Here is a 134,851-nt window from a genome sequence, read left to right as displayed (position 1 = left end):
AGAAGGAGGGTGACAGAGACAAAGAAAATATCATCATCTGTGGATCCCAACAACATTGCATTGATCCTCTCAGCTGGTCTTCTTGGTGGTGATGGTCTCCCCCTAAAGCACAGAATCCCATGGGTTAATATATGCTCAGGCCAGGTGGCAATGTCCAGGCATGTTCCCCTGCAGGAGGGGGCAGTCTCTTGCAGCAGACTGCTTGCATCACATGCAGTCCTGTGGTGCAAGGCCTAGCACTTTGAGAGGTCTTTGATGGATTGTGACTCCCCCTCAGCTGCCTCTCACGTGAAAGAACATGGATGTGGCCGGTGGCATCGGGGATTCCACAGCTGGGCCAGTTTGTGTAACGGAGGATGGGTGTTTATCGCCTCTGACCAGAGGTTACACCACACACCCCAAACCTTCCCCCACCCCTCAGCTGGGGAGGGAGTCTGTGTAAACCTGGCTTCTCTGAGCTGTGCTCTGCCCCCAGCCCTAACTCAACCAGGGATGATTCTCAGTGCAGCTAGTGGGTTTGGCCTTTATGGATACATTCCTTTCCCTCAGCCTGAGATGACTGAACAATAGGTTTCCCTTTATCTAATCTCAGCAGTTTGACTCTCAGTCCAAAGTCCCAGTCAGGTATCTTCAGGGAGGCTTTTTGATTGTAGCTTCTCTATACAGTTTTTGTTATAATGAGCAAAACTATATCAATGTTTGAGGCATGAACTATTTCAGTCTCTGACACCATGCTATGGCATTTCCAGGCAAACCCTGGTCTTACCTCAGCAGTGGAATTTGCAGGGAAAATGGTTTTTCTGAGGGATTACAATGTCAATAATTTCTTTGTAGGGATTTCACTGACAACTCTATTTCTACTTTTGGAAAGCAAACATGGAAGGAATACCAGTGGAACTGAGACCTATTGTGATAATGGCTGCAAGTTCCCCACACCCCTTTCTTAACGACTGTACTTGTCACCTATTGTCCTGCCTTCCCTACTCCACATAGTCCTAGCCACGCCCCCAGTTTTCCTTATTGGTTCCTGTACCCTAACCCCACGTGGCCCTGGCCACTCCCTCGGGTTTCCCCTATTGGTTCCTGTACTCCTAACTCCGCCCCTATACCTCCCCTGTACCCAGAGGTCACTGGGCCTGTGTGCTGTCCCTGCCCCTCTCTGTTTCCCTATAAAACCCCTTACCCTCCGCCATCTTGCTGTCTATGCTCCACGTGTGTTTCTGCTCCACATGTGGCTGTGCATGTGAGGCCTTCGCCCTCGAGGCATCTCTGCCTCGGGTAGGTCATTGGCCTCTGCTGCACCATGCGAATAAACATCTTCCATGGACACAACGCATAGACCCTCCTCGCCTCCTTTATCACCGCCGGTTGTGGAAGCAGACGAACCAGAGCTAGCCTTATGGCTCCCCGGCCGGTGAGAGTGCAGTGTCCAGCCCTGGGACAGAGGGTTTGGAGCACTGAGGCGCTGAACCAGGCTGGGTAGAGAAGCTCTAGGGTAAAGTCTGCTGTAACATCCTCTAAACCGCAACAGAGACCTTGTAAATGCCCTCCAGCATCTAAAATGTCAGGAATTCAGGTATTTCCCATCCTTTAGTCTGTTTTTTTTTAGCACCCATGCAACCCATTTACATGTGAATTCAAAGCTAGGCTGCTCAGCAAGGAGTCTGTGAATCCCCAGGTCTTCTTGGGGTGGCAAGAAAAGCTATGAGCTGAGTCATGTCCTAACCTACCGGATCTTCCTTTTGTCTGCTACCCCAGGGATCAGTTTAAGGTCAGCTGACCCGCAAGTGCAATCCACAAGAGCATCCACAGGTGTCTGCTCAAGCCATGAGTGGGGGCAATCTCTGCAGTGACCCAAGGAGATGTTCCAGTAAAGTTGCTGCAGTATATCCCATGAAAATTCCATTTCCTCCTGGCAAGCAGCTGGTGTAACTAAGTCTGTTTGTGTCATTCCAGAATCCTCAAGGACAATGACCTGCAGGCAGTGAAGTGCCATGCCCTGTAAGGGCTATTCCTGCTGAAGCATCTGTAAGCACAGTGGGCTGCTGCCTCCCCCTCCCTTTGGCCCCTGCTGCCCAGCCCACCCCCAGCCAAGTGGGCTTTATCCCTCCTGTGTTTCTGGATGCAGGCAGAGCAGAGCCAGGCTCTTGGTGTTGGACTAGTGCCTGGAGGAAGAATTCCTGTTTTTTCTGAGGACCAACATTTTGGGGGTGAGAACCACCTAGAGCAAGGCAAGATCCAGGCATACCTTAAAATAATTTGGTGGGATCAGAGATAGAAGAAAACCAGAATCCTTTCTGTTTACATCTCCAGAACAAAAATCCTGGAGATGAAAGCATCTGCTGGGCAGGATGGTCATCACAGGTTAAACACCACTGCAAGATCAGATCAGAGAGATATACTGCGTGAAATCAGAGCCAGCGAACACAGATGCTGTCAGTGTCAAAGCAAATGAAAGTAAATACAAAAGTCCAAATGGAATTAATGTTTGGTGTTCTAATTGGAACAGGGATTTATCGGGCAGTAAGATTAGGCTGATTGAGGAATGTACCTTTGAGCCACTGCCTTTTTTGCAACATCTATGAGTTATAAATGTTTCTAGTATATTTAGTGAAGTATTTTTGCATCTATAACCCTTCATGTCTAAAAATAACAGGAGCATTTTCCAGAACAGTGACTTTTTCCCTTGATAAAAGACAGCTGAGCTGAAGGGATCAATGCAGGTGGCTGGATGACCCATGCCAGGATGACAGATCCTAGAGAGATTGTCAATATTCAGCCATCACAGAAGACCTTTCTTGAAGGCTTTGCTGTATCCTGGAACAGAAACAGATGCAGCACCTGTGCCCTTCATTTCCTTCCCTGGACAGGTTAATTACATCACACAGGGAATCATATCACACAGATCCACAGCAGTCCTTTCCAGCCATGGCATGGAATGCAGTTTCTACAGGAGCTGCAAGTGTGACAGGGTCTAATGGCACATCAGAGCGAGACTCTGCAGGGACAGAGCAGGTTTGCTCTCTGTGGTGACTCTTACTGTGGATGTCATTCATTGCGCACCAGGAGTCTGCAGTCAGAAAGCCACTTTCTCCTGACCTGCTTCTCTTCTCCAGAGCCCCATTGAACCAGCATCAAGTTCCAACAGCAGCAGTAGAAGCCTGGGAGGAGAGATACGAAAGAAGGGAGAAGAGGCAAGGTGACAAGGGCTGTGGGATGTGACCAAGATTTATAGCCAGAAACTTCACTTTGCATTTAAAAATGAAAGGTTTCAAAAACATAGACAAAAAGGAAACTTGGTATCTGGAAAAAACCTGACATAATCCACAGAGGGTTTTATCAAGAAGCCCTTTATCTTGGCTTTCCATACTCATGGGTCGATGTACATGAGAGCACACATGGACAGGCCCTCCCCACATGCTGTTACTCACAAAGCTCATGTCTTTCCCATCACCCCCTCGGAGCAGTCTGTAGTTTTTTTCAGCATCCTAAGCCATAATGCCCTGTTATTGATGACACAGCATTCTTCAAGCTGTCTTCTGTCAACTATCTTGGACCAAACTGATATAGACCTTTGTCTCTCTCGAATGCCCTGTTCTCAGGAGAGCAGAAATCCAGGAACAAAGCTCACTGTTCTCCCTGCCTTATTTTGATGGAGGCACCAGCAGAGCAAGACACATGTGTCCCCAGCTGCAAAGCATACAAGGAGCTGGGATACAAGCTTTAAAAATCTAGAGGTTGAACAGGTCTGGAGCCTCCAAGTGGTGGGTGGGCTCTGGGAATGCCCCCACTCCTGCTTGAGCACTTTTGACAGCATTTTGGGGTTCTTGCCCACCATGCATCCCCACCCCACTGCCCAGACACTGCTCAGAGCTCTTGACGCTCTCTCTTGATCAGGATTCAGTGTCCTGTGAGCTCCTGCTCACATCTGTGTGACTCCTCAGGGAGGAAGAAGTCCTGTCTTTTTGCAGAGATCCTTCCTGCTCCCAGCTCTGCTATCTCACAGATACCCATTGTTTTCTGCTCAGCACTTTTCCTCGTTTCACTGCAATAAACTCTCAAGGTCATGCTGAATTTGTCCACGTGGGGGAGAAGCATCTCCCTTCGAGGACTGGGGCTGCTCTCAGGGGAGAGCAGGAGGAGGGGTTTGAGCTGGGGAATCCCTTCTGTTTATGTCTGACTCCCAATGAGATCTGAAGGATCCCTTCCTGATTCCATTGTTAAGAGACCCCATTGTTAAGAGCAGGTCAAAGAAGTGAGGTGGTTGGCTTTTGAATAATTTGTTTGGTTTGGAAGAAGTGTTCCCTCTGCCAACACGATCACCATCATCAGGGACCTGGGCTTGTTCTCAGAGTAGAGTTCTGGCAATGACAGCTGGGAATTTAATGGGGCCTTTCAAATCCTTGCAGGGATCTGAGTGCAATGCAAATGTGTCTCCACGGACACCCCACATGTTTCTCCAGACAACAATCTGCTTGGAAACACTGTGAGTCTGTGGGGCTGAGTCCAGCTGCCAGCAGACTGGGACAGGTGCTGGGACAAGGCATCTACTTGGGAAACAAATCAGTCTGCCACTAAGCCAGAACAATGCCAGAGATCTTAAGGGTTGCTATTTACCTTTGGGAACCTCACAGACTCACCAGCTTAAAGCAGAATGTCCCACTTTAGTGACATGCTTCAGGCTTTTCAAAATGGGAGTTTTAAATCAAGGTGGGACGCATTTCTCTGTCAATGTGTGTTTTGGGACCAATTCCATTTTCAAAGGTAAAATCACCATATAGCTGCCTGTCTTGGTTTGAAAGACAGATGCCTGCTAAGGAATGCATGAACCTCCCTTGGAATGGAAAATACGACCCCGTTCCCTCCAAATTATTATAATTTTGGAATAAAAGGGGCTTTCAGGCAAAGATATGGGAAAAGGAATAACAGTTCTTTACTAATATTTATAACAAGGCAAGCAAACAGACAATAACAATGGCAGCAACAACAAACAAAACCAGAAACCCTGTAACAGCCTTCTCTGACCGTTGAGCACTCCCCCCTGTGGTGCAGTTACGGTCACAGCCGGCAGGGGTGCTGTTGGCTCCCAGTCGGGCAAGGCAGGTGCGATGATTCCCCCGCGGCTGCAGGAGGCGCTGTGGCGCAAGTTCATTCTCCACGTGGATAGTGGCAGGCAGGCTGGAGAGCGAAATAGGCTGCAGCAGGAACCTCGGAGCGGTGGCTAGGATGGCAGGGGCTGGCTCACCCGCATATAGCAAGCAAGAGGCAGCAGAAAAACTCCGCAGCTGTAGCAGGAGCCGCGGGGCGTTCTGGCATTCACGGGATGTTGGGTTATTGCGCAGCGAACACCTGTAGCTGTGGCAGAAGAATGGCAGGGGCTGAGTGGGGAATCGCTCCCCTGGATAGCTCACGGCGATGGCTGGTCCCTGGGTCTGACTGTGCAGAGGTGGGGCGGCCTCCGGCAGGGGACAGGGTGCTTCCGGTCCCGGGTCCCGGCGCGGCATGAACTGACTCGGGGTCACAAACAGCGGAGAAGCAGAGAGACGAGCCAGTAAGCCCAGGCACAGTGGCAAAGGAAAAGAAACAAAAGGAAAAACCCACGAAGAAACAAAAGGTAAAACCCACAAAGCAACAGTGTCTGTGCCAGCGACCACGCTACGTAGCCAGCCAAATCGGCTGTCCGGAAGGAAAAGGCAGAGCTGCCTCTTTCCCACTCCCAACTCTGGCATGATATCTCAGGCTGGCTCTCACTCATTGTTGATACTCCCGTGTTGGAAAACGCAGTTTTCCAGCAAAACTTATGCTAACTGAATATACCTGAGCAGGGCCTCAGCATACTCAGGCCTCAGTAAAATCCTAACAAGCTACAGTGGCTTGTTTACCTGAGAATGTTCTGTGGGAAGAATGTCATGAGAAAGAATAGGGAGTCAGAAGTGTTATGAGAAAAGGATAAGGGAGTCAACAGGAGGATCCCTGAATGTGTGAGAACAGACTGCAGATACGTGTGTAACTATAATTAGTAACATCTGTAACAGTATATAAGTTTCTCGTTTGGTGAAATAAAATGGAGCTTACTCTATATCTCATATTGAGACTGCCGTGAGTTCCCTCTCGTCGTTATGTCAAATGGTGAGCCCGACGTGATACGGAGTTAGCAGGATTTAGAACTGACGACCACGGACACTGGCAGCAGGGTTTTACGACCCCGCCCAGAGAGCGACGAGACCGGAGAGGCCCCGGGGCAGCGCCGGGGGGCTATGAAAGCCTGGGCCGAAAAAGACCCGCTTCCGGATGGGCTAATAAACCTCGGAAAGGCTGCACTGACCGTCGCGACCGTGGAATAACCAGAGACGCCCAAACGGAGCGCTCGGACGGCGGCGACTGCGTAACTTTAAACCCAGCTGGTACGGAATGGAGACAGAGGTAGCCCAATTTTTATTGTTATGCTTTTTAGAAAAGCACGGACTCAGTAAAGGTGGCCTATCACACATAATGGGCCTGATAGTGGTAGGACAAGCTTATGGATTTTTTACAAATCCCATTACAGTATTCGATGTAGGACAATGGTTGAATTATGGAGCTACTTTACTTTTAGAGTGTGATAAGATTGCAAGAAAGCTTGGTAAACCATGGAGTACAGTCGTAGCCTGCTTACAGAAGCATTGCACGGAACAAAACCTTGCGTGGCTGACGGCGCAGGAGATGGCAGCCGCATGCAGCAGAGAGAAACCTGTGAGTTACTGTACTGCTTTTGATATGCGGGGAACTTCGGCGGCCGCGGCACAGCAGCCGGGGAAGCCCCCCCCGCCGGGGGGGAGGGGGAATCGTAGCCCTCTATCGCTCCCAGCACTAGCAAGGGGAGGGTGCAACTTTGCAACAAAAAACATCTTAGCTGCTTTGTTTGAGAGAGTCACTGTTGAACTTTTGCCAGAACAACTAAATACGATGTTAGAGAGAGCTCAAATACTGCGGGTAAAGCGCCAAAGTAGCCACAAATCATCCCGATGTTATCGATGTGGAAGTAAAAAACACATACGAAAGAACTGTAACAAAAAAGTTTGGTGTTCACACTGCAACAGAGATACTCACAGCACAGAAGCTTGTAAAAACAAAAAGAACAAACAGAAAGCGACCAGTGGCTGCACGGCAGCGGTGGCCCCTACCCTTCATCGCACGCCGCCTGAATGCCACCAAGAGAGACCTGTGGCGGAAGTTGTCCAGCCGTGGTTTCTGGTCAAATGACGGTGAGAGCAGAGGTCCCAGAGGGTGCCCCGGTGGGCGGAGCCGCGAGCCATCCACGCCTCCTTCACTGCCCCAACGGTGATGTCTATGATGAGACTCTAAACTCTATTCCTCCCCAAGGATGAGGAAATGATTGACAGCTTCAGCAGCGAACCAGAACTAACCAACAGCGTTGCCAGCAGAAACAGCAGTCTGATACAGAATGGAGTTGTTTCTTTTGTAGTCATGGAGAACTTTTAAGAGTTTCAAAGATGCGAATCTTCTTCAGTGCTCTGAACTGGAGATCCTTCATCTCCCGCTCGGGAATCACGTCCATGTCATTCCCCATGGTGGCAGCGGTCCCGCTGCGCTCTCCAGCTACAGATACAAATCTTTGAACACGTTCTCCAGCTATTCTCTCCAAAACCTCTAATTATTCGCTTTGCAGGGTGAAACACCCATTGCCACGTGTTGACCAGCAGCACAGCCTTGCTATGGCTGATTCGGTGGAGTTTCATGACTTTTCAGCTTTTCCAGAGTTTCAGGGAAATGTCTCTGAGCTTGGCTTTTTCTGTAAGCACTTGTCCTGGCAAGCCTTCACCACCTGCTGCAGCTTCAGCAACTGAAACTCCCTGAAAATGTCCAAGCAAATGGAGCAGATCGGCTCTTCCTTCAGCCTGGCTGCACTGACACCGAGACCAAAACCTATTTCCAGCGTTTTACTAATAAAGAAGCATTGTAACAAGATATCCTGATAAAAAATAACACCTTGAATACTAAAGCCTTGAACGAAAGTTGAATTTTGCTAAAGCATTACTTAAAATAGAGTTTGTGTGTATGTGTGAATATTGTAGGCCTACTGAGAGTGTGTTGAGTGCTTTAATGTGTAGATGAAGCCTGCGACTGATGAGAGTGTGATTTTGATTTCTTGAGAGTTTTAATGTGTGAATGAAAACCTGTGAGTGAAGTTATACTAAATAGTCTAAACTACCTGTTAAGTACTTTTGGTTAAACATAGATTCTGTTAAAGTTGAGTAATAGTGAATTTAAATTCTATTAAGTTGTAAATTCTGTTAAAAAAATTCTGTTAAGTAATATTAAGTGATGTTAATTTTAAATTCTGTTAAGTTTTAAATTTTGTTAGAGTTAAGTTGTTAAAGTGATATCAATTTTAAATTCCATTATAGTTAAGTCCTATTTGTTAGTTTAAAATCAGATTTATTAAGATCAAGTTTTATTCATTTTCAGTGATATTGATTTTAAGTTTTAAATTTGTTAGTTTATATTATTATTCACAAAAGGCCTTTGCAGTTTATATTCCTTAGTTAAAGTCAAATGATAATGTCCACTGTTTTCAAATATTTCATCTCACCTTATATAGCTATCTGCAAAAATAGTAACATGTTAAGACACTCTCCTTATTGATATTAATCAAAGCTTGTTTATAAGATGTTCTACGAAAACCCTTCCACTTAGCATCTAGGCCCTGGCCAGGCCTTGATCCTAACTGGCTGGGAAACATGCCATGAGTCCCAAAGTGTTTTGCATCAAAATGGGATCAAATAACTTTGACTTGCCAAATTGAGTTTATAAAAGTTAAACCTTCTTCCAAGTAAACTTGGAGTCCTTGTCCGGAAAGGGTTCTCCAAGCTTTACCTGTGAAGTGAATGTTTTCAGCAATGACAGTTCCTAGACCATGGCAACATATCTAAATAACTAGTGAAATTTCCTTAGGTAAACTTATAACAATTCTAATAATAAGAATTACTTATAGCAAAGCAAATTAATCTGATAACAGACAACGTCTGTTCTCACAAGCGAAACGGGGGAACTGTTGGAAAACGCAGTTTTCCAGCAAAACTTATGCTAACTGAATATACCTGAGCAGGGCCTCAGCATACTCAGGCCTCAGTAAAATCCTAACAAGCTACAGTGGCTTGTTTACCTGAGAATGTTCTGTGGGAAGAATGTCATGAGAAAGAATAGGGAGTCAGAAGTGTTATGAGAAAAGGATAAGGGAGTCAACAGGAGGATCCCTGAATGTGTGAGAACAGACTGCAGATACGTGTGTAACTATAATTAGTAACATCTGTAACAGTATATAAGTTTCTCGTTTGGTGAAATAAAATGGAGCTTACTCTATATCTCATATTGAGACTGCCGTGAGTTCCGTCTCGTCGTTATGTCACTCCCGGAGCTGGGGGGATGCGGGGGGAGCAGCGACCATCCCAGACACAAAACAAAAAGTCCCCAAGATGGTATGCGGTAAAAAACATCCTCAAGTCACTGGCAGTGGAGAAGCGAATAATCTAACTGAAAACCTCTCTGAAATTAGGAGAACACAATTTTCCACTAGAACTGGGGCTGAGGGAAGTTTTAAAGAGCTGTGGCAGACACCGAAGCACAAACAGGATGTGTTCTGTCTCTGTTTCCCAACTTGGACTGGGAGATGTGGATTGGGATGCTAGGTTTCTCTTTAATAACCTCTTGTCTTTAGCAAACTGCCCAATGATGTGTCGTGCTGTCTCTGCAATGAACATGGCACCACCAAGTCCCCTTTCAGGACCATCCAATTCCTCTGTGAGAACCTGTACAGCACCAGGACTGCCCAGTGCAGTAGGTGTCCTGATCATGGAGATGTGCACCTCAAATCTGCCCTGTTCCCTCCAGACTGAGGAGACATTGCAGCACAGCCCCCTTTTGTGGGGGTTCCCAGGCAGCCTTGGCCACCTTGACGGCATCAGTCCCAGCCTGGCAGCTGCTGGCCAGTCCCAGGGACATAAAACCTGGGCAGTCTCTCTAGAGGAACCACATCTATGTGAGGACTTTCAATCAGCCCGAAGGCCAGTGCAGGCAGCTCTGATGAGACCTGGGAGGCCTCAGACTGTGCTCCACCCTAAAGATGCTGCTAGGGATAAACCTCAGACCCTGTGTTTTGGCAGAAAGATTCTTGAGATGCTAAATCACTGATCTGCTCTCTTGGTGTTTTACAGCTTACACAGGTTCTTTGGCACAGACACAGGGAGAAATAGTGGAAGCAGTACAGAAATACTCAAAACCAGCACGGTGTTGAATGTCAAATCCAACCAGCCCTTTCTGGGAGACCATAACGTTTGCAGTTGCCCTGAAACAGAACAGCATCAACAGTGATCTCTGCAGCAAGAAAGATTCCAGAGCAGATTCATATCCCTCTGATGCCTTAAATTGCTAGAAAAATTTTTAGACGCAGACACGCAGTATGGGATAGGGGTTTTACCTTGGTTTAATAGGATCTCAGATGCGCACCGACGAACAAGCAAGCCCAAAGGCCAGCTCAAAAGCCCCAAAAGCCAAAAAGCCAAAAAGCCCCGACGATATTCCCCGTATACAATTTATGGACAGCCTAGATTAGAATACCTATCTAAAAGTCGCCAATAAGAAGTAACTGCCCCCTTATTAAAATTGCCCTCCCCCCCCCAAAAGATTGCTACTTAGTTTACAAAAAACATGTCTCAGTGATGGGGGCCCTGTTCAAGGTTGTGCGTCATGCTTTTGAGATTGAGGGTTTATTTCGTCTTCCCAAAGGATTCTGAGCAGGGCAAGGGGTACTAGGGTGATAGAATGTAGGGTTAAGATACAGGGAGTGAAAAGTACAGGAACGGGGAAGGGTAAAAGGTTATATATAAAGGATATATATAAAGAGAGTATAAAAGTAAAATAAAAAATACAAAAACCCATCAGGCATCACCTCTAAGCACTGCTCCAGACAGGAAAGCAAAACTGTCTACGATCTGCTGGTGATGCTGCACAGTGTTCAGAACATGGGCTGGAGAAGAGACATAGATTCGAGGAAACTATATTGCCTAGCAGAGCTGCTAGCAGTTGAGCTCAAGAATAAGCTGCGTGATGCTCAAAGCATTATGACTGTGAAAAGCATTGTCTCACAGCAACCACCGCCTGCCAGTCAGAGGGTGCTCAAGGACCCGGCACTGAAGGAAAACACAACCACAGGCGGACAGCAAAACCAGCATGACTCAGGTTTGAAGTGGCAAGTATTAAACCCCTCAGAAGTAGGTGGTCAGTTAAACCCCACTGGCAATGATGCTGCCTTCAGATATTGACATGCAAAAGAAGCCCCAGTCCACAGACGGAAGTATGTTCAGATTCACAAACTCAAGCAGATGGAAACGAGGGATCAGGTTGGACATAGCCTTTTTTTATATGAGGTGTTAGGCAATGTCAAAGCAGAGGAAGAGTCCACACCAAGAGAAACCAAAGCTGAGCATTGTCTAAACACAAACCTGAACTTTCTCTGACCTGTTGGTTAATAGCTGCACCACTGCAAGGAATGTGGGAGATGACACTGCTGAACAAAGCATTCCTGTCTGGATGTGTACTGGGAGCAACAAAAGGAAGAGTGCTGGCTTTCCAATAAAGCAGGTAGCTTTTACAGCCCAGACCACATGCCGGTTCCAGAAGAGATCATTGAAGCCATGGTTGGTCATGACTGACACTTGCTGGTGCCAGATGAAGTCCTTTGGATGTTCATCACCCACGTGGCAAGAGTCTTGATGAAGTACTGCAGCCTGCCTGTGCTCCACCTGGCCTGTGCAAAGGTGATCTCGAGGACCGGGCTGCTTGCAAAGCTGCTCAGCAAGAGACAAGAGAACCTGGGACCCTCTGCTCTCATGGACCAGTATTTTTAGCAAGGGAACATTTTCAATGGCATGGCCTGGGCAAAGAATCCACAGGAGAGGTAGGAGAGATTGGGCACTGCTGGATGTGTCCTTCTAGGCAATGTGCAGTGGAAGGAGGAAGCTTCTCTCCCCTCCTGATCTTCTTTCCTTCTCTCCTGGCAGAATCAAGCACAACGTCTCCATGTTGGTTGAAACAGTGGTTGTGGCAACACAGACTCTTTCCCATGGGAATTTTCTCTTCTTCTTCCTGTGTTTTTATAAAGTTTTAATGTTATTGAAACTGTCTCTGGAAAGATAGGTGGTTCAAGCCTGGCCAATCGGCCTAGGGGGAGGTTTTGAATTGGCCCAATCCAGATGACCTGTGAAAGTCTATATAAGTTCTAAAATTTAAATAATAAATTCAGAACTGTGCCAGCTTGAGATTCTGTCTGGTTTCTTCACTCGTTAGCAGTTCAACAGCGACAAGTTGTGTGTTTCGGTGGCCTGATTCTGATGTGTTTGTTATCCACGTAAGCCAATTACTCACTTGACAGTGGTCAGTCAGGCCTTGTAGCTGCTGTGCCCAGTTGATGAGCCCCTGAGTAGTGCTGTGGTGCCTGTGCACATGATGGGTAGCACAGGAGATGTTTTTCTAACCCTGGAGCTTGTGGCAACACCCACACCCCCTAGTTCAGCAGAGTTCAGCCTGCTTGGAAGGAGCTTGTCCTGGCATCTGACCTGACTGCGCAGCTCTGCTTTGCCCTGCTGCCTTCAGCCATGCAGCAATGATAACAGGAGGGCTCTGGGAATCCCAGCCATTCCAGAGGCAGGGAAAAGTGGGTAAATTGGGAAGGGAGAATGGGCTCTCTAAAAACAAGGCTGCTGGCATAGACTTGCTGTCTTGGTTTGAAAGACAGATGTCTGCCAAGGAAGATAGGAACATATTTCCATTCCTTGGAATGGAAATATACGAACCCCTTCCCTCCAAATTATTTTAGCTTTGAAATTATGGGGCTTTCAGGCAATGATATGGAAAAAGAAATAAAAGCTCTTTACTAATATATATGTACACAGCAAAACTGAAAACAACGACAGCAACAACAAACAAACAAAAAAGTCCCAATAACAGCCTTCTCTTGGCTGTTAAGCACTTTCCCCTTTGGTGTACTTATGGCCATAGCCGGCAGAGGCGCTGTTGGCTCCAGCCAGGCAGGGCAGGTGCAATGATCCCTCCGTGGCTGCAGGGGGTGCTGTGGTGTGAGCTCAGCCACCTCTCCACTGGTAATGGCGGCTTAGCCAGCAGAAGAGATAGAAAAGGGGCTTTACTCTGCAAACTCGTGGGAATCAGCTGATCCCAGTACCACTCAGGAAGCTGAACAGACTGTAGCAGGAACCTTAGAGAGCAGGGTGGAACAGCAGCGGTGAGCACATCCAGGGTGGCAAAATGTAGCAAAAACTCCAAAGCTGTGCCAGGATGTCAGAGACTGAAATAGTTCATGCCTCAAACATTGATATAAAGTTTTGCTCATTATAAAATAAAAGTGTATAAAGAAGCTGCAATCAAAGAAGCCTCCCTGAAGATACCTGACTGGGACTTTGGACTGAGAGTCAAACTGCTGAGATTAGATAAAAGGGAACCTATTGTTCAGTCATCTCAGGCTGAGGGAAAGGTATGCATCCATAAAGGCCAAACCCACCAGCTGCACAGAGAATCATCCCTGGTTGAGTTTGGGCTGGGGGGAGAGCACAGCTCAGAGAAGCCAGGTTTACAGAGACTTCCCCCCCAGCTGAGGGAGGGAGGAGGAGGTTTGGGGTGTGTGGTGTAACCTCTGGTCAGAGGCGATAAACACCCATCCTCTGTTACACATCTCTGGCCCAGCTGTGGAATCCCCAATGACGCAGTAGGTGGTGGGGGGTGGAACAGGCCTCTGTGTTTACCGAAAGGGTCTCTGAGGCTTTGGTGAGATCACTCCGGCCAGCACTGCTCTGGTGCTGTACAGAAAGACCCTTTTCACACCCGAGCTGGTGTAAGGCACAAATTCTCACTCACCCAGGGAGCTGGATAGCTCATGCGTTACCAGAGACAAAGAATCCAGAGCGCTCAATCAGCTGGATATTCCAGAGGTTTATTCTGAAGGAGTCCAGGGTGAAAGAGGAAGGGAGATCCCAGGGTCTCCCTAGAAATAGGGATTCTCGGAGGGCCAGGAGAGAAAAGGCGGGGGGAACACAACCAATGAGGAGAAGGGAGGGGTGGAGTCAGGGGTTAGGTTACAGCCAATCAACATAGGAGGATTTACATAGTCTAGGGAGGGACCATCTTATTTCCAAGGGGGTGTATTCAGACATCAGGATTTTCCCACCAGCGAATTCCAGCTGTTGTGGGACAGCTCGGTCCCTCAGTAGTTCCGGAGGTGGTCTCATCCACCACTACACCCCAACCCCACCGGCCACATCCACAGGGACTTTCACGTGAGAGGCAGCTGAGGGGGAGTCGTAATCCATCAAAGATTCCCCAAAGTGCTAGGCCTTGCACCACAGGACTGCAGGTGATGCAAGCAGAGTCTGCTGCTAGAGACTGCCCCCTCCCCTGAGGGGACATGCCTGGACATTGCCACCTGGCCTGAGTGTATATTAACCCATGGGATTCTGTGCTTTTCGGGGGGACCATCACTACCAAGAAGACCAGCAGGAGAGGTGGGATCCACAGATGGTGATATTTTCTTTCTCCCTCTTTCTGTGCCCCCCACCTCTTTTCCTACTTCTCCGTTTCTCTCTTTTTCTCTCTCTCATACTTGCTATCAAATAAAACCCATACTATTGACTGGTATATGGTCTCATTTGCACCTTAATTCGGGCAGAGTTATTTCCAAAGAACCTTAATAATTGGATCATAACAGAGGAGCAGCAGAGGTGAGCACATCCAGGGTGGCAAGTGTGGCAAAAACTCCAAAGCTGTGCCAGGAGCCGCAGGGGGGAAGTTGGGTGGACACCAGGAGTCGGGTCAAAAGCCTAAAGCAGCATCAGAAAAGAGTGGGGCTGGGCAGCCGCAAACAGCTGCTGCAAGGAGCTGGGAGGGAAGGGTGAGGGGTCCCCTTCCAGTGAGGTCAGGTGTTGAAAAGGTCCCAGTTCAACGGCCTCTCTTATGAGCAAAGGCTCACCCATGGTGAGGAGAAGCAGTGCAAGACAGAACTTTGCAGTAGCAGCAAACTCCTCCCACAGCAGCAGCCTGGAACCAAGTCCATGACCTTCTCGCCTCCAAACCTGCCCCCCCCCCCCCCCGCCCCCTGCCAAAATCTCGCAGTATATCTGCATTTCCCAACAGAAAGCCCCCCAGCTAAGAGACTGCAGCCAGCTGCACCCCTTCCCCCCATCTTGGCCACTCCTTTTGTCTCTCTTAAGTATCTGTCATTCCCATCTCTTAGGCAACAAATGGGAGAAAATTCTCTGAGAGAAAGAAAAGAAAAAAACCCCAGAAAAATCCTAACTTGCAACATGCATCTAGAACAGGGCGGGTTGGAAGAAGAACCTTTTGGTGTCCCTTGTTTTGCAGAATCTGACAAGAAAAGTTTGATGTCACACGTCTTTCTCCTTCCCCAGGTGTGCTATCCAGATGCTGCAGATATTTTCCTACCCTGAGAAAGTGGTAATCAATAGGTAACTCAAATTAACGATTGAGAGACAGAATACGTGAATTCTAAAACCTAGAAAACCAGGCCTCCCTTAATGTTATCAAGATAAGACGGACAAGAATCTGTTTGAAGCCAGCACAGAAACTGCTGAATCACCCCATGAAGGACTACACATGCTCCAGAGAGAAAGGTGAAAAGTGCATTGTGATGAAGACTTCTGGGACCTTCATCCTGGAGGTGGTCTTTGGGGGTCTCCAAAGACCACCGGGACATACAGAGCATGCATAGCGCTCATGTTAATGATATTAATGACTTCCGATAAATGGTTTGTATAACCACTCCTATCCTGGGGAACGTGATGAATATTTATGAATTTTACCCATAATATTGTGTTGTTGGAAGTGCCCTGTGTGTTTGGAGGAGGGAATCCCCCACACCTGGTGCACTGAATAAAGCAAATACCCACTTCTCTGACTTTGTCTCTGAAGTGTCTCTGGGCCCACTTGGGGCAAATCAGCCCCAAAGCACTGTGAAGTCATGCTGCTTTCCAAGGTTCTCACCCAAGACAGTGAAATTCAAATAATTTTCATTACTCAGGATAACAGTCAAGTGTCCAGGATGAATGATGGGAAGAGCCAGGGAGGAGATGTTTAAGAAGATGAAGAAGTAGAGGAGAAGTGTGATGGCAGCAATACCTGTGCTTGTTCTCCAGCTCTTGTTCTGATATAGAAACTGCTGAGGCTTTTCTTGGGTGCTCTTTTCTTGACTGTCATTTCCTTACTGTTACTTCACAGCAACTCAGGGAAGCAGGAACAGAGTGGGAATGTCACCACCCAAAGACAAGATGCCTCATCCTAGTCATTCCACTGCACCCCAAGGAGGATGCTGTGGACTGCCATGTGCTGGGGACACACCCTTAATTATTTCAGCCTTTTCATTTTTCTTTGGGTCAATGTATCCCCCTGCATGCAACTGTCCTGTTACAGTTTTCCTGTGAATCTTGTTGAGGACAGCCCCCATATCCCTCACAGTCCTCACAGTACCCATATATCCAGCATTTCTTTTCCTGGAGATTCCTCCTCGCTTTTGGAGGCTCTCACCCCAAACTGTTATTATGTTCTTTCATGATTAAATAATTTGAAGGATCCAGATGTCTGAGACTGTGCTGTGGGAAACCAGGGGTTGAGCCAGTAAGGAAACCAACTCTGATTGTGTGAGTGTGGAAGGTGGATCTGCCAAAGGGCCTTCGTCCGAGCTCAGGTGATGTGAGTGTGACTGCCAGAGTGGGTCCTGGATGGTTCGACAGAGAAGTTTCCTTAACAGTGCTGACTCAGACTGGGACCCTCGGCCACTACCTTTGGAGTCTCTTCTCCAAACACCTGACTCCCTGCACCAGCTGAATTCACCTTGGAACTTTGAAGCCAAATGATCCATCTCAAAATTCCTGAAGCAGATTCCATCTGAATAATAAGAGTCTGCTACTGAATTCCTCTAGTGATTTTGGTCTCTCTGTTGGTGCAGTGGGTGAAATCGCTGGAGTGGGCTGAGTATGAGTGCACAGCCTGGTCAGCATAAGGTGCACAGAAGGGGGAATCTGGGGTCCCTCCCAAGGCCTGCAATCCCCCATAAGGCAAGCAGGGCTTTGGGGTCTCTCATAAGGCATGCAGGAAGCACATGCACAGGAGGTCTGCAAGATGAACAGACTACGTCCTGCCATTGCTGTTGGGAGCATTGCAGGGTGATTTGAGGACTTAACTGAACTTGGGAGAGAGAGAAAAGATTGACAGGGGAGTTGTGTAAATATTTGAAAAGATGAAGTGGGAAACTTTAAAATCCTATGCTATGTTGTGCACAATAGATAGGGTTTTAATGTATGGTGATTAAAGAATAAGATCCTCAAAAGTGAGGCACTTCAGAGCTTCTTTTGCAACTATATATGCAATTGATGCGCAGGCTGGATGATGTCTCTGGAGAGCACAAACTTCCACTGAAGGAATTGTTTACTCTGGGTTGCTGCTAAGTACACTTGTTCATGTTTTTACTTTTAAAAATAATGTTATTTATATTAACTTTCATTTTCTTCCAGGAAATGAATGGGGATGAAGGCAAACTCTGCCAAAGAAATACTTAGTCACTCATTGTGGCTAGATGGTTTTACAATAAAGCCCCTGGAGGGACAGAGACAATAGCTAACCAAATTTAAAAATTATGGACAGCTCCAGGAATTTATGTTGCCACAAAAAGAATCACAAACTGCTTCCCAACCTGCCAGAAGTTCTCAAGTATCAGACTGATGTCAGAGTTAGGATGGCAATCATGGACCCAACTCCCTTTTCGGAGACTGCAAATGGACTCTGGGACATGCCACCTATGCTAGGTGCCGGCATTTACCAGTGACAGTAGATAGCTGTCAGGCTGGGCAGAAGGCTTTCCAGTAAGAAGGGCTGACATAGAAAAAATAGTAAAAGCCCTGCTAGAGGAAATTGCACCTAGATGTGGGGTTCCACAGTCTATTCAATCAGCCAGAGGTCTCATTTTATAGCAAATATAATTGATTAGCTGTGTAAGTCTTTGGGGATAGAGAGATTCTTTAGGAGGCACCCAGCTGTAACAGAAACTTTTATCTGAGCTGAAACCAGCCTGTTGGATGGAGATGAATGCAAGACCCAGTATTTTAACAAGTAGTAAATGATCAACCAGTTGATCAGTAACTGACTTTTGAGAATCCAGTGTGATTTTATGTTGATAATCCCACTCTTTTAAGTCAATCTTGTTAGCCTTAATTCTGTTATGTTTGGTACTTGAAATAAAGTTTATAGAAGGACAGTGGTTAAATATATTGAAACTTCTCTTTTACCCTTTCAGTGTATTAGTAGGAGTGGTCAATTAAAACAAAGTGAGGGCTCTTGAGGAATACATTCAGTGCAGGTAGCTCAGTGTGCAGCTGCAGGTTGAGCTCTGGGACAGGAGCCTGCGGCAACAAAGTGCACAGAGTACCCAGACACTCAGAGACACAGCAGGAGCCCATGACTCCAGACTTTCACACTTAGATGTGAATGTAAAAAAGCTCAGGGTTTCCTTTGTTCAGGCCGTTGTTCACAGTCACTCTCCAGCTCTTTTGATGCCCCTATATGGACTGGAAGAGGCTCTAAGATCTCCCTGGAGCGTTCTCTTCTCCAGGCTGAACACCCTCAGCTCTCTCAGTCTGACCATAGCAGAGGTGCTCCAGCCCTCAGAGCATGTCTGTGGCCTTCTCAAGCCTCACTCTTGCAGCACCACATCCTTCTGATGTTGGACCTGGGAGCTGTAGGCAGCACTGCAGGTGGGGTCTTGCCACAGAGGGGCAGATTCCCCCCTTCCCTGCTGCCCATGCTGTGGGATTAGCCCAGCACATGAGCAGTTACAGGGTGCCAGGGCACAGGGCCAGGGTTTGTCTGGTTTTTATACACTAGTATCCCCAGGTCCTTCTCTGTTCCCACTTTATTTTTTGCCTGCCTTCCCTCCTCTCTCTTTCTAATCCACACCTTTGTAGAAAAGAAATCTTTGCTACAAAATTGCCTTTCTCCATAAAGAAGAAGGACAAACACCCTCCAAGGAAACATTTCTTGTTATTTAGAGTATTGTAATAACCATGTCATATTTCCAAATGGATACATAATTTGTGGCATGAGTAGGCCATTACGTGTTTAAAATATTGCCTGAGGCAAAGGTTCATTTCCAAGTGCCCAGTTTACAGAGCTCCTTGAACAGACTGGGGATTGCACCAGCTGGTACCCCCTCATCCTGCGTTTGCTTGTCATGATTAAATGTGGCAGGATAATTTCTCCAAAGAAACCAGCCTGCATTGAGTCACCTGATGTTTCTGATGCACCCACATCCCCATGATGCCCAGATCCCCCTACTGAAAAAAGCTCAGAAGCAGATGAACTCTTCAAAATAGGAAGTTCCTTCTGCACAGATGTGCTCTTGGCTTGATTCACACCAACAGTAAATTGAAATCCAAAGCACATCTTACCAGATAATTGAAGAACTCAGAGTTAAGGACTGCAACTAATACATTTTTAAGCACATTAAAAACACAACATTCATCCTTCTGAATTCAAACAATCTGCCTTTTTTCCTCTCTGGCTTAGCAATAAACTGTTCAAGATGTGTTTCTTCTCTGCACAGAGGAACAACATAGATTAAGATGAACCAAGAGGGAAAATTCAGCCAAAGAAAATGTGGATGATATCCAGAAGTTTTTCAGCAAGAGGCAATGAGATTACAAGATACTTTGGTTTGTTGCATAGGGAGGGCTGCCCAAAATCAAAACTTTCTCTGTTTGCTATCCACAATTAGAAACACTAAAATGCAAGGGCAAAACGGAAATCCTGTATCTTCTATTATGCATAGTGGCAAAAGAGGAGAGAAAATGGAGGAGAGAAGCTGGATGCTGCAAAAAAAATACATGATGACTGGGGATAAGATAGCAAAGTGCTGCAACGGTAATGGAGGAATTCTAGGAATGGGTTGGAGCAGTCACTAAGAATTAATCAAACACTCAGAAAATCATGTTGGATGCTGTATTTCACCTGCATGACAATGAAAAGATATTTCTATGCCATCAGCATAAGGAATGTTGGTCAATGATACAAGAGACCAAAAGGATTACATCACCAGATACCAGCTGGGTAACTTGATATTTCAAATTGCTTGTGGAACTTTGGAGCAGAGATCCAGAGAGGCCGCTGCTAGGCTTGATGCTCTTCAACATTTTCCTCAGTGATCTGAAAATACATATAAAATTACTGCTGACAAAATGCACAGAGAACACAGAGACCACAAAAACTGTGGTGAGTCACACAGAGTGATCTGGATCATTTGGGGGCTGTACAGCCAAAACACATGATGATAAAGCCAAAAAGATATTGGAATCTGGGGAAAGGCAGAAGGCTGTGGCCTGAGATCTGCACATGATTTCTTGGGAAGAAAGGCTCTGAATAGGCTTTGAGGATCACCAACAGCAGGGAGTAAGTGTCATCTTCTGGGGAAAAGGGGCTAGTGAAATCCTTCAAAAGAGGAAATCATTGCCATTAAGAGAAGCCCCTAAAGATTCAGTGGGGCTGTTTATTATCAGACAAAATAAAGCAAAGCATTTTTAAATGTCAAGGAAGAAGAGCTTTGTGAGGTAAGGGATGACTTGCCCATCTCCTGGGATATTAGATCAAGGATGAGAAGGATTATCTCTGAGCTCTGTCCACAGCATAACTGGGAAGGTTGGAAAAGCCTTGGCTGCAGAGTCTGTTCAGAGAGAAATTATTTGACTACACATCGCCGTGAGGAGGGATTTGCAGGATCTTCCTATTTCTGCAAACCCACTGTGGCAGGACGTCCCCCCCCCTCGTCTTTCTCTGCTCGGTTGCAGAAGATGGATGGCTCCAGTTAGGTTGATAGCCTGGCCAGGGTTATCTGTTGGCGCCCGAAAGTCTAAAACCACTACCTGTAACTCATATTGTGGAATGAAGAGAGAATGTGGAAAATAAACAACAATAATTTTGGTGACCACACAAGCCACACTTTTGCACTATAAAACCTCACAGAAATATCCCAAAAGTAGAAGTCTTTTACACACGCTCTGAAGATGCTTGGAAGACTTGTCCCCAGAGTCTGGATGCAGCTCTGTGGCAACTTCTTGCAAGATTGAGAGCAGATTCTGATGTATCCCAGCACCAAAATTGGATTTTGGTAAGATCATTGTTTTCCTAAATTGTATTATTCTGGCTAGCAAATAATAATAAGAATAGGTATCTTTCTTAACTTGCATTTCAGCTATTTTTATAGTTTTTGCGAGCATTTACTCCATAATTGCATTTTAGCTATTATAGTTTTGCAATTATGCCTTTATTGTGTGTGTATGTATGTAAATCTGTTCTATGTTTGTTATTGTCTAATAAATGGTATTTTACATCATATTAGACTAATCGGCCAAATATCAAAGAACCTTGTGAATGAGACCAAGTCTTGGGGTGCTAGCTACCCTGATAGAAATTGCTGCCTGTTGCTAGAAGCCTGGCAAACTGCAGAAACTCATAAGGCTACTGTCTCCCATGCAAGACACCCACCAACCTATTTTTATTTCTGTATGACTGGAAAGCCAAACCACAAGCATGGTTGCACATAAATCACATTTCCTCTTTATGCAACTATTCCAAAAACTAACACCTGTCACACAAACTAAAGACAGATAAACCTCATACTACATATTGAGAAGGATGGAGGGCTTTTGCTGCTACTAGACTAGAAAGGTGAGCAGAGGAATTAAGCTGACATTAATTCAGCTTTGATGGAGAAACCAAGACCTGGGTTTTTTCACTCTGTGCTTAATGTTTTTTCTGGGAGACCACTGTCATAGGCAGTCCCATCAGCTTGATGGTGATACCTGTTTGCATGGTATTATGGACCACAATGACCCCATTTGGGCATAAGACCTTGCAGAGTTGGGCTCTTCTGGATGACTGGATGTAAAAGAAATGCTCCATGACTATTTGGAGATGGAATTCCCTCTTGGGAGAAATTTCTTTTGCAATTGTGGCCATTACACTTGGGTGTAGGGGCTGTCACTGAGCAATGGAACATCATTGCCTCGAGATCCTATCAAGGACGATGGAAATCACTGAATCGCTGTACTGGATAAAACTGGTCACCTCTCCAGTGTCCTAGTGCTAATAAGGCCAGCTCTAGAGGGATCACAAAAGAAGCAGCCAAAACAATGAAAGAATAACAGTGTGTTCAAGGTTAGGAGGGGGTGGAATTTTCTCCATCCCTGTTACTAGGGAGCCAATGACCAGGTGCTCAGGGCAATTAACTCTTTTGTAAGAGACAAAGGCTGTGGCTTGGGTATGGTGAGGGGAGGAGGCACTTTGGCCGTGGCGGGGAGGAGCTCACTTGCTGGCTGGACACTGAAGGCGACAGAAGGAAGCTGCTGCTTCTTCTGGCTGTGACCGCCAGATGTCCAGCTGTGCACTGCCTTCTCCTCCTGGCTGGGCGAGCTCTTGCTTGGGAAAGAGCGTAGGATCCCAACCTTTTTTCCCTGCCAGGAGCACGTGCCTGCCCAGCTGTGTTTTTCGCAACAACTGTGAAGAAGTCCAGCTGTTGCTGCCCCTGCCCTGCTTGCCCAAACACACCGCGGCGTCTGCCATAACTGCAGAGTTTCTGCCACCTTGCTGGCTAGCCCGGGAGAGCCAGCCCCTACCACTCCAGCTTGCCACTCCAAGCTCTCTGCTGTGCACTGCCCCTGCCGCCCGGCCCACCCACCATTACCAGCCATGTGAGACCAACGTGACCTCGTGCCACAGCGCCACCTGCAGCTGCTCAGGAGTCATCGCACCTGCCCTGCCTGGCTGGGAGCTCAACAGCACCCCTGCTGGTTGTGACCGTGAATGCACCAAACGGGAAAGTGCTTGGCAGCCCAGGGACATCTGTCACTGGCTTTCTGGTTTTCGTTTGTTGTTGCAATTCTTGTTGTTATTTGTTTGCTCTGTTATAGATACTAGTAAAGAACTGTTATTACTTTTCCCATATCTTTGCCTGAAAGCCCTTGATTCCAAAGTTAAAATAATTTGGAGGGAAGTGGAATCACATTCTCTATTCTAAGGGAGGTTTCTACCTCTCTTAGCAGACACCTATCTTTCAAACTAAGACAGAGTGACAACATAGACTCATAGGAGATCTGAAGTTTACTTCACTCCATTGAATCCTTCCTCATTTTCTGTTCTCCTCAGATCAAACTCAGTCTGTTCTTAAGAAGGAATATATGTCCATTTTCCTACACTTCCAGTCAGGATGTCACACAGCAGAAATCTGTAGAGGGCACAATCTGTAGAAAGCCAGAACATTAGGGTTCAAATTCTGTAATGGAGACACCAGCTTAACTGTGGGCCAGGCCAATAACAAGCGTCCCCTTGCAGAAATGACAGAATCTACAAGGCTGGACATTGATTGACAGCGCAGTGGTGCTTGTAGGGATTTTGATTTTTCTCCAATTATTTTGCACACGTTGATGTACATCTGAAATAATCTCACTGCAGGAGAAAGCTGTTGAGACTCCTTCTGCCATGGATAACATGAAGTGACTTAAGCATCTAAAGCGTGCAAGTGGGACCTTCAAGCATAGAAAAGCTGAGCTCTGCTGAAATTCAGAGAAGTATGGACAAAGATCTTCACCCTTTTATTCCAAACTTCATCTACTTATGCAAAATATAAGGAAATTCATATATAAACAAGCAGCAGGTTGGTTCTTTTCCCCCACTGGAAAACTGGCCTCCAATTTTTCTTTTAAGGGCACAAGAGATTTCAGTTAGAAATCCAGCAGTGAAGAACCGGATCTCTTTTATGCTAAAGGTGAAAGTATTGCCTCTGCTGTGCATTGTATCTCCCTTAATGTTTGATGTGTGATATTACAGGGGAAAAACAGTCTAGAAAGAACATTGCAAGAATAGCTTCTCATGAGAAGAAATAACTATCTTAGTTGAAGCAAAATGACCTATTTGGAGCTCCATAAAGGTGTACACAGGAAGGACATTGACTTGTTGGAGCAAATCCAGAGGAGGCCACTAAGTTGATCAGTGAGATGGAGCACCTCTGCCATGAGGGAAGGCTGATAGAGCTGGGATTGTTCAGCCTGGAGAAGGCTTAGGGATGACCTAATTGTGGCCTTCCAGTACCTGAATGGAGCCCACTGGAAAGATGGAGAGAGACTGTTTACAAGGGCCTGGAGTGATAGGATGTCAGCGTTTGACCCTGGCTAAATGCCAGGCACCTCTGTTTTCTTCTTCCGCAGATGTGCAGGAGAGGGAAGGGAAAAAAACCTGTTAAACACACACTGGATTAATGAGTTGAGATATGACACTGGTGGGAAGATGCACAGGAAAAAGGCATACAGAAAACTTAAATTTGCAAAGTGATTTATTACTTAACAGAGTCGGAAGATAAATGAGAAGTAAAAATAAGCTCTTCAGACACCATTTTTTCACACAACTTCTCCTCTCTTAAGACACTATTTTTTTGCTTACTCCCCTCTTTCTAACTAATAGCGTGGGTAGGGGGCAGGGTATGGGGTTTTTTTTTAGTGTGTAAATTTATTCATCACTATAATTCTTCTACTACAAACATTGTTTTTCTGCTCACTCCTCTTTCTCTTAAGACACTGTTTCTCTGCTCACTCTCCTCCCTCTTTCTAACCAACAGTATGGGCATGAGGCAGGGTAAGGGGTTTTTTCTCTGGTCAGTCCATCAGGGAGAGGACTTAGCCATGGGTCCCTCCCACAAGAGACAGTCTGCTGCAAACTTCTTTGGTGTGGATCCAATCTCACGAGCAACATCCCGCCCGAATTCTGTTGCAATGTGGGGTTTTTTCCATAGGGTGCAGACTTCTGAGTCGAGGCCAGGCTGCTTCCATACTGGGCGCAAGGCCTTTTTCTCTCTTGCAAGGTCTTTGCAGCTTTAACTCTTTATATAGGACTCCCACTAGATTACAGCTTCTTCCAGGCATCCATGCTCTTCCATGCTCTTCTGGTGTGGGCACCTCTCCATGGGCTGTGGGTGGATCTCTGCACTCCTGTGGACTCCATGGGCTCCAGGGGGACCACCTACTCCCCCTATCGTCTTCACCACAGCTAGCAGAGGGCTTTCAGCTCTGGCGCCTGGAGCACCTCCTCCCCCACCTCCTCCATTGACCTTGGTGTCTCCATGTTGTTCTCCCTTCACATATTTTCACATCCTCCTCCTCTAGCTAAAAGGAAGTGCATGACTACTTTGTTTTGATTTCTTCTTAAATATGTTTTCACAGAGGCATAACATCTCTAATTGGCCCAGAGTTGGCCAGCAGCATGTCCATCACTTTCAGTGCCATCAGAGATTAGCTGTAATGAACTTGGTGAAAAACTTCTAGAACCATTACATAGGACACACCAGAGCTTTGTGCCTCTCCCCATCCCTCAGACACTTCTTCAGCCCTACCACAACAACTTTTGAAGGGTTTAAATTTCTCTTAGATGTTAAAGATACCTTGCTGATGTTCTGGGCTGAGCAAAACCACCACACAGGACAAGGGAGAATGGCTTCCCCCTGCGAGAGGACAGCGTTAGAAGGGATATTGGGAAGAAATCCTTGGCTGTGATGATGGTGAGGCCCTGGCACAGGTTGCCCAGAGAAGCTGTGGCTGTCCCATCCCTGGAAGTGTTCAAGGCCAGGTTGGATGAGGCTTGGAGCAACTTGGTCTAGTGGAAGGTGTCCCTGTCCATGGCAGGGGGTAGAATGAGATGATCCTTAAGGTCTCTTCCAACCCAGATAATTCTGTGATTCTGTGGTTTTGTGATTTGTGATGTTTTCTAAGGTTTCGACGCCAAAGTCTTTTTGGAAGAAGTGGTGGACATGGTGGATAGATAAGGAATATCAAGTTCTTCCCAAATGTCTTTGTAGCACAACTTTGGTTTAACCTTTTCCTTGCACTTTTTACTGGGAAATCAAGCATATCATGTACATTATGCCACACAAATTAAGACAAATGAAAATGTTGCTGTAGTAATTATGAATAATTTGTGTTTACATAGACACAAGCAGGAAATCCATTACTCACTCATTTCTAACATTGGAATGTGCCATAGTTACACTATACAAAAGTGTGAAAGTGATTAAATTCTTTATGATTTGGTTTTCTATTTGGAAACAAGCAAAAAAAAAGTATCTTGCTTTTCTACAGCACCAGAGCAAATGATCCCATATTGTGTTAACAGATACAGCCCTGGCATTGTTTGGTGTTGCTGTGTGTATATATTAAATTTAGGTGCAATGAATTCACATTTTGCTGTTGTAGCAAGGCTTTGTCCTCCAGTTTTTGTGCAATCCTTGATGCAATGCACACTTCATGTAAGATGTTTCCAGACTTTTGTGTATGCTCCTCTGGGCCACAGGATGCCAACACTAGGGAGTTGAATTCCCTGGACATCAGATCTCTAAATATAAATTTAAATATCTGAGATGAGCATCCCTGGCTCAGTTCTCTGGAACATGATTCATGCAATCTATTTTTACCATTTCCCTTTTGCTTTTGAAATAAGAGCAAAACAGGAGACCAGAAAAAAGAAAAGTAATATTTCCACATCAGACATTAATGCAATGAAGGGCAATAGAGGCAGGGGGCAAAGTTTTCTGTTCCTCCATCCAGGATCTGGGTAATAATACTGGTCCAGGGAGTACATATCCCTTAGAGAAGAAAAGAAGCAGTACTGAAATATGAAGGAGAAGAAAGTGCTTGGGAGAGTGTTTCAGACTGGATTTCACCCTTTGTAGGCTCCAAGCCTCACAGCTTTGAGGGCATTTGCTGATTTTTCAGGGAACAGCATTGCCCAGGCATGCGGAGATGTGTAAAGTTCACGCTGGAGATGCTTTGATCACCAGGAGCACTGGCAGCATGACCAGGGATTAATGCTGCAAAGCTTCTTATTTGTGGGCTATTTCATTTTAGTGAGGCAATCACTGAGGTTGTTCAGTGGCTCAGGAGAACTCCCAGACAGATCCAATAAAGACCAGGGCAGAACTGAGGGAGGATTCAATTAGGATTTGAGACAAACAGCATCTGTGGTAAGGTGGCCAAAACTCATGGAATTGATGAATCTGTCTTTCTGATTTATGGGTTATGTCCTTGTCGCATTCCATTTCTAAGGGAAACTGTGCGGAGTTCTTTTTAACAGACTCCATGGATGAAATCAAGCACCAGTGAAGCAAATATTACATCTGAAAACTGTTTGTTGATAAGGAAGAGTATGCATCGCAACCAGAGAGACATCAAAGGTTAAGCAGAGTGGGGAAAAGAAAGATGGAGAGAGAAACGAGGACAGGGACAGAACGTTACCACCAGGATCCTGGGATGCACCGGATCAGTGTCCGATCAGCAGGTGGCATGTGTGCACTCTCTGCCAGGGGGAGCTTGTCCAGCTCTCTCAAGAGCCGCAGCTCCAAAGGTCAGCAGAATGCCTGTCTCCTGCGGACGGCGGGATGCCTGGTTAGTCAGCACTCAGGCAGAGTGGATAGCTGGACAGGCTGTGGGATCACAGTGCAGGGCAGAGCCCTCAATAGCGTCGCGACAAGCCGTGGTGGAATCGCAGCAGCCATCAGAACCGCGAGTTGCGTCACAGTGGGATCACAGGCTGTTGCTGGCCACTGGTGGGAAAAATTGCGGTGGCAGCAGATTGGAGGTGCAGCAGGCTGTTGCCAGTGGCGGTGGATAGGCTCAAGGTGCAGCTACTGCCTCCAGCGGCATGCAGTCTGCTGCACGCAGCAGCAGGTGGTGGCACGCAGGCTGTTGCAGGGAAGCAGCAAAGCAAGGGTAGATGGAACAGGCACGGACAGGGGAGACAGGTGGGGAAGAAGCAGGATAGCAAGGAGAAGGCAAGCAGAGGCCGGATGAGCCAAACCTCCTCCCTAAGAAACCGAGACGGCAAAAAGGGTGTTAGCAGTGCAGCTAACAGCTTTTATGTGCTAAGCCTCCTCCCGTAGTCTGTTCCTTTGAGGATGACCATTGGCTAGTCAGGAAAACCTCTGTGGGAGAGCAGGGGTCTCCCTGCCTGCAGGGGGAGCCACTCGCAGCCCCGTGGTTGAAGTTTTCTCTGCCCTGATTGGCTGTCAGATGAAGTCCCACCAGAGACAGAGCTGTCCTCCATTTTCTAAAGGGGCAGCCTGCTTAAAGACTGTATGTCGTTGGTCTCTGCCCTCCTCACACGTTGCTAGCAACCCTTCTACATGTGCTATGTGTTAGGGCTCAGCCCATGTAGTAATTTTCCACCTGGTGTCAGAAAATGTGTTTATAACATAAAACCCAGACAATGTTGAGGCATAAATAAAAATTAAATTGGTTCCTCACAGGACTGACAAGGTGTAAATACCCGCAACTGGATTGACTCCTTGCCAGTTTACCTGAGCCAAGGTCTGTCCAAATGGTGATTCAAAAGAATTGACAGACAAACGAATTGTCTGCTAAAAGTGCTTTTATTTGAGCTGGCAGGAAAGCAGGGGTCTGCACCCCGCCAAAATGCTTCTCCACCACTGCCAAATTTCAGTGGCAAAATTTATAGCAATTTTATAAATTCCTTTACACTTTTACACTTCTAAGGTTAGTATTTGATAAGCAAGAGGTTAGAAATACATTGTGTCAGATTCATATACCTTAAGCAGTGGCCATGCACTGTCCATGCACACTCTATATGCCCTAAAGCAGCTAGTCTTCATTATTGCTTCCTTCACAGGGATGATTCCCTACCTGCCTTTAGCTATTCTGGTATACTAAGTCTAAAGCTTTCTGTCAAGTCACACTCATGTCAAGCTAGGCCTGACAGACTTTTTTATGCTAACTTGTGCTAAGCTCTTATGTGTACTGGCACTAAGTACTTGTTTACTTACGCTAACTGCTTGTGCTTGCTTATGTAAAACAAACTCCTTACACCAGTGGCACAGATTATCCAACAGCACTTTTTAATGCCGTGCATAGCATGTTTGGTTTGGTTGGTGTCACGTTCCACTGAGGGAAACTGTGAAGAGTACTTTTTAGAATGATCAGGAATGAAGTGAAGTCAAGCGAGACAGACTTGGTATCGGAGAGCCGTTCACTGACAATGAAAAACAAGAGAAGGAAGTAACAGCCCCACTAAAGAGGGCTGGAAAAGACAGAAAAGGAGAAAAAATGGAAAAGGAATAAGGGGTGAGAGAGAGAGGAGACGGGAAAAGCGGTCATTATCAACAGCAGAAACGGGGGTGCGGCAGAGGGTGTGGTATGCACGCTGCCTTTGTTGGGAGCCTGCACAGTGGCCGGAGAAGCGCGGCTCCACAAACGCAGCTCCCGCGGCGAGTGACACGGCCGAACACGCGGTTAGGGGTGAGCGGCAAGAAGTGCAGGACCCTGGACAGCCATCGTGGAGGGAAGCAGCGGCAGAGGCAGGTCGGAAGCAGGCAGGGTTGGATACAGGTGGACAGGGCAGGCAGCAGAGGCAGGGACAGGCAGCACACAGGTCAGGTCAGCCAGCATCCCGCCAAGTGCTCGGCGAGAGGGGCGGACACGAGGGCTAGCGAGGGCAAAGGCCAAGAGACAAGCTGGAGCCAGGGTACAAAGAAAAAACCCCAGAAACAGGCCAGGGCAAGTAAAAGACAATCCCTCCCCCAGCAAGACGGTAGGCAAGCCCAAGGCTCATGACGCAGTTTGTTTTTATACCGCCTGTCCTCTCCCTATGTTCGCCTGCTGACAGGAGGCCACTGGTCCAGTCCAGCCTTCTCTGTTGTTCCTTGGTGGAGACCTTAGCCCTCTGATTGCAGGAGTGTCTCTGGGGTGCACAGTGTCCTCTGTGAGGTGTTGCTAGGCAAAGTCCCCCCATAGACAAGGCTTCCCCCATCTCCTAGCTGCCTCCTTTCTGTGAGTGGCATGTGTGCACCCCTTCTCCCCACATGCCTCTGACAACCTGTATTGAGACAGAGCAAAACTTAAAATCGCTCCTCACAGTTGGTTCCCTCCCCTCCAGCAAGTGATTCCTAGATGACTTATGATTCGTTATTTTCTCAAGACTGTTATAAATCCTAACCTGAGTTATTTAACTCCCATTCTCTCCCCCTTCCCTCCACTAACTTTTCTCTTTTGTTTCCTTTACCTTGATGTGTTTATTTTCCACTCTGTGTTTCTACACACTTCATTTCTCCTTCTACCCTCATGCATCTTTCATAATTTACCCCACTTCGCTCTGGCAAGGGACAGGTTTTCTTCTTGGTGGCAGCCAGTTTTTGTGGCATATCTAGGTTAGTGTCAGGACTGCTTTCCTGTGTAAAATGTCTTTCATTTTGTATGAATCTACTTTAATAATTTATCCCCCATCAAAGATGTATAAGGAAACCACCATCCTGAAATGGCTTTTCTGTGTTGAGGTAATGGAACAGAGATGGGCTAGAAGATATTACCCTCAGATGGTATTTGGGTGCAAGATAAGCCACAAGACTCAGGGGAAGGAGAAAGCTGGAACAGCTGAGAAGATACTAATGTTTGGGGTCTGGATTAGAAGAGAAAGAAATGGACCCACCTTTATTTTGCCTTATAGTGGAGAACATCCAGAGCATAAGAAAAAAATTATCCCTATCCCAACCAAAACCAGGACAGACGTGAACCATAAGAATACTTTCACTGATGGCTTTTGTCTCAGAGCTAAGTAGCACAGAGATGAACCACTCAAAAGAGAAAGACCTAAAACATCTTTGCCATAAAATCTTATTCACACATCTCAGGATTCCAAAACCACTCCATTACTTACCATTCCTGAGCTGCATATTTCCTCATGCTGATCCAATATGGATCACAAAATGTAAATCAGGCTTATGACCCTCACAAATTCATAGTGGTGGGACATCTGCTGTAGTCCTGGTGATCTGGGGATACCTGTGAGGCAAGGTTGGTAGCTGTGTTATCTTTTATTGGAAGAGTGTATTTGGTCTGGCTGAAATGGACTTCATTTTCCCATAGCAGTCTTCACAGTGCTGTGTTTTGCATTGGTAGCTAGAAAGGTGTTGATAACACACTATTGTTTTGTCTATGGCTCAGCAGCACTTTCTCTCTAACATTCCCCTTGCCCATTAAGGGGCTGGGAGTGGGCAAGATCCTGGAAACAGACAGAATCAGGCCAGCTGGCCCAAATTAACCAAAGGGATATTCCACACTGTATAATGTCAGGTCAGATATAGAAGCTAATGGAGAGAGGAAGAACAGGGGGCATTCATTATTCTACTCTGTTTACCTTCTGGAGCAACTGCTATGGATGCTGAAGCCGTGCTTCCTGGCAAGTGGCTGAACCTTGGAAGTAGAGATTAAACTTTTTTGCCCTTTGCTTATGTGCACGCATACTTTCGCTTTTTTTTTGCTTTAGTAAACTGCCTTATCTCAACCTACTAGTTGTCTTCTACCTTATTTGCTCTCTCCTGTCCCTCTGGGAAGGGGAGTGATAAAGCAGCTTGGTGGCATTTGGCATCCAGCCAAAGTCAACCCACCACAAAGAGAAATAAGGGTTTGAGAGGACATTTTCTCCGGATCAGAACTGCTGCACCAAATAGAGTTGAGGATGCTGGTCCACACCCTTCTAGTGTTCCTGGAAGGGTTGATTAAGAAATCAAATGCACACATGCAGTATTGTAATAGGCACAACCAGTTATAAAGCATAAGCAAAATACTCTGAATTTTCAGGATAGCGAGGCCTTGGCCCAGGTTGCCCAGAGAAGCTGTGATTGCCCCATCCCTGGAAGATTTCAAAACCAGGTTGGATGGGGCTTGGAGCACCCTGGTCTAGTGGAAGGCATCCCTGCCCATGGCCAGGGTGGAACAGGATAATCTTTAAAGTCTCTGCCAATGCAAACCACTATGTTGTAGATTCTGTGGTTCTGCAGTTCTATGCACGAGTGAAGGCAATGAGGAGCTGAAAGTCTCCCAGCTCTTTTTTTGCTTGGGGGATTCCCTCCTCTCCCCCAGCCTAACACACTTACACTACTGCTGATACAAAGCACAGCCAGAGCTGGAAGGATGTGCCACGTACATCACAGACAAAAGCAGGTGTGCAAAATTCAGCAGCATCGAATTAAACTTGCTGGTGAGAGGTTAATTCCCATAATCACATCTGTTACAGTAATACCCTGGGATAAGATCAAGATGAGCAGGGCACAAAATTAGGGAAACTCCCAGCTACAGAGACTTTGCAATCTAAAAAGAAAAGCAAGGCAGAAAATAATCTATAACACATGGGATGGGCAGTGCAGTTAGTAACTCGATTATTTTTGAGGGTAAGAAGAACCTGAGAACATATATATTGAAAGAAAAGTTAATGGAACAAAAAGTGGAAGGAAGCAGATGTCTGAGGAGAGCAGCTGACAACAAGAGGAAGGGGAGAGAAATACGATGAATAGAGAACAGAATTCACCAAAATACAAAATTTATTATTTTTTCCTAATAAACTGTAAATATTCCAGCTTGTGGCAAAATGAAAATTTTAAGGTGAGAAGTTGGTGATGCTGGCCTGCATCCCACTGCGTGTGAGCAGCAAAGGAGGGGAAGACTCTGCCTTCTTCAAGAGCTGCCGTCCTGCAGTGCTACCTCCAGTGCTGGGGTCCAACATTAGAAGGATGTGGAGCTGCTGGAGCAAGTCCAGAGGAGGCCATGGAAATGCTCCAAGAAATGGAGAACCTTTGTTATGGAGATAGGGTGAGAGAACTGGGGATGTTCAGACTGGACAAGAGAAGACTCTGAGGAGACTTTAGAGCCCCTGCTAGTGCCCAAAGGGGCTCCAAGAGAGCTGGAGAGGGACTTTGGACAAGAGCCTGGAGGGACAGGACAAGGGAGAATGGGTTCCCACTGGCAGAGGGCAGCATCAGAAGGGATATTGGGAAGAAATTCTTGTCTTTGATGGCGGTGAGGCCCTGGCACAGGTTGCCCAGAGAAGCTGTGGCTGCCCCATCCCTGGAAGTGTTCAAGGCCAGCTGGGACAGGTCTTGGAACAACCTGGTATAGTGGAAGGTGTCCCTGTCCATGGCAGGGAGGTGGTCTTTAAGGTCCTTTCCAACCCAAACCATTCTATGATTCTATGACAAGTTAGAACACTGCAGTACTATATGAAAGGAAATTTGAATTTTAGTTTTTTTGGTTTGTCTGAAATATTGTACCCAATCTGGTGGAAAAGCCAGATGGGTTACACAAATGTTTTCTTATGTACCGATTTAGGTCAGCATTTAAATCAACTCTACGGCTTCAAAGCCTACCTCTAGGAAATTTCAGCTTCCTACATCAGACACATTTCCCTACATTTTCCACTGGTGAAATGAAAGCTGGTGGCCACTTGTTCCTGCTCTCACTTTCAGGGAACTGAAAAGGAAGACAAAATTGTAGCACTGGGGAACAAAGCATACGATCTCCTTTGGTGGTTTGAAGTAAATTTCTTTATTGCAAGAAACCAAGCCTCTGCCAAGGCACTGCCAATCACGTGCCTTCCCATCCAGTCACTTCCCAGATCATGCAGTGTCCATGCATCTTGCTAACCAATCACTGCCTCACACAGGAGGCATCCCCAAAACGCTTTTTAGTGAGAAAGAGAACAGAAGTGAACAGGATCCAACAGCAAGGCTTTTCTATATCTCCCACATAAAATATCTGTATTTTGGTGAATGTTTGGGTTGGATTTTCTGCCCCTCCCAGCCGGTCCTTGAAAATCAGTTACTGATGGAGGAACAAGCCTTTTTTTCTCAAGTTTTCCACCGTGGATGTCTTGGTTACTACAAATAATTGCGTATAGAGAAGATCCTTGGCTAACTGGACACCAACAGCTCCAGAGAACTGGACCAAAACTTCCTGCAGACAACGAACACCTGGCACTCGACCTTTGGACCAGTCTCCTCTTTAATAATTGTGCAGTCATGATAATTATATACAAGAAAAGTTAATTGCTTAATCATGTGTAACAAGGACCCTTGAGCTGCTGAGCAAGGCACACACTCTGCAATTATTCACAAGCATGTAATCTCCATCCCTTCGTAGTAAATATTTCATTAGTTACTATTAGTAACTCTTGGAAGAGGTGCTTTGTGATGGTTCAGTGATTACATTTACTCTAATTACTTTTTGGGCTGTAAAAATGCAATTGTGACAAATATTCTTCTGTATTTTATCCCTTTACAAGGAGGTTCTTTCCAACCTTCCTGTTACTAAAGAGAACTACATACAATGTGAACATGAGGAGGAGGAGGAGGAGGAGGAGGAGGAGGAGGAAGAGGAAGAGGAAGAGGAGGAGGAGGAAGAGAAGGAGGAGGAAGAAGAGAAGGAGGAGGAGAAGGTGTATCACGGACTTGCATTTTCACTTTGGAATACATGAAAGACTTTTCCAATCTCAAGGCAATTTTCTTATTAACTAGACCCAGCAAGACAGACCCTCTGGATTTGGAGGGTTTTGGAGCTGCCAGGGATGCTGCACCGTTCTCCACACCTCCAGTGAAGTAACTGCTTTGCATAATTTGTGAAGGAAGAGCAGCCTTTTGCCTAAAGTTACGACTTGATGAAAGTAAACTTAATCTCAACTCTAAGTGTTAGAACACTTCAGCCTAAAACTAGAAGCATTTATTGGAGTGTGCTGGGCCACTGCCTTGCTGGAATTGCAGTAGGGGGCCTCCATGCCATCTGTGCAGGACCAGCTGTAGGGCTGGACTGCATCTCCCATCATGGTGTTGCATGCATCCTATAGAATCAAAAAGGTTGGAAAAGACCTCCAATTTCATCAAATCCAATCTTATGAACATAGGGAACCTCACCCAGAAAATATAGACATACAGAACAACCATGAGTTGTCTATATTTTCCCTACATTTCCAATTGTGAACAACTTCACAATTCTTCAGTAAAACATTTTTTAGAAAAGAAGCTGAGAAGAAATACTGATTTGTCAGCACATTCTGGTGTCTTGTCCAGCATTTGGTAAGGAGTCTCAAGCACCTCCCCTAGGAAGACAGGCTGAGAAAGTTGGTGCTGTTCAGCCTCAAAAAAAGGTGGTTACCTGGATACCTCAGAATATCTTCCAGTATCTGAAGGGGCCTACAAAGAATGCAGAGAGGGACTCTGCATCAGTAAATGTAGTGACAGAACAAGGGTTCAAATTGAAAGGGGGTAAATTTAGGTTAGATATCACAAAAAAATTCCTCCTTGTGAGGGTGGTGAAGCCCTGGCACAGGCTGCTCAGAGAAGCTGTGGCTGCCCCATGCCTGGAAGTGTTCAAGGCCAGGTTGGATGGGACTTAGAGCAACCTGGTCTAGAGGAAGATGTTCCTGCCCATGGTAGGGGAGTGGAACTGGATGATCTAAAAGGTCCCTTCCAACCTAAATAATTCTATGATTTGACGTAAGTGGTACCTGACTTAGTGATCAGTTGAATATTAACAGCTTCAGAAGAAGGTCTGAAATGTTCTTGGCTGTAACACAGTGACAGGGGGATGGTTCCTGACAGTGCTTAAGAATTTACAGTGCATTAAACCTTCCAAGGATTTTTAAAGAGAATTGTTGATTGTATCAACTAGGATTCTGGCATAATTTCTGAAATCCAGTGTGATACTTCCACATGCTATAAATGTGAATCTGTCCCTCTGTTGCCCATGTAAAATAGAGACTATTAAAACCATTGCTGCTTCACAGCTATGAATGAAGGGAGAATTGGACCCATTCTTCTTTCTGTAACTTTACTGTACATGAATCAAGGCACAGACATGCTAACTGCACCACACAGTAACGTCAAAGTCCTTGAGAGACAACAGAAATTGTCGTTCAACTCTCATTATCAGCTTTATTTTATGCCAGCCAGATAATACACATTTCATGCGGACTATGTATTTGCTCCAGCTTCTGCTCAGATGAAAGGTCCCAACTTCATGTGAATTGGTCCTGTACTAAGGTACACAGTTCTTGGTCTGTAGCACCAGTGTTTTCTTCAAGAGTCCTGGAAACAGAAAAAGTGCATCATTGTAAGGCTGTCAGAGCAATCAGCTGGCACATGACAACAACATGCCACCCCTAAACTGGTCTTTGCCCCATGACCAGTGGCTCTGCAGAGTGCTCCCCAAGCAATCACACATTTTGTATGTCCTCAGGCTGGCTGGTGAGTGGTCCTGGTCCCTGCAAGGAACTGGTCCAAAACCCATGGATGTCCACAAAACCTGTGAGGGCTTGGGCTGGACTGTTAGACCAGCCCTTGCTTTAACTGTGACCAGGATCATGCCCATGGTCAGCTACAAAAAATGCTTGCCAATTGATTATGACCTGCATCGAACAAGCACCTCACTGTAAAATTGTCTCACAAAGAAGCAGCTTGTTTCCCTCAAGACGGGTGGTGAAAGCCCTATAACAGGGAAGCTGTGCCACTCTGGAAGCAGCTGGAACCTGTTAAAACAACCAGCAGGAGAGCAAGCCCAGCTAACATATGCTAACCCCAATTTGAGAGCACCCCTTCTCTTTGATACCCCCAGGAGAAAAGGTATTGGATGCCTGGGAAGGTCACCTCTGTACCTGGATAGTCTTGGATGGCAGCGTAAAAGAACAAAGGCACCCAGGAGTTAGGGTAGATGCTGCCAGTAGAAGCTCTGGACAGGTGTTGGAGGGAAGGCTGGGTCTTGAGGAAGTGCAGAGGGAGGGATGGGAAAGGAAAGACCTGTACAGAACAAGGGAATCAGTCTTCATTAGGAAAGAGGAGGAGGATCTCTAGGGATGAGGAGAGACATGGGTGGATGGGGACAGGTCTGTGATGGTGCAGAAAGGCAGAAAGCAGTTGGAGATGCACAAGAAACCTGCTTAACTTTAAAATGCTTTACATGGTGGTTTTCTCAAGTGACTGCGAAGATCCCCATTTGTTCCCCTGTCTGGTTTTATCTTCATGCAGGAAATGGATCCAGCTTAGAGGAAGGAAGCAGAGGCTGACACCATGGAGTAGCTGGTTACCATCTTCTTGGCCCATGGAATCAGCCCAACCCAGACATGAGACTAACCATCTCTGTGTGAGAGGCTTGTGGGGCATGACCATGCAAAAAGCCCTGGCAAGACAGCTCTCTCTCAATTACTCACCTTCACTCTGCCCCTTTTGCTTACCATGAAGAGACATTTGCTGCCAGAAGCTGTTAGCAGAGGTTGGTAGGAAATCTGCTGAGTTCTTTCAGCCCACCAGTTCCTATGGGAATGAGGTGAGCCCAGCAGGATAATTCAGAGGATTAGGGGAAATTGTAGAGCAGCTTCTCTTTGGAAAGTGGCTCCACTGTCAGGATAGACCAGGTTCATACTGGTGATGCACCAGCATCTGCTAGGACAGGACCCATTGCCTGGTCTCTGGAGAAGGCTGGAGATGCCTGCACATCCTTCCTAGTGGAAATGGTGCCATTTCCTCAGTGAGGAGCCTGGAAATTCCATCTAGGACAAGCAAGACTTGCAGCACACATTTCATCTCTTCTGCCTGCTCTTGTAGGCAGGGCAGAACAAAAGCAGGGACTGAAGGAAGCCCAGGGGACCAAGCACTGCTTGATCCCTCTCCCATCCACGTCCACCAACCTGCTTCAGTTTTCCCTCTAATTAGGTCCTCAAACCCAACTCCTGCAGACAGCCCATGAAACCAGATGGTGACTATGCTCTGAGTTCACTCAGCATGATCAGGATTTCTGGCAGGCTAGTGCCATACTACAGGCAGTGAGGGTCACTGTAAGGATAGAGGAACTAAGTGCTCCTGCAACTTTACATGTTTGTATGGAGCACCTGGGAAGAAACATCTTCTCCACGTGCACCAACAGCTCCAGCCAGCACAGACCAAACTAGCATTTTGAGGTAATAAATTAGGACAAAGAGGCAGCAAGGAGCCACCTGAGACTGAGTCACAACTGAGTCCTTGCTGTACTCACAGGGACCATGAGCAGGTATAGTCCTTACCTGGGTTGCAGGAAGCAGATGTCCAGGGCACCTTCTGAGCCACAAGAAGCCCTCTGGGCATTAATCTCTGAAACATGCTAAGCCAGTTTTGCTGCTTCCCCTGAGAGATACATGTGCTTGGATTTCCACTGACATACTTCTGCCCACTGCTTCTTGTTACAGGGGAATGTCGTTCCTTTATCATCAGCTGCTTCTGCTCTGGGCTACAAGATTTCTCCTTCATTCTCCTCAGCTGCTACATTTGTTGAGCCACCTGGCAGCACAGGACATCTCTGCAGGAAGCTAGACAAAGGTCAACTTCTTTATCAGATGCACCAGAGTGGCAAAGGACAGAAGGTCCTGCAGCTCTGAATGTGCCAGGCTCCTACACTGACAACAAAGCCTGTCCCTGTGGCTGTAAAAAAAAAAAGGTACCAGAGGACAATAGCATAAGCAGTGTCACCCCAAAAGACAGACAGAAGATTGCTTCAGATTGCTGTGGAAGCAAGACTGACTGTTTGACTGGTCATGAAGACAGACACACAGTGCACTTCCAGACACATCTAGGTAAGTTACACCAAGAAAGGAGGGAGAAAGAAGAGGCAGATGGTAGGTGAGGTATGATTTATTCCAAGTAGTGAGTGATATCACACAGTACAGGCAAAGAAAAAGTCTTACAGTCCAAGAGACAGGACATGAGGCAATAACTGGGGGAAGATGGGTAGGAGAAAGTGCTTGGTGGAGCTGGGTATTTACTGTGATGTGGAAGGGAAAGGTGCTGGATGGGGAGAGGTGGGAAAAAGCAAGGGATTGGAGAAGCATCTGTGGGACAAACACAGAAAAGCTGGCAGAGAGGATGGAGGGAAAATGATTTTGAAGACAAGAAGAAATGGTGGTGTGGTGGTCAAATGGGGTTAGGTGGGGAGGTGAGGGCATTGCAGGCTAAGAGGGGAGGAGCCAACAAGGACAGAGAACTCTGATCAGCAACAAACCTTGGGGAGAGGGGAGGGAGCAGGAGCAAGGGGGTCAAGGACATCCATTGTCCTGCAGCTCCAAAGCACTGTTTCATTAAATTCAAGGTACCTTGGGGGGCTATGTCCCTGCTGATAAATCACAAGATCACAGAATTATTTGGGTGGGAAGGATCTTGCTATGGACAGGGACACCTTCTACTAGACCAGGTTGCTCCAGCCCCAGTTCAACCTCACCTTGAACACTTCCAGGGATGGGGCAGCCACAGCTTCTTGGGGCAAATCTCTTGGGTCCAAACATGTCCATGCTGAACATGTCTTCAGTTGGGTACTAAATCATGAACCAGGCCAAGGAGCAGATCAGTCCAGTGGCCAGGGGCTACTCTTGGCATTTCCCTACCTTGACCATCTGGTACTGGAACCATCAAGTGCTCATGGGTGCTGTTTAACTGAGGGGAATAGACCCACCTGCCACTCATTATGTGGTGAGATCCCTTCCACCATGTGCCATGCAGGGTGCTCCTCACCCTTTGCTGCAACCCAGCTCTCCAGACCTCTCTCAGAGCTAGCCAGGACACACCAGTCTCTCCAAGAAGATATGCAAAGATCTAGCTCTTTGGGGGCTTGGGGTTGTGGCATTCCACAGGCTAGTTTGGGGTGCGTAGAGGACAACAAGGAGGGTTCAAAAATGCTTTCCCCTTCCCATCTCTCACACCACTGAACACATTGAGTGCACAGTTATTCCTCAGTGCTCTCATGTATCACTAAGATCTGCCACTACTCCCATCCATCGTTTTTTCTGGTGGCTGGTCCTTGCCATTGGCTTCCACTGAGTAAACTACCTGAAGGGAAAGTTGGCATTTTAGAAAGCTTAAAGATGCCTTCAATCCACTGGCTGGATTTTCTTTTATGCTTGCCTCACATGTCCTCCACACGACAGTCAGGATTAGGGAGTTGTTCCCAAGACACCCTGCAACAGAAATTAATAGTGTTTACAAGCAATTCGGAGTTCATGACAGACCACCAGTCCTGAAGTACTCAGAACCGTTTCCCCTCATCGCACACCCCTGAGCTTAGAAGTAGACCTAGTGGCATTAGTGGAATTGCTCCCAACCCAGAAAGTTCAGGTGAATAACAGCAAATGGAAGTGAGATGCCAATTCCCAAACTGGATCAAACTTACCATGACACTGCTGGAACAAGGCAGAGCTGAAGCCCATGTCTGAACATTGCAATATTTTCCAAATGTGGAAAAGATATTGTTCTTAGAGTTGAGCACATCCACATCATCATGTTTATATTAGGGAATTTCTTCTTCCTGTATGGCTCATCTTGCTCTGATGTCACTGTTGGGGATGGTTGTTATTCCTTGGATGTTGGGAAGTACAAGCTATGACAGAAGCATTTTCTTTAAAAGTCCCTTTCTCTCCTGCATTGGCACATCTCTAAATAAACCCTAAATCCAAAGAATATCATGACACGAGAGGCTGCATTTGTATAAGGGCTGACATGTCAGCTCATGAAACATCCTTTTACCAGTCAGGGATGTAATAATGGTAACTGAGGTTTTCAAAGTGATCTCAGAGATTTGGAAGTGTCAAAACTGATAAATCTCAGTTCTGTGCCCAAGCTGGAATGGAAGCATGGAGAGCATCAAGGAGGAACTTCTTCATCCACCCATGCACAAGGATCCCAGATGTGTGGACATAATTTATTTTAAAGCAATTAAAATTGGAAGCATGGAGGCAACTCCTCATGAGGCTGCTTGTGGCAGTCAGAGCGACATCTCCGCAAAGCTATTCTCGGATCACAGAATTATTTAGGTTGGAAAAGACCTCTAAGATGCTGTTATTAAGTATTTGAAAAGCAGACTCGACTCTAAAAATTCAGCTTATTGTCTCCCCTCCTAGTCCCTTCACGGAGACACCAACACTGACAATTAGACTATTTCACCTCCAGCCAGTGCCTCCACATCTCCACACTAAATGCTCTTGTAAGACGAAGCACTTAATTTTCAGTGAAGCCCTCCAGTACAGCCCTTGGAAAGAGGTGGGCAGTGTCAGTCAGTAATGACTTGGTGAAGATTAAGGAGTCAGTCAGCAGCAGTGGGCTCAGACAAAGATGGTTAAAGACCAGTGAGTCCAGGCGTTCCACAGTCCAGTACTGTCCTACCGTCCCCTTCAAATACATCCAACCCCTTTCTGCGTTTGGGCTTTGCAATGCTGAATGAGGTCAGAGAACAACAGGGCAGCAAAGGCATGCTTTAGGCAGCTTCACGGCAGCTGATACGTTACCTATCCAGACTGCAGCATGGAAAGGACTCCATACCCTTGTGTCATGGGAGAAGCACTTTGTTGCCCATCATGGATTGTCACAGATAAGCCCCAATAACAACCAATCTTTTAAAAATTAGCATTTTCTCCAATACCAGCTGTAGAAAGTGAAATGATAAATCCTGTGACGTATAGCCCAGCTGAAACACTCCAAAGACCATAGGCAGGTATGACTGATGAATGGATAAAGCTGATGGGGAAGGGAGAGGGAAGGCAGGGTCATACAATGGACGCCCGAAAGCAGCACTGTTATTAGCATGTGGTCACAGATGGAATAAATTCAGAAACTGATCTGTAAACCCAGCAGGGATGAGGAATAGCACCCTTAGCAACAGGAAGGCAGAAAAAGTTTGGTGGTCCATGGACATCAACAGAGTTATGGTAGAGGAGAGACTTCAAAATCATAGAATTATGGAATGACTTGGATTGGAAGGGACCTTAAAGACCATCTAGTTCCAAACCCCCTACCATGGGCAGAGACACCTTCCACTAGACCAGGTTGCTGAAAAATAAACTAATTTTCTTCAGGTTGGTAGGGATATCCATTAAAAGAGAAAACATGATTAAAAATTGGAATTGAAGGTTAATTAAAAGAAAAAACAGATTAAGCTAAGATTAGGGTTCACAATTTGAAATAAAATTGTGCCCTTAGTCCTGCTTTCTTCTCAAGCATCATTTACTCTAGATGGCCACTGCTTTCATTAATATAAAATCATTGCTTTACACTTCTACAGATTCTGCCAAGCACTTGTTCAAGTGGCTTGGCTTGCAGAACACTGAAAGTGCTCAAGCTGAGAACTTGCCACCTCCTTTCAAAGAGGATTCATAGCCCCTTGACTCCTCTCATTGGCCTTTCAAGTGTTTTTCACAGAATAATAGAAGGCTTGGGCTGGAAGGGACCTTAAAGCTCGATTAGTTCCAAACCCCTGCCATGGGCAGGGGCACCTTCCAGGAGACCAGGTTGTTCAGGTTTGGTTTAGGGAGAAAACAAAAGCTGTAGGCAGTTGAAAAATGTGTAATTAACGCTGGAAAATACTCATCACCTACCTCCAGCTCTCAATGGGGTTTGGTCTCTGCTCTCTGAGTGAGTACAAGGTGGACATGAGCAAGACACAGTAGGGCTCCCACTATATGGACCCTCTACTCAAAGATATTTTATATAGAAAATAAAAGCAAACTTGCTACATCCACGACTTCACTGTCCATCTTTGCATTTGCAAATGCTTAGTGCTCATGCCAGATTGGTTTGAGGTTAGCAGCTACCTAAAGAGAGCTAGACTGTGCCAACACAGCCAACTACAGCAGGCACGAAAGTGGCAACTCTAAGCAACACAAGCCTCATTTCGGTTGGATAGGCATTTCTTTCACTCAGCTGTGCTTCTGATTGAGAAAACAAGATCAAGGAGGTGGTATTCGTCTTTAGCATTTATTTACCATTGGAAAAAGAACCCTTTGAACAAGCAAAGATCACAAGCACGTCACAATCAATTGGCTATACATTAGTGTGTGTGTGTGTGTGTGTGTGACTTTCATCAGAATATCAACAATGAAAAAGCACCACAAGGAGGTGTGCTTAACATGTTTACAAGAGACAATTTGGATAATGCAACCAAACCCAGGCCACAAAATATTAATTAGACACTTCCTATCTGCTTTCAAGAGGAGAGAGTTTGTGGAATTCATGGGTGCCAGGTTTTGGCACCAGGTGCACCATGAATGAAGAAGCAGGTGATTGGTGTGCAAAGCAGTCAGTCAGAAAACAGAAGCTCAGTCAGCAATTAGCACCATTTTGCAGAAAGGAGTAACAGTACAATACAGTGAAAATGCAAAAGCAAGCAATAGACAGCACAGGAACTCTCACAGGGTGAGAAGCAAAACATTTTTTTTTCTTTCTAACAAGGAAAGCAAAACATATTACAAATCAGCAGTGGAACACAATCGGCATTGTGGTAGCTTGAAACACAGAACAGCAGAGCACTGTTTCCCAGTGGGATTGACAAGCTCAGAGCCCAAAGTGAACTTGAAACAGCAGAGATTTGGTCTCCTTTCTGATAAACCTGAGTGGGTTGGATGAGCATAGAATTTGTGGAAGGTAGAGCAATGCAGGATTTCACCCTGAGGCTTGCCTCTGCTGCAGTTCCCGGCATTCAGTACAGTGCCAGCCTGTGTGCTTGGATATATGGGGGTGCTTGGATTCATGCTGAGGATCTGGAGCACATGGAGCACAAGCCAGGACTTCTATCCCTATGTTGTTGCTGTCTGAGAGGGAGGTATCCAGGCCCTACCAGTCTCCCAGGCTCTTTCTGCAAAGAAAACTTTTCAAGGACCATTCATCCCACCCAAAGAGAAGAGTCAAAAATAGGCAGCTCAATGGCCCTTGCAAAGTTCTTTCACTAGAGTGGGAATTAAAAACACGGGCTAACCCTTCATACCTAACTTTGTAGTGAACTTATTCCACAAGAATGGCTTGAGTTGGAAGGGGCTTTAAAGATCTTCTAGTTCCAAGCCCCCTGCCACCAAAAAGTTTCATGTATTATGGAAACACAAGCCATATTCTGACCACTCACTGTGTATGTTTCAAACACTGTGATGGATGCTCTTCACTGAGAAGAAACCATCCCAAAGCTGTTAGATGATCAGCAGTTCATACAGAGCCATGGAGACGCTTGGATTAGGTGGTCTGAGCATCTTAGCGATGTTCCTAGAGCAAAATTTAGTTCACCTTGAAGTCAAGGGCTAAATTCCCATTGAATTCCACGTGAAACGGTGGCAAGTATGGTGTGCCCTTAAATGTGAAACTTAAGACTGAAAAATAATAGGGAGAATTGTGTTGCATGGTCTGTCCTTATGTAAGATTGGTGTGTTGAGCTTTCGAGTATTTGAACTGTCTAGTGCCTTCCTGATGTGTTCTGCCTGCTGTGACATATTAACTTCACAGCTCATGCACGAAGCATCTTAAAAGCCAAGGAATCACACCAAGTCTTGGGAGCTCATCTTCTCTGCATAGTTGTCCCTTATGACAGATAGGAAGAGCTGTGAGCAGCATGCCTCTCCGCCAGCTCAACACAGGCCTTGTGCCGAGCTGCTCTGGAGTTGAGCAGCTCTGCAGGGCCTTCTGAGCACTCAGAAAAGCAATGATCAATATGGACAGGTCAGCATCTCCATGAGACATGCACATTAAAAAAAAAAAAAAAAAAGCACTACATTCACAAATATTTCCACAGTTTTACTTCCTGGAGGATTTTCCGTGGTTTCCTCCTAAACAGCAGAGATTTAAATATATATATATATTTCTATATATGAATATATATTTTCCACATACACAACCTGACTAGCTCATAGCACACAGTTCTAGTACAGCTAAGCTTGGAATTACACCATTGAATTCAGAACACTACACTTACTGATACTCAAAGGTTTAGGCTGTTAGCGCAAGGCAAACAGGACACATCACATGATACACTGAACTTGGCATTTATTCATTACTAAGGCCAGCAAATATCACTATTTGTAAATCACAGAGCTTTCCTCCTCTTTGGAAACTTTCACTCAACCTTGTAGCCCACCGCTCATTTATGTTTCCAAAAGACCCAATTCTAATAGGATGAAACCCCAAAACCAGGCCTCCTTACCCTCCCAACACATCCATTTTTCTGCTAGATAGTTTCACATCTCTATAATACCCCTAGCAGTAACTTTCCTCATTCCACCACCTCTACAGCAACACACCATCTCCATACCCTACTTCCCATCTCTGTCTTTATGCTTCCCAACTGTCCTCTGGAAATTTTGAGTTGGACTTCACATTAGGAGAGGCGTTTTGGAGCTGCAAAAATAAGTAACAAGAACCCTGCATCTTGCAGCCACTCTGCTAAGGAAGCGTCTAACAACTCAGTTAGGTGGGATGAAGATTAATCCTTATGTATTGAGGACCCAATCCAGAAGTTAGGCACATTAATTTGGATTGGGACCACAACTCCCCCACTGATCCAATGACCCAGATTCTGTGGCATGCAATGCTAGCCTGTTGGGCCAGTTCATACTTGCTGACAAATGGTCCTGCTGTGTTTAGGGCTTCCAAACTGGTTGTGGGCATTTCCTAGAGTAAGAGCACAGTAAATAGGATTGATACCCTGAGATCTTGTCTGGAGTGATTCTAGGGATCCCAGCAACTTTTTTGTGGCCCTCTTGGGTTGCTCATGGGCCAACACAAATGTAAACAGCTGGAAGAATCAACACAATGGGGGCTGACAGCTCCAGCCAACCTTGGTGACACATTACTTTCTACCCCCTTGCAAGGTCATGCCTGCAAACTAAACCGCTTTCTGAAACCTAGCTCTGTCTATTGGCACTCCAGAAGTGAAGAAAGCAGATCAAGATTCAAAACAAAACAGGAATAATTAAAAAGATCCATAACCTAGGGGAAATAATAGGGAAGAACAACCTGCTGATAACCTAGTCTAACCTGCCATGTGTTTGGATAGTCTTCACTGTTCACTGCACCTTCCCTCATTAATTTTTTTTTTTTTAAATCAAGGACTTCAAGTGGTGTTGATGAGTGAAGTTGCCTTGATGCAGCTGGACCTACTCCCAGCTACCGTTGTGGAGGATTTGGCCCTTAATTTCCATGGGATCTCCTTTCCTGTTGCTTCTTGGAGCAGAATTTCCATCAGTGTCACCAGAGGAAATTGCTCTTGACCACACCACTGATGGTGGTGGATTTACAGGAGATCCACGGCACCATGAATGAACTTGATGCTCTCTGCCTTTAAAACCCTTTACCTGCTGACACCAGGGGGAGATGACACAACAATGGCCAACTCAAAAGGGCCTCATGGGATGAGAGCACAGCCCCTCCATGACTCAACTGGCACTTCCATGCTGTCAAAGCACTGAAGAACCAAGCCTGAGGAAAGGGACAAGCTGTTGGATGTAATCACTGTTGATTCATCACCGTCATGTCTTAGGCATGTCTTAGGCTTGCGCATTCCCACATCCCTCACTCTGTGCAGAGCTGTGTTGTACGGGCAAAGCAGAACACCCTGACCTCAGAAACAAGGATTTCCTAATCCTCCTTGGAAATAAAACAGAAAAGCTTCTAGTACAATCAGAACAAAAAGCAGATTAGAAGCTTCTAATTAATTTTGTGGCCTTTATTTAATCAAGGAGAAAAAAAAAGGAAGGAAGAAAGCAAGAAAAGAAAAAAAAGAAATTAAGGAAAATGCAGTGACATTTACTCTTTTGCCTCAGCCAGTTTATTGTTCATCTCTTTACTTTTCTCCTTATCCTCTGGCTTTGCAGTGTTGGAGGTCTCGGTGCTCTTTTTCTTGGCAGCCCGGCCAGATGCAATCTGCTTGTCTTTGGCCTTTTTCAGGGGTTTATGGCTTGCAGTGGTCTTTTTTGGTTTGGAAGGCCTTATGCTAGGCTTTTCCACCTGCATGGAGGGCGACAGGCAAAATGACAACACAGAGATGGAGAAAGAGAGAGAGAGAGAGAGAGAGAGAGAGAGAGAGAGAGAGAGAAAGAAGGAGAGACACAAGGACAGGTGGAAAACAGGATTTAGATCTGAAACAGCACAAATGTTACTTATCTGCTCAGCTCTGCCCTGTCACAAAGGCAGGGGAACAGCTGGCGTTATGCTGAGTTGCAAATGGCCAGCTCCTCTCAGGATGCCATAAAGCCACAGTGCACCTGGAGCTAGCAGAGCCCATTGTATCCACATCCGGATAGAGCAGGGTGAGTAGGAGAGATAATATTATCAGTAGTTTTATCAGTTTCTGCGTCTTTCTCTGACTTCAGGAGGGGTTTTGTAAACCCATAGAGCATTGTCTCTCTCTGGACTGGAATCAGAGAAATTATACTCAGGACAAAGAGGCTGCTGTAAGTCTCCATCTTTCTTGCAGGAGGGAGCTCCTCTGCATATTTGTCCTTAACAGATTCCCAAAATGGAGGAAAATTACTTTGGGATACCTGAGGTGCAGAACACTGATTGGCACATGAGAAAATTCCACAATAGTGTCTTGTTTCTATACCCCCAAAATAGGAAAGACAGCTATCAAAATTAAAGGGGAATAGAAGCCTTCAGCTCCTACCTTCTTGCCCTGCCATCCCTCTTAGACCTCACAGATCTAGGCACTCATCAACTCGGGGAATGACTTATGGTCCTGGGTTTAAAACTTCACAGACTGACTCCTTTTACATGCAGATCCTGTACTGCTCCTAGAAAACACGGCTGGAAGACATTTCAGCTCAGGCCCTTCTCAACACATGTTTGCGAACTGATCAAAGCCAGATATGCATACTGTTAAAACCTGTGGACTGCTCTGATTTAAAAGCAGATGAAGACCTGGCCCTTACCATGTTGCTTCTGGCATAAAATGTAGTGTGGGGCTCCTATAGTTTTAGAGGAAAAAAGATGCCTGGATAGTCACATAGGAAATGACAGCAGAAAAACCTGTTAATCTGGGCCCTACTCTCACTTCTTTACAATTTGACCTAGGGCACTATTGTCTCCAAAATGCCTCAAGCTGTCCTAGAGCCCACAAATAGAATATCTTGGGTTGGAAGAATAAAGGCCATCTCATTCCCATCCCCGGCCATGGGCATGGACACCTTCCACTAAGCCAGGTTGCTCCAAGCACCCTCAAACCTGGCCTTAGACACTTCCAGGCATGGGGCAGCCACAGCTTCTTTGGGCAACCTGTGCCAGGGCCTCACCATCATCACAGCCAAGAATTTCTTCCCAATATCCCTTCTAATGCTGCCCTCTGGCAGTGGAAGCCACTCTCCTTTGTCCTGTCCCTCCAGGCCCGTGACCAAAGTTCCTCTCCAGCTCTCCTGGAGCCCCTTTAGGCACTGACAAGGGCTCTAAGGTCTCGCTGGAACCTTCTCTTGTCCAGTCTGAACATCCCCAGCTCTCCCAGCCTGTCTCCATAACAGAAGTGCTCCATCTCCTGGAGCATCTCCATGGCCTTCTCTGTACTCTATCCAAGAGATCCATGTCCCTCCTGTGCTAAGGACCCCAGAGCTGGAGACAGCACTGCAGGTGCAGTCTCATGGAGCAGAGGAGCAGCAGAAAACAGATGGGCAGAATCCCCTCCCTGACCTCCCTGCCCATGCTGTGGGATCAACTCACTAACCCGCTGGCTTTCTGGGCTGGCAGTGCACATGGCCAGGACATGTTTAGTCTTTTATTCACCACTATCTCTGAGGTGGATCCTGAGATGCACCTATTGGTTGGAATAAGGATGCCACATAAGAGGAGTGACAGCAGGCAGTGTTCAGCCCAGACTTACTGTGTTGGACATGTCCCACCAGGCGCAGTGATGGCCCTGGGTCCCTTCTACCGTGTTTCTTACCTTTAGAGGTTCTTTGTAGGGTTCGCTGTAGAGAGTGCGTATCCTTCTGCGTTCCAGGTATTTGTTATCAGCTGGAGAAGGCTTACTGGTTTCCCCCTTGAACTGAGCACTGTAACTGGTTTCATGGGTCATTTTCTCCTCTGGGGGCTTGTACTGGGGCTTTGCTTTTATCGCTTTCACTGGCTTGACATCTATCCAGGGTCTGAACTCATTTCTGAATATCAAAAAGGAAAAGGGTTCAGGAATTAAACCAACAGCAGAACAATGATAACATGGGAATTGAATCCTGCATTGCTCAACAAAGTCTAGGTGGAAAAGATTTTGCCTTCATCCAGTCAGGTTTACATAGAAACTGGCTTGCAACAGCTCATTTTTTACCTCATCCAAAACATGCTGAAAAATAATGAGAAATTCAAATGAAATGTGGTCTATTAAAATCAGCCAGTCCTGGACATGCCTTAGCCATGCCTGTAAGTAGAGAATTGTATGATTCTATCTATATTGCACCAAATTAGGCAGAACAGTTTTGTTAATTCCATAATAACAGATAAATAATTAAGACTAACAGATAACTAATTAACATAAAACTGCTTTAGAAGTAAACTCAAGCCGAGCAGGAAATGCACACTTTATTAGGTATATCGTGAACTATGGCTTCCCTTTATTAACTGATGGAGGATTCCTTAATTACAGGGAAAAAATAACACCATCTTTAATTTCCTTTGGATAGAGGTGCAACTTTTGGAAGAAAAAACCCAAACACAGTTGAAGGTGTGGATCAGTGTCTGCTGCACACATTCTGGTTCCCATCCACAGCCTCCTTCTCTTGCTTTTTGTAGTTCTTCCCAATACAACACCAACAGCTTTCCAAGTTTGAAGCAAACCATTTAAATTTCTCTCTAAAAATCACCATTCACCTGAGAATGGGGAAGGAGAAACCCTAAATGCATTGCTACCTTATGGGGGTTGTGGTGAGACATAGACCAAGGCAATGTTTAGATCCTTAAAACTCCAATGCAAGCCAGGATCTATCCTAACAGTGCTGATACAAGCTCTCTGCAAAGGGGTGAATTTTCCTTGGAAATCACAGAATTGCAGAATGGTTTGAGTTGGCCAGGACCTTAAAGCTCATCTCGTTCCAACCCCTTTCCATGGGCAGAGACACCTTCCACTAGACCAGGTTGCTCCATGCTCTTGTTTAAATTTCAGAACTTCTGAGGCATTGGGACCTCTTAAGTTGCAGACCCTGCCCCTCCTGCTTGTTCCACTTAACCACTTTGGGTTGCAGTACTCATTTTCAGCCTGGATTACTACTAGGTGTTATGGTTTAAAAGACAGGTGTCTGCCAAGGAATGTGGAAAACTTCCTGGAATGGAAAAGATTACCCCTCTCCCTCCTTGCTATTATAACTGCAGGGGGCGCTGTTGGCTCAGGCGGCTTCAGAGGGCAACTGATGAAAGCTCTGAGCCTCCCTAGGAGGTTATAGCGGCCTCAGGGAGAGAAGGCAGAGGGTGGAGGTATTTTGGTTTTCCCCTCGCTCTCACGTGTGCTGAGGTTGTCCTGGCGATTGAGGCAGCAGCCGAGGCTCCAGTAAGCAGCCGGGAGGTGCTGCCTCCGGAGAGAGGGAGGAGGTGGGGGCACGTGTTTCCCCTTAGGCACCCATGCAGATGGTGAGGATCTCTCTCCCAGAAAGGGCCGGTGTCGAAAAGTCCCAGTCCAATGGTCGCTCCTGTGAGCAGTGGCGCACCAACGGCAAGGAGAAATGGCAAGGAAGACTCAGCAGTAGCAGGAAGTGCCCTGAGCTAGAGACCAGCACCAAAACCCACCACCGTCTGCCCTCCAAGCCGGGAAAAGATTGAATCACCCCCAGCTAAGACACTGCCGAACACCACACTGCTTCTCCCCCTCCCCCAGAACCATTCAAATGGTATGCCAAGGCCCTGACTTCATCTTTAGTCTTTCAAATCAACGTCCATTCACTATCTCTATGACAACAAACGGGAGGAAAATTCCCTAAAGAAAAAGAAAGAAAATCTAACCCCCAACACTAGGGAAATGAACTCTGCGTAAGAGCGTTGGCAGTCCATCCCTTCCCATAATACTTTTGAACATCTTAATCAGCTTCAGCCAAATTTGACAAATGAGAATGACGATATTCAGCTTTTACTGTTAGGAAGATAAGCAGCTGGACTGAGTCCAGAGGATCAGGAAAGCTTAAGTATGGACGTGTGCACATCATCCTAGGATGCTTAGGCAGGGATGCTAGGCTGCAAAAGGTCATGTGTTGTCCTGACTGAGGACAGATGAACATGAGTTGTCCCAGCCCAGCCACCTTGCCTTGCCAGCCCTGTTGTCTCTTGCTGCACGGAAGGCAAAGCCCTTCCACAAGTTCTACCCCCTTGATCCAGAGAATACCAGTTGGAGCTCTAGTTGTCAGGGAGACAGAGCTGGGGCATGGGGGGAAGACTGACACAATCTTTCCCTTTGTTATAAATATATCCTAATATAGTGTTGGCTTTTCGCAGATATCCATTGTGTGTATGGTTTTATTCTTTTTACAGAAGGAGTCTTGTCATAAAGATAGAGGTAATATAACCAATGTTTTAATTTCTGTTATGATTTCAATATTATAATGAAAACTAATAAAAGTAGTTTAAAGAACTTTTTTACTAACCACACCACCTGCTTGACTGGATAACACCAAAAAAGAAGACCTGCCACTGATACCTGATTATCAGCCTGTAACCAGATGCAAGAACTACTGAACCAAGCCCAAACTGGGAGGCGATAACCAAGACTGGAAGAAACCACAGATGAAAAAGCACATGCTCTAAAAAGGCGGAACCAAGGAGGAGCCATGTAAAATAGTTCTTGGAACATGCAAAGCAGTTTTGAGAAAAGTTTGAATATGCATAAGGCTGATGCAATACAAAGAGTATTTAAGACGACTCCCTCACTGGCAGGTGTGCTTCTTGGCTTGGAGCCAAGCGCCCAGCACTGTTTCTTTGCTTTATTGGTGTCCCCTATTGTCTTTTATTAAACCCTTTAAATTTCAACAGGAGAGTGAAGTGTGTTTTTCAGACCTTCATCCTTCAGACTGTGAAAAATGAGATTCACTCTCCATAAAAGACCATAGGGGTCAGAGATAAAGCTTAAGTACAGTGCTGGGTGCTTGGCATTCAGCCAAAAAGCACACCTAGTATTGACAGAGACACTCTTTACATACCCTTCACCCTAATGCATAATCATAAACAATTATGCATATTCAAACTTTTCCCCAAACTAGTTTGCATGTTCCAGGAACTGTTTAGCCTAGCTCCTCCTTGGATACGCCTCCTCAGAGCATGTGCCATCCTCTTGGTTGTGGTTTTAATTAGTCCTGTTATGACTCCCAGATTGTAGTTTCTGCAGACAACAGGTGCTGATAGTTGAAATGTCAGTGTTTGTTGGTTGTTACCTAGTCAAGCAGCCAGTTCAAGTATTCTAACATAACTATTTCAGATATTTCACTACTACGTCTAAGCTTAGCTACCAACAAAAAGAAGGACATTAGTCATCATTACACAACTATATTTTCACAGCAAGACTACCTTTGTAAAAATTAAAATTATATACATAGCATCCATTTTAATATTTGAAAACAGCCGGTATTATATTTATCCCAAGACCATACACTTGGCAGTGGAGCGCCATCTTGGCGTGTGTGTGTGTGTGTGTGTGTGTGTGTGAGAGTGTGAGTGTGTTTGTATGTGTCCCTGGCATTTTTGACTCTCTTTTTGTTCTTGGGGAGATCCTGAGATTTACCAATTTTGTATCTAGAAGTTATTTACTGTTATTTTCACCTGTTTCTGTTCTTCTTGTTAGTATATCGTTATTTTTTCAGTTATCTACTCACACATTACTTATTGGTGGCAAGGGATTGTTTGAACCTATAGAGGGAGACAACCTATTCCAGAGTGTTCTCCTTTAAATTGTCTCAAACCGTGACAGAATGACAAACTCAAAGTTCATCCTGAACTCCTCAGAAGATAAGAGATTTCTTCCTAGGACCCAATTTTGTTCCAAAGTAGACTACATATTTTCAATATATGGAAATAAATAAAATGGAGAACTAATTCTTTCTGCCCATATCTATCTGTCTATCAGATTTCTTTCCCAGCAACTTCAGAACCCATTAGGTATTTCCTATTTTATTTGTGGCAGAAGTAGAAATCTCAAAGGTGAAAATCACAGTACCTTTCCTCAAAATCAGTGAATGGGCACATAGGGAACATCCAAAGAGTGTTCTGCAGCTGAGGAAAAGAAGTAAAATTCGTACTTCTCACTCATTCTCAGGACAGCTGGAAAACCAGCCCCCACATATCACCAGGTCAACCAGCAAATCAAGCACAGGTTGCATCTACAGAACTAGAGACAAAGGATGGAGGCTGTTGCACTGTGGATTAGGGACTGGATTTTGAAGGTGGAACACAAAATGGAATTTATTCATTTTGCTGCTCATAAAATGCTAGTTTATATAGAAGTGAGCTCTGAAGCAGTGTCACTGTATTTGTTACCATAGTGCCAGGCAACCTCATTAGTAGCTGTATTATGCAAACATAAACATGAAGGAAGTGACAGGCTTTTCCCCCAAGCCCCCATGACATCTGCAGAAGAGGCACAGAAAAGCCTTCTACTGCCTGTGGGCTGTCAGGGAATGCATTTCTGCAACAGAGCTGGGCTATTAATGCAACAATTAGTCCAATCTGACTGAAAAATGAGACTGCTCATCTCCATCCTTGCTTTGCTGGTCTTAATGCAGATGTAACAATTCTGTGAGTACTCAGCTCTACTGTTCTTGGTGATCGGACTTGACCCTTGACTACTTTAGGTCTCCCAAGATAAGCTTTTGCAGGCAAAGGATAGACCAACAGCCATTCTTAGGTGGATGTGCACTGATGCATTGTGTCCACCAGCTCTAGAATAGCTCAGCCACAACCTCCGTAAATGGAGGATAGAAGGCTATTGATCTAGAAATATCATATGATACTGACAAAGAAATTCTAAATACCAGTATGTCACGTGGATTCAGTGCACATCTAGAAATAACAGGTTGCCCAGAGAAGCTGTGGCTGCCCCATGCCTGGAAGAATTCAAGACCAGGTTGAATGGTGCTTAAAGCAACCTGCTCTAGTGGAAGGTGTCCCTGCCCATGGCAGAGACATTGGAATAAAATGACCTTTAAAGGTCTTCTACAACCCCAACCATTCTGTGACTCTGTGGTTATACTCTAAATCCTTTTCAGGCAAATGTGCATGATTTGACATAAGCTATTACACTACAGTCACTTCAGAGAGAGCATGGCCCACGTTCATATGGAGCTCTACTTGCACTCAGGATAAACCAATTACTCCCCATTGTGACCATGTCCACAGAATCAGACTGGTTTGAGTTGAAAATGACCTTTAAAGGTCATCTTATTCCAACTGCCCTGCCATGGGCAGGGACACTTCCCACTAGACCACTGAAACACCCGGTGTGTCCAGCTCTCCACATCTGCCATCCAGAGCACTCAGAGACAGAAGAAGGAGAGAAGATCTCCGAACATTTACTAGAGCTGCAGCTGGTACAAGAGGCTGGCCTCAGAGCCTATTTATGATATTCAGGCAACACATAAACTTTAAATGTTACTAGACTAGGCACAGTCTATTATCTTCTGATTGCATCAGTGCCCAGAAACTCAACATGGTTAATTAGATCTAATTCCTAAGTCTCTCCATCTCCACTACAGATGAGTAAGGGAAAACAACCTGCTGGGAAGTGCCCTTGGAATATGCCAGCTCCTGAATCCAACCCAAAAACTGCTTAGAAAAGCGTTAGTTACAATGGGCCAAAATTGCAGCCAAGAGTGTGCTAGTGACTTTGCAACCTGCATCACCATGTTTGAGTGTCAGGCACAGGGAATTTCCTAATGCAAACTACGGATGAGGAGACAGGTGCCCTGCTTGAGGTCTGCATCTCAATTGGTTTTGGGGATGAAGGGGATCTCTCAGGAAGGTGACATAAATCCCCCTTCCAGGTCTGGTGACTCTCAATCAAATGTCTGTCTGATACTGTTTGATGTCACCACAACTTCATGTTGTCCAAACAGTGCATGGCACAGCTACACCTTCTTAAGGCAGTCACACTGTACTTCCTGTGCAATGTCCCATCCCTAGAAATGTCCAAGGCCAAGCTGGACAGGACTTGGAGCAACCTGGTCTAGTGGAAGGTATCCCTGCCCATGGCAGGAGGTTGGAACTGGATGGTCTTTAAAGTCCTTTCCAACCCAAACCATTCTGTGTTTCTATAATCTGGAGCTGGCCTGATTCTCCAGGATATGTCACTCAGAGATGTTGTGTTATATATTTAAATCCTTCTTATATGCAGCAAAGAAGTGAGAGAAAAATTAGCAGCTTTAAGAGGTGATGGGTTTTTTTGTTGTTTTTTATTCTAGTAATAGTAAAATTACCTGTACTCTAAGGTACCACATTGGTTGCTCCAGTAACACTGAAATTTATGCTGGTTTGGAGAAAGATCCTGTCATTCTGAGACTTTCCTCATTATTGTTTAACATTCCAAGGCCAATTTGTGGGGAAGGTGCCTAAAAATTACAAATTCCTTCTGCCATCTGAAACAAGCCCTGAAAATGTTATTTTCCCCCTATTTTCAGAACAACATGTCTGGACCTTCATAGAATTCTGCACACCAAATTAGCTCTCAAAATATTCAAGAAATGTGCTGGAACCTATCCTAAAAGAGGTCAGTCTCACAACTCACTTAAACCTTTGCTCAGGCAGCAAGGACGAGCCATGGACCAGCTCCCGTCTGGATATAAGCAACAGGCACAGCTTAGTTCAGCTCTGAAATTCTTTATCTAAGGCATTTTCATTGCCCTTAATTTTGCTGAGGAAGATTTTAAGAACTGCTTTCTTGGCATGAAATGGAGGGTTAATCTGAAAGAGCAGCAAATTACGTCTCCTAATTTTCTGCCTAGTTCTGGTCCCAGCATTACAAAGAATAATTAGAATCAACAGGCAACCCAGTGCTGACCTGAAATGGAACTCAAAATAAAACTCAGTGAAAATGATTATATGAAGCATCAGATGACCTTTGGCAAGTCAAGTTCAACAGGAAAAATTCCCAGTGAGGTTAAAGAGAGTTTGCCCATCTACAGACCTGATAAGAACATAAGGCTGAACAGAACAGGGCAGATGCCTTGTAAATGAATAGGCAGCAGATCTTATCAGATGACAGTAGCCTGGGGAGGTGGTGGCTTGATCTATAGCCATTAAAGCCAAGCCTGATCTCCGCATGTATCAGTGAACACCACACTGCTCTTGCATGAAGCTTCATCCACCCCAGTTATTTTAATTGCATTTTCCCCTTGACTGAGGGTTGCTGAAGGTGACCTGAACACACTCTTTCAGCCCAGCGAGGGTACACGGGGGTTGAAATGAGATCCAAGCTGTGGAGATGCATCTCCGGAGATGCCTGTCAAGCCTCACGTTGGCATGGATTGCCTTTATTTAATGACACCAGAGGAAAGCCAAGAGGGGGAAGGAAGGACAGGACAGGGCCAGATTTAACCACTTCAAGGCTTCCACCTACTTTGAAGGACTTTAAAGAGAGGCTACATTTGCTCAGCATCAGCACAGGGTGTTCAGTGTTTACTGCTAACAGCAACTCTGCTGGCACTAAGCCAGGCCAATTCCCTCTTCTTGATGTATATGTACAAAATAATGAATAATACAGAAAAAGGAGACAGGGCACTTCATGGTGGAGTCCTGCACAGGAGGGATATTTCTAGCTGAATTTGGAAAAGTACATCTTGATGAAAAAAGAAAAATATTCAGATTTTTCACTAAAAAAAAAGTATAAAATGTTAGGCCTGAAACATTTAATTGATTCTAAAATGAAAATTTAATTTTCCTTTTCAGTTTCTTTAATTCTTTCCCATCCTATTTTTTCCCCTTGATCTACTCAGGACAACTTCCTTTCATGAAGCAAAATATCAAAGTGCTTCACAAGGAGTATTTCAGAACACCAGATTTCTTTTTAATGTTTCTCTGAAAAAAACAGCAATGAAAAAAGATATACTTGAGCCAAACTAAGTAGAAAATATGTCTGGGATTTTCAAATTATTTTGCCTTTCTGGAATACAGTATCACTTGCTCTTAAATATTTTCCAGTTCTTGAAGCAGGAATAGAGATGTTTGGTGAAATGAAATAGTGGGAAACACAAAATCCATAATAATGGCTGGTTGAACTCAATGCTGAAGAAGGACACTGAATTTCAGTATATAATGAGATTTAATTAAGTCATGGCTGTTTAGATGAATATTGAGATTATACAGAGTTGTCTTCAGCTTTTAACTGCTCCCTAAAAACCATGGGCCAAAGCAGGAGTTATTCCATGACTTAGAAATCTCCATCTTCCCTCTGGTTGTCTGGTCTGGCTGTGACTGGCCAAAGATACTGGACTGCATGGATTTCAGGCAAATTCTGCTCAGAAAGGATTGCTCAGATGAGGAGAAGGCATGTGTTTTGATCCTAAAGCTGTTCTCTTTTTTAAAGTGAACCTAAAGAAATACATTTGGACTCAACGTAAACAGGTACATCCTCCTGCAAACATATCTGATATTAAAGACAAGCCTGATCAATGGTTGCTGCTCTGCATGAGCACAAACCTGCCTCCTAACCCATATCCAGCAGCAAAGGAATGCTGCTGAAGTCCCTCATGCAGTAGTAAACAGTGCAGTGTGTTCTTGCCTCCCAGAGAAATAAACCTAAAATTCTGGGCCAGAGTGATTCCTTGCTACTTCTGACAGCCTGACATTTTACTACAACACGTCCTCTGTACCCCAAGACACTGGAGCTGTTGGAATGAGTTTAGAGATGCTCCGAGGGCTGGAACCCCTCTGTTCTGGAGACAGGCTGGGAGAGCTGAGGGTTTTCACCTGGAGGAGGCTCCGGGGAGACCTTAGAGCCCCTGCCAGTGCCTAAAGCAGCTACAAGGGATCTGGAGAGGGACTTTGGAAAAGGGCCTGGAGTGACAGGACAGGGGAATGGCTTCCCACTGCCAGAAGACAGGGTTAGATGGGATATTGGGAAGGTATTCTTGGCTGTGAGGGTGGTGAGGCTCTGGCACAGGTTGTCCAGAGGGCAGTGGTGGCTGCCCCATTCCTGGAAGTGTTCAAGACCTGGTTGGATGGGGCTTGGAGCAACTTGGTCTAGTGGAAGGTGTCCCTGCCTATGGTAGGGAGGTGGATGATCTTTAAGGTCCCTTCCAATCCAAACCAGTCTGTAATTCTGTGATTCAGCCATTTAATCCCCTTTTCCACCCCAGATTCCTTTAGTTAAAACCAGCTCCTGTTTTCAGTGCTTTTTGTAACATACAAATTTGCTACTGCAATTGTAAGAACACTCCTGTCACTGCCTGCTGCATCCAGTGCCCCATCTCAACTCCTATTTGGATGCTTAATGACAGCTTTATCCTCTAATACCTGTGCTATTATCTTGTACACAACAATTTACTGAAAGGCTGCACTGAGACTATGAAAGAGGCTCCTGGTGCCCAAGATTATTTTTTCCCCAAAAATTAATAATCAACCTCTAAGACATGCACATATGCACATATATATATATATATATATATATATATACATATATATAAATCAACACATGTACACAGAGCAAGTCAATTTGGATGAGCCAATCGTGTACAAAGACTAAAACAATGTGAAAAATGTTAATCAATAAATTGGACACTTGGACAATGGAGTGAATGTGAGCAAGATAGGGAGGGACCAGTATCTCTCAACATCCCTGGTTAGGGTCCATCAAGCACAGCACTAGCACAAAGGAGGAGGAAAGTGATGAGTCTTCTGGAAGGTGACCTCAGCACTGGCTGAAGCAGGTTATGAGCAAGACAATCAATGTACTGAAAAGGATGAAATTAAGTCATTTGGCAGAGCAGAACTATGTTGTGATCCATTTATAAAAGCTGCTTGAGTCAGCGGCCCCCAAATCATGGATATTACATTGTGTGAGGATCATGGAACATGGGCATTCAAGGAGGAAGAATTGTGCAGGCTGTCATAACTAAAACGTCACAAAACCATGACTGAAAGTGACGGTGAACACTGTGGAGGGCCAAGGAGCTGAGCGAGATACATAGCTGTGGGTGAGTAATGTAAGAGTAACAGCCCAGACAGCGTGGAGATGTGCATGTATGATAGGAAAGGGTGAGATAAACCCCCATGCTCAGACTAAGTGGCACATCTTGGCAGCTTTGTCACACAAAGTCAACTTTGTGGACCTCAAGGTAAACACCAGCATCCCCAGGATTGTTTCCTTCTTTCCATTGCTGCCTTCACCTTAGATCTGCTCTCCAGCCTCCAGCCTGCACCCAGCTTCCTGTGCTCCCCAGCCACTGGAAGAGCATAGTCTGAGCCTGATAAAGGATATCCATCAGCATCCACAACAGCCCAGGAGCCCAAAGCCATCCCTACCTTCTGGCAGATAAACACCCACCAAAGGGAAGAACAGCAAGGACTCTGGGGAGCATAACACTGAGAGATCCACAGCAGAAATCCCAGAAACCAGGAAAAGGTGTATTTGGGGATCTGGAGAGAGGTTAAACCAAACAATACTGAGACCTCCTGGTGTAAATCACAACCCTGTGGAGATCTGCCAGTTTATATCACTCTGAATTTCCCTTTGCATCATAAGCTTATGGGTCCTGCTAAGAAAGGGACACATTGGCCATTCCATATAGAAGTTTTCATGCTGTCTCCATACAGGCTCAAGCCTGTACAGATAGTGAACTTGATGTTGGTGTCACCAAGGAAGACAGCCCATGCAGTCTGCCAGAAAAGCTCCCAGGGTGATCACAGCCTGAGTTTGCTTGCAGAAATAATCCATCTGTAAATGTCATGTTCACCCCTGGGAAATGGGTCAGGATCAGGTCAATGTTCTTCCAACATCCCATTTAAATAGCCTGTATGTCTGTCCTCCCATGGGTTGGTCTAGGAGCAGCATCTCCAGCCCCCTTGTCCTCCAAAAGGGCAGAACACTGTGAAATTTGCTACACGTTTGAACAAAGAAGTTCACAGCATGGATGTTTTGGCACAACAGCATCTTTATTGACTAAGTGCTGCAGGACTGGGAAAAGTGTTGCCACAGGCACATTCAGATGGGCTCAAGGAACCTGAACAGCATGAGGAGAGCCAAAGTGCTCTTTCGAGAGTTTGCTGGGCCAAACAGCATCACATATCTGACTCTCTTTGCAAGACAACACACAACTGCACAGAAATATGGACATGTGAATTAAGTAGGCTCATTCAATAGGGTCCCAAGGATAAAAACCCTTGAGAAGAAACCTTCACATTTGGAAAAGTGAAAGAAATTGCAAAGACAACAGCATTGGAAATTATTCTCTCAAGTGCAAAGATTTTTTTAGTGCAATTCATGGTGAATGCAATTAAGTAATCCAAACATCCAATGGGATGCAGAGAAACTGGCAGCTGCCTGCCTCTGCTCATCCCCATGCAAAAGGGCACCATGAATCGCTGAATCTTTTAGAATGGAAAAGCCCTGTAAGATCATTGAGTCCAACTATTCCCCCCGCACTGCCAAGCCCACCATTAACCCATGTCTCCAAGTGCCATATCCACATGTCTGTTAAACCCCTCCAGGGATGGGGACTCTACCACTGTCCTGGGCAGCCTGTGCCAAGACTGGACAACCATCATCTGATGGCCTCATGAGCCTTTGGCTCTAGTGGGATTCTGCTTGGCAGAGAGATGTTTTCAGCACCTCATTTAAAAGTGTCTGAAGACACAAATGGCAGATGAACTAAAAATGCATTATTTCAGTTCAGCAAAAAACTTCAGCACATGCATAGTGGCCCTTAGCTGCTTCGTAGATGTAAATATGGGCAATAAATGTCTTTCTGAATCAGAGCTTCATACTGCAAAAGCTACATATGAATTCATGATGTGACTTGTAAGAGGAGAATCTGGTGCAGCAAGATGTGCTAATGAACACTCGGGAACATGAAGCTTTTTAGGTCAAATGAAGCAATTGCATTTCACAAACTCATAGTGTGATCAGTCGTTGACAGAGATCCAGCAGAAGGATGGAGAGAGAAGCCAAAGACATCACCTTTCAGCAAAGACAGTAGAGATGGTTGATTAAAGAATTGAAGAGGTACTGCCCAAGAAGATGAAGGACACGTGCATCTCACTGACCAGCACTGCTGACAACCGCTCCGGTCTAAATTTGTAGAATACTAGAATGGTTGAAGGGACCTTAAAGCTCATGTCACTTCAATTGCCCTGCCATGGGCAAGGACCCCTTCCACTATACTAGGCTGCCCAAAGTCCCACTCAGCCTGGCCTTGAATAATTTCAGGGATGGGACAGCCACAGCTTCTCTGGGAAAATCTGTGCCAGTGTCTATCAACATTGCTGAGGGGGGAGTTCTATGAGTTACTCTCATAGTGCTGGGCAGGGACTGCTGGGGAAACCGTCTGGCCTAGACTTTCTGGGAGGCGCTGGTGTGAAGCTATTAGAGCTCATCGCCAGCTCCTGTTTCCTAAATCCTGGCTTTCTCCAAGACGTGATACTGCAGTCCACTGCACAGGAACTGCAAGGTTTGCCCTTGACACAAAAGATGGAGATGGGTGGTGCTGGGGATCACAAGTAACATTTTGTCTGAATTTCTTCAATTATCACCCAAATCATGGATACAGAAGCATGGGTCTCACTGGAGAAAGGTCAGGATGTCACTGGTTGACAAGAAAAAGCTCTTCTGTTGCAGCAATATAATTTGGCTTGCTGTATTTTGCTGCTCTGTGCAGGGAATCATTGCTTCCCTTCTTTCTTAGTATTGCTCTTTGATTTCATATCCAGTCTGCATGACAGTGTAATTGCTCACACTGGAGTAGAAACAGATTCAGCAGTAAAGTGGGTAAAGGAGGAAGATGGTGAAAACTAAATAGCAACTATATTGTTTTGCCACTCCATTGATGATTTGGGCAATATTATTTGCTCCTCACTGCAGTACCTACTATATGACTGTATCTCAATATCCTATTGAGATTGGGCAAGTGTCTTAAAGTTTAATTGTACACATGAAAAATGAAGAAATTAGTTAGTCACAGTCTGAGTTTCAGTTAATATATAAAAGGAATTCCAGTGTGGGCACTTTCATAGAAGAACTAGACACCTGATTTCAAAAGGTTTACATGTCCAAGGTGGCAACAAGGCAAATGCTAGGAAAAGGATGGTTTAGAGATAAGGATCCCCATGAACATTCATGGAGGAGACACTGAGGAACAAGGACCTTGACCACTAAGTAAAGAAGCAGTAAACCAAGTCCCAAGGCAAAGTTGGTACCCAGAATATAAGAGAATTTGGTTTGGTTTGGTTTGGAAGGGACATCAAAGATCATCTTGTTCCAACCCCTTGCCACGGGCAGGGATACCTTCCACTGGACCAGGTTGCTCCAAGCCCCATTCAACCTGGCCTTGAACATTTCCAGGCATGGGGTCAACTGAGGTTCTCCAAGCAACCTGTGCCAGGGCCTCACCACCCTCACAGGAAGGAATTTTTTTGTGATATCTAACCTAAATTTACTCCCTTTCACTTTGAACCCTTGTTCTGTCACTACATTTCCTGATGCAGAGTCTCTCTCTGCCTTCTTTGTAGGCCCCTTCAGATGTTGTGCCAGGGCCTTGCCACCCTCACAGCCAATAATTTTTTCCCAATATCCCACCCAACCATGCCTTCTGGCAGCGGGAAGTCATTCCACCTCATCCAATCAATCCTTGTCCAAAGTCCATCTCTGTCTTTCTTGGAGCCCCTTTAAGTACAAGAAGAGGATCTGTGGTCTCCCCAGGGCCTTGACTCTGTGATTATTAAGCTTTACCTTGCACTGGGCTGGAGCAGTGACATATTGCTGAAAGTCCAATGCAAAGAGAAGAATTTTGAATACCACCTATTTCTTGTGTCCATATGGCTCGTGGCAGGTAAATTTATCATCTAACTCTGCAGTCTCCTGGCATTATCCCTGCCTCCACCTTCAGTGATCCTGTAGAGCTGAGGGAGATACTGATGTGAGGTCACAGCTCTAATTGCTCTCACACCAATGGATGCCTACAGGATAGACAAGCCTGCAGCTCAGCTTACAGGCCAAGCAACCAGGATAACCTCTTGTTTTCTGTTAGATCACTGAACCCAGGGGTGTTGTACCTACTAGGTATCACCTAAGTGATCTTACATTTCAACAGTTCAGCACCTCCAAGCCAAAAGTATCTCCTGTGAAAGCAAAGCACACACACATGCTTAGGCTCCCAAGACACCCAATTTTATTCCATTTTAGTGTATAATGTAAAATACAGACACATAATCCAAACTTCTTGTATTTATATATTCTTTGGATGCATAATATCTTATTCTTGGAAATGGAAAGAGAATTCAAATCCATGATGCTTTATCCATCCTCAAGGCACATCTTCTAGTGGCATTCCCACTGTGCAGAGATTTAAAATCACAGAATCATGGAATAGTTTGGGTTGGAGGGGAAAGATCATCTAGTCCACCTTCCGTGAAATGAGAAGGGATCTTTTCAACTAGATCAGCTTGCTCAGATTGGGTCATGGTTTATGTGGATGAATACAAATAAAATAATTTTAAAATGCATAATACTAACAAAACACATAAATGTTTATATATACTATATAAAATATGTAATAATAAAAATATTGGTGCAGGTATTTTTTGCAAGAACTACTCTGGCAGAAAACCCTTGAATCCATCTGCTGGGGTGTGGCTAGCGCAGGTCTTTCTCATGAGAATTCTTTTTGTGTTTTATAAATAAAGATAAAGTTTGGATGTTATTAAAAACAGTGTCCCAAGATCTGGACGGTGCAGGCCTGGCCAATCAGGCTTAGGGGGAGGTTTCTGACTGACCAATCTGGGTGACTTTTGAAAACTCTATATATATGATGAAATCAAAACAATAAAGGTCTTTCCTTCTTGCCACTGAGAACTGAGTTCTTTACTCTGCTAGCTGCTCAACAGCGACACTGGGGTACCTGATCCAACATGAATATTCCACAGCAAACACTTCTGCAGCTTGATGAGCTTGCATTTCCACATTTCCATCCATGTCCCAAGTGTGTAAAACAAGTCAGGGACAGCAAGACATACTACATACAACATAGGCAGTGTGACAACAGCACAGCCTTGAATAATGCAATATAGATGTGGATGAATGCAGATTAAACTACATTTGGTCTGATTGCCCACCTCTGCCATGCCTATGTGTATGTGTATTTGAACTTGTCCTATTTCTTTAAAACATTTTATATATATATAATGAATCTAAAGTATTTTTTAGCATTCAAAAGCGACAAGCCAGTCACTAGCTTTCACGGTGAGAACTGAATTCTGCTTGTCAATTTATGCTTTCATGTGCAATGCCTCCATTCAGTGCTTCTGTAGGTGAAATTAAGAGGCTGTAAATCCTTTTAACTGGAAAAACAATAACAGATCTGGGTGTGAACTAAGTAGATGAAAAAAGAGAGCTGAGGCTTGAGCAAAGATTTTAAGATTAAGGATTACAGAGCAAGAGAAAAGCTGAATTGGATTTCCCCTCCCATCTTTACCCTTAAATACTGTGCTATTAAAAAGGCTGCAAAATCCAGTCATAAAATTGGTTTGTATACAATAAGGTGCAGAGTTTGCATAACATGCGTGGAATTACTTGAGATGAAATGTGGATTATTCCTTTGAAATTGCTCTGGTTGCTGTGAAGAAGGTTGTTCTAATAGCACCATGAATGTCTAGGACAAAGCAGAAGGGATTTAAACTGAAAGAAGGGTGATTTAGATTACATATTAAATATTAAATATTAAACATTAAATATTAAACATTAAACATTAAATACTAAATATTAAATATTAGGAAGAAATTCCTCACTTCCCAGGGTGGTGAGGCCCTGGCACATGTTGCCCAGGGAAGCTGTCACTGCCCCATCCCTGAAGTGTCCAAGGCCAAGTTGGATGGGGCTTGGAGCAACCTGGTCCAGTGGAAGGTGTCACTGTCCACGGCAGAAGGTGGAACTGAGTGGTCCTTTAAGGTCCCGTCCAACCCAAACCCTTCTGTGACTCTACAACTCAAGCTGGATGAGCAGACAGTTTCAGGGGACAGTGTGGGAGAACTGGGAGGTGAGAAAGCTTCTTTGGGAAGAGACAAAACTTTATGCATCTTTTTAGGAAACCATTAAACACAACAGCACAAGTCACTGGGACTGTGTGGTTGTAATGGGGAGCAGAATAAGAGCCACTGAAGTTTATCACTTTTAACAGTTTAATACTCAATTCATTCCACTTCCAGTTAACCCATCTTTCTTTAGGAGCTATCCCTGTCAGAGGGAGGCACAGAAGTTTGATGAATTGCAGAAAATGAGAAAATGCTCAGCATTTTTCCACCGCAGTCTTGGGATATCACCAGGATCACTTAAGCATCACTAATGTAATAGGGAGGACTCACTGACTCCAGCTCCTTAACAAGCGGATTAGCCCCATGGTAACAAATTGATAAATACTGGGACTATCAAAGGTGTCTCGGGGAAGTCTGGGGAAGAGACAGCAGAAGGCACTGGAGCAGATGGTTCTATTGTGAAATCTCCTCCTAATTAAAAACAAGGACTAATATGAGTGAATGAAGCAACTAGTGGTCTCTGCAGGTACCACGCCGTCCACACCAAAGCTGTCACAGTGAAATAAAAAAGGGCAAAGAGGATTGTAGGAAAGCTTTATATAGAAAATGGTGAGGAATTATGGAAGAAGTTGTGGAAGAATGTTTTATAATTAACTGGTTGTTTTCAAGGGCTCCTCCAGTGTTTGCAAGGAGTGGAAAGTCTGAAAGCAAAGCTCAGACCTAATCGATTGTGTCTTTATACCAAAGGTGCTCATATTCAGAGGGGCCTCAGTGTGTTCGTCAAAAGCATCATGCTGAGCACACAGCATCTATCAGGGAGACACACTGTTCACACACGCATGAGAAAGAAAATCCCAGGCTATGTGCACAGCAAAGGGGGTCTAACAATGCTGCGTGCAGCAAGCGAAGTCTGGAGACCTGCACAGGCCGGAACAAAACCCCAGAAACACTCAAGAGACTCAGAGACTATTCCCATTTCAGGGAGCATCTTCCACTGACATGGTTTAGGAAACTGAAGGGATGTTACCACCCATCACCCATCCAGGGATCTGATGTCCTGGAGTATTTTGGCACTTCCAGGCCCAGCCTGAAACATCTGGAGGAGGTTGCAAGTGGGCCATTTGCTTTGAGACAGTGCTGCATTGATGCTCATGTGGCCAGAGACACCTGGTCTAGAGGATGGTGCCATCGTCATGTGGCTGCAAATAGCCTTAAAAATATGTATGGATCATGGAAACCGACTTCTCAAGAAAGATATTATTAACATAGGACTAAATAAAAATATGCTCTCTGCAAGCATCACCCATCCCAGCTCTACCTGCCAAACCCAGCACACGAAAGTGTGCACAGCAATCCCTTTCCTAAAGTAAAAAAAACTCCCAGGCAGTAAGTTTAGGGACTAAAACTTAAAAGCACCACTTTTATAAGTCTTCTGCGAAGAACTAGGAGGATTTGTTGATACAATGCACAGCAAATATTTACAGCCTTGTAAAAATATTTAGAAGTATTTTGTGTGCACAGCAAATATTTACAGCCTTTCCAAGCCATTTGTATCTGCTGGGTAAATAATTTGTCTCATTTGAAAATGAGGTGATCTGCAAATACTTCTTCCTTTGGAGTTGTCCCAAGCTTAATTGAGCAATAAAATATGCTAGGGACAAATGTATTAAGCAGGCACTTAAATGAGAGAAGAGATGATGGAAAAAGGCAGAGATCTTGTCTCCCAGGCAGAGTGTGCAAGCTTTAAACACACTCTTAGATTGATATTTGTTGCAACTGACAGAGCAGAAAGGCTCAGAAAAAGCACTCCTTCCGCTCCCATAAATAATTCACCTCCCGCAGCAGTTCATAAAATGTTTATATTAAGTAATAATTCAATTTTGCATTGCAAAAAATCCCCGAAATAACAAGCTAGCCAAGAGAAAAATCAACTCAAAGGAGGGTGGGGGAAATGATTACTTGGAAGCAGTCACATTGGGTATCCTCGGCTAAAGCAGTTAAATGGGCCCTCTTGGCTGTACTCTACTCTGTTTGATCAAAACTTGATCCAGACCTGAATAACAGGGTGATTTCCATTGATCTCTGCAATAGTCACATGAAGCCTGCTTTTAATTCACAGAATCATTTATATTGGAAAAGACTGCTGTGATCATCAAGTCCAACCATTAACCCAGCACTGCCAAGCCCACCACTAAGCAATGACCCTAAGTGCCACATCCACACCACAAGGTGTTTGAACACCTCAAGGTGTTTTCCAGCCAGGCAGGGCAGGTTCAATGGTCTCACATTAAGCTCTGCTGTCAAGTAACCATGCTTTCGATTTCAAGTCACCATGAATGCGAGGAGGCTGTGAGCCCACTAAAAGGTTGTCTTGGGGTGATTTTATGATGATACTCCATTCCCTTATTGTCTGCTCTATGCCCAGGAATGGTTCCTGTAGCTTTAAGCTGGGTGCAGGGGAGGGGTGGTGTCAGAGACTGAAATAGTTCATGCCTCAAACATTGATATAAAGTTTTGCTCATTACAACAAAAACTGTATAAAGAAGCTACAATCAAAGAAGGCTCCCTGAAGATACCTGACTGGGACTTTGGACTGAGAGTCAAACTGCTGAGATCAGATAAAGGACAACCTATTGTTCAGTCATCTCAGGCTGAGGGAAAGGTATGCATCCATAAAGGCCAAACCCACCAGCTGCACTGAGAATCATCCCTGGCTGAGTTTGGGGTGGGGGCAGAGCACAGATCACAGAAGCCAGGTTTACAGAGACTTCCCCCCAGCTGAGGGAGGAAGGAGGAGGTTTGGGGTGTGTGGTGTAACCTCTGGTCAGAGGCAACAAACACCCATCCTCAGTTACACAAACTGGCCCAGCTGTGGAACCCCCAACGCCACCGGCCACATCCATGGGACTTTCACGTGAGATACAGCTGAGGGGGAGTCACAATCCATCAGATTCCCCAAAGTGCTAGGCCTTGCACCACAGGACTGCAGGTGATGCAAGCAGAGTCTGCTGCTAGAGACTGTGCCCTCCCCCAGGGGAACATGCCTGGACATTGCCACCTGGCCTGAGTGTATATTAACCCATGGGATTCTGTGCTTTTGGGGAGGACCATCACCACCAAGAAGACCAGCAGGAGAGGATCAATGAAACATCGTTGGGATCCATGGATGGTGATATTTTGTCTCTGTCACCCTCCTTATGTCCCCCCCACCTCTTTTCCACCTCTTTTTCTCTTCCTCTCTCTGTCTCTCTGTCTCTCTGTCTCATATTTACTATCAAATAAAACCCATACTATTGACTGGCATATGGTCTCATTTGCACCTTAATTCGGGCAGAGGTATTTCTAAAGAACCTTACTTATTGGATCATAAACAGGCGGTAGCCGGGGGTGCTCTGACGCAGGCTTTGTTCAAAGCCTCACCCTCTGGTGTGCTCAGCTGGCAGTATGGATGGGTCATGTTGTGACTTTTAGCTAGCTTGGTCTTTGTTAGCTTAGGCAAGAAGTTTTTCCCTGGACTGCAGAAGTCATCCTCCGGCAGCTTCTGTTGTTTCTCCTGGAACTATCCGGCTTGCTTTTTAGTCTGAAATCAGACCATCCCTCGGGAGATGGTTGGCAACCTGCAGGGAGCCACCAAAGCGACTCTGCCTGGCCCCTGACCTAGGGAGAAACTGAACCAACAAAAGAAAGGACTCTAAATCCATCAGCTTCATCTACAGCAACGAGGAAACCAACATCAGAAGTTCACCAGGCTCCCATCTGTTTTCTTTTCCTGAGCTGCTGTGGGGACTCTTCTTCCTTCCCTGAGCAAAAGCCATTTTGTTCTTTTGTGTCAGCAGGTTTTTTTCCCTTCCACTATGATGCCTATATAATTTAGGTCAGAGTTACAACATGCTTATATAGCTTGAGTTATACGATATCAGCATAACCTGAATCATAACTTTCTATACCCATGTAACCTGAATCATAACTTTCTATACCAATATAACCTGAATTATAACTTTCTGCACAATGTAATGGCTAGTATATGGTTAACTAGTTCCTTAATGCTGAATAGACAAAAAATAAAACTCACCAGGTGGGTAGCATCAAAGATGTACAAGTATAGTACTAATGAGAAATTGGCAAATGTAAAGCCAATTAGCCATGAAATAAAGAATTTAGACCTGTTAGAACCAGAGACAGGTTCTAACCTGTCTGACCAAGGAACATCATTACTGCACATGCTCTGAAGCTGAAGTTGTAAAGTTCAGATGCGAAGATCACAAGGAGACTCCTATAACCACCAAACTGGGGAGGCGCAAGTGCAGTGCAAAAGAACGATTTACAACCATGAGATCATGTTATGTAAATTAGTTCCAGCATGTATATGATGATAATGACATAGTAACATTAAGTGATATTTACTGTATAAATAAACCACAGCATTGGACAAAGGTGGGTGAGTTAAGTGGAGAAATCCCCCTCACCTCCAGCGCTGCAACGAACAAATACATGCTCAATAGACACTGATCTATGGGGTTTGATTTCCAGCCTATCTTTTTGGGCATCACCTGGCATTTTGGTTGGTTTTTTTCATTCTGCTTGTTTGTGTGGGGAGGGGGGAGGTAAAGTTCTGAAGGTTCACTATCTAACAGTTATTAATTTTTTTTTCATGTTGTGCAGGCAACTTCTTTGTCAAATAAGCAGTTGGGTTTTTTCTCACTTTCACTGACCAATATTCATTTCATATTGGCAGGAAGGGACTGCTGAAAACCTTTTCTTTAGAGGAAACGCTCATTCCAGAGCATTTTTCTCCTAAATTTGTCTCTAAACCAATAGAGACTAACCAAGACCAAAAATTATTTGGTCTTGGTTGCAAAGATACACATGGTCCAACAAGTAGTAATACTCCAACAGTCAGACCACAACTTAGGACAAAGGATCAAGAGTATGGCAGAGAAGAGAGAGAGGAGTGTTTGATGATCAGCAGAAGCCATCAAGATAATAGAAATCAAATGTCATCATACATACACCCAGGCAGCTTTTGTTAAAACTCTTTAATAGGTGTCAGGAGTTGAGTACATTAGAGTTTCTCCCCATTCCTGTTACTAAGCAACAAATAGTTGGGTGTTTTAGAACCATCAAGCCTTTTGTAAAAGACAAAAGCTGGGCTTGGGCAGGGCAGGTGAAGGGAAGAGCCGGGCCTTGGAACGGGTCTCTCCTGGTTCGGACGCTGAGGGGAGAGGCTGCTCTTTGCTCTTCGCCTGAGACCAGAGGATATCCAACTGTGCCCTGTTTTTCTCTTCTCCTGGCTGGGTGAGCTTTGATTCAACCTTTCTCCCCACGGGGAAGGGCACGTTTTCCCCCGGGCTGCGTTTCCTCGCGGCTGCTGCCGGGAGAGTCCCACGGCCTCTGCTGCCTGCCCCCGCCCTCTGCCGCACGAGACCGCGGCGTCTGCTGTGACTGCAGAAATCCTTGCTGCCTCACTGGCTGGCCGGAGAGAGAGAGAGCCAGCGCCCGACCCTGCTGCCCTGCTTTCTCGCTGCTCTGAGCTGCTTCGTTGCCCTGCATGCTTTGCAGCCTGCCCGCCATTGCAGCTCCCCGACGCTGACCTGACCCTGCGCCACAGCGCCATCTGCAGCCGCTCGGGAGTCATCGCACCTGCCCTGCCCGGCCGGGAGCTAAACAGCGCCCCTGCTGCTTGCAACCGTGATTACACCACACGGGAAAAGGCTCGGCAGATCACGTCATCTGCTATTGGTTTTCTGGTTCTAGTTGTGGTTGCTATTATTGTTATTGTTTGTTTATAGATACTAGTAAAGAACTGATACTCCTTTTTTCCCATACCTTTGCCTGAAAGCCCTTGATTTACAAAATTAAATAATTCGGAGAGAGGGAAAAAAATCACATTCTCTGTTCTAAGGGAGGGTTCAACCTCTCTTGGCAGACACCTGTCTTTCAAACCAAGACAACAGGTTAAAGCAACCTGTGCCCCGGGGAGCATAAAGAAAACTGAGCAGCACCGAGGTCACTGCAGACAAAAAATCAATGCAGAGAATGAGTGTTAATGACTTTTTTTCTCCTGGATTCACAGAGAGGACTGTGGAGATATCCTCCTGGCATCTCCAGAGATGGATAATATCCTTCCGACTTTCTCCAGCAAAGCACTTAATACATTTTTAACTTTTGACATCCAAGTTCTGCTCCTCTTGGCTGTGACAACAGCAGGTTTGAGCATCCTAAACCACTGTTACATTTCATAGATGCAAAGACAATAATCTATTTCTCTCTTCCAAAACCATTCCATACTTTCCAGCTTCCTGCAGGAACCACGTCTGCTGCACTCCTGGCCTCTCTAAGGGGTGCCCTCAGAACTTTCTCTGGTCCACAACTGCTGAAGTACAAAACCAAAACCTGAACAAAAAAAAATCTACCTGTGTCTTGATTAATGTGGAAAGATGTCACATCCTCTCCATATATCTCAGTACCTTACTTGCCTCAAAGTACTTATTTTTGGAGTGCTTTTGTTGTTAATTTATTGTGAGTTTTTTAAAATGTAACATTACTGACATGTGATTTGTGATTCCCTGCAGAATTGCTCCTGCACCAGCTGTTCTCATCTGCACCAGCACTGCTGCTGGTCCCTACCTCTTTGTCATTCCCTGCCCTCCTGTGGCAGTCTCCTAAACTGCCGCTTCTTTGTTTCAAGCTATTTCTCCAATATGTCAACATCTCTTTGAATTCTAATTCATGCGAAATGATTTAGCCAAACATAAGTGAAAGACTCAGTGTGAGATTACATGGATGAAATATGGCTCTTGACAGGCCCTCAGGTGGGAGGGTCCTAATGCCACATTCTGGCCTTAAAAATCTGAATATAAATCTGATACCTGTAATAAGGTATCAGTTAGAATTACAGGAGGAACATAGTGGCTGCAAATTTAAATTGCCTGTGGGATATTTAAGGCATCCTGTACCTAAAGAGGCTCTGAGATGGAGACAAGGACCAGACCTTTGGACAAGGGTCTGGAGGGACAGGACATGGGGGAATGGCTTCCCACTGCCAGAGGGCAGGGTTGCACGGGATATTGGGAAGAAATTCTTCCCTGTATGGCCCTGGCACAGGTTGCCCAGAGCAGCTGGGGCTGTCTCATCCCTAGAAGTGTTCAACATCAGAGTCCTATTGATGGTCTATCAAGGATGAATATGAGATAAATAAGCTCTAAGTGACATAAAAGACAGAGTTTGTAGTCATCAGCTGAGAAAAACCCAAGGAATGACATGAGAACTTGAGAGCTACTCTCCATCAGGCTGTTGACCAGTGATCCTTGTCAGATCATCTGAACATGGACATCTCTCTACCTGCAGGGGTGGGTGTAAATGAATGAAATCAAAGGAAAAAAGAGGAAAAATCTAGTTATTTATGTATTTTGTAAATAAATATCTTCTCCTTCCGCAAGATCTTACACTGAATATCATACAGTAATTTCCTGTAATATTTCACAAGTAGAATATCCTTGATCATTTGGATCAAATCCAGAATGGGGAACAGGTTAAATAAGAATTGTTTGCAAGCATTTTGAGACCTTAAAACAAAATACAGCCTCTATTTCAGTGCTTACAGCTTCCCTCATTAGAGCAACAAGGGTATGAAAGTGGACTACAGCAGCGCACCACCTTCAGACGTTTTCATCCTTCCCAGGCCATAATTACAAGACAAGCCTCTGTTTCCTCCTGTTTTTCAGCATGTCATAAGTCTGACATGAAAGCACCAATTTTACACCATTATCCAGTTTGACTTCCCACCCAACTTCCACATCAAACATCAGTGTGATGTAGTCCAAGGGCTGGTTACTAGATCCCAGCACTAACTCCTTGAAGCAGCCCTCCCTCGCAAGAGGGTGTGAAAAAGATGGTGATATGTATGTCACCACTGATGAACTACTAGACATCAAGACCCACTGGAGGACCAAAGACTGAGATAGGAAGGGCTGGACAGACACACCTGGCTGCAGCTCACAACCACGTAGTGTTGAGTGAGTTTAAAGAAACATCTTTTAGTTGTTCACTGCCAGCTTTGGACCGCACCATGCTGCAAGATCCTTATTCTAGAGGAAGCTGAGGGCTTCCTCAAACCACTTAACTCTAAGAACTGGGTTTTGCAAACACTTACCAAAAGTACTGCCAAGAATTCAGTAACTAGAGGTACCAGAAGAAACCCAACCAGAAGACCATCATCTAAAGCAACAGCTGTGCCTGTGTTTTCTGAGGGTTTCCAATTCACAGAGCAGCCACGGAGACAAATCGCAACTGGTCATAGAAGAGAAATCTCTCTTGGGAGAACGAAAATCCTCCATGTACAGGGAAGCCATGCTACTATGCCGTCCTAGAACACTCAAGAAGTGGAATCTTGGTAAATGGGGCTGGGGAGAATCTCAAGAACACATTCAGTTCAGCCCATACTCTACAGTCAGGATCAAGCAATGGACCTTTGTGTCTCCTCTGAAGGCTGGGTGGCTTTCTGGACATGTTACAGCCAGTCAATGGCTGAAACAACCTGTCCTGTGTCATCCCAGAGTTCACATCAGCCAAATGCTGCAGACCCTCTCAGCCTCATGGGTAACACAGAGTCATGGGAAAATTTCTATGAGACACCAGGAAATCACCTCTCCCCTTAAAGGAAGTTGTGGCTGCCCCATCCCTGGAAGTGTTCAAGGCCAGGCTGAACAGGGCTTGGAGCAACCTGGTCTAGTGGAAGTTGTCCCTGCCTGTGGCAAGGGATCGAACTGGATCAAACTTAAAGGCCCCTTTCCACCCAAACCATTCTGTGATTTCTGTGATTCAGCATGCTCCGAGCTTTGTTCCCGTGCTGCTATGCTGCCAGAAGCTTCTACCCACCATGGGAGTCTCAATCACTTCAACTTTCAACACCACCTTCCCTGCTCTCTGCATGATGATGCTGCCAAAGCCCATCCCAGTTCCCTAAAGGGAACACATGGTTTTCCTTGTGTCCTCCCTCCACTGGGCTGCTTGCCAACACATCCCTCTCTGGGAATCCTCTGTGTAAGTTGCCATAGCTACTGGCTGACACTGTGACAAGCTCTGCTGCTTGGCTGAGACCAGTACCTTCATCCCCTGGATGCACAGGATACCTGGCTGGGGGTTATCACCCAGCCACAGCAAACCCAACCCAGGGCTTGCATACCTTCATAGGATCTTGCATGGGCAACCTCCAATCCCACCTTTCTTCCCTCATCTCAGATCTTCTGCACATCCATTTATATCCAAATAACAGGAGCACAAAATGTGTTCAAAGTCCTGATCTGCAACTCAGCATGCTGATGTCCATAAATCCAGCACAGTGGAATAATCAGACCTTGTCAGCTAATTCCCTCCCTAGTTTTAGGGACTTCACTGATAGTCTCCTCTGCTGCACTGGTGAAAAAGTGTTGCTCGGGCTGCAAAAGAGTTTGCAAGATACCAAGGGTCCTTTCAACTTCTTGCTGAGGCTCAGGGTAATGGAGCTACACAGTCAAAATGGATGTGAGAAGGGAGAGGGACCACCTGTGCAGTGAAATGGCATCCTGAGAGCACCTGCAGATTTTTCTTTAAAGTCTTGTCCAAAATAAATCAACCAACAGCCCCCATGCTGCTTAAACCCAGGAATGGGACCAGTCAGGGTTCACATTCCTGCCTGTGTTTCCAGCCCATCAGTGTGTGATGCTGATTCCTTTCAGGCAGAGCTCTCTGCACCAGAGCAGATGCACAGCCTCCTTCAAGGTGAAAGGCAAAGTGAAATGTGGGAGGAAGCCTGAAGCTCAGCAGTCAGGTCTGAAGAATTTCCTTCTTCTGCATCTGAATAACCTCTCCTTTTTCCATGCATCCAGCACAAAGACACTATCAGCTCTCACAGGGTGTTTATCTCCCCAACCTTGCAGATGCTGTCTTGGAAAACAGGCAGAGATTTCTCACTGGAATAGGTTGCAAGGTTGCTGGTGCCTGACTAATGGTGCTTGTCTGCTGCCTTTATATTCTTGTGCTTTAAAGAAGTTAAAGATGTGTGAGGCTGTGCAGGTGCTTTGGTACTCAAACAAAGGGAAAACATAGAAGGTGGTGGTGTTAGAAGAACTAGTGGCCTTCTGCAGTGAAGCTATATATTAGTTAAATCAAATTAGTTAATCTCAGAATGTCTGGGAGTGGGAGGGACCTTAAAAATCATCTCATTCTGACCTCCTTCCACAGGCAGGGACACGGTCCACAAAACCAGGTTGGTCCAAGCCCTGTCAAACCTGGCCTTTAACACTGTGCCAAGGCCTCGCCACCCTCACAGCCAAGGATTTCTTCCCAATATCTTACCTAAATTTCCTCTACTTCAGTTTGAACTCATTCCACCTTGTTTTGTTACTACAGCTCCTGATGAATCGTGCCCCTCTGGCTTCTTTGCAGGCTCCTTCAGACACCGCAAGGTGCTGTGAGGCCTCCACACAAGTTTCTCTTTTCCACTCTGAACCACAGCTCCACCAAAAAAACAAAACAAAGAAAACAACCATACACACACACACACACACACACACACACACAAACCCCAACAAAAACCCTCAAACAGCTAAAAAATAGTTTAACAATAATTTTTAAAGTAAGTTAGATTTTAAAATTAATTCTTAAAAATGTAACATGATTTTTAAATTAACATTTTAAAAACATTTATAATTTTTTTTTAAGAAAAACAGCCTCCCCACCTTCTCAGCACCAAAACTTCCTATTTTGTAGAGTTAACAGCACAGCTTGCAGCCAAGTCACCAAAGCTACAGGAGTCTCTCCATATGCACACTGTGTGTGTGCAAAGTGCTGCAGAGTCCCCTCAGCTGGAGACACTTTTTGATAAAAAATATTATTAATTGAAAGAAAAGTTTGCCATATAATGAGCTATTAATAGAAATGAAGCAGTTATTAATAGAATGCAAAATGTGTTTGCTGTAGAACACTCACAATGCTGGATTTGGGGAGGAGAAATGAGTTGGAGGCTAAAGGAGTAGCTTGGTGAACAGCCCAGTTTGTGTGTATAGTGTTTTTATAATATATAAAAATATATATAAATAGATATAAATGTAATATATAAAATGCTAGTATAAAATATATTAATCTATAAAAATAAATAATACATAATTCAAAAATATATAAAGGACACTGGAAGAATATCCAGAATATTAAGTTACACATCAAAAGAAATAAAACTTCTGTCCTATAAAGCTTCCCTAAAATGGCCCTTTTTGCCTCCTGGCTGGTGTGGCCCATGGTAGCAGAAGAGCATCCATGTTCTTGCCTTGATGGGGCAAGGCTTAGCTAAAGACACCACATGAAAAGAAAAATAAGAACAGGGAGATTGATGCAAGATTGAGTGCAGAAGTACTTAGAAAGTGAAGGCTTGTTCAACTGGTAGGAGACAGGAAAAGCAAAGGTCATGCTCTAAACGTGACAGAAGACAATTTTACAACAGCTCTTTGTGATTTATTTGAAAAAGAAAGTATGGCTAATCTAAATTATCTGATCCCTCTCCTCTTTATTTACTCTTTGTGTTGCTGTGGTGGCTTGAAGCCATCAAGTAAAGGTGGGATCTGCCCTACAGCATCAACTCCTGCATCCCAAAGAAAATGGTGGTCTCACCAGACACGAGAGTGTGTGGAAGGGGAGGAGAAGATGTTTCACTTGTCTTTTGACATGACAACTGACTTAACAGACAAAAGAAATGTGAAAATCTATTGGGCTCCAGCAAAACATTTTATCCAGCGCCATGTGGGAAATTGTTAATTAAGTCAGTGAACATGAACATCAGCAGAACAGGAAACCAGCCAAGTGAGTGTTGGAAGGCTGAGCTGCAGCCTGGAAGGAGGTTAGCAGTGTTTAATATTTTTAAGGTTGACTTTGGGCCAAAAATGTAGGGCAACACTGGTGAGACCTCCTAATGACACAATGTAATAGGTAACACCAATGTGTAGGAGGATTGGGGAAATCACAGAGGAAGAAGGGATTAACCTTCACTGCCATGTTCAAAATGGAATGAAAATTAGTAGTTAATTCTAGGCTTGGTACTAATCACCGGGAATTTTTTGCTATGGGATGTGACTGCCTAAGAAGGAGAATAGCATGGACATCCTTGTTATCAAAGAGTAAATGATGGATTCTTAATGAATCCGTGATGCCAACAAACATGACTCGTGAGTCTCAGCAGAAATGGGGACCTCATCTCCAAAGAGTAACAGTCTGCATCTCTGTTTCAGAAACAGAGATTTCATCTGGGAAGGGCTGGAGAGAAAAGGTTGATACCAGGAAGTAAAAATTTTTACTTGCTAGCTACGATTTGGATACTGTACTTGGAGACACTGAGCAGTGACATTTGGACAGGAGAAAGTCCCTAAGTATCCCAGTAAAACAGCAATAAAATAAGAAAGAAATAAACTGAATAAAACAGCAAACTACAACCTATCCATTGACCCAGACTGGAAATTATTAGCAAATCATCAGAGACCAAGGTCTCGGCACAGCCTTCCTGCTGGCATCATATGGCTAAAAATTCTGCACTTCTGAGACAGAGCCTTGGATGTTACTCATAAAGACTAAATAACAAACCAGATAATTGGACTTCAAGGTTCAGAGGGTCCCATCCAGCCCTAAGTGTCTAAACGTCCCTCCGAGGTGACCCAGCTGAGCAGGAGCAGAGGAAAAATTGCTCAAGCAAAGGTGAATTGACTCCACCACCTGAATGCCACCTCCACCTCTTACTCCTGCTCCACCCCATCCTAAGGTGTGCACAGACCAGCTCCATCTTGCACACAGGCAAAGCAGCAAAATCCAGTCTTGCCTACACTGCTGAGCAACTCCCAGTTTGCTTTTGGGGCTGGATGTTGTCCACCTTAAACTGATTGCAGGGAATACAATGGCACAAACTCCAACTTGGAGATTCCTACCATGAAGTGTCCCCAGCTTGAAGACACTTCCAGCTTGGAATCACCACCAGTCTTTCTCACCTGATGAACTACATCCAGAGGAGATCAAGAGCGTGGCAGAATAGCTCTCTGCCAGCATCACCATCTCCATGCTCTTTCTGTCTTGGGAAACACCAGGGCCATTAGTCATTAGTTACTCATACATCTGGGCCCCGTGGTATCAGCAAACTTTGTGTCTCCTGCTGCTGCTAAAGGTATGTATCAAGTGACCCCTGAGACAGAGCTCAGCCTTAGCCAAAGCTGCCAAATATCTCTCTGAGCAGCCTTTTCTGGATGGAAGAAAACATTCTGCCCCTTCCTTTCCACCTGAGAAGAAAATTGGATCCATCTGCGTACACAGTTACTCCAATAAACACTCTCATAGCTGAAACAACACTGGGAAATGGTATCTGCCCAGAAATGTTCTCTGGCAGTGGAGTCTGGGACAGCCCTCACTCATGCTACTAAAACTCTTTAACCTCTAAAACCAAGGTGGTAGCATCCAAACTGCTTGTATGCATAACTTGGCTTGGGAGTGGGTACTACCAAACTCAGTCTGAGAAGAGGGCTACAGACAGTTCCAAGAACTGGAGTGTACATGATAATGTTTCCACACCCAGGAACATGTCCTGGGACTCTTTAATTTACTAGTTAAGACATAGCCTATGGATCTGATCAGAAATTTTAGAAGGCAAGGGAAAAGTTCCCATCTTACAGTATAAGCAGTGTTATTAGCATTCTCACCAAGACAGATGTCCTCCACTGAAGATTTTCAAGAATAGGTTAGATAAAATCACAGAAACACAAAATGGCTTCGGTTGGAAGGGACCTTAAAGCTCATCTTGTTCTACTCCCCTGCTGTTGGGCAGGGACACCTTCCACTAGACCAGAGTGCTCCAAGCCCTATACAATCTGGCCTTGAACACTTCCAGGAATGGAACAGCCAGTTTCTCTGGGCAACCTGTGCCAGGGTCTCACCACCCTCACAGCCAAGAATTTCTTCCCAATATCCCTTCTAATGTTGCCCTCTGGCAGTGGGAAGCCATTCCACCTTGGCCTATCCCTCCAGGCCCTTGTCCAAAGTTCCTGTCCAGCACTCTTAGAGCCCCTTTAGGCACTGGGAGGGGCTCTAAGGTCTCCCCAGAGCTGTCTCTTCTCTGGTCTGAACACCCCTAGCTCTCCCAGCCTGTCTCCAGAACAAAGGGGAGTATTAATTTCTTGCCCTTGTGTATCTTGGTCTTCCTGTGTGGCCATCCCTCCCTAAATTATCTCCTCTGTATGTCTGAAAACCACACAGCAAGTCTCCAGTGCTGACTCATTCATCTCTATAGCTACTACATATTCTCATTTGCTCCACATCTTTAGTACCTCCAGGGTTTGAGATGAATGACAGAACATCAGCAATAGGCAATTCATTAATACTAGAGGCAGTCCAAAATTTTCTGCAAGAAGCCTTTATTGTTTTGTTTCCTCTGGTAGGAAAGGAAGTTGGTGCGAGGGTAAAAATAATTGGTTTGTTAAAAAAGAAAAAAATCTGGTTTTGCAATATTACTTCTCAGGGGTAAATTCATTGCCTTGGTACTCATTTTGACACCTTACAAAGGCAGTGAAATGATTCCTTTCCTTTTTGTATCTTTTTTCTTCAGGGAATAAAGGTAATCAAAGAAGCAGAATGCAAGGTGAATACGAAAGAGACGAAGGAGACGAAGGAGATGATGAAGAAGAAGATGATGACGAAAAAGAAGAAGATGAAGACGACGAAGAAGAAGAAGATGACGATGAAGAAGATGAAGACGAAGAAGAAGATGACGATGAAGAAGAAGATGATGAAGATGAAGATGAAGAAGAAGACGAAGAAGAAGAAACACCCAAGAAAGACCTAATTGTGGCATTTTTCCATACTTTCCAAATAAAAATGGAAAGCATTCATTCATTCCTTCTTTCTTTTGCCAAATGTGCTTCTAACTGTTCCACACCCACCAGCAAATGCCACTGTCTGCACATTTTGTCACCTCTCTCTGGTCCCAAACCCCCAGGGTCAAGTCCAGCCCACTCTATCCTTTGGTGCAGCAGGGAGAAGTGCTCTGCCCATCCCTTCCAGAAGTTCAGGGAGAGAAATCCCCTCTCAAGCATTCCAGTACTGGAGTCACCTCTGTGCCAAATATAGATAAAGCCCTCAATGAGGCCACCACATCTTCCTATGGGACATCAGAGAGCTGAACAAGAAATAGCTCCATCCACCAGCAGCAGCTTTCCAAGGGGCTAGTCACTGACCTGACTGAAGAATTCCCTGGTCCTTAGCCCCTCAGGGTCCACAGGCATCTTGAGAAGCAGAATCACAGAGAAGGGGGGAGGGTAAAGGAAATGTAACCTGCCTTGGTTACCTGTAAACTTCGGCAGCACATGTGCTGGGGAGGCAAACTGAGGCAAGAAGCCCCTCATTGTTGGAACCTGTGTCACACCAAGGCATGCCCAGTGACAGCAGTGGGAGTAAGTACATAATCCCATTTGTAAGTGAATAGTTAATAAATTATCATTCAAAAATACACACATATAAAAATACAATGTCAATACTATGAATAGATAAAGAAATACTAAAAATATTGGAAATAAATCCTATTCATTCTGGGCACAGACAGTCTCTAGCAGACACCCACAGTCCTGCCACTCCACCCTTACCAAAGGCTTCTGGCTCAAATACTAATACAAACAAATCACTCATCCCTCTGGCTAGGAGGAGCCTCCATCTTCCATGGACATCACCACCAGGCACCACCTCTGCTCTATACCTCTGGGCAGACCTGGGAGGAGGTCACAGGCACATGGTCTCTGCAATATTCATCTGTCTTAGTATACAGAGGTTAGAAAAGGGAATTCTTCTCTTTGGGATGGACTTCCCCCATGACCTTGGGCTAGTTGTTTACTCTATCCCATGCTCTCAGATATTCATCACATGGAAGTCACACCCAGCTGGACAGAGCAAGCTTAAAAACTATTGTTGGTCTGCTCTTTGGTTTCACCAAGGAATTGTTTCCCAGCCATGGAGCATCATACTACACCGATTTGCAGCAGTGGCAGAGGACTGTAAGGAGATCTTCCCCCCACTCTCTGCTGCTGGGAAGCCTTCATCCATGCACAAGGAAGAAAAGCCCTGAGAAGCTTTTCTCTAGCTCCTCTCTAGCAAGAGGTCTTTGGGAGATAATTTTGGCTGCTGGGTGGCCCACAAGGTTGCCCCCAATAGGCTGTGGAGTCTCCATCCTTGGAGATGTTCAATACCCACCCAGTATGTCAGCAGCCAAGTTTTTGGCAGGAGTAAGGATTTGGAGAATTTGGTTTTTAAAAAGAATCCCAACAATAAACAACACTTAGAAGTTGCTTAATTTGAACAGAAAATGAGAACAATTAGTCAAAATATCACTTATTCATTAATGAAGAGATGCTTACGTTCTCGGGCTGAGCATCAGAGCAAACATTTCTGCAATATGTGACAAGGAAGAAAAACATGGAAGTGGAAGACCACTTTTCCAAGTAGAAAGAGAAACCCTAAGAGTATCGCGAAAGCCAACAAGCAACACAGGGCTGAATCCTTCTAGTTCTTCTTAGGTTTAACATACCAACTGATCCAACCCCTTTCCTTGGAGAGCAATCCCAGCCCAGTGCCTTAGGAATTTGCTGGAGCAGACTGGAGGGATAGGAAGGTGAGCAGTCTGCATTTAAGTTTGCAAATGTCTAATTAGCCTTTGTAGCAGTGAAAAAGAAGCAGCGCATCAGCTCTCCAGTTCCAGGAGAGCTTTCTGCTTTAGCCCTGCCATCCCCAGCACGAGCCCAGGCCTTGCAAGGTGAGCAGAAAAAAAAGCTGAGTCTCAGAACACAGCAGATATAAAGGCTGTGTCACTCCTGGAAACCCCTTTCCCCACACTCTCCACTCCTGCAAAACAGAGCCCCCAAAAATCCCTGACCATTTTCTTGTGTCTCAGCCAAGCACCACTGTCACACCTGGATGCACCTGAGCCTCCATCATCACCAAGTGAGAGCTAGAGCTGATGCCGAATGACAGGAAAAAACAAGATGTCACTGTTTGAACTGTTTCCCGCTCAGGGAGGAGGGAAAGGAGATGACTTTCAGCTTTGCTGTCCCTCACAGCTATGATATGGGATAGAAATGTCAAGTTCCAGTTTAATCTTAAATCTGCATGAATGTACTACCTTTTTGATGGCCAGATGTGACCTCTAAATCTCCCCAAAGAGGAAAACAAATCATTCAAAGGCATAAAGACCTCAGCATTCACAAAGCTATAGGGAAAAGCAAAAAACTGCAATCACACTTTTGTCACAAACCCCAGCTTTGCTCTCTGCCACCTCCACCCTGATCTCAGCAGCGGTGGGCTCTGCCAAAGAAAGCACTAGAAAATACAACTGCAGCAAACTCTCCCTGCAAACGTACATGCTGGGCAACCACCCCATCACTTTTGTTTAGCATTCCCAACACATCCAACGCCTTCACCTGGAGAGAAATAACAACAGTACCTCGCTGCAAGGAGTTTTATGCTCCAAATCCCAAACAAGGTCTTTTGCTGAGGTGAAATAAGGGCATCCTTTTCTAGTTGGTTGGGAGGCGGTGGGGGGAAACAGAAGGATGTGTCATCCCCTGCTGTGCTGCGTTAAAACATGGCAGCATCTGAAGCCTGCCCCACCCAAGCGGCCTAGGATGCGTTTCCCTCGTCCTCGTGCATCCCTGCGATGCTTTGTCTTGGGGGTGGTCAGCCTGGGATACTTCCTGGGACGCTGCTGTGTGTGGGGCACCCCACTCATGCATGGGCCCCCTGGGATTCAGTCAGGATGCTGGTCCTTTGGCTTGGCTGCAGCATGACAGCCAGGGATGTGCTTGGAAAGGACCAGAAGCGACTTGCACATCCCACGGAGGTGACCCCAAACATTACCCCTCTGGAAATCCAAGGGGGTGAGTGTCTCTGAGATGCGGTGGAGGGGGGCGAACACAAAGACACTCAAACCTGCTGCCAACCCACCCGACAAAAAGTGCCCATGTATTCACTACCTGCACAATAGGTACTGCCCCATCATTAATCCCCAGAGAGACGGGGAATTTTAAGGACAACCCCCCGGGCAGGAAATCTGCAAGGCCCCCTGGAATGTTTCACAGCCTCACTCCCAGGGTGGGATGCTCCTCCGGGGACTGGGGAAGGGCTGGCGAGGGAGGGGGGCCAGCTAGTCTAGATGGAGGCCAGCTAGTCTTGGGAGTCTAGATGGAGGCGGAGGGGGGAGGGGGGGGATGGCTCACCTGTAGGACGAGCTGACCCCCGCCGCAACCTCCTCCTTGATCTGCTTGTTGAGAGCATCGGCGGCTGCCCGGCCCCTGCTCGGCTCCGCCGGCTGCCCGCCCGCCTCCTCCGCCTTCTTACGACCCTTCTGTCTCCCATCCCCGGCCCGCGCTGTTTTGGGATGATCATCCTCCATCTCGGGGTCTTCCTCCTTTTTCTCGGCAGCGAGGTGTACCTTCCGCCTCTTCTCCTGAGCCGGTTTCTCTGGGGAAGCGCGGTCCAGGGCCAGGACGGGGGAAGGTCCCGGTTTGGGGATCCAGGGGTGGTCGCCCCGCTTGGGGATGGGCCAGGCACGGAAATCCTTCTGGTACTGCGTCTCCTTCTCGAAGGGAGCGTCCGAGGGCTGGTACTCGCTCTTGGGCTTGCAGCTCGGCTCCGGCCGCTGCACCTTCCAGGGCTTGTAGTCGTGCCGCATGACCGAGTCGGCCGGGGGAGAAGCGTGCGGGGCCGGGCCGGGCCGGGCAGGACCGGGAGCCGGTTCACCCCCGCCGCCGCCCGCCGCCGCCTCGCCGCCGGGTTGGGTCTCGATGGGGACCGCAGGGCGCGGTTGGGGCGCGGGGGCGGCAGGATTCTCGGTAGCCTCGGAGTATTTGGTGAAAACGAGGGGGACGGCGATGTCCGCCTTGTCCAGCTGGTTCCAGAAGCGGGCGATGCAGCAGGCGCGGGTGATGCAGGGCCACGCCATGGCGGCCCCGCGCCGGGAGCGACCGCTCCGAGCCCGACCGCTCCGAGCCCCGAGCCCTGCACCACGCTCGGCACCGAGCTCCGCGCTCCGCCCCGCAGCGGGTGGAAGGGGCGGGGCTTGCACACGCGCAGGGGCAAGGCACGCACACGCGCAGGGGCAAGGCACGCACACGCGTGTGACACAGCTGCACATCCAGCTACCTGCACGCGCGTGGGATATATGGCTATGTGTGTGCCCACACCTGCACAGCCACACACATCTGCAAACACGTATGAAACATACCCATACATGTGTGCGCACACATACTCGGTCACAGACCTGCACACACATGTACAAGGCGCCTATGTGTGCATTCCCTTGCATGCGGGGTCACAGACACCTGCACAATACACATATAAGACCTGCTCATGTGTGTATGCACACACCTCCACTGCCACAGAACTGCACAGCTGCACACACACGTGGAGATACACCCATATGGCCCATGTGTGCACAGACCTTCATAGTTGGTACACACCTGGATGCACACACCTGCACAATCACACACCTGCGCACACACATGCCAGACATGCAAACCCAACACATTCCTGTGTGTGTACACACACATGCATGATCACACACATGGGCAAGTACATATATTCATGTGTAGACATACCTGCATTCTTGGTCACACAGCTGCACACCTATGTGCAAGGCGCCCATGTGTGCATACACATGCATGCGTCGTCACAAACCCCTTCATGCATACATGAGAGAACCACACATTTGTGTGCACACATACATCTGCATTGTCACACACACTTGCATACATATGTGAAGACATGCCCATGTATGTATGCACATATCTGCATGGCCACACACCAGAACACAAACATGCAAGGAATGCCCATGCATGTGCACACACACAAATACTTGGTCACATACCTGCACACGTATGTGCAAGGGGTCCATGTGTTCATGCACATGTATGCATGGCCACACTCACCTGCACACACATGCAAGACATGCGCATGTGTATGCACACACATGATTTAAGAAAGAGACAAAACTTCACAACCTATATAATTTTAAGTTGTAAAGCCAGTATGTTTATTGCAGCGCCGGGCACGTGGGAGGTACCCCTCCAAAGACATGCGCACTGTCTGTCCTGTATAGCTCAGTATATATGTGGTTGCATGTTACTCATTCATAGAGTTTCCCAATACGCTTATACATATGCATAACTTATCTCTGCTTTGTATTATAATGAGTTCAAAAGTAATTTTTAAATCCTTGCGCCTGTGTAGTTCTGTTTGGTGGGGGGCTCCGGGGTCTTTGCAGAAGGTCTTTTTCACTGGCCTTCTCTCCATCCAAAGGCCAGAACAACAAATTTGGGTTTTTTGCCAGCATGGAAGTTCTAGAGTATCACAGTCCTTGTTTGGCAAACACAGTGAATGTTAAGTCAGTAGATATATTATGTGGTGAGCAGTTTCTGACAAGTTATCTCTTAACTTCTGATTCTCTTGTATCACACAGGCTCAGCCACACATGTGCAACACACGCCCATGCACACACATATCCATTCCTGTGTTCAGGCACATGCAAAGACATGTGAACAGACACACTTGCACACATGTGCACAAGCACATTCACACACAAGGGTGCATACTCACACCTGCACACATGCATGCACAGGAATGCAAACACACATGCAAGACACACCTGTGTGCACACACCTGCATGGGCATGTGTGCCCATGCACACACATGTGAACTCACACACATTTGCACACAGACACATGGACATGCACAAACACACAAATCACATTCACACACACAGGTTCTCCTGTAAGTGTACATGCAGTGCACACTGACATTTGTACACACAGATGTGCACACATGTGTGTACACATACATGACTGCACACACATGGATGTTCACTCAAACCTGTACATGTACACTCACCCCTGTACACACATGCACAAATGTGCACATGGACGACTCTGCAAATGCACCCCTGTGCTCATGGATGCACAACAGTATGCACACCTGCATTCACATGTGCAAGCACATGCCTCCACACAGACATGAATATGAACATGCACACACATATGAACACACACACAACTAGACGTGTCTGTCCACACACACGTGTATGTGCTGCATATGCACATTTGTACGCATAAGCAGATGCCTATATGCACATGCATGCACACGTGCACACACACAACCAATCTCATAAATGTGCACATGCTGCACACATGCATGTGAACGCATGAACAGATGCACCCATGCACACATATACATATACTTGCTCACATGTGTATACATATGTGAGCTGCCCATCTGTGTGCGCATTCATGTGCAGCCACACCCACACACCCAGCCACACCCACACACGCCCCCCCCGTTTTATTCTTTCCTTTTGCTTCTTTTGCAGCTGCAAAGCAAAACCAAAGCACCCCCCAGCCATATCCTGCTGACAGCTTCCTCTAAAACCTGATGCCCAGGGTGGATTCACAGCCCCAAATCACACCCTCCTTTCTAGCCTTGCCTCCACCTTCACCCCATCGTGCCAGCCCTCCAACCCTTCCCCATCCCTTCCTACTTCCACCTCTGCATTCCTCCATTCTTCCATCCTACCATCAGTCCCTCTGTCCCTCCCTTTCTCCATTCCTCCATTTCTCCATCCCTTCATTACCCCATCACTCCATACTTCCATTTTCCATTCATCCCTCCATCCCTCTGTATCTCCATCCCTTCATCCCTCCATATCTCTATCCCTTCATCCCTCCATCACTCCCTCAATCCCTCCATTCTTCCCAGCATCTTTATTTCCCCATGCCAATAAAGTCAATTTGCACCCAAATCACATCCACACTTGAAGCCCTCCGGTCTTTGTCAGCCTTGCTGTACTTCCAGAATTTCCACTGGGAGCAGAACTCCAGTAAAACCAGTGAAATCCACACACCCAAACATTGAATTACAAAGAGAAAAAGCAATTCCTACTCATCAGTGACTGCAGCTGCTGGACTGCAGTAAAAGGCAGGATATCCCTGTGGGATAATCCTGTGGGGATTGTTTATCTACTACAATGCTTTGCATCCCCTTATTGATTATTAGGCCCTGAGGATTTGGGGCTTGGGTCTGCTTTTTTTCTTTGCTTGTCTTTGCCTGTAATGGCTTAATTTCATTCTTACCTGTAGGCAAATGGTAGAAACTCATTTTATGGATGGTATTGGAGCACTCACTGCTGGAGATGTATGGTTCAAGGAGCCACCTTTGGAAAGAAAATATGTCGCTGTTGAGCAGCTAGCAGAGTAATGAAGATACCAGTTCTCAGTGGCATGAAGGAATGACCTTTATTGTTTTGATTTCATCACATATATAGAGTTCCCAAAAGTCACCCAGACTGGTCAGTCAGAAGCCCTCCCCCAGGCCTGATTGGCCAGGCCTGCACTGTCCAAGCTCTGGGACACCACTCCAACAACATCCAAACTCTATCCCTATCTATAAAACACAAGAAAATTTCTCATGGGAAAAACCTGTGCTAGCCACAAAAATAAATAAATATCAACTAGAGGTGTCAATACACAGACATCGCTTTGTCTTCGAGATTTATATAATTCCTGCTATTACATCCATTGCAATTAAAAGTGAGGATTACAATTAAAGAATTAGGACACTCCTCAGTTTTTCCCAAGCCATAGTGTTCTGGAGCATCAAGGCACTGTGTATCACCTTTGTAAGTGTGTGGTGTGTTCCTGTGTGTCCACAATAGATGTGCTAATCTCTGCTTAGGCTGGGTTTTGAAATAAAATCACAGAATCACTGAGGTTGGAAAAGTCCCCTAAGATCACTGAGTCCAACCATTTTGCTAGCACTGCCAAGGCCACTGCTAAACATGTCCCAAATGCTACATCTACATGGCTTTTAAATCCCTCCAGGGATGGGGACTCCACCACTGCATTGTGCAGTCTGTGCCACGGTTTGACAACCCTGTCCATGAAGAACATCCAATCTAGACCTCCCCTGGCGAAACTTGATTCCATTTCCCCTTGTTCAGTCGCTTGTTACCAGGGAGCAGAGCCCATTTCCCACCCACCCAGCTTCAACCTCCTTCCAAGGAGTTCAAAAAAGTAAGAAGGTTCCCCCTGAGCCTCCTTTTCTCCAGGCTAAGTCCTCCCAGATCCCTCAGCCTCTCCTCATGTTCCAGAGCCTTCTCCAGCTCCATTCCTTTCTCTGGACGTGGTCCACCCCTCAATGTCCTTGTTGGAATGAGGGCCCCAGAACTGCCCCTGGGACTGGAGGTGCCTCAGTAGGGCCCAGCACAGGGGGATGGTCACTGCCCTCGTCCTCTTGGACACACCATTGCTGACATGGCGAAGTGTCCTTGGCTTCTTGCCCATCTGTGCACACCTGGGCTCATGTATAGCCACCCTTGACCAGCACCCTGTGGTCATTTTCAAGCAGCAAAGATGGGAGAGTCATTCCAAAACTGCTGTTGTGAGACTCCAGCTCCGTGTTTCCATGCACACTGCAGGTTAATGGCAAACAGCTTTTGTATTGAATGGACTATAGTATTACAAAAAAATTAATATATGCATGGGAACAAGAAAAAGGAAAATTAGGAAAGAATGATCTTATGGTGGTGACCCAAGGTCTGCAAGGAAGATGTACAGTCAAAAGATTGCAGTGGGATCAAGCTTGCTGGCTGATGAAGCCCAAGGCTGTGCTCCTTTTTAAATACTCTCAGTAATTTCATTTATCTCAAAGCTGCCATGGTTATTTTTTGAGAGCGTAAACCCCATCTTTTTTGGTTATTTTTGAGAGCGTAAACCCCATATTGATCGAAGATTTGCTGGTCACATGTTTGTGGACTTTCCTGCAGAAAACATTTCGAAGTCCATCTGTGTCAGTGTTTCAGGATTCATTGCACTGAGAGATATTGGTGAAATTAATTGTTCTTAATATAACAGGGAAGTTTTGTGGGAAGAAGGATGTGGACCTGTTGGAATTAATCCAGAGGGTCCCACTAAGATGATCACGTGGCTGAAGCCCCTCTGTTCTGGACACAGGCTGGGAGAGATAGGGGTGTTCAGACTGGAGAAGAGAAGGATTTGAGGAAACCTTAGAGCCCCTGCCAGTGCCTAAAGGAGCTCCAAGAGCACTGGAGAGGAACTTTGGACAAGGGCCTGGAGGGACAGGACAAGGCAGAATAGCTTCTCCCTGCCAGAGGGCAGCATTAGAAGGGATATTGGGAAGAAATTCTTGTCTGTGAGGGTGGTGAGGCCCTCGCATCGGTTGCCCAGAGAAATTGTGACTGTCCCATGCCTGGAAGTGTTTAAGGCCAGGTTGGATGGGGCTTGGAGCAACCTGATCTAGTGGAAGGTGTCCCTGCCCATGGCATGGGGGTGGAACTGGATGATCTAAAAGGTCCCTTCCAACCCAAGCCATTCTGTGTTTCTATGATTCTGTGATATTAGCATGTTCCTGGAGGGTGCAAGCCTGTACAAATCCATTGCAACAGCTCCCAGTCTGGAGCTAATACATGTTTTAGCTCTGTATTCAGCAGTGCCATCACATAGGCATTTGCACAGCACCTTGCACCCATTTGCCAACTGGGGATTGGCATGTCATAAAGGGCTTTTGAACCTTTTTTTGAGTATCCCTCATCTGCAACAGCCTTGGGCTCATGTCACATGGAAATTCTCAGTCATGCACTAATCTTTTATTTATTTGATGCCTGATGATTTTTTGTGTTTTCTTTTTATACCTTTTTAATACATTTTTATACCCTTTTCCTTTCACTGTACCCTTTACACACACTCCTTGTACCTTAGACACACATATTTATAATTCTTGTAGTCTGATATGTAGCTTAGTTTGGGGGTTTTGCAAAGTGGGAAGACCAAACATTCACAGTAGGAGGCCAAGAGCTCTATACTATCTCAGAACTAGAGGCTCCAACCTTGGATGGAGTCTCTCCCTCTGGAACGTATTTTGTAAACTAGGCTGTAGTCTCATGGGGGTGGGGGGGGGGGAGGGTGGTAATTAGAATAGGGGAACAATTACTTCACTTATTAAGTTTCTTATTGGGGGATTTTAGGTAGATATGCTAATTTGCAACGTCCATAAAATGGTATATGCATTGTACAGGGGGTGCTTCTCTGTGTGTTTTCACCTTTCACGAGTTGTGCACCTAGGATCCTATTAAAACCGAGGTAATACCCTGTCGGCGTTGTACTGGGGACTGAGCCGGGTTCATGCAAAGTTCCGTTTATTGAACAGAAACATCGCGGTTTTATACAGTTACAAAGTATAACTTTCGCCGTTACAAAAGCTTAGTCTTAATGGGTTACTAATCACCTTCATCATTCCCAATTACTGCTGTTAATCACCCATCACAAAGTAAACATAGTTTTGCCTCTGTATCCGTCTCTGCCCTTGCTAGGAGCGGTTCAGCTTAACTTCTCATTAACTGTCTCCCATTAACTAATATCTAAAGATCTCTGCAGCTGCTAGACCTCGCAGCCAACCCCCAAACTCTCACAATACTCTTTTTCCCTTTACTGCTATGTCTGCTTCTTATTTCTATTAGCCGAAAAAGCAACTATTTGTAACAAGAATTATGGGCAAAACTGCCTTGTGAGGTTTTGCAACTTCAGGAGACTTTGTTGCTCTGCAGATACCATGCAGACCTGGCTGGTGTTAGAAGCTGCAGAATTAAAAAAATTGCTTAGTGTCTCAGTGAAATATATGGTTATAAATATATATCTTGAAGCATGGCTGCTCATTCACTTTCAGGAATCAACTGTGAAAAAGCATCATGAAGCAAAATCCATTAGCTCTAATCAGCAGAATTGATCTGCTGGCTGCAAAGCTCTCTGAGAGAGGATGGGAGTAAAATCAATAAAAAATATTTCTGTTTTTAAATTACAGCCATCATGGCAGGAAGGAGGCATTTCTGCTCCAGCCTCCTCTGGGAAAAGGGCATGGCCAAGTGTGATACGCCATTGTGGCACACTGGGGATAGCCAAGGACATGACTCACAATCTGGGGCACAATCCTGCCAAAAGGTCTATTATTAGGAGGATACTCCTCCCTGTGAGGGTGGTGAGGCACTGGCACAGCTTGCCCAGAGAAGCTGTGCCTCATCTATCCCTGGAAGTGTTGGACAGGGCTTGGAGCAACCTGGTCTCATGGAAGGTGTCCCTGCCCATGGCAGGGGGTGGAACTGAATGAGCTTTAACGTTCATTTCCAACCCAAATGAGTCTGTGATTGCATGATGATGCTAAAGTCACCACAGTGTGGTATAAATCAGAGCAAGACTAATATCTCGCAGCACCCAAAATCGTCACTGACTTTGAGCAGAGCCCCACACAGTGGTTCCCTGTCCTATCCATGCTGGGATCCACTGGTGTGGAGGCAAGGAATAGCTCCAAGCATTCCTTGTGCAATTGATGATGGGGATGTTTTGGAAACTGATTGATAAGGTACCTGATGAACCTTCTTCCCCTGTCATCCTCACATGAAGCCTGGGCACCTTTGAGTCAAACTTAAGCTATTGGAGACCATCCAGGGACATTTGGGACAGTTTCTCCTGCATTTTGTGACGGCATGAAGAGCAAGATGATGGGCAATGACGATATGAGCAGATGCTGATACTGTAAGATCTTGCTGAGATGTTTTTGCTGTGGGATCTGATGACAAAGGTGGATTGGCTTCTTTTCTCAGACGACCAGCTGACATCTCATCACATGCTGTCTGTACACATATTCCCCCACACCCTGTACACACATATCCACCAATTCTTCTTGGAAATAATACCATGGCATTGTGAGAACAGTGTGGCAAAGCTCAGTGCAAGACCCTATAGAAATGGAAGGTGGGTTTATTTAGGGAAAAAACCCAGTACAGTGGTAGTAATCTCAAAGGTTGGCACCTAACTCCTTGCTAATAACTGACGAGAGGAAGATGATGGTAGATCATCACATTGCTCCCAGGAGATCACTAACAAAAGCTGGAATGAAGTCAAAATGAAGAAAAAAAGGCAGGTAGGAGCCCCACATCTCCTTAGGAGTCTTTCTCCTGCATTAGAGAGGAACCTGGGCATCTGCTTCATGAGCTAAATATAGGTAAGACTTCATCTCCAAAGCCAGAGCCAGACTACACTTGCAGCTCCCTCGGAGCAGAGTGTTCAGCTCCCAGTTAGATGCAGGAAAGTTCTTTTTTACTCTGGCTGTCCAAGGCACTCCCTCTTCTTTGCAGGAGATGTCCCAGCACTGATGACACTTATTTGAGTTGCTCCCATCCCTAACATCTATCACCAGGGACAACAGAACACAACAACATTGCACATGACGATTTAAAGGGGCATTTTAGTGGCCTCTCACATCTTAAATAATTTTATAATCATGCTCAGCTTCTGGAACAAAGTTTTGCCTGGAGTATTTGTGTTTTCCTTGTCAACTTTGCTTATGATTCATATATGTTGTGAGAGAGTTTCAAGGCCAAATGGGACAGGAGCCAAAGCAAATCCATATCAGAGTGCTGCATAAAGAGTATAATTGCAATGGAGAAAAAGAAAATTTGACCAGTAATTCAAGTGTTCTGAAGGACATGACATTCTTTAAAGAAAATCACTGGCATAACACAGCCAAATTTCAGAAGTGATTTTGTAATAGGTAGAAGGGGGAGTAAAATTTGAAAGAATTTGCATTAAAAAAAAACCCCACAACCAAAAAACCCACCAGTCAGAAGTGAGCTTCTCTCACACCCACACCTTTACTCAGATCTGGGGAGGGACAAAGACCAAGCTTGGGGCAGTGGTATCACATAGGTTTGTAGGAGAAGCTACAGTGGTATTGAAGCACGGAATGATTCCACAACTCAGAAAGTTATGAAGTAGGTATGTGTTTATTCCAGCTGGGGTGCATGGGGGGTAGCCCCTCCAAAAGCATGCACAGCCTCAGCAGCACTTCACTAAGTTTATATTAGGTTACAGATTACATATGCATAAAGTTAGACAAAGTCCCTATACATATTCATTATCTATCCCCGCTTTGTGTTATAATGAGTTCAAAGTTCATTTAAATATGCTTGCGCAACCACAGTATCTCAGATTAATTGTGGGTAGGGGTCCAAAATGATTAATGATGATGTGATTGATAGTCTTCATCACGATGAACTGTTCACCCTGTTCCCTTGCGCATGCTCTCTTGGTCCTTTGTCCAAGTCCAAGCCTAAGAACCAACTCGTACCAGTCCTGGGGTCCAAGGGCAGGATGCTTGGTTACACTTGGTGGTTTCTCTCAATTATTTGGCTTTCTTCTCTCCATCCTCCCTGATACCAAGTAGGCACATATTCATTAAGTGAATAATAAATGGATTGCAGCAGGCATATCTTAGTAAATCATTATCCAATCTCTGGCTCTCTAAATCAGTTCAAAAATATTATTGTTACTATTATCCAGCTTCTAGTTCTTTTACATTAATAATTTCTATTTTACCCTAAATCAGTATCACATAGGTACTAGGAGAAGCTCCCAAGGGTGGTACACTTACTACTGAAGGAGTGATAGGTCAGGAAGGAATGGGACTCAGAGACTCCACTGTGCAACTACCAAGATGATATATTCAGTTTCCGTCTGATAAGTTTGCCCACTGGAGGGTAAATTAGTTCTAGGAGCACATATGAATGATTGGGAGGGTTTAGGGTAAATGAAAAGGGATTATCGATGATTGGAAGACATGAGCAGTGACCTGAAGAGTGCTTAGAGTTCTTCGGCTGGGGCACTAAGTTCCATAGGGTCTACATGTGGTGGGGCTTCAACAAGAAACTCCACAGGGAGCCATGACCTCCTACCAACTATGCAGTATCTTGGCACGCTGTATGAGCCACTGCATTGTTCCTTGCATTTCTTTGTGCAGATCCTCTGTGTCAGGCTTTCCAAGTCCTGATCCTGAATCATGACTGGGTGTCCATGTGCAACTTGTCTCATGACGTCCCACTGTGCTGACTTGCAAACCTGGTGACTTGAAAAACCCACATTTCCAGGACTCTGGGCTTATCGGTTGCTTCTTGTAGTCTGAGAGGGATGTTGCTTCACTGAGTCACAAGGGCCACTGATAAAGGGTTTACGGAAGATGACTTACTGAGGGATTAAAGGAACTTTATGTTCCCAGACTAAATGCAAGCCATAGGAGATTGAAAAAATGGCTATAGGTAACTGCAAAGGGTAGAGCCAAGGGGAATGTAGTTGGAGCTTTATCATGGCCCCTATATGTGCGAATGTCTGAGTATGTTAGGAAATAATACTGACCAAGACATCAGGATATAAGATATAGAGATCAGGGCACAGTGTTTGGGCATGTCACCTACTGGTTAGCTAGTCTGGAGACTCAGATCTGCTCTTCCCTAAAGCAGGAAAGAAGAGGCTGGAGGGGATGGACCTTCTTGCTCTCTACAACTTCCTGACAGGAGGGTGGAGCCAGGAGAAGGTCTGTCTGTTCTCTCAGGGAACAAGAGACAGGAACAGAAGAAAAGGCTTCAAGTTGTGCCAGGGCAGGTTTTAACTGGAAATTAGGAAAAAATTCTCCCCAAAAAGGTTGTCAAGCCCTGGAACAGGCTGCCCAGGGCAGTGGTGGAGTCTCCATTCCTGGAGGGATTTAACAGACATGTGGATGTTGCACCTGGGGACATGGGTTAGTGATAGCCTTGGTAGTGATGGTGGAATGGTTGGACACCATGACCTAAGAGATCTTTTCTAACCTAAATTATTCTGTTATTCAGTGATTCTAAGTCACAGATTCACTTTTATCTACATTCAGCAAGGAGATGCCTCTTTCCCAGCTCCTTCTGACTGGAAATCTCTGATCCCTCTCTTATTTAAGCAGAAGATTTCAAGGGTCTTCATAAGTAGTTAATTTTCTCTCCTGATTTAAGAAAGTGGAAAGACAAAAACCAAATGGTGTAACCACACCGAAGCAGGGCATAAATATTTGTTACCCAGCTGAGCCTTGCTTAACTCCTTGGTCAGCTCTTCCAAGGAGCCGACTTGCACATAAATCTGAAGGATGAGGCTTTACTTGTCATAATAAACCACAAGCAAAGACCTGTTACTCTCTGCAATACAACTGCTTTGGTAATAAGCAATACAACTGCTCTAGGTCTTAGCCTGAAATTTCTAGGAGCAGAAAATGCTTCCCACGTCTGGGTGTCCCCAGGGCACAGGTGTGACTCTTTTAACAGTTTTCTAGTGAAAACCAAGAGTCCCTTGGCACGGCTGGTTTCCAACAAGGACAAGATTGCTGGATGTAAAACACCTTGAAACATCATCATTGGACCAGAGATGTCCCTGCAAGGACTTTTCATAGAGTTATACAATTGTTAAGGTTGGAAAAGTCCTCTAAGACCATTGAGTACAACTGTTCCCCCAGCACTGCCAAGCCCACCACTAACCCAAGTGCCACATCTACATGCCACATCTGTTAAATCCTTCCAGGAATGAGGACTCCACCACTGCCCCAGGCAGCTTGTGCCAGGGCTTGACAAGTGTTTTGGGGAAGGAATTTTCCCTAATAACCAATCTAACCCCTCCTCGGTCCCACCATCCACCTCTCTGATGATGCTGGCGTTGCAGGAGCCCTGGGCCCACAGATCTCCCCAAAGAATTTTGAAAATCACTGATAGTTTCTCATCAGGAAACATCCTGTCTCCTGGTAACAGTGCTGAAAGAATTAAAAACCTCCTTTGCTTTCTTGAAGCAGGCAGGTTACTGACATTTGCAGCAGAAGACAAAGGATGGGAAGAGAATCGAGTGAAATCTAAACCAGTTTTAGCTCAATTGAAGCAACAAATGCCTTTAGGAAAAGATCCCTTGGGGTTTCACCAGAGCCCTGTTGTCCTAGTGATTCAGGAAAACAGTCTAACAGATGTAAATCCCTCATAGCCCAGCATATTCCTAGGCCTGACAAAGGGAGGGATTATTTTTCAGCTAACAACCCTGACTTGCTTCTGCCAAAGGTTGTTTTAAGTTTTTTCTGTAATCTTTGGCTGTGGTGACCTCAGGGATTTGAAATGCCCCTTAAGACATGTGAGTGAAGCCTTTGTACATGGCCAGTGCTTTCACAGTGCATCAGTTCATTGTTCAATGCAGTCTGTCCAGGGTATTATTCCGTATCCTGGTTACAATAAGACCTTTGGTTTTCCCAGCCCCCCCAGGAGATGATTTCTTTGTTTACCTGACTAGCTTGTCAGTTCCTTGTGGCTTCTCGCTCTGCATCCTGGTGGCAAGCCTTGAAGCCACACGGAAGAAGGCTAGCTGCCGCGACCCACACACTCGCCGGACCGGGCGCTGCAGTGAGTCCCGCGGGCGCAGGTGCGGAGTGCCTCGGAGACAGAGGCTGGCAGGAGACAAGGCGATTATGAAAGAGATGCAGTCTCTCAGGTCAGAATCCAGTGGTTTATTTGGTAGGAACAGCGGGGCGGGATCAGGAAGGAGCGTGGAGGGTGGAAGCAGCTGGACTCTGGACATGGAGAGCACAGAACAATGCTGTGCATGGGGTTAAGAAGGGGGTGCAGGACGGGAGGGGTTTACATGGGAGAACCAACCGGAATGCGAGGGGTGCAGGATTGGCAGGGACGCCAGGGAATGGGGACATGAGGAGGGAAGTTACAGAATTTTGAAACCCAATGGTAAAACTTCAGCTACATGGAACAAAGAAGAACTTTCTAGCTTTTAACTCCATATAGGACAGAGGGGAGGAGATGCACAGAACCAATACACCTTTTGTCTGGTGCATATTAAAGATGCTAGCTGCAAGGTGTCTTGGGTGAGCATCACTTTGTCATCCCAATCTAAAGGTCTCCTCACACCCAGGGCTCCTCCTGAGTTTCATCTGCCTCCAAGCTCATCTGAGCCAGGGCCACTGCTACAGTTCCTTGAGGATTTTTTCTCCCCAGATTTCTGATTTTTTTCCACATGGTATATTGCACCTCTTTGCACATGACAAGACAAAGGCTCAGACTATGCACCTGCTTGGACATAGAAATGCAAAACAGGAGTAGTATTTCTTTTCTCTACACCTACATAAATGTGTGCAAGGATGCACATGGACACTCATCTGCCCCATCCATCCACCATCTATCCATGTCTTGGCAGAAACATGAGGTTGCTCACATACCCTGTGCTCAGCAGTGAAACACACTTATGATCTCCCCACCTCCTTGGCTGAGACTGAAACCCATCCACATCACATCACTTGAAAACAAAAGTGACCTGCCTGTGCTTATCCCTTCCTGCTGTGCACAGGGTGATTTGTAGGGGAAGAAGGAAAATAAAATCTGGCTCACAGGCATGAATGCCTCATTCTCTCTGCCAACATCCAAATATTGCAAAATTTGAATGTGACAGATCTTGAAAACAGGATTGGGTCCTGAATGGAGTTTAATTCCCAGATTTGGGTGGCAGAAGCATGCAATTGTCACCATCTAACAACACTGTGAGTCATGTTGGTGTAAAGTCAGTGGCCCCTCTCTCTCCTCCTTGTACAGGATGGTACTGTGGGCAGCCACCACTGCCACTGTATGTTGCACAATCCCTTCTACTGTAAAACTGGGTAAACATTGACAGGCAACTTTGCACTTTGCATTCACCACTTGCTTCCTTCTCCATAGGAGACATGCATGCAGAAGCCAAGATGAAGGTTGAGTTTGCTCCACTGTCTGTGCCACTGCAGAGAAGGCTTCAGACAGCATCAGTGGTTCAATGGGTCTTCAGCTTCCTGTGTCTAGGTAAGGGATATATCTTTTTCATTATTCTGAGAAGCCAGAGAAACTTTCCACAGAATTGCAGAATGGTTTGGTTTGGAAGAAACCTTAAAGATCATCCAGTTCCAATCCCCTGCTGTATGTAAGGTCACCTTCCACTAGACCATGTTGCTCCAAGCCCTGTCCAACATGGTCTTGAACAGGGCCCCAGCCTTCTTGAGCAACCTGTGCCAGTGTTTTTGGCTTCTTCTCACTGCCTAATCAGAGCACAGTGGCACTACAGGAGTGTATGGCTGCCTGCCTGTTCATGGGAATATCTATAGCTCTTATGCAGCACCTAAACCTGGGTGAGGTTTTCAGCTTCTCATGCTCTTTAGGTTTAGAGTTTTCCTGGTTTAAGCTGTTGCTCTACTTGGTGTTAGGGATGGGAAACAACATTACCTTATTTGAGGAATGGTACCATAGGAAGAGTACTGGGGACTCTGCTTTGCAACCCTGGGAACAGACACTTCACTTTTTACAGATGCCCCTGCACATTTCAAAAGGTCATTTTCCCAAGAAATCCCAAGCAATTTGATGAAAAGCAGTCTGATAGACTGGAGGACTGTGCCATTCTGATCCAGACACTGTAGCTTTTGAATGCTTCTTGGTGTAGGATTGGCCCATGCTAAGTATCGCTCTTCCAAACTACACATTAGCCCCGTTTGGGCAATTCCAGAGGCCAGGGACCATTGCTGGTCATCAGGATGGGGGAAGCTGCCATTTTTTGGGAAGAGAAACACCAAACAGCCACCCCTGGTGCCATCATGTACTTGTGTTATAAACCCTGAGGGTCTCCCTGAGCAAAAGAGATCCCAGCTGTGATCAATATTCTGCCACAAGAGAACACCTTGCAGGAGGAGACACAAATATGTCCTAGGAAGAGAGATAAGGATCTGGCAAGAGCCATGCAGCCTTGAACTCAGCGGGCCAGAACGAGACATTTTGCTCCGTGGGTGCTCTGTGGTTCCCTCTCTCTCCCTGCACCCGCATTTCCTTCCACAGTGCCTGAATCAGTTAGAATACAGTAGAAATGCAGTTGCAGTGTTGACAAGGGATCCAACAGCACATCCCCATTCCCAACATGGATACAGTTGGGACTTACGGAGCTTTAACAGTGTTTTCCAAGTTGTACTTGGGGTTTTTCCCTTCTTGGTATTGGGAGCAAGTTGACACTCAACTTTCTAGAGATGGAAAGTGACTTCTGGAGCCATCAGAATGACAGCAAATGGCCAGGAGGGAGGAATCTTCTGCAGTTGCAGGAGTTACTTGCAATACAGTTATCTTTGGCTGGAAGAATGTGACTTTGATTTTTAGTTGTGTGTGGGGTTTTTTGTTTGTCTGTTTTGTTTGTTTGGGGTTTTTTGTTGTTTGTTTGGGTTCTTTTTTTTCTTTTTTTTTTCTTTTTTGTTGGTACAATCTAAAACCAAAAGCAGTTAAGACATGCTCTAAGAAAGACATTAGAAAGGTGATAAAAAAATATATTAAATAATTCCAGCTGGTGTGATTCATTTTACAAAGTTTCTTTAAGCCTGGAGTTTCCTTCCAAAGTCTCCCAGTTTAACAACTGCATAAGCTAGATGCTAAGGGATACCCTTAATTTCATCCCCTGAGCTGCCAAACACCACTTGTTGCACTGTTATAACCCTCAAGCACAGAGCTCAGACTTTCCATGGGCAGGATTTAGCTGCCACGTGCTCCTTTGTTTGGGAGATGGGCCTGTGCTTCTGCTGCTAGAAAAGGGCTTCTGAAAAGAGCCATTTGACCGCTGCACAGCCCTTTGGCCAGAGATACCAGCAGCACTGATTGCAGGCAGCTGTTGCCATGGTTGTGCAAATACATCCCCTGAGAAGCTGAGCACTGGGCAAGGGACTCATTCATTCCTGGCAGGATGCTGGGTGAGGGCAGGAGCTTAGCCCCAGTGCTGGCAGGAAGCTGTGCTCTAGCATCCCTTGAAATAGGCAGGCATTGTCTACACTGCCAGTTTTCTTAAGGATACTCCTGATAAAAGCATGGAGACAAAAGGTTCCATTTATTTCAGAGGCTGACAGCTGCTGTAGGAAGAGTGCAAAGGGTAAGAATGGGTTGCATGGCATGGAGTCCCATTGTCTCCCCAGTACACAATCTGAGTACTGACCAATGCTCCCTTGCAATGCACTGGAACCAGGCTACTGCAGGAAACTGAAATCAGCAGGCTGCTGCTGAAGCCTGCTGCACTACTTCTTGCTGCCTCTCATTCCCACTCTCCACTGGGCATGGACATCGATCCAGACACACCATGCACAACCATGAGTGCAGGGCTGAACCATGGCAAACAAACCCAGTGCAGGGGCAGGAGACCTGGACACGCTTCCTCTGCAGACTCAGGGTACCAAATCTAGCCTTTGAACCCTTTGAGTCATCAGGGTTGGCTCAAAGAGCATGTAGTACCAGTCTTCCTTTGGCAGCTGAGTGTAGTCCACAGCCTGCCCAGCTCAGCTGTGCCCAAGGGTGCAGTATCTGTGCAGGCAGTCACTGTCAGGGACTTCAGGATGGCACTGGGGACCTCAGGAAAGTGCATCTTGGAAGCATTCAAGGCCATTTTGGATGGGACTCTGAACAACCTGTTTTAGTGGAAAGTATCCCTGCCCATGGCAGGGGTGTTGGAAATGGATGTTCTTTAAGATTCCTCTACCCAACCCATTCTGTGATTCTGTGATGATCCTGCAAACCCTCCTGACAAGTGTAGTATGAATCTGATTCTCTTTGGAGATGTTGCAGTAACAAAAATCTCTTTCTGTGGGCTGCTGTTTTCCCTGTTTCAAGATGAATGAACAAATTCCGGGTTAGCAGCACTTTCATGGCACATGGTCCCTGCTTAGACTTGGCCAGAAAAGTCCTCCATGTGCTTTGGAACCTGTGGCTCATTTGGAAACCATGGCTTACTTGGAGCATATCTGTGCTCTGTGATATAGCCATGTTTTTCTCCAGAAAGGGACTTGCTGCTCACAACAAAACTACGCAGCATGAGAAACCCACCACTTCACAAGAAGTCCTGATCTTCTTTGAAGGAATCCAGCCCAGGAAACCACTTGGCCAGTGAAAAAATAAAGAAAAGTCATCACATCCACATGAATGTCTCTCGTCTTGCTGAGTCCCACACGGCCATGGAGATGTGAGATCTGTGTCCTGGACCACGAAATGTTGCTGCACCCCTGCTCAACAGGTACACTGCAGAGTCCATAACCATCTTTCAAATGCTTCATCCAGAGTTAAGCCTCACCATGGACAACCACAGAGAAACCTTCCTGCATCTGGACTGATGAGAAAGTGCAAGATTTAGGGTCTGCATATGGCTTTCGTTCTTGTCAAGGACCCTTTGGTTTTAGTTTTGGTTTGAATGAATCTCCACTTTCCATGAGAGTGTAGACAGTGCAGCAGCTAATCTCAGCTCAGGCCAGAATTATCTTCTATTTTCACATAAGAGTACTGGTGCATCTGCAAAGACTTGAATGATGCCCTTAACCCTGCTCTTGCAGCCCTTGTCTGCCTTGAAAGGGCTCCGTGTAGGGGCTTAAGCCATTTTATAGCGATTCAGCATGAGCCATTGGTCTATAGCACAGGAGTCCAGACCTGCAGAGGGAGGAGATGAGGATCATGTCTATTTGCAACATTAAACCCAAACCTGCCTGTTTCTTCTGAGCGGTGGGACTGGTAGTGGTGGACTCAGCCTGGGGACCTGACATGCCTTTTGGGAAGCAGTAATAGAGCTCTGTGGTAAATATCCTGCCACTGGTGGCCAAGAAAGTCTTGGTGTCCAGATAATGATATGGAGTTCCTCCTCCTCACCAAATTACAGACCATAAATAATCAGGTGCCTGCCTAAGGTGGGATTTGGTTTGGATGCAGATTCAACTGTACGTTTTCTGGAACTGTCCTATCTCTTTGGTCCCATCCACAGTAACGTTCAGACTGACAGTCCATTCTGGGACAGGAAAGGGTTCCTTTCCCACAGAGGACCAAAAGGTATTAAAAACCTTAAACAGAAAACCCTAATCTTAAAATTGTGTGAAGGTCACTGAGTGCAAATTATGTACTGAAAAAAAAAAGTTGAATTGCAAATGAATCAAGGAAGAAATTAATAAATATATAACTGTGAGATAAAGTATGGATTTGGACCAGAGCTACTCCTTCACTTTGCAGAATATACTTTGATCTTTGAACAGTATGATAAAAAGGGAATTAGGCACTGCACAGTTTTGCAGCAGATCTGATAACCTAGCTCCTAGGTGCAGTAAAATTGTGTTTACCTATCATGTGGACCCTGGAGCTGCAGTTCATCTTCTGTGCAATTCTTGAGCGTCATAAAGTCTGTGTCTGTGGCATTTGAAAAAGAAGCATGAGCAGCAGGTTGGGGGAGGGGATTCTCCCCATCTGTTTCACTTTCATAAGACTCCACTTGGAGCAGGTCCAGAGGAGGCCACAGAGATGCTCCAAGGGATGGAGCCCCTCTGTTCTGGAGACAGGGTGTGAGAGTCAGAGGTGTTCCGACTGGAGAAGAGAAGGCTCCAAGGAGACCTAAAAGCCCCTGCCAGTGCTAAAGAGGCTCCAAGAGAGCTGGAGAGCAACTTTCGACAAGGGCCTGGAGGGACAGGACAGGGGGGAATGGCTTCCCACTGCCAGAGGACAGGGTTGGATGGGATATTGGGAAGGTATTCTTAGCTGTGAGGGTGGTGAGGCACTGGCACAGGTTGCTTAGAGAAGCTGTGGCTGCTGCATCCTTGGAAATGACTGAAGCCAGATTTGATGGTGCTTCTTATGATTCCATGAAAAATGTGGCACCATGCCCAAGCAGTGGTTCTTTCTGCCCTGTGGGATGCATTAAAGGTTAGACCTGCTGCTTTGTAGAAAGCTGCAGTTTTTTTCCCACTGGAAAATTCTTAGTGGCTACCCAGATGCCAGCTGCAGTGTCTCTACTTATAGGATGACATACAATCTCATTTCAGCTTTAAGGGGATTTAGGATCCTGCTAGATTATGGCAACTTTTTTCCCACGTAGGAATTACTGGTACCATCATGACAGTGTTTTAAAAAGGGGCAGGGATTTGCTTTTCCATGCAGAACTTTGTAATCAGGGTGACTTATCACTGAAAAAAACCCCAACAAAGCTAAGAACCTGATTTATTTATTTATTCTTACATGAAAGCAAACAGGAGGTACATGAATGTCTCAGATGAGAGCATTCTATTCTGCTTCTCTGACAGGCCTTAGCTGAGGGGAGGTGGAGAGAGCAGGTTATCAGGTTACTCATAAAGATGGATAAGGTGTCTCAGAGCATGGGTGTGTGGATGCATCTAAATCACAGCTGAAGCTGAAGCTGAGCAGGGCATCTCCATCCTCACACCTTTCAGCCCTAGGTGGTGGATCTGTGATGAAGACCCAAAGTAGAACAAAATATATAAAACATTACGTAACTCATGAGCTCGGGAAAGCAAAGGACTTGGATGAATCTTTTAGGTTTTTTAGCTCAGTCTTCCCCTTCACAAGCAATACCAAGGCTTCCAGAGGGACAGATGGAGAGGACACAGCTATTTGCAGGCAGGCTTTACCAGGTGGCAACTTGGCCTGTATAATTTGCCAGTCTCTGCAGACAGATACTGTTGGGCTTGGGTGGGATTTCACGTACCAAGTGATGTATGTTTGCACATAGACTTTTCTTCTCTTGTTCCCATGCAAAATCACTGGGTATAATGAAGGTGGGAGGTAGACGTGAAAGCTGAGCACTAACTGGAGGCAGCTTAGAAAAGTCTAATGACTTGGGGAAGCCCTATGTCATGAAAGTCTTAGAGAATTAAATAGAGCATTCTTTCAAAATTCATGATGACACCAAGTTGAAAGGACTGAAAATTCTCTGGAGGCCAGGATTAGAGTTGAGACTGAAGCCAAGAAGTGGAGGAAAGGGTCTCCAATCAATAATAAAATCTCAGTAAAGAGTAAAATCTTATCTATGGGTATAAATCAAGAACACAATTAAAATGGGGAATCATTAGCTCAGGATAAAGCTACTGGGGATTGTACAGACAGGACATAGAACCCTTTTAGCTGCCATTGCAAAATATCAGGTGTCATCAGGGGCTATTAACAGGAGTTTTGGGGTAAAACAAGGTCATTATAATTTCAGAGATCAGTGACTCCAGAGAAAAGCAAGACAGCGAAGGGATAGAGAACTGATCCATGAGGACCTTGTGAATGCTGTGAGATCCATCAGTCTTTTGGGAAGAGTGAGACATGGTAGCCTTTCAAGAAATTGGTGGTTGCTTCAAGGGAGATAAGTGGTATCTGTTCAGATTCCTGGGGCAGATAGAAAAGAAACCACCTCTGCATCGGAGGTGCCTTCACAGTGATAAATTCAGCAGCAAGCCCAGTGGAGGCTTGGGCTCCATCCTAGGACCAAAATGCCTCTCCAAGTGAGCTATTCCTCTCCCAAAGTCCACCTAACCCAACTGCCAAGTCACTGCTGGTTTTTCTTTCAGCACAGTGCTGTACAGCTGCCTTCATTGCGCTCTTCTTCACTCGTTTTTGGCTGATCAGTGCCCTCTATGCTGCGTGGTGGTTAATAGACAGGGAGAAACCCAGCAAGGGTGGGCGCCGGATCCACATACTCCGGAACTGCATCGTCTGGAGGTACATGAGGGACTACTTCCCCATCACGGTAAGTGCCACCAATCCCATTGGCTCTTCAGTGTTTCAGGGACCAGCTTTGCCCTTAGAGTCTAAATACAGTCTGGGGACAGCAGTCATGTCATGGGGTGCTGAGAGTTTGGTGTTGAAGGATCATCTTCCCAGCTCCCAGATTACCAGAAGACACAGAAAGAAATGGGGATTACCATTTTCACAAACCTCATCTTTCAATCATCTGGCTTTTCCACACCTATTTAACCTTGATGCATTCCAGCTGTTAGGGAAATCTTATCTTTGTTTTCCATGTCTATAATATTCCTGCTCTTCAGGTTGCCCAGAATTTACCCACTGGGCACAGGGCCAAGTTTTAACCAAAATCCGAGAGATCCTGTGTGCCTTGTGATGTCAGTATCCCCTTCTGCTGAGGAACGGGATGGATGGGTAAAGCTGGATGTGCACTGGGCAGTCTCACAGAGATACTATTCTCTTGAGAGGGACTTCTGTGACATCCCTGATTTACTTAATGCATGTGGCTGGCCTTTTCTCATACTATTTTATCTGGTGTCCCCTTGGCACGGTATGGATGCATGGAGCAGCAGCAAGTCCTGCCTCAGGGTCATCACAAGTTGGTACAAATCTGAGCAATGCAGCAGAAGAGTTCGTGGGTTCTGCAAGGAAGATAGATGCAAGGGTAAATAAGGCAATGTGAATTTCTAAGATAATTCCTTTAGGAACATGTTGCCTACTGAGAGAACTCAGATGTGATGCACACAGCTGGTCAGAGATCACCTGGGGTCAGAAGCCGGGTGCTGCATCCAGGAAAATGAAATTGTGAGCCCAAAAAGCCAAAGAACCCATCAGTCCAAAGGAAAAGATAACCCAGCCTCAGAGTCCATCCTTCATGGAGTAGGGCCTGGGATAAGGATTAGGGGAGCTGGTGCAAAGTGAGGACCAGAGATGACATGCCCAAGGTCACCCATTAGCTTTGTTGCTCAACCAGAAATAACCTTCTACTGTGCTCTCGTAAGACCCCACCTGTAACACTCTGCACAGTTCTGGTGCCCCCAACATTAGAAGGTTAAATGGCACTTCTGGGGCAAGTCCAGAGAAGACCATGAAGTGAATAAGGGGACTGAGCACCTGCCTTATGGAGACAGCTGAAAAAGTTGGGGCTGTTCAGCCTGGAGAAAAGAAGGTTGTGTGGACACCTCACGGCACCTTCCCAGTGTCTGGAGGGCCCTTACAGGCAAGATGAAGAGAGACTATTCATCAGGAACTGTAGTGATGGAACAAGGGGGAATGGGTTTAAACTGTAAGAGAGTAGATTTAGATGGGATATTGGGAAGAAATTCTTGTCTGTAAGGGTGGTGAGACCCTGGCACAGGTTGCTCGGAGGAGCTGTGACTGCCCCATGCCTGGAAGTGTCTAAGGCCAGGTTGGATGGGGCTTGAAGCAGTCTGGTCTAGTGGAAGATGTACATTCCCATGGCAGAGAGTAGAATGGTTTTAAGGTCACTTTTTTACCAAAGTTGGCCAGAAAAGAAACTTTCTAACACAATTTGAAGAAACGCATTAGAAAGCAGGCATTCTTTATCTGTGCAGGACACATTAGGATATGTCTTTTAATCTAATGTGTGTGGTGAGGCTTTACAACAAGGCATTTATCCATCATAATCAAACATATTCATTAAAGCATGTCTCCTAGCTAATACACAAACATCACTTTTCCTGGAACTAATTTGCATGCATCTGGCTCCTACTGGAAATCCTTTTATGGTCCTGAATGGTCTTCTAAAGGGATCTCTGGTGGTTGTATTCAGTGAATACTTCAATTTTAAAGATGACCTTTCCTTGAACTTTTTCTTTGCGCATGTGCTGTTACTGCTTGCAAAAAAACCACTGTAGGCCTCTTTATCTGTTCCTCCACTGGTAAGCTATGTGTACCATTCTGTGTGCATACCTTTCTATCCTTTTTTTTGGCTAGTTAGTCTTTAGGCTCTATTCAACAACTTCAGGGGAACTGAAAATTTCTATTCTCTGTGTTATTTATCACCTTCCAAACCAAACCATATTGTAATTCTATGACTTATGTGACTGTAATAATTATATGCAATATATATTCTATAAATTATTTGTGGCCATAAGCCAGCACTTGTGCAGTGTTGGACCAACTACTCTGCTAAAATTCAGCTGCCAGCTCAGCCTAGGGATGACCCTTCTCCTGTCCCTTTCTAAAGAACATGGAACCCCACTCCTGAATGCCTCACTGCATTCCGTATCTGTCCTTTCTTGTAGGAGCATCACTAAGACCAGTAGAGGGAGCATGGTATTGGATTTGGCTCGCTGGGTGAGGGCCGGGAGGGCTCCGGGGAGCCTTTCTCTACACTTCTCTGGGAGAAAACAGAGGAAGTTCCACAAAAGGACAGCAGGAAAAAAGAAAAAAAAAAAAAGAAAAAAAAGAAAAAAAAAAAAGAAAAAAAAGAAAAAGGAAAAATCAAAAATACGAAGAAAAAAAAGAGCATTATAACCAAGCAATCACATAATACTATTTCTCAAAAATATTTTCTCAGTCATACAATCATGCAATTATGCAATCATAAAATGTTTGGGTTGGAAGTGACCTCAACAATCATGCAGTTCTAACCCCCCTGCCATAGGCAGGAATACCTACCACTAGACCAGGTTTCTCCAAGCCCTGGCCAATTTGGTCTTGAAAACTTCAAGGGATGCAGCAGCTGCAGCTTCTCTAAGCAACCCGTGCCAGGACCTCACCCCCCTCACAGACAAGAATACCTTCCCAATATCCCACCTAACCCGGCAAGTGGGAAGCCATTCCCCCTTGTCCTGTCCCTCCAGGCCTTTGTCCAAAATCCCCCTCCAGCTCTCTTGGAGCCCCTGTAGGCACTGGCAGGGGCTTTAAGGTCTCCCTGAAGCCTTTGCTTCCTCAAGCTGAGGAAGTCCACTTGCCCAAAGTCCCAGCACAAGGAGCACAAGGAAGTGAGATCTGGGGACTCAGACCAGGTTGGCACTGAGCACTCTGGGCTGTATTTGTATGTAGGCTGAGTTTGTTCAGCTCTGGAGAGTTAGGCATTCTGGGAAGATTAAATGTGGGTCCTAATCCTACCAGATCCCAGCAGCAAACTTAGCATGGTCAAGTGCTTGGAGGCAGCAAATGCTGCCTGCTGTCTTCTTTTTAGAAAACAGCTTTAAACACTGCTTTTAAGGGATCCCTGTGCATGTTTGCTGGTTTGGAAGCAAAGAGAATTTGGGATGAGCATCTGTTCTCCGGGCAGTGTGAATTTGCAGTGTGCTGCAGTACATGCCAGTGCCGAGCCAGGCCACTGCAGTGTGTGGAAGGCCACCTTCTGCCCATACCACCCTTGCACAAGTACCACTTTGCTGTTGGATTTATATCCCTTGACACTGACTGCATTTTAATTAATGGTTTGAGAATCAGTCTGGCAGGACTTGAATGAGCTTGAGTGTTTTTAAAAGAGGGATGAGAACAACTGCAATGAGAATCCAAGTCAGGGTCCAGTGCATTGCCCAGGGAAGTTATTTCTGCTTAATTTCACTGCATTTTAAACTTATTCTAGTCTGTGTTTCGTTTTGTTTAATTTTGTTTTTAATATGCCCTCCTCATAGGCCTTCAATTGGCCTGGAATTGTTTCAAGATCATATAGATGTGGCACCTGGGGACATGTTTTAGTGGTGGCCTTCACAGTGCTGGGGCAATGGTTGGAATTGATGGTCTCAGAGGGCTTTTATGACCTAAATGAATCTATGATTCTCCAATTCCAATACATGGCTGAGCTCAGCTGCATCAAAACATTGTGCAAAATATACCAAAAGATTTAAAATTAATCTGTTAAAATTAATCTGTTTGAGCTAGACTATGTTTGAACAGATAACCAGTGATCCCTGCTGTGTTGATGTTCCCTCCAGAGTGATTCTGGATGCAGTGGACTGCTCTATCTGTGCTATGTTCAAAAAGCAGTCAATACTCTGCTGCTGCCCAAACCCTATCTCCATTTTCATAATCCCTTCCCCATCATTTATCAGTGCATTTTTTTGATGAAGGATACACACAGACTTCCAGTAAAAACCAGTTATGGTCCCTGGCCAAGCGAATGGACATCACTGCTTTTTCTCCCCAACCCCATCCCCTCCAGTAACCATCCTCCCTCATACAGCAATGCTGCTTTGGTAATCTCATCTGAGGAAAGTGAAATGTGGAAAGCATAAGCATAAGCTTGACAAGATCTATCTCTATCAGAGTCCTCAAACAGAAGTCACCATCTTTCTTGCTGACTGAAAACTGGGGCTGGATGCTTGGCTTAGGCAGGGCATCTCCCCTTTGGATCACACAGTCCGGGTTATGAGCTCATTCTAGGAGTAGGAAGTGAAAATTAAGGTCTGAGATAATTTTGGGGACTGTCGTGGTTTTTTAGGTTTCTCAGTGAATGTCTTCCAATTATTATCAGAGAGACGCTGGAAGAGGGAGGGGGCAGCTTTCTGGGTGAATAGTCAGCGATCAAGACACAAAAGGAAGTTTCCTGGCATTCCTGTGGAGTTGTTGTGTGGTTGAGGAGTTTTTGGCCGGGGGAGTGGGCTTTTCTGTTCGGGGTTTTTCTGGAGTTGTGGCGTCATGCCACGATAGGTTCTGAACGCAGATCCGAGACGTGGTGGGGGTGGGTGCTGCCTTCCTGCCGTTCGGGGATTCAGGAGAGCGGTCCCGCGGTGCTGCGAGAGTTTGTGTACTCGGCTCCAGGACTTTGCTACCCTGCAATTCGACACCACGATCCAATTTGCCTGCTTTCCCTGCTTCTGCCTGATGCTACTTGGTAGTGCCGAGATCTGTCGCTGCCTGCATGAGTTTGCAGAAGGAGCAATTTCCTTCCTTCCCTCCCGGCGCCGGCTGAGGGGATCATTGCACCCTCTCTGCCTCGCCAGAGCCTCCTCCTGCCGGACTTGGGCGGGAAAATTGCGCTTTGGTTGGAAGTTTCTGCTATTGTATTGTGATTTGTTCTGTCCTTAGAATTTTTTTTTCCTTAGTAAAGAAGTGTTATGCCTTTTTCTACATTTTTTGCCTGAAAGCCCCATAATTTTGAAATTACAATAACTAGGAGAGACTGGTATTATCTTCCTATTCCAGGAATGTTCCCATCTTCCTTGGCAGACGTTTATCTTTTAAACCAAGACATGGACAAATTTTGTTTTCAGATGCTGTCATCATTCAGAGCAACTGCAGTAGGGAAAGGCATGACATCTTTTTGCAGGGCCTGGAAAGCACCTGCTGTGCGGGGAAGGTCCCTGTGGTCTTCACCGCACTGTTTTCTCCTCATGAAGAGCTACAGGACATTTTTTTACAAGCCCTGTGGTTATCTAAGTGCCAGCTGGACCTTGTTATCTGCAGCATTGCTCTGTCATTGTGCTTGGGGCCTTGCTGGTGTTACTGGTTTTTGTTAGCATAGCTAAAATGAGTCATTGGAGAATTAGTTGAACCCTTGAAGTTGTGATTTGGGAAGGCTCCATCCCATGGCTCATTCATTCTCATCATTGCACAAACTGTGACAGAGTTTATTTGAGTTGTTGTGGTTCTGGGGAATTACAAGGCCCTGTAGAAGGGGCAGTTCCAGTTCATGTGAACCAATCCCTGCCAGGAGTGTTTCCTTTCTTTTCACAGAAGAGTGGTATTATTTGTAACTGGGGGCTTGTGTCATGGCCCATGATGTTAAATACAATTTCTCATTTGCAGCAGTGTTATAGCTTTTCCCTTTGCTTCCTTCTGTTGGCTGGAAGAGGGATTGTCAGGGGAAAAGAAACACATGACCAAATGGCCCAAAGCCAGCTTGCTATCCTTTTCTGAGGAACTTCTCTGTTCCATGTGCTGTTCCTCTCTTTTCTGCCCTGGACTGTCCTTAAGTAAGAGTGGGGCCATGGCTGACATTCATCAGAGGACTGTGTCCTACCATCTGCACTGCTAATCCATTGGATAAAGGAGATCCTACAAGAGCAATGGGTCCTACATGAGCATTTTGGAGCTCCCATCCTTACCCAGCTTTGGGAGTGAGGGTGGTGAAGTCCCATCCAAACTCAATTTAAACCCACCTGGCTGGTCAGATTCTCCAATACTTGCTGCAAATGCAGGTTTGACCTGGTATTGTGGCACCAGGAGAAAACCCCAGGGCTCAAAGATCTCAGTGTCTACAACTGAGGGTCCCTCTCAGACCTTCACCATTGCTGGCACCTGAAACCCATCCTCCTCAGCAGCTGCTGGCAGTAGTCAGATAATTACCCTTCCTTTGGTCTCCCATCCAGACACTCTTGGCAAGTGTCTTCACTGTCTCTTCAGCTTGGCACAACGTGTCTTTCTTCAGATCTGGTTGGATTTCTGGATATCTTTGCTGGTCTTCTTCCCACAGAGGAACTGGCTGCATGTTTCATCTTGCAAGAGATGCTTTTTGGTGGCACCTGTGGACAAGGAAAAGACCTGAGGATTTGCTTAGTACAAAGTTGAAAGGAGGTTTATCTTACTTAAGAGCAGATTAATGACCATAACATACATGGAAGCAGAATTTGGGACAAGAGAAGGACAGAAAACCAGCAGCAATTCAGTTTGGAAGACTTTAAATGAATAACGTGGGAGCTTGCTGATCCTTGCTCCTAACCTCTCCTCCTCCATCACATCCTCCTCTGCTCTCTGAATGACTGTGGGAGTAATTCCATGCTGCCCCCTCTTTCCCACCTCATGTTCATCGATCTGTAAGGAGGCAATGACATGGCACATCAGCGTCCTCCCTGACTACATGCCCTCCGACATGGTATGCACCATGCAGTGCCCCATCTTATTTCAACTTGACTTGATTAATTCCTCACTTAACAACTTTTTAACCCCCTCAGCCCTGCAGACAATGCATTTCCAGAGCCTTCTGGAGCACTCACCCTCAATCCTTTGGACTCTGGGAGAATTTTATTTGAATCATAGAATCACAGAATTATTTGGGTTGGAAGGGACCTTAAAGATCATCTAGTTTTAATGCCCTTACGTTAGACTAACCAGCCTGACCAACATTAGACCAACCTGTCACTAGACTAGGTTGCTCCAAGCTCCATCTAACTTGGCCTTGAATATTTCCAGAGATGGACCATTCTCAACTTCTCTGGGCAACATGTGCCAGTGCCTCATGTGCCTCGCTACCCTTTCTTCAAGCATTAGTGCACCAGCCTTAAACAGGGAATTCCCTGTCCACTGTTTTCCCATGGTTTGGGATAGAACAATCCAGTCTGTAAGGAGTAACCAGGAGTACCCAGCCACATCTCAAGGGATGAATTAAATCAGCCTGGTTAAACCAGTGCTGAACTCCTGGGCTCATAAAGTCACTCAGAAGCCCTAATTCCAGTTAGCTTTATTCCATTCCAAAATGAATTAAAACCAAACTAAACCAAATATGAAATGGAGAGCACTTTAATCCCATCTGTTGGGGATGTTAATGCCATTTAACTAACCCAGTTTAAAATTAATTTAGATTAATTTTCTTGAGATCCTCACTAGTACATGGGCTCTTATCAGAGCTCTTGGAAGTCTTCATATGCATTTCCCTAACACAGCTGACAGTGCATGGAGCAGGTCCCATCATGTCTCTCAAGCTGGGGGAACTGGGACAGAATTTCACCCATGTCTTGGACCCACATTTGAGTTGACAGAATAAAGGCAGTTTTCTGTTACAGAATGGAGTTTTCTGTCACTGCCAGCCCTGAAATACTGTAGCTATCAAGATATGTCTCCATGATGAAGCATAAAATAGACCTCATCCTTCAAAATTTTCATTAAGTTCTTCACTGAAAGGGTTTTCAAGCCTTGGCACAAGCTGTCCAAGGCACTGGTAGAGTCCTTATCCCTAGAAACATTTTAAAGCTGTGTGGATGTGGCAGCTGGGGATGTGGATTAGTGGTGACCTTGGCAGTGCTGGGGAAATGGTTGAACTCCATGATCTTAGAGGGCTCTTCCAACCTAAACAATTATCATTTGTTAGGAAGACCAAGATCATCCTACATTTGGGATCCAGAAAGCTTCACAACACCTTTGAGAATGGATCATTACTGCTGTCAGCAGCGAAGGCATCGTCCACCATCCTGACCATGCCAAGGGGAATCTTGAGGAAGTCAACAAACCCATGGCTCAGCTTAGAGAGCTCAACCTGGAGCTGCTAATAGCTCATTGCCTTCAGACCACAGGTCATACACATTAACTTGACATGCCTCAGACACTTCTGAGTTGAGAAACCACTCTTCTCTCACCAGAAAACCTTGGGTTTTCTCAGTTAGATGCTAATGCACAGACCAGCTTGTCTGGACCCTTAAGTACTTTGACAATTATTAAATGTCCAATTCACTCATAAAGACCAGAAGAGAAAACACCATCCAGAAGGTGTGGAAAAGACAACCCATTCAAGGCAGGGCAGAGGATAGTCCCACCCCTTGGCACCCCTTGGCAAACCCAGCTCCATTAGGCACTTCAGCTGGACAGCAGGAGCAGGAGGCTGTGCAGAGTCACATTATTAACTTTCCTGGCAATTTGAGAATGGAGATAGACCTCTGACAGGTAGAAAGGGAAGGAGTGAGACAGTAGCAACAACCCAGAAGGAAGGATGGAGTTTCTATGTTAAAGAGTTTCCAGAGGAAAAAGTAGTGTAGAATCTAGACCTACAGTGTAAGAGACTTTGTCCAAGTCTTTCCTCTGCTACAGATTTCCTTCTCAGTCTTGTACAAGCTCTCTGGTTTCTCTGTGAGTTTTGGCCAAATCATCCAGATGTGAGCAGACACTGATTAAATGAGGATCTTCTTTCCCCAGGGCTACTGCAGGGGACAGCTCTCACAGAAACATTAACCAGACCCACCAAATCTTGAGGGACTCAACTGCTACCCTCCAGCTGCCCATGGCTTAGAGCAGGGAGTCAAAAATCACAGACTGGGTGATGTTGGAAGAGAACTCTGGAGGTTATCATGCCCAACACCATGCTCAAGTGGGGCCACCCATAGCCAGTTGCCCAGAACCATGCCTTATCACAGAATCACAGAACGGTTTGGGTTGGAAGGGACCTTAAAACTCAACTTGTTGGAACAAGGACACCTTCCACTAGACCAGGTTGCTCTGAACTACATCCTACCTGCCCTTGAATGCTTCCAGGGATGGGGCAGCCACAGCTTCTCTGGATAACCTGTGCCAGAGCCTCACCACACTCATCATGAAAGAATTTCTTCCTCATAGCTAGTCCTAATCTTTCCTCTCTTAGTTTAAAACCATTCCCCCTTGTCTTATCACTCCAAGCACTATTCTTTGTTCTTTCTGTTCCTGTCCTCCCTACTCTTTCATTGGAATGAGCACCAGGAGAGCAGCTGGATGTTTCCTAGGGAGGGTTTTTACAGGTGTATGGTGTCTTAGCACAGGTGAACTCTCCCATTGAGGCAATTTGCACAGCTCAGTGGCTGCCCTCTTGTGCCCCCACCCCCCTTCTTGTCTCCTTGAACACACAGAGCCAGAAATGTAGGAGTTTGCAATGCACCTGAGCATCTTGCTTCCCTGCTTATAAATCACTTGGAGATGAAAGGCTGTTTGGAAGCTGAAGATAAATGCAGGAAACATTAATGCAAGCTGAGATTACTCAAAAAAGAGCAAATGATGGCAGGGGCCATCAGCCATCTGCCTCTTTTCCTGCCTAGATACCTCTGAATCTGGGCAGCAGTGGGACTTTTGTTTGTCCATTCCCCTCATTGAAAGGGTACATATACAGTCAACAGTGCTTTTGGACAGGTGGAAAATGAGCCATGATGCAAGAAAGTAAAATACACTCTCATGATTAACCTGCAGGTCTAGATGCTTCTAGGAAAACACACGCACCATTAACTGCACCCTGAGTGCACATGGAATCAGGGTAACTTGGAGGGGTGACACTGAAATGCATGGGGCTTTGGTTGTTCTTGAGACAAGTACCTTTGAGTTGTCTGGAAATGCATGGTGGCTCTGTGATCACAGAATCACAGAGTTGTTTAGATTGGAAAAGCCTTTTAAGTCCATCGAATCCAACTGTTCCCCAGCACTGTCACAACTGCCATTTAACCATGTCCCCAAGTGCCAAATCTACATGCTTATTGGATAATTTCAGGGATCGTGGTCCCACCATTTCCTTGGTTGTCTTGTTTCAATGTCTGACTACCCTTTCAGTGAAGAAATGGTGTTGTGACTAACCTTGGAAAGGTTCATTCTCCCCCACTGCTGTGAGTGTCCTCAGCACTCACAGAAACAGAGCAGAGGTATCAGCATTCTGTTTTGCCTGCTCCTGCCTGGGCTGTGCACATGCTGGTTGATGTTGACATGGCAAGTGCCAGAGATGGAGGGTGGGTTTGTCACACCAGCTCCTTTCCCCTGGGCAGTCTACAGAAAGTGTAACGAAGTCCAAATCCTGATTGTTCCTTATTTCCCTTTAATCATCCCCTCTTGTTCTGTGGTACCCACTCCCCCATGTAGTTTATCCCAGGCTTCAATATCATGTTCAGATTGCCTGAGGATTTTAACCAGCTGCTTAGCTGAAGTTGTAAAGGGGTCCGGCGGGGTCCGGCCGCCTGGCCCCAACGAGCTTCCGGGGCTTCGGGAGACCTCGGGGGCCTCACCTGGCCCAAGCTCTCAGCCCTCCCGGCTGTTCGGCTCTGTCCAGAGGCGGCTGCAGTCAGCCTCGGTGTTCCCAGGGTCGCTCCTTTGGAGCGGCAGGGACAACGCGGCGGAGGCGGGGGCCTGCCGGGCAGGAACGCCGTGGAGTCGCTGGTCGCTTCCCGTGATAAAGAGAGTGCTACGAGTTGAGAGTCCGCAGTGTGCAGTTTATTCAGGAGAAGCGGCGCGGGGGAGGCACACCGGGGGCTCTCGGGTGGGGCGGTCCACGCAGCTGCCGGGCGCAGAACCCGGCGGGGCTGGGGTCGCGGCCACACCACGCCGAGAGAACAAAGGGAAGGGGTTTTTAGGGGGAAATAGGGGGTTTCCCGGGGAGGAACAGCAGGGGCGGAGCCAACGGGGCTCCGGGACAACATGAGGGACAAGCGGGGGAGCAAATGAAATATAAGTAGGGAGGGGATTACAAGCAACTCATGGGGAAAGCCCGGCAGTAGAACATTCTAGTGTGGGCAAGCAGCGGGGGCAGTGATAGGGGCGGGGAAGCAAACCTTAAACCAATAAGCTTAGGAAAAACTTTTCAGGGGAGGGAGAGAGCGGTTTACGGCCCGGCCTCCTCCGAGTCCCAGGCGATGGCATCCTCGGCAGCGTCCCCGTGGATTACGCCGACCGCCGGCCTCGGGGACTCGGGATCCGCAGCATCGGGCCGTCGCACCCCCACACCTCCCCCTTCTTTACTAAATAAGGAGCGAATATGCTTAACTAAATATTTCTTAATCAATGCAAATGAAGCAGCAATTAAAGCAATAGCAAATAAAACAATAATGCAGTCTTTTAAAGCGTGGCTCCCCATTCGGGCAGTCCCAGTCCTTTCAGTGCTTTGTGGGCCCATCCTCCGACGGTGGAAAGCGTGGAGTTCACAGCATGACGGACGCCATCCACGGTGCTTTCAAACCAGAGGCTGCTCTCGAAGGTGATGTTTCTTATCAAGGCGTCCATATCCTGCAGCTTCTGGTGGATGCTACGGCTCCTGGAGGATAGGTTGAAGCAGCAGAGCCCCTCAAACTGTTGACAGCCATGTCCATGCGCAAGGAGCAAAAAATCAACGGATACACATTTGCTCCTTGTTCATGGCACAGGCTGAAGTCACCCAGACGTTGGAGCTAGGCTGCCTCACAACCCACGGTTGGACTGGGACGATGGTCAAGAGGAGGAGGAAAAGGTGCGCGAGGGTGACGGTGCGCATCTTGGCCACTGAATGTGGAGATAAACAAAACAGCATTAACATAAGAAACACGTGTTGGGGTAGGAGGAGGAGGGAGGACGGAAAGGCCATAGGGAAGAGGGGGAAGGAAAGTGGGAGGCTGGCTCAGGGAACTGCGGGATGGACTCTTGGTGACTCAGACGCTCTGCTTGCTAGTGTGGGGTCGGAGGCGGCGAGGTGAGGAAGGTGGAGTCTCCGCCTTCTTCTTGCGGCGCCAGTGGGCCGATGTCACGTCCTTTGGCTCCGGTCTCGGGGAGAGTGGCCCTGCTTTTAGGAAAGGCTTGACAAATTTAGCTGGGACCCATCGTGGCCCTTCCGAGGTGGAGACGCAGCAATAGCCACGCCCCCAGATGATAAGTGGGAAGGGACCCACGATCTTTAGGGAGTCCGGTTCCTTGATCAGGACAAGGGGGCGCTCCTTCAGCTTGGCTCGCGTGTGGTTGGCAAAGTGGCGAACCACCGGGGGGTCTGGCTCCTTATCGGAGCAATTAAGAAAATTTAGAGTAAAAAGAGCCCTGGCGAGCCGATTTGCCGGGGTCTCTGTTTCTGGTCCCCCCTTTTGCTGCTGAAGCACCCTCTTGAGGGACCGATGGGCCCTTTCCACCAGGGCCTGACCCGTGGCTGAGTGGGGAATCCCGGTGGTGTGGGAAATGCCCCACTGGAGGAAAAATTTCCTCACTGGTCCAGAGGTGTAACACGGACCGTTGTCCGTCTTAACCTCTTTAGGAATACCCAGGACGGCGAAGGCCTGCAGGAAGTGCGAAATCGCATCCTTCGCCTTTCCCCCGAATGTGCGGTGGCAAAGATCGCGCCTGAAAAGGTGTCTACGCTCACGTGTACATATTTTAGTCGGCCAAATTCAGGCACGTGCGTGACATCTGACTGCCAAAGTTCCCCACTATTAAGCCCTCTGGGGTTGATTCCAGACCCCATGGATGTAATCTGGAGGGGTTGACAATGGGGACAGGCCGCCACAATGGCCTTGGCTTGGTCCACTGTTAACTCAAACATTCGCCTCAAGGCCGGGACATTTTGGTGAAAGAGTGCATGGCTCAGCGATGCCTGCTGGAATCGATCAGGCACGTTGGCAACATGCACAGGCGCAGCGAGCGCGTCTGCCACCCTATTCCCTTCCGTGATAGGACCCGGAAGGTCAGTGTGTGAACGCACATGCATCACGTAGAAGGGTTGGTCACGGTGGGAAATGGCTGTCTTGAGCCTCTTGACCAAGCAATTAATTTTTGGGTTGGAGGAGCCGGACAGCCAACTGTCCTCAGCCCTTGAAACGATCCCCGCTACATAGGCTGAATCAGTAACCAGATTGAAGGGTCCCGGAAAGCGCTCAAATGCTCTGACGGCGGCTGCGAGCTCGGCCACCTGGGCGGACCCAGAAACGATCTCGACATCGCAATCCCACCGCTCTGTCGAGGGGTTCCACCAGGCAATCACCGATTTTCCTGATGTGCCCGAGCCGTCAGTGAAAAGTGTCGGAGCACTGAGGGGTTTCCGACTTTGGACACGGTCAAGAACAATTTTTAGTTCAGATATTGCGAATATCTTATGTTTTGGAAACCAGGTAACAACCTGGCCGGGAAACGATTCAAGTGCTAGCTGCATCTCCTCACTCTTTAGCAAGGCAAATTCGAATGATTTTGTGTCGAATGGAACGTGGATGTATGCGAACTCACGTCCTGCTAGGGTGGACAGGCGGGACCTCGCTCGTCTAACAAGCTGCGCCGTTTTGTCCAGTGGCGAAACTAAAACTTTGGGGGACGAGATAGGCAGGAAGACCCACTCAATAATGAGCAGTCGGTTCTCCATGTCTTTCAGGTCCCATTGAAAGATGAGCCCGTGCAGGTGGGGCATTTTACCTAGGATGGCCAAATTAAAGGGCAATTTGGGGTCGCATCGGTGAACGCGACATGTTTTCAGGGCGTTCTGTACCTTTCTGATGGATTCCCGCGCTTCCGGGGTCAGTGTCCTTGGGGAGGTCAGGTCGCGATCTCCACACAGGAGGGAAAACAGCGGGACCAGGTCTTCCGAGGAGATGCCGATCAGGGGCCGAATCCAGTTGATGGCACCACAGAGCTGGTGCATTTCCTGCAGGTTAGATGGATTGTCAATAATTTTGATCGGCAAGGGTGTTATTGTTTGCTCCTCAATTTTTGCTCCCAGGTATCTCCACGGCGCCGTCACCTGGACCTTGGAGGGTTGGATCTCAAACCCTTCGCTCTCTAGGGCCCCCACGACTCTAGAGAGTGCTGTCCACAAGATGGCTTCGGTTGGCGAACAGACCAATACATCATCCATATAATGGACAATGATTGACTCACCCGTGACCTCTCGCACTGGTGCGAGAATGCTGTCCACATACCACTGGCAAATGGTGGGGGAGTTTTTCATCCCTTGCGGGAGCACTCGCCAGTGATAGCGGCGCATTGGGCGTTCCCTGTTGGTGGAGGGAACTGAAAAGGCGAACCTGGGCGCATCGCCTGGGTGCAGGGGGATCTGGAAGAAGCAGTCCTTTATGTCCACCACTGCAATCTTCCAGTCCCGCGGGAGCATTGAAGGTGATGGCAACCCGGGCTGGAGCGGCCCCATGTCCTCAATGACTTCGTTTATTTTTCTGAGGTCATGGAGGAGCCTCCATTTGGTCCCTCCCGCCTTCTTGATAACGAAGACGGGCGAGTTCCATGGACTGGTCGAGGGCACGATGTGCCCCTTCTCCAGTTGCTCCTCAACGAGCTCTTCGAGCGCTCTTAATTTGTGTATAGGCAAAGGCCACTGGTCGACCCAGACAGGTTTATTAGTGAGCCAATTTAATGGCTGGGTCGGGCGCTCACCAGTGACCCCAATCAAAAAATCCCGAGCCGGAGCCAATTCGACTCGGGCACCCCATTGGGACATAGTGTCTCTCCCCCACAGGTTGAATCCCGAGTTGATGATGAATGGCCGCACGGTGGCGATGCGACCCTCGGGGCCTTCAATTAGAACGGGGATGGAACTCCGCTCTGCAGGAGTATATCCTCCCACACCTTTCAACGACTGAGCCACAGGCTCTTTGGCCCATGCCGACGGCCAACTCGCCGAGGAGATGACCGTGACATCCGCACCAGTGTCAATCATGCCAGTAAGGGAGATGTTGCTTCCCTTCTGGGAAAGGCCACAAGTAAGCATTGGCCTGTCCTTACCAACCGCCTCGGACCAGGCAACTAGCGGCCGTTCCGTGAGGATAGCGTGGAACGGGATGACCTTGATCCTGGCCACGACCTGATTCCTAGAGAGGATAAGAGGGGGGTCGGCAACTTCAACCTGGAGTGGAAAGAACCCCTCTGCATCCACTCTGATCAAGGAAGGGATGATGGCAATCCCTTTGGGTCCGGCGTCCGCATCTGAAATGGCAAGGACAAGAGCGTCAGGAAAGTCACACTTTAGTCTAACAAGAAAAGAGTCACATCCGGGTATGATACAGTCATCGTCGACCCACGCCTGCTGGAAATCCGTGGGGTCGAGGCCGGCCGGTGGCTGTTGGCAGCGTGAGGCCGGCATCTCACGCTGCGCTCTCAGTTTCCCTGGCCAGCAGGGAAGGGAGATGGAAACGAGGAAGGGTCAGTTAGGGACATGGGGGAAGGGCGCTGGGCGCGGGCAGGGGCAGGAGAACGGGAAAACTTGGAGATTTCTTCGACCGGTGTGGGGCAGTCTGCGGCGTAATGTCCTCGCTTGCCACACCGGTTACAGGTGGCATAGGTGTTTCGGATGGCCAGTGCCTGAGAGGTGTTAGCATTCAGCGCCTTGACAGCAGCCAGGCGCCGACAGGCACTGACCATCTGGGCGATGGTCGGCCGTGGGTCATGTGGCAGGGACAATATGATTTCTTTGCAGATGGTGTTGGATCTGGTGATTGCCCCGTCCACAAGCAGCTGCTCCCTGATGGTGTGGTCGGGGACCTGACGATCGATGGCCTGTTTTAATTTATCAACAAAACTGGGGAAGGCCTCGTCAGGCCCTTGGAATATCTCCAAGTAGGGGATGGTAGGAGCATCCACCGGAGGGATACCAAGCAGTACCCTCTCCGCTGCACCAGCGAGAGACACCAGAATGTCTATGGGTATCTCTCGGGCTTGCGTCTGGGGTTTAGAATAATCCCCCTCACCCAACAACAACTCGAAGGTGGGGCCGTTTGGAGTGCCGTGCCCAGGAAGCAGTCGCTCTAGCCCCCTGATCTGCCTTTTCCACTCGTCCTCCCACTCTTGGTATTCAACGGGGGACAGTAGACAAGACATTACTAATTTGATGTCGGAGGGAACTAGAGGGACGCCGGTGAGAGTGGCGTGAAGGACTGCTCTGAAATAGTTCGAGTCCCGGCCAAACTCCTTTTGCGTTTTGGCCAGGTCTTTGAGCGCGGCTCTATCAAAGGGCTCCCACCGTGGGTGATCGCGTTGCCCCGAAACGCGGACTGGTGCGGCGAAGGGGGCCTGGAGGCTCTCCGGTTCCAGATCCAGGTGACAACCTTTCCCAGCCAAGCCGGAGGACCCATCCAAGATGGCCTCCTTCCGGTCAGGGACCGTTGGAGGACCAACAAAGATGGCCTCCTTCCGGTCAGGGACCGTTGGAGGACCAACAAAGATGGCCTCCTTCCGGTCAGGGACCGTTGGAGGACCAACAAAGATGGCCTCCTTCCGGTCATCGTGGGAAAGGGGATCCAAGATGGCGTCCTTCCGGCGGACGCCGGAAGGGTAGCCGTGGGAACCGGGAAGACCCGCCTCCGGGGAGGGGTTAGGAAGGGGCGGATCATAGGGAGGGGCGACTGACGAAGGTCCCGGGGAGGAGTCGAGGAAGAGGTGGGGTTTCGGTGGGAAAGGGGAGGTAGGCGGGGTAGGGATAAAGGGGTTGGGCGCAGGGGCGGAGGGTCCGAGGGAGGGGGTGTGCCCGCACGGTGATGGATAGGCCGCCCAGGGGGAGGGATCAGGGAAGGGGCTCGGCGGGAAAGCCGAAGCAGCAGCGGGAACGGGAGAATTATAGGGAGAAGGGGTGGGGGATGGGAAAGCCACGCGGCAGGCGCCATCCTGCTGCCAGCCGCCGCTCCTTCGTGGCTCTCCGGGGAGACAAAAGGATACACAGCGGGGATTGCGGGGGACTACCAGGGACGAATCAACCCGGGAAGAGGGGTTAGGAGAGACAAAACCGGGGGTGCCCGAGAGGGTCGCGCGTTCTCCCTCCCAGGCAGGGGACGAAGTGACCGCGGGGGCGCCGGAGACTAGATGAGAACTCCGTGTCCGCGGACGTTCTGAGCCGCCGCGGTCGCCTCGAGAAGGACAGGGGCTGGGGTTATTTGAGGAACGGGCAGACGGGGAAGGGTTAGCAGGGACTCCCGCGCTCCGAAGGGAGGGACGGAAAGCGTGGAAAATCTGTGTTAAAATCCCGAAAAACTGGTCCACTCGCTTGTCTCCACGGGACAAAAGCTGGTTCATGCGCGAGCGGACCCCACGCCAAAAATCGATGGAATTAGCATCTTGGGGAGAAACATCGGGAAATTCGGCAAAAATAAATTTAACAAAGCGTTTTAGGAGCGGGGAGGGAAAAGAAAATTTCGCTACTCGGAGGGAGGTTTTAACGGAAACATAAAATTCTCGTTGCTTTTTGGTTAGGGTAACTCCCATCTTTTCCACCCGAGATAGAGGTTAGCCGAACCAAACTCTCACCCGACCGATCCGAACGAAAAATTAAATGAAAAGAGGGCAAGCTAGGGAACCCCTTTCCCTACCAACTCACCCGAACACAAAGCGGCGCGGTCGGGTCACGGGGCTCACGGGGCTGGCGGTGCCGGCGAGGAGCACCTCTCGATGTAGTCCAGGGAGGGTGCTGCAACTCGCCGGGTGGCGGAACAACAGATCTCCACTCTTCCCTTCCAAGGAGCGAAGGCAGGTTCGGAGGGTCACGTTGACGGCGCCACTTGAAGTTGTAAAGGGGTCCGGCGGGGTCCGGCCGCCTGGCCCCAACGAGCTTCCGGGGCTTCGGGAGACCTCGGGGGCCTCACCTGGCCCAAGCTCTCAGCCCTCCCGGCTGTTCGGCTCTGTCCAGAGGCGGCTGCAGTCAGCCTCGGTGTTCCCAGGGTCGCTCCTTTGGAGCGGCAGGGACAACGCGGCGGAGGCGGGGGCCTGCCGGGCAGGAACGCCGTGGAGTCGCTGGTCGCTTCCCGTGATAAAGAGAGTGCTACGAGTTGAGAGTCAGCAGTGTGCAGTTTATTCAGGAGAAGCGGCGCGGGGAGGCACACTGGGGGCTCTCGGGTGGGGCGGTCCACGCAGCTGCCAGGCGCAGAACCCGGCGGGGCTGGGGTCGCGGCCACACCACGCCGAGAGAACAAAGGGAAGGGGTTTTTAGGGGGAAATACGGGGTTTCCCGGGGAGGAACAGCAGGGGCGGAGCCAACGGGGCTCCTGGACAACATGAGGGACAAGCGGGGGAGCAAATGAAATATAAGTAGGGAGGGGATTACAAGCAACTCATGGGGAAAGCCCGGCAGTAGAACATTCTAGTGTGGGCAAGCAGCGGGGGCGGTGATAGGGGCGGGGAAGCAAACCTTAAACCAATAAGCTTAGGAAAACTTTCCAGGGGAGGGAGAGAGCGGTTTACGGCCCGGCCTCCTCCGAGTCCCAGGCGATGGCATCCTCGGCAGCGTCCCCGTGGATTACGCCGACCGCCGGCCTCGGGGACTCGGGATCCGCAGCATCGGGCCGTCGCACCCCCACACTTAGCAAACCCTCAAGGGCTGGCCATGAGCTGCACTGTGTCTATAATCCATGCTGTCCATTCCTAAAATGCTGGACATGGTCATTCTCTGTTCTCTCCTCCTGCTGAAGTTGCATCACCCTTAGGCAGACATCCACTGCTCTTTGATGGACCTGGGCACCCAAAATAGGCACAAGGAACTGGGCTCCTGCAGGCTTTCCCCAGTGGGAAGAAAACCATCAGCTTCTCTGTTAGATGTCTAGGAATTAGATTTCAACTTACCATGTGTGAAAACATCCTGGAATCCCCTGGCACAGGCTTCAGGACAGGATAAACCTTAGATCCACATCAAGCTGTTGGGTGGGCCATGTGCTTGTGCTCTGTAGTAGGTCTACATGTATCATTACCAGAGTGATTATGCACTCCCTCTGCTGTTCTGGTTGTGTGATCAAGGGGGGCTGTGTGTAAATAATCACCCTTTTCTCACCTTTTTTTCTATATTAGAAAATGTATCGGAGGGTATTTTAAACAAAGGTTGTTCCCAACAGGACCTAGACCAATTCAAGGCAACACGAGGAACCATGCCATTAGAAAAGTCATTTTAGGCCAATGGGTGGGAGCACATGGAAATATGTGCAATGAAATACATCTCAATGAAAAATGAGGGAGTTGTTCCACTTGACCTTTTCCAACAGAAGGGCATGGTGGATGCCAGAAACTTCCCTCCAGCAATGCCTTATCTGCTCTCCATAGCCAGTGTTCCACCCCGCTGAGGTGACAGCACTAACTTATGGCCCCTTTTTGGATTCATCCCTGGGTGTAGCTGAAGAAGACAGCAGAGCTGGACCCTAGGCAGAACTACCTGGTAGGATTTCATCCCCATGGAGTTCTGGCAGCTGGAGCCTTTCTCAATTTCTGCACAGAGGCATCGGGCTTTTCCATGCTCTTCCCAGGCATCACCCCACACCTGATGATGCTTTCCTTGTGGTTTCGCATCCCTTTCTTCAGGGACTATGTGATGAGTGGAGGTAAGAAGCATGGGCCTTTGGCAAGCAGTGGGATGGGTGGGCACTTTTTTGAGGAACATGGAGTGAAGACCCATGGGGAAGAGGAGTCAGGGGTCTGTTTTTCCCCATCTGGGACCAATAGGATCCCATTCATGGACACACCTATTGGAGATGGCACCCCAAAAACTCTGAAGTTAAAAACTGCTCTCCTCACTGTTATCTCTGTTGTTCAATATCATAAATGGTCTCTGAGCTCAGGGCATCACTGTGCTAGGTGCTGCGTAACAGCAAAATGCCGAATAAATTGTGAACAGAAATGCTGAGAACTGCAGTGCAGGATAATCCTGTATTTATTTCCATAAAATTTATGTTCAGACTTGAATTTGAGAGGAAAAAACCCTCTTTTTTTGAAGCATCTGCTGCTTCCAGGGAAGTAGCATCCAGGGACAGAGGATGAAAATAGCAGCTCATGCTGCTGCAAAGGAACATGTCAGGAGAGAAAGATGTGGTGAAAAGGAATAGGAGAAAGAAACAGGTAAAAATTAAATGGAAAGACGCGAAAGGGAGTATCAAGAGATTGTTGGACACCAGCAGGACGACTCCCATCTCTCTCCAGTGGGCTTGGCAATGGCCAGTTCTCCAGCTGAATGTGGGCAGAATTCAATAGGCTAAACAGAGGCATCCAGTTCCATCTGATGTACCCCAGGGCATCCATTACCCTGTTCTCCATATAAACTCTGGTTCCTGCTGCTGAAAAAATATTTACAAGGAGAGTGAGAAATCAAAACATTGAGGTGTATGAGAGACTTGTGAGCCAGGTGAAGGAAGGTTTAATAATTTTAATGTGGGCTTTGAGTGCATAACTCATTTTCAGGTCAATTGAATCCATTTCACAAAGAGGTTTTAATTTGCAAATTATTTCAGCCCTTCAAACAAGGATTTTTTAAAAATTTATTTTAAAAATAGTTTAAAAATGTTGCTTTGTCATTTCTGAAGTAAAGATTAACTTATTCAAGAAAACAACCAAGATTAACTTATTCAAGAAAACAACCAAGGGACCAAATCCTTCATTAAATTCCACTTTAAATTAGCACCATCCACTGAAACTTATGTGTGTTTTGACCTAAAGCAAATGTTTCTCTGACTTCGGAATAATTCAGGATTGGACACGGTCTCACCTGACAACAAATTGAAACAGATTTTTCCTGGGGCTTAAGTGCAGCTAGTTCTCCATTTACTTTTTTCCTAGTTTTTTCCCCTCATTTCTCACTTCTGAGCCAGACTGCAAATGGATAATTGTGTACTCACCCGGCAGAGCTGTGCACAAATTTAGCACATTTTAAAGGAGCTGGGCTGGGGTTTTCAACTCTGAAAATAGTATTTAGCACCTCTCCAGAGATGGATAATGCGGACAAAAGGTCCAGCGCAAACCACAGTCAGGTGGGTTTTACAGATGAGTTTTAATTCCTCTCTGCTCTCCAGGCCTCATCCCCTCTGACAAGGAGAGTGCATCCTATGTGCTGCAGAAGCCGGAGGGTGGGAACTTGCTGGCCATCATTGTCGGCGGGGCACAGGAGGCACTGGATGCCCGGCCGGGATCCTTCACCTTGCGGCTGAAGAACAGGAAGGGCTTTGTGCGCCTGGCCATCCAGCACGGGTGATGCAGGGGGTGGGGTCCCGGGGTGCTGAGGGAGGGGTTCTCAGCTCTGTGTCTGGTTAATGGGGTGTTTCTGTTTCGGAGAGAAACAAGAGGATTTGGGGGTGGGCTTTGCTAATCGTGACACCTTTATATTGGTTTTTCCTCCCTGCAGTACCCCCCTGGTCCCTGCCTTTTCCTTTGGGGAGAATGATGTTTTCAATCAGGTGAAGAACCCCCAGGGCTCCTGGCTGCGGAGGATTCAGCACCAGCTCCAGCACATCATGGGCGTCTCCCTTCCCCTCTTCCATGCACGAGGCATCTTCCAGTACAGCTTTGGGCTGATACCCTACCGACGGCCCATCTGCACCGTGGGTAAGTCAATCCACAGAACTCTGGCATGACACCAGACACACTCAGGCTGGCCAACTGGGGAAACAGAGGCAGTCCCTGTGTTGTGTCATCCTCCTACCAGGTTGAGGCATCATGCCAGAGAGCACGAGCAGTGGTGGGCTAGATATGTGCTGCAAAGCAGCATCCCCAGCTGTTCACGTGTCACACTGGTTTGGCAATCTGGTTTGATCTCATGATAGATCCCAAGTCATCGGGGCTGTGCTGGGAAAAGCCCCAGAGCAAACGCAGCCATCCCACCACTCCTGTGAGATTAAGACAACCCCAACACCACAATGCAGTGACACAAACCACTGTAATAGGGTTGCATTAAACATCTTCCAAGGCAGTTTTACAAACACAACTAGGACCAACTAGGTCAAGGGAGAGGATTCTGCCCCTCTGCCCCACCCAAGTGAAACCCCCTGCTGCAGTGCTGCTTCCAGCTCTGGGGCAAGAACATAAGAAGGATGGGGAGCTGCTGGAGTGTGTCCAGAGGAGGCCAAGGAGTGTGTCCAGGAGATGCTCTGAAGGCTGGAGCACCTCTACTCTGGAGACAGGCTGGGAGAGCTGGGGGTGTTCAGCCTGGAGAAGAGAAGGCTCCAGAGAGATCTTAGAGCCCCTGCCAGTGCCTAAAGGGGCTCCAAGAAAGCTGAAGAGGGATTTTGGACAAGGGCATGGAGTAACAGGATGGCAGTGTTATTTGGGATATTGGAGCTGTGAGGGCCTGGCACAGGTTGCCCAGAGGAGCTGTGGCTGCCTTGCTCCTCTGGAAGTGTCCAAGGGCAGGAAGGATGGGGCTTGGATCAACCTGATGTAGTGGAAGGTGTGTCTGCTCAGGGGGGTGGAATGAGGTGATCTTAGAGGTCACTCCCAACCCAACCATTCTGTGATTCTGTGAACACTGAAGCAGTTTGTAGATTTGCTCAGTGTCCTGTGCAGACACATCTACAAATCCAAATGTATTTGTACATGAAGAAGATGAACTATTTTGACCAGAAACCATTTCGATGGGAGACCAAATTTCAAGAAAATCTTTGGTTTTGAATAAGTCTTTCAACATTTCCATGCTTGGCTCACCAGCATGGCTGATGCTCTGTGAATTAATCTAATTAAAAATGCTTTTTGGAACGGTCAGACCTCACACCACTGATTAAGTTTGACAACCAGCAATTACTTCTAATTGTATTACAACCTGTTTGGATTGCCTCAATGGTTTTATGAGCTGTGTAGTATCACATGGGCTCTTCATTAATTGGATGAGGAGCAGCATTATAAGATGTTGAAACCCTCTGTCACTTGACAAAAACAATTTGAGTAGGAGACCAGAGCAAGAGAGGTGCCTCATGGATTTCTCTGTCCCCTGCCAGCCACCTGGTCCTGCTCCTCGTGGCTCTGGGAGATGGAAAGCCTCTTCTAGTGATAGGAATCAAAATAATTAGGTTTTTCCTTGAATAAAACATGATTTTTTAAAGATAATGTAGGTACTTGGTTCCTAATAAAAATCAGATGTTTCACTGAATCTTTACTCTGAGCAAAGTGGAAGCACCTCCACTGCAAGTGTGTTTAAATAGTGTGGGGCTCCTCTGTGCCTCATTTTCCCCATTCGCAATGCAGATTCCCAGGGCCTATGTGGAAACAGCTTGGAAAGCCCAACCCAAATATTATCTTGTCTTTATATTGTGTTTATCTGCAGCACATCTGAGATGTGAGGAGCAGCTCTTGGGACTGCATTGGGATACAGCAATTTTTACTTCAAATAGCTACACAGAATGTCTTTGACATTAACCAACTTTGCAGATGGGTAAACTGAGGCAAGGGCTGGTGTGTTCTTGAAGACCAATGGCTTGGTCAGGATCAGAGCCATCATCCCTTCCTTAGTTTTGCTGTCTCTGAAGTTCCAGGAAATGACAGGTCATATTGACCTATCGATCCTAGAGAGGCTGACCTTAGCTCTGTGCTGGGGTGAGCAGTGTTCAGATATACCTGACTGGCTCCTCCTAATGCCTATGCTTCTTTTCCAGTTGGGAAGCCAATTCCAGTGCAGAAGAAGCACAAACCTTCTGAGGAAGAAGTTGATCAAGTTCATCAAAAATACCTAAATGAGTTGTCCAATCTTTTCGAGAAGCACAAAGCTAAATATAACGTCCCAGAAGACAGCCACCTGGAATTTATATAGAGTGCCTCAAGCAAGGTGAAACTGTGGAAATCTAGCTCCAGGTTTCCCCTTTTTCTGGAATTATTTCACAACATCAACATAGTCACAATTAACATATAGTCCATATAGTGTAGGGAAAAGAGCTTGATTTTCCCAGTATTTGCATCGGTGTAGAGCCAGATTTTGATTTTTCATTTTTTCTCTCCCTGTAGGACACATAAAAGACATAAAAGAGAAGAAAAAAAATCCCTTCCGCGGTCAGCACTACTGAAACTACCCAGCGCAAAACTCACACTTCCAATCTAGCATGGATGCCAATTTATTCAGATATTTCGTGGCAGATCTGAATTATTTAAATTATTTCTTTTGCATTGTTTTCCTTTGAAATGGGACAATGAGCCATAATTTGTGCTGAAAGCAAAAGTTTTTAAAAATATAATTAATCTAGATCAACAAATGAAAATTGTTTATTTATTACTCTTCATGTTTTTAATTGGTCTGGGCTCTTTTCTCACCACCTGAAGCACAGTTTATCAGAAAAGTCATATTTCCAGCATGATGCCAAGCACCCTCAGCAGCACAATGCCATAGCCAACTGGGGAAAAAGAAATTAAATAAATCCATTAGAAATGTGTATTGAAACTATAAAATATTTCTCATTATTGTAAAGAAACGAGGACCCACTCATGCAGTCACAGTCACACTACCTGAGCTGGGCTGAGGCCCCTTTGTAGATCCACATTCTCACTCACACAGTCAGACTGGGTTTTCTTACGGCTCAACCCCTTGTTTCCCATAGCACAGTCTCAGACATCTGGATCCTTTAAATAATTTAATCATGCAAGAACAAAATAACAGCTTGGTGTGGGAACCTCCAAAAGTGAGGAGAAATCTCCAGAAAAAGAAACCCTTGGCTTATGTGCCCTTACTATCTGAGAGTGTGGGAAAGTCTGGGCTTTTCCCACTGAGTCCCAGGCTCCTGTGGTGTCTCAGCACATTCACCTGGCTGTGCCTCAGGTCTCTATGCCCATTTATGTTGCGAAGAGTCAGCAGTTCATGCCTCCAGCTCTTGCCACCAGAGATCCATCTACAGCTGGCACTGCAGCTGCCTGTGAGCTGCCTGCTTGGAATATGTTCTTTAACAATTAGTTTAGAAATATAAATTGGAAATAAATTTTTAAAGTCTAGGGACTCATCCAAAGGGTTCCTGAGCTCTAGGAGTTCTGCTTCTAATTTGATTAGTTTAATCCCAGACACCCCTGCACAGGAACACTGCTAGTCACCAGCTATGGCAGCAGAGTCACTGTGCCTTTTGTTTTACAAATGAGACCATTTTCTTAGGAAGGAGGAGCATGACCAGGACATCGGGGAAGGGAGAATGGGCAGGAAATATCCATTGGGGTTTAGGGGAGCCACATTTGGCAGGCGATCAGGGCTTTAAATAGCTGCTTCTTTTTGATATCCAGAACTTCCTTAAAATCTGCATTTAAAGGGATTTTGTAGCATGGAAGTTTCGGGTGGCAGGAAACCATCTGCTCAGATCACACTTAAAGACCCCTTTATACCTTCATCTTCTTCTCTCTCCTTCCCTTCATTTCTTTTTCGTCCCCACATACCACTCCCCACTTGTGAGGAGCCACCAAAAATCCTGCCGATGACATGCATTTAATTTTTATTCTTGAAATTGCAAGGATTGCATTTAACAAGAAAAACTTGTTAAAAAATTGAAAACTCTGTCTCAACTGACCAAACCAGGCCGTCATTGGGGTTCGTTTCCTTTTCTTGCCTCCTGTTCTGACCAAGTTATTCCACTGGAATCCTAATCTGAATGACCTGCTTCAAATCCCTCCTATTCCCAGAAAACAAACAGCAACAAGGAAGAATTTAATGGAGCCCTGGTAAACATTCTAAAGACTCCTGTATCCCACACTTAATCCAGTCCAATAAAACAGGTCACATGCTACAATTTCTTGCTTGCTTTCTATTTTTCTTTTGTTCTTAGTTAAAGACAAAGGTGCCCAAACAGGAGGAAGATTTTATGCACCAGAAGGAAAAAAGAAAGTAACTCCCACCCTTTTCTCTTAGTGTTCATTGCCATCGAAACTTTACCCTAGCTTCAGGTTTTTTTCTCTATCCTTTCTTCTGCCTTTTGTTTTACTGGTCATCCACTCACAGATCTCAGGAATGTTGCCATGACCTTCTGGAAACATCCCAGTGGGGATCAGTGCCAGAGAGGAGTGATGGGGATGTCCCCTGGGTCACAGCATGGTGTGCTGTGGGGATGGGGGAGGCCTCCAGAGTTGAGAATGAGGAGCTGGGATCTCAATGCAAAGGGAGAAAGAGCAAAGGTGCTATTGTTGGGGTGGAAATCAGCAGTGTGGAGAGAAGATTTTGGGAGATGTCAGGTGAGTGGTTGGATGTGGCGATATCTTGGGGGTGTAGGAAATGGAGAGGAGCAGGATGCAAGGTCATGGACAAGGATAGCAGGTGTTGGTACTGACAAGAGGGGTTTGGTCAGTAGGAGTGACTTCTATCCTATTGAGAATCCATGTTGGAAGGCATACTCCCCAACACGGAGGCCTTGGTCTTCTCCTTTGGCAGCTGTCGTGGTGATGCCTCTCATGCCAGAGACACACCTACTTGGGAGGTGTGCTGGCCCATCACCTTCCTGACCTGTGATGTCCCGAAAGAGAGAAAAGGCAGAAAATGGGTCATTGGGAAAAAATCTCAGGGAGGCGTGGAAAGGAAGGTGCTGGAGCTGTCTGAGGGTTGTTGGGGTGGTCAGGGAGATCCAAAGGCAAAGAAAGACCACAGTGCTGAAGAGGACTGGTCAGAGGAGATTGTTGGCTATATGGAATTCGCTTCCTTCAAGGTTAGTTTTATCTCACAGACTGGAAAATACCATTGATCCCTCAGGGACCTATATAACCCAGGAAAGAGAAGTCAGTGCCTGGGCTTGTGTTAAATATAACATTAAGAAAAATAATTCATAGGCATCGTTGCAGCCAGGACTATTTAGGGTGCTCAGCACAGTGAGAGGTCCCATCTCAAGAGGCCAGAGCTGTCTCTGAGCAAAACACTGTAAGTCAAGAAGCTTTTGTGGTATTTCAGCCTTACACAGAGCTGTCTGGAGGATTAAAACTCCTCTGATGCTACACAAGGTAGAAGCAGCCTAAAGAAAAGAAAAGTGCTCAGATCAACTAAACGAAACAATGTTTAGATTTGGACTCTTTGTCTTGAAACTGGCTCAACTGGAGGCACCTCCAAGGCACCCTCAACTGAGGGACCTCCAAGCTGTCATCTTAAAGAAAGGACCACTTAAAGCTAAAACAACACTGTTTCCTTCCACCATATCCACTCCGTACTTCTGCAACTGGCTTTGATCTGAGAATCAAGCCCAAGAAGAGATACATCCAATTGCCTCTCTTGCAGAAATTTCAGATTTCACCCTTTTTGGGACTTCTATGGAAATTCTAGATTGGAAAATACAATAAGAAATGAAAGTGTGGTGATTCAGTACTTCCCTCCCACCTGTCTCTCTCTCACCTCTTCCCTCCTGACCTCTCCTGTATTTCTGTTGTGAGAGGCTCTAATCTGGATTTGCCTTACTTAGCAGGTTCAGATCATGAGGCTCAGAAGAAAACCTCTGACAACTGATGAATACAAAATATGGACTAATTCTCCAAGAGGAAGAGAGTCAACCAAAAAATATCTTTTTTTCCCTTCTGCAGGTCTAATTCCACAAAGTTGTTTTACTGACCTGAGAATGGGGTTAAAAGATTGTCTGCTGATGCAGCAAACAGCTAGAAAAAATGTGTGGTTTTCTGCTCTGGGAAAGATTTGCTGCTTTAAGTTCAATAGTCCCAATATGTGGTATGCTAAACATCCCTCTCATATGGTATGCCTTTCAAGAAAAGAAATAAAATTGCAAGTGCATCTGAAACATATCACTTTGCATTAGAACAACAAACAAACAAACATGAAAAGAAGAAACCATTTTTTGGGTTTCTTTTTCAATTTAAACATTTGGAACACTAACATTTAAAACATATAGGTAACACAGGTCTCCTCATGAATATGGACACTTATTTTTTTTGTGTAATCTGTTAGTTCTGTCTGACTTGTACCCAATGAGCTCTTTTCTGCATCTTCCATCATGTGAGCGCACCCCTTGATACAGCTTTTTGTGGAGGAACCATCCGACACAAGATTTTGGGAAACCATCTTGTTCAGATTATGAAAGTCGTCAGAGAAGAAATAATCTGCAATGACCAACAAGGCAGGAGGGTATATATTGGGTTTAAAGAGTTACTGGGTATGATTAATCTATTTTTCAGGCTTGTGCTTGGTTTTACTACTACCCATGTCCTGACCCCAGCCCCCTTGGAGATGCTAAGCCATTAACTTTGGACTGACAACCTCCTGAGCCACCACATCTCTGGGGCATAGGGGGCTTGTGTGCTTCAGGCAATATGTGACCCTCAAAAGACAGAATGCACTTATCAGGAGGGAAAACACCTGTAAAATCAGGTAGTCGTGGGCCAGCATCTTGGATGTCAGGATGAAAAATAATTCCTGTGAGGTAAAGGGATTAATGTTTTATTAGATTATAAGAAGCCAACAAAATACAGCCCAAACATGATTTCAGTGAGCAACTCAAGATATGCTGAAAATTACATACAGAAAGCACTACAGGAAGGATTTGAAATCACTTGGTTTTATGAAATGCTTGCAGAAAACCATGAATGCATAGAATATCATGCATTCACAGAAAATTGTGCATGCACAGAAGAAAAATAATGTGAAGAAAAAAAACTTCACGCCTAATTCTTGATGAAGAAAGTTTTCTGATCCCCTAGAATTGAAGGGAAAAAATACTAGCAAGAAGTGCTTTTATCTTCGTCACTGCCAGGGAGGACAGAACTTGATTGCTCATCGCAAACAAAAGCTTCATGGACAAGGGTCCATCTGGATGCTGAGGAGCTCACCTCCACATCACAGAATACTTTGAAAGGCTCTCTTGTAGGGAGAACACTGTTGCATTGTCAAGAGTACATAAACAGGACTCTGAGGTCAGGATTTTTAGAATGATTTACAAAGTGCTTAGCTTCTACCTTCTGAAAGGGAGATCCTCTAAGCTGCCTTGTGGCATGATCTCCTAGGAAGGCTAAGCACCTCATTTTCATCAGCAACCCAAAAATCTCAAGGTACTCACTTGCTAGAATCACAGTATGTCTCTCAGAGGAAGAAATGAGCTGGGTGCCAGATCTTTCCATGGTGTGTTTTTGACATTACCTACAAATCTCACAGTGTGCCTTGCTTCCAGGAACTGCCAAGCACTTTACAAGTAAATAGGATCCATAATCCCTGGAGAGGAGGAGCAGGAGCTCCTTTAACCCCTCTGTTGATGCCAGGCTTCTGTCAACCCGAGATCATGAACGTCACAAGGCCAGAGAGAAAGAATACGCATGACCCTGTGGCCCAAATTCCCAGATCATCCAGATCCATGTGATTTGTGGCTGGCTGGAGGAAGACTGTAGCAAAGTTGAGATTTCCTGAATCATAGAATAGCTCACCACCCTCATTGTAAAATCTTCTTCCTATATCTAATCTAAATTGACCCTCTTTTCTATGAATGCTTGTAGTTAAACATGGAAAGAAGAATATCAATCTAGTAAGAAATAGTCCAAACAAGTTGCAATTACAATTATTTTAAAGCAAGTAAGCAGAATGGCTAAATTCTTGTTTAAAAAAATAGAAATAAAGATGCAATGACCAGATTTGACAGGTATTTAGTACAAAAATTGTTCCCTTCCTTGGAAAGTGCAAGTGACACAGAGAAAGTCCTCTCCAAATTAGCCCCATGGTTCAGGAGTCCCTACATCTTCACTTCCTCTTTTAGTGGCCATCTTTGTTAGTGTCTATTTCCCATCTCCTTCCTTCTTAACCTGCTACTGTATTTGGCATCATTTCCCCTGCAGAAATCCTCGCAGCTGTGGTGTATCAGACCTCCTTGTCTCTGGGATGTCCACATCCTTCTGCTAAAGACTGAGATGGAATGGATTTCACATCTCACTGAGACCATGTGTGCAGCAGCACAGAGGTCACTGAAGCCCTGGCACACCACACTGACAATGATAGGATGTGCTTCTCATTCTCCCTTGCTAAACTTTAGGGCTGGCCATGGCTGGAGCAGCAGGAAAGGTTTATTTGTGTAAGGAGGCCTTCACTTTCCTTTGTATTGACCAGTGCAGAGCATTAGGAATATTAGAAGCATTAGAAGCAATGAAACCCAGTAACAAGAAAAGCCATTGGACACTGCTGTCTGTAAGAAGGAAGAAATATTGTTCACTTCCTAGCAGGTCACGCTATAACTGGCCTCACAGAAGATCTTTTGAAGCCTATTAGCTAAGGCACATCCTGTGGGAAATCCTCTTAGAGCAGTGGAAGTGACAATGTAGCTGATATTACTGTTTCCAGCACTGCAATCATAGAGAAACAGGGCTGGGAAGGGGTATTAAGAGGTCAGTGTGGCCATGCCCTCTATCTCAAGGAAGGATCAAGTCCATCCATGTCATGTGTCACCAGGCAGACATGGTCTTAACATGCTCTTGAAGACTTTCTATGATAAAGATGCCAAAATCTTCCCAGTGAATTTATACCTAACCCAAAGTTTAACTTAAATTCT

General features: G+C 46.3%; 2 protein-coding genes and 2 long non-coding RNA genes across 7 annotated transcripts; 3 read left to right on the top strand and 1 right to left on the bottom strand.

Annotated features, from left to right (window-relative positions):
- Positions 1–1,527: 1,527 nt before the first annotated feature.
- Positions 1,528–2,465, top strand: LOC146445445 (uncharacterized). The gene is made up of 3 exons (XR_014851853.1): positions 1,528–1,576; positions 1,957–2,028; positions 2,129–2,465. It is a non-coding gene; the product is annotated as an uncharacterized LOC146445445 (long non-coding RNA).
- A 33,381-nt stretch (positions 2,466–35,846) lies between these two features.
- MAP6 (microtubule associated protein 6) lies at positions 35,847–83,966 on the bottom strand. Of its 4 annotated transcripts, none has more exons than XM_085074499.1 (5): positions 83,143–83,961; positions 48,633–48,846; positions 39,785–46,708; positions 37,993–38,386; positions 35,847–36,025 (listed from the first exon to the last, which is right to left on the bottom strand). In XM_085074499.1, exons 1-3 carry the CDS (start codon positions 83,865–83,867, stop codon positions 46,508–46,510), a joined length of 1,140 nt encoding a protein of 379 aa, XP_084930625.1. In that variant the 5' UTR covers positions 83,868–83,961; the 3' UTR covers positions 35,847–36,025; positions 37,993–38,386; positions 39,785–46,507. The 4 variants fall into 4 exon arrangements, with proteins under 4 accessions (XP_084930625.1, XP_084930615.1, XP_084930632.1 ...); XM_085074489.1 differs by having other exon boundaries at positions 37,993–39,912; positions 40,125–46,708; XM_085074506.1 differs by having other exon boundaries at positions 37,993–40,287; positions 83,143–83,966.
- A 13,524-nt stretch (positions 83,967–97,490) lies between these two features.
- Positions 97,491–130,126, top strand: MOGAT2 (monoacylglycerol O-acyltransferase 2). The gene is made up of 6 exons (XM_085074462.1): positions 97,491–97,643; positions 104,171–104,349; positions 123,796–124,000; positions 125,462–125,636; positions 125,791–125,990; positions 128,030–130,126. The coding sequence occupies exons 1-6, from the start codon at positions 97,532–97,534 to the stop codon at positions 128,182–128,184; spliced, it is 1,026 nt and encodes a 341-aa protein (XP_084930588.1). The 5' UTR covers positions 97,491–97,531; the 3' UTR covers positions 128,185–130,126.
- LOC146445443 (uncharacterized) lies at positions 104,356–106,804 on the top strand. Its single transcript, XR_014855060.1, has 2 exons — positions 104,356–106,246; positions 106,613–106,804. It is a non-coding gene; the product is annotated as an uncharacterized LOC146445443 (long non-coding RNA).
- Positions 130,127–134,851: the final 4,725 nt, after the last annotated feature.

This window comes from Lichenostomus cassidix, chromosome 1 (genome assembly GCF_008360975.1).
Source record: "Lichenostomus cassidix isolate B80296 chromosome 1, HeHo_3.0, whole genome shotgun sequence".
NCBI classification, from domain to species: domain Eukaryota; kingdom Metazoa; phylum Chordata; class Aves; order Passeriformes; family Meliphagidae; genus Lichenostomus; species Lichenostomus cassidix.
The sequence above is the reverse complement of the archived record's forward strand: the minus strand, read 5'-3'. Positions and strand labels throughout refer to the sequence as shown.

Coding starts and splice junctions, on each gene's coding strand:
- MAP6 (XM_085074482.1), bottom strand. CDS start 83,867: ATGGCGTGGCCCTGCATCACCCGCGCCTGCTGCATCGCCCGCTTCTGG. Junction 48,847..83,142: donor GGGGTCAGCTCGTCCTACAG/GTGAGCCATCCC, acceptor TTTGATATTCAG/AAATGAGTTCAGACCCTGGA. Junction 46,709..48,632: donor CCTACAAAGAACCTCTAAAG/GTAAGAAACACG, acceptor CCCTCCATGCAG/GTGGAAAAGCCTAGCATAAG.
- MOGAT2 (XM_085074462.1), top strand. CDS start 97,532: ATGCATGCAGAAGCCAAGATGAAGGTTGAGTTTGCTCCACTGTCTGTG. Junction 104,350..123,795: donor GGGACTACTTCCCCATCACG/GTAAGTGCCACC, acceptor CCCTGGGTGTAG/CTGAAGAAGACAGCAGAGCT. Junction 125,991..128,029: donor ACGGCCCATCTGCACCGTGG/GTAAGTCAATCC, acceptor CTTCTTTTCCAG/TTGGGAAGCCAATTCCAGTG.